This window comes from Trichoplusia ni, chromosome 5, assembly GCF_003590095.1.
Source record: "Trichoplusia ni isolate ovarian cell line Hi5 chromosome 5, tn1, whole genome shotgun sequence".
NCBI classification, from domain to species: domain Eukaryota; kingdom Metazoa; phylum Arthropoda; class Insecta; order Lepidoptera; family Noctuidae; genus Trichoplusia; species Trichoplusia ni.
The window spans coordinates 19,013,123-19,145,603 of NC_039482.1; the positions used below are offsets into that span (position 1 = coordinate 19,013,123).

Below are 132,481 nucleotides of genomic sequence, written 5' to 3' on the forward strand. Positions count from 1 at the left end.
TTGAATCGCCAGATGACGCTTTCAAGTAGTTTCGTAATTATGGTAACAGATGGCAGTGTCTGTTTTAATAGTCTGTTACTTTAGCTTTTATAATTATAAAACGCATAACTTGACTAAGGATGATATTATGTTAAAATTGAAACTGACTTTCATTTAAATTGAAATCCTGGATCACTCTAAAAACATACTGCGTTTCTAGAGTGATCCATTGTTTCAACTATCCAATAAGTGTATTATAATTACTGTTAATCCAAGACAAAAAATATATAACGCACTTATTGACACAATAAGTATTAAACAAAAAGCGGAATGGAGCGGTAATAGACAATTATGGAATATTTAAAACTTACGCGCCACCTAAACGCACATCGGCAATAACCCATCCCAAGCGGTTCGCCCGTTTAGGAGTTTAGTGGCAAATACGTACAATAAACTACGAATTTATTTTTCATCTTCATGATCAGGTGAATGCTGTCCAATCCTCCGATGTTCAATGTATAACTTGGTGATTTACTTTAATCAAATATAAAAATACAATATCCAAACTAAAAGAGTGTAAAAATTAAGTACCGACCAACTCAAACCTTACAAAATAAAATTAAATTGTTTAATTGCAGTGTAAGAAAATTAAGTCTTACCTATAACTTCTTTTAAAAAAAAACTATCTACTGAGTACCAAAAATAACTATCTATTATATTAAAATAAAATTTGTTCAATGTTTATAAATAAATAATACAGATTTACGAGAAGCTATATATTATTATAAATATTTATAACTCATTGATACATACTTATGTATCAATGAGTCAATGCCCTTTGATATAGGGTAACGAACTGTAACACAATGCATCTTACATATAAATTGTACTTAGTTTAAATAAACACAACTTTAATTAACAGGTGAATTAAAATACTAAGTAATCAGTTAGTTTTGTCAGAAAAAAAATTAACAACTGCCCAAAAAAGAGTTTTTTAATATTATTTTTTTTCGTCAATTCAGGGGTCCAAGGTCTGCACCCAACACTGGGATGTCTATAGATAGTATTGTTATTTTACTGGTAGTACCATGCACTAGCTAGTTTATTGCAAAAAATGTATAGTACATTTTTAAAAAATGCAAAAAAATGTTAAAAAATTAACTGCTTAGTATTATGCACCGATTTTTTTCCAGATACTCACTTCCTTGTCAAATAAAAATGTTCAAAAAGACATGAAAAGCTAAAAAGTCTTCAACAAGCAAAACTTCAAACTCAAAAACTCTCCTCATAGAACGATATAAAAAAGCAATGCTATTTATCACGTAACAATACAATACAGTCAGTAGTCTGACCTGGCATGATACCAATGATCCCGCTTCAAAAGTGAGCCTGATAACCCTAGGCCGCTATAGGGCCAAGCTTAAGGTTACCTATAAAAGCAACACTATACCGTTTCGACAATCCATTTATAAAGAAACACACGGTATTGGTGGTCGCTTAAGGGTTGAAAAAGAAAAAAAAATAGCTTGAAACTTCAGGTTCGAAACAACTGAGTATCAGCGAACTATGTCTGATTCTTGGTGTATTCGTAATGACGAGTGTGATGTCTATTGAAAATTCAGTTTGGAGTCAAGGAGTGTTGTGAAATGGTGTGATGGTTAGGGATGGGGTTGTGATTATGTTTTTGTGACGTGATGTGATGAAAATTTGGAGTGATATGAATTGTGTTTTCGGTTGGATTGCAGTGTTGTTAAGATTGGATGTTTTGGAGGTTTGGACATAAGTGTTATGAATATGATAGTTGTTTATTTTAGTTGAGTGTACCTATTCACCTAGATTAGGTACCTCTATTTTGATCAAAATAATAACGCCTTACTCATAATACAGAAATGTGATCTATGTAGATTCAGTTGCTTAAAGGTGATTTAGCTTAGGTTTAGAGTTTGGTTCCTATTTATCATTTGTCCTGAAGTAATTATTAGATATTCAGACTAATTGGTATCCGAGGGCAACTAATAGCTAAGAATAACTGTAGAAAAACTTTGACTTTATATAGAATCCAGAGAACTTGATATGTTGCTAAATTTAATAAAAAGAAAATAATTGAGAATTCAAGCAAAACAAAATTAAGAAATACTAGTTTCCTAAAATAGTAAAGAAAAAATATAGAAATTGGAAATGATAACGACAAAGGAATGAATTTGTCTACTTTGTGAAACATCGATAAAAACTCTTTTAAATGACTAGACCGTAAGGCGTAATTAAATCAGGCAATATTGTGATATTATGTCATCATGCGTTTTAATTTATCATCTTAGGTATAATTATCGATGAACCAATGTTTAAAAGTTTTATTTTTGTAATAATTAAACAAAAATGTTTACAGTTTTCGTTAGTCGGTTTTGATAAGAGTCAGATTTATTTAAAAACAATGATTTGTTTAGTCTCTTGCCAATTTAAGTAAAGCTTTTTATTACACGGTAACCAACATTAGTCGGCTACGATTTTTATAACATCTGGGCCCCAATTCTGCTATTTAAAATGGCCGATGAATAAATGAAATTTGGCTTAAAATGTCTATTTTCGCTTTATCAGGAGCATTTTTCTACACAATAGTTGGAAATTCGGTGTGGGACGCTAAACTCAAGGTCAATACAATTAATCATCATCATCAGCCTATCGCAGTCCACTGCTGAATTAAGTTCGAATTATTGTATTGGCAAAATGCTTAAGAGAATAGGAATAATTTCAAATTTAATTCAATTGCCATTCATTCATCGGCCATTGTAAAATAGCAGAATCGGGGCCCTGTACAAAATAAGTAACATCTATACGACTTCAGGAAGAGGAATTCTCTGTATTTTATTTTTTATTTTTTTTACCTCAGAACATCGAATTGGATGAACCGTTACTTAGTGCTTTAAAAATACTGTAATTTTGTAAATTGATGTGTGTTAACCGACTTTTTTGTAATTTTTACTTTTTTTTGGATATTAGATCCTGATAGCAATCATTTTGGTGTTTGACATTAGTACTTGTCAAATAACTGACTAGAATGAAAAACCAAGTATACTAAAACGCAGAAAGATTTTCCTGTACCTACAAAGAACGTATGTAGAATAAACCCTGTAATAAATAAATGCCTATAAAACATGTGTGCTTATTTCTTATACCTATTTACTTCATACTATACATCTTTATATAAATAACCTCGTCTTATCGAGCTGTCAGAGTTTATCACACAGCATAGGTGCCTACAGTAGTAAAGATATTGTGTCATCGTGTCTGCGTGTAACTAATTGGAACATTTGCTACTAATTTCTCAATTAATAACCATGATTCTATTTGTTTATTTGGTCAATGAATAATCCTTTTTGTGTCTATAGCTGAAATATAAGGCGTAGAGTGTTCTGGGATTGCGTGCTCACGTATCGAAACAAGAAAGGAAGCTAGAGCTCTTTTTTCGTTTTCTTTCTCATGTCTCAACTGCTTTTTTGTTATAACTTAGCTAAGATTGAAAGTGGTTTATGTAAATACATGATTACCTACATTGCTAAGAATAAATATTGAGCAATGACCGACTAATTGCGAGGAAGCGATTCTAGACAGCATTTGGGTGCAAGTATCTTCCCGATAATATTCATCACCGTTTTCAATGTTGCTTTTATATGATAAGTACAATACAAAGCACTCACATATCAAAAACTTCAACAACTGACATTACTGCTTGACTATATCCTGAATTATATTCGATCAACCAAAATCGGACATAAAAAATCGTCCATCACCATCCCCTAAGAAGCTAAAAAACTAAAGTAATATTAAATATATTCCCAATAAATACTCCAAGCATCTCCAGGGTCCTACATACAGCCTCTGATAAGCACGACAAGACAGGCCGAGATAAAACATTTATGTGTAATAAACGAACGGTTGTTTGCGTCGCTGTATCGGCAGCGATAAAGAACTGAGATCATAAGCTCCTTATAAAGTTACTAGTATATTTATGTTTAATAATGTTTGTAAAATATATGATGGCTTCATTTAGACGTTTTATAGGTTTTCATGGTAAACACAAGAATATTGCTGTATGGATGGATAGTAGAGTGATTGAGGTCATCACGCCAAACCCACTGCACCACTGTACCACATGTCGCAAATTCGGTCCCCGAGTTTTTTTGACCAAACCTTAGTTCTATCTTTCATGAGCTGACGAGGCGATTCTTGAGTCAAACTGAGTCTAAATAGTTTCAAAATCAAAATCAAAAAGTTTTTATTTCAAATAGGCCGTTTCTCAGGCACTTTTAAAACGTTACAATAATGACTCTAGTTGCACGGTTCCAAAGTGTCATTCTTATGGAGAAGAACCGGGAAGGAACTCCATAATAGTTTAGTAAGTAATGTTTTCAATTCAAAAGGTAAACTGCCAGCTCTTAAAGTAAAACTGGTGCACTTGTAGAAACAACGCTGTTCTACGCTCTATAACGAGATGTACAAGCTTTGATATAAAGACAACACATAACATAAACGATAAATAGAAAAAACACACTAAAATCACCCATTACGGTCAAAACAGTCCCCCAAACATCAACACTTGAGTGAAAGATAAGGACTTATGTGTAAATAACCCTCAAAAAAACTCATGGAGTCTCGGAAAGGGATCCCTAGGGCACTCTCTATGCTATCGCTAATAATTCCCTAAGATATATAGCGGTTATGATAGTGAAAGTCTTTTTGTTGATATTGGAAACTGATAAATATTTTTTGTGGAATGCGTGTGTATTGGGGGGTTTAAGTCTTGATGTGGTTAAAGGAATCTTGCTGCTCGTTTTAACGTTGTTTTAATGTCGATATTGAAATATATTTTAACATGGTATGCAAGAGGATACTTTAAGATAAAGTATTTGCTCATTTTCATAGTTTAATTTGAGACAAAAGGCAGAAATGTAAACTTAGAAAAGAAGTTCTCGTACCTATACCGAAAAATAAATTGTAATTTAAATGATAAATACGATCCCAGTCAGATAGATTAGTTTAATTTACCCATAAAATGATTAAATAATTAATTAATTGTTTTAAGAGGTATATAGTCTAATCTGTAATTGTGTACAATGTCCAACAAAACTGTTTAATTATATTTCATACCCTATACTAAGTTTTAAGTACCTATTGCATTATTATTTAAGACTTAACTTGGTTTGCAAATGAAAGATTGATTGACTTTTAGGGTGCAAAATATTTTAATGTTAATTTTTAACGAAAATCAAATACTCCCAAATATTTCCCGTTTTCAAGCCCAATTAATAATCGAAGACTCACATCCTTATATATTTTAAATCCTCATTTTTGTTCCATTAATCCTGAAGCCTGTAGAATACAGCCAGCCACCGAGTAGGTGGTTGTGTGAGTGAGGGGCCAGCCAATGGAGTGCGGGGGTCGTGACCCCGCCAATGACAGAGGTTCACGCCTCATAATTACTTCAAACCACCTGAAAGTTCACTGAAAATACCGCGTAGGGTTAGCAAGAGAACTGAAACAAGAGCACTGCGTATGGGCTGCCTGGTAATATTGGTAATTCGGAGTACACGTTATTGTTCGCCAATTTGTTTTTACCTATTATATAAAATTCTCGTGACAAGGTGTACGAAATTGAACTCCTCCGAAACGGGTTGACCGATTCTTATGAAATTCTGTATACATATTCGGTTATAATTTTTTTTTATTCAATTGAACTCATTTGTATGGCAAAACGACGTTTTCCTGGGACAGCTAGTTTTTTATTAATTTTGTACGCTTGCAAATTGAGTCAACAACAAGACAAATCAACTACAAGACAGACGAGAATTTTATTATCAAGATTTAAACTGAAATGCCTGTCTACATACATTATGAGGAAATTAAAATAATGTGTGACAGATTGAAGATACATAAATAAAGAAATATGTTTAAGTAAGTTGTGTGTGTGTTTTTTGAAGAGCCTGCCATATTATTTGTGTGTGATTTCATAATAATATATTTAAAACAAACTGTAGCTATTTGTAGTAATTTTAATAACGATTGCCTTCTTCCTTAGAAAATAAATCTGTTTATTTATCTATACCATATTTGGTATAATTTAAACTTAAGCATATAATATGCATTATTATGTAAAGAAAATGCACAATCGGTCGGAAGTAAGTAGTGTCAATGCAATTAACTCGTCACAAACTGAGTGTGAGTAGACTGGTACTTAACACGGCTTCAATCGGTCTTTGACCTAAAGTGTACCTTGTTAGGTATTTTGTATTGATTGCTACATTTAGAAAATGGTAAAATTAAATACCAAATTGAAGACAAATAGTGATAATATTTATGCAGTATGATGACAGTCAATATTTTGTTTCTATTCAATCAAAAACTTTATGCAGAGAGATTAATGTCAATTCTATGTTTCTGTCACATCATATATTGCATATTTTTCAGATAAGTGTGAAACTTGCAGAAGAAGCAAGAAGCTTTTTAATTACTTTTAAATCGACATTCCGACACACATCTTACACTTTATTAACAGTCTATCAAAATACATCCTCCATTTACTATTTTAGCCACCTAAGTACCACACAAGTACCACAATGTCAAGGTAGGACCGCTGACCGAGTCGGGGAGGGCGGGGTCGCTCCGAGCTCTATCGATTTTCGCAAGACGGTCGGCACTTGCCCTGAAAACCGCTGAAAATTCGACGCTGTCTAACTAGGAGGCTTGGTTAAGATTTGTGACATAAGGCTTTTTATTAGTCTTAAGGAAAGTTTGATTTTGTACACTGATTACTAATTTAAAGTGATGTAAAGTGAACTAATTTCTAATTGAAACTAGTATAATGATAGGTTTAAAAAAAATCGCTGTGGGTATTGTTTTTTTAATAACAATTCGATAAGCGATTAGAAATCCTTAGATTATATACAATGTTAAGATTTCCTTTACCACATTTGTTAAGTTACTTAAATAAAGTAAACAATCTTGATGTCAATCTATTTGTCTAGAAATTTAGTTTAAAAATACATAACGTGACTAAAAAAATGTAAAATGGCAATAAAGATCACCAAATCTACAAAAATATACCTCTGAAATCAATCGGTCGTTTATGTTTATTCAAATTAATAAAGTAGATATTGGTTTGTAGAAAATTGTAAATATAGACACACAAATATTTAGAGACACAGAAATCTAAATTATTTAGATTTAGAGTAGAGTTTAGATTTTCTATTATAAGATTTTTAACCTTAACCAATGGAGTTAAATAGCGTCCATTAAAAAGGTGAAATATCTTTCAAAAACATGTCAAATAGCCGCATTAACTCAAAGACAGCTTATGGGAAGAATATAGACCCAAGTTCGTTTCAATATAGAACCAGAAAGCGTTTTTATATCTAGCCCACTTTGTCACTCTGTTGGGCAAAGGCCTCCCACAGGTCTTTACATGATTCTCTATTCTAGACAACTTGGACGCTGCTCATGAATCCGAAAAGGACCTACCACCTACTAAAACAATGAAATAAATAAACAACTACCCACTTTTACACACATTAAACGTTTTACTTTTAACTCTAACCTCTAATACAGACACTCAAGTTAACACAACATTAATAACTAGATGTTTACAAAGCTATGTTCTGCCTGCCATCATACGTCCCCTCATTACAAGCCGCCTTTGATGTCGACCTGCTGAATGCAACACAACTTGTATGTTGGGTGCCTGTGAGTGCTTTGATACTTATGAAAAAGGTTGGTTATGTTTATATAGGCATAAGCATAGGTATATATTTAAAACCTTGACTGCTTAGTGGTAAATCACCACGCCGAAATTTACTGTGCGCCTCTTGTCGTTGGTTTGATCTTCGCGTAGGACAAGCACTTGTGTGATCCACGAACAGGGATTAAATTCCTTAGTTCGTTAGTCATTTTAGTTTTAAAATAAATATTTACCTACACATTGTATAATTAAAAAGTGATCGTTAATAGTTACCGAAGGTCCGTAATTAATCACTTTAGAATTAATTTAATTGAGTTATTCGGTAAAAATGTACCGTACTAGGTCTGTAGATGAACTGCAGGTAGCTAGTTAAAACTTGAATTAGTAAGTTAATAAACTCTGTAATACTATTATTTTACGAAATGAACAAAAATATAATAATATCTTCGTTTTTTATTTCAGTTAGGACTCAATAAAGTACATCCCAAAAGGAGCCTTAATTGAATATCCATTTACAAAATGGCCGTTACAAAATAATAAACGCCAACATTTTAATCACCTCAATCAGAGTTAACAGGCAGGCTAAGGTTGTAAGAGGATGATCCCCTATGATCCCCTTTTCATCCCCGTTCAGGCTGATTCATCCCCTTTCGTTCCATCCCGTCCTTTGATCCGAGACAGCTCAACTATTGACGTAAATTGTAATCCAGTATTATTGGAAAATATTGCAGGATTATCGGCATGTAAAATGTGAAACAGTTTTATATTTTGATGAAATATTGCTTCATTTTAGTTTTTGAAACCTTCGTCTATTGAACTTTATGAAAGGATTTTTTGAATTTTTGTCAAGTTATTTAAATTTCGAAATAGACTTTTTACTTTTAATGTTAGCTATCTCTATAAACATATCCATCAAAACTGACGCAGTTGTTTTAAAGCGAAGTCAGACACACACTCGCAAGTGTAATACAGTGTAATAGATAGTTCCATGATTCTGTTTAAACTTACTAATCCTAAGTACACTAAATTACGTGGATTGAACCTATGCCCTCACAACAGCGAGACAGGACCTTACACCAACGAGATAATATGATCTACAGTATCACTATAGTGCATGTTTGTCAAAGGTCTGAACCAATTTTTATGAAATTTGGAGTGGGGTTTAGTCGACACCTAGCATTGTCACAATATAGTCTGCCATAATGAATTCTGCGCTAAGGTATTTAATCCTTGTGTCGTGGAGAGTCCCACACACACCCAGACACAGAGCAAGCATTCGCGGCTCACGTAATTACGTACAGAGATCAAACGCATGACATTTTCCGATTTAATTTACTAACTTACTATACTCATTAAAAATACGTGGAAGCCACACGCAAAATGTAGGTGATTTAATATACAAAGTTTCTAACCGTTCAATAATTTAACAAACAAACCACGTCCATTTCAAATAGAATACAAATAATTTTAGTATATTTCAGAGTATATTCTATAACCATTTATTAGTCTGTACCGCAGTCAAATATTGACAGAGCCAGCTAAATAGCGGCCAGTTAATTAGCGGGATTGAACCGCGATACCCGCGCTAAATTACTAACATAACCTGTTGACAGAACGCAAATATACTGCCATCGATAGACACCACTGAAACTACGGACTTGTGTGTGTCAGGTTTTTCAGTATGATGTGAATATTTTCTGGTTTTCATATTGGAAAAGTACTCGAAGCTGAAGTTGAAGATTTTGATTTTGATTTTGACTCGAATACTTTTAACAGCTGTGGGATTAATTTTTATGACGTGTTTAATCAGACCCTGGTCATGAAGGCGTTGGATATTTGGGCAACAATTCTATGCATTGTAGTCATTGCAGAATTTGTATGGTAATGCTAAAATTTTGTTAATTTGATTTTTTTATAAATTATTTAGATCTTAACAAAATGTTAATTCGGTAAGTACCTGGCCCTATGTTCCAATCAAACTCCTCACAAATTGTGTTCCAAAATAAAAATTGGCAAAAGAATTAGGTTCGTAATTTTCGAAGTCACTAATGTTTAGTACGTACTCTGCCCACATTGCCACTAATTAAACGGTATATATTAACTTCTGATATATGCCCTGATGTGTAATCGAATACGGTTGTAACAGAGAGCTTATACTATTCGTAACAGCTATTAGAACTAAAACTTCGATAAAACGCTCGAATCACTTTTTCTGACGTTTGTGACTTCGATCACCCATCTACGGACCGACAGTGTCAAGTGTAGCTTAACCCGTGATCGATTAACTTGTGCAATTTTAGCTTAGCCGCGAGCTCCTCGCAAATGGCAAAAGACCCATAGACGAATATGTAAACAGTCGTGAAGAATCGAAGATATTTTCAAAAAGTAGCATTAAAAGATATTCCTTCTAACACGATTAAACTCAACATTCCACAGTAATCACATATCACTTGAAAAGCAAACAGTTTAGCACAAATAAGGATCGGGTAACCGGGATGGGGTGTCGATAAGTGTTAAACCGGCATTATACTTAAACCATCACAACTTGACCCCTACAGACAGTATGAATTACCCTCAATTTTACCTCAAAATTGGACAGAAAGAGGGGTGGGGAAGACCTTGTAAATTGGTCGTCGATTACGCCACGGATTTTCAAATCTTTGAGTGCCAGAAAATCGCATCATGATCGAATAGGGATGGGACTCGAGCGATTTTTTCGGTTCTCGTTTGCATTTCGATAGTGAGGGGATTATTGTAATGCGATCAGATTGTGCGGTGTTGTGTGTGCAAATATATTTTGAATTGTTTGAACATTATTTAGGATGAAAACATGAAGGTGTAAATTAGTCAATTTAAAATATTAACTTGTATGGTTGACGTTATTTTTAAAAAGGTAAATAAAAATATATTTTTGTAGGAAACTGTGAGTGCAAAAAAAATAATGTTATATCAGTCGCACTGAGCCACGAAACTTTATGAGTATTTTTCATGAACGTCATACTGAGGATCAAAAACAAATAAAATTTTGTTTCTCTATCTCTTCATGATAGCACGGAAAGCCCAAAGGGTGACCAAGCCAAAAACCTCTCTGCGCGACAAGTCACGGCTTCGACCCTGGCGTAAGACTGCTTGTTCAGCCCAGTTTTGAGTCTGGGTGTCTAATCTTGTTCTCAATCAAAGCTCACCCCACAATGTTATCGTGTTAGTAAATCCTCGTAATCTTTAAGTTAGCTGTTTAACATTTGGGTAACACCCTTAACCCCTTATCTTAACCCTTCGCGATGACATGCGGCTTACTAAAGATTAAGTTTTACATTACCTAATTTCAAAGCAATAACAAAAATTTAAAGTATTTTTTTTTTGTCTATTTTTAGGATCTCTAAATTAAAGGTGAAAACGGAGCTCTGTTACCTACTAAGGTCTATTAGGCCGTTTGTCACCTAGGCTATATCTCATAAACCGTTACGACAAGGCAGATGAAGCTGATGTCCTTTCTCTCGGTTTTTTAAATATTTATGACGACTTACCTGAGTTTAGTAAAGTTAAAATTTATGAATAACTAACTGTACATGTTACCTTTACTGAAATTTAGGATGAGCACGATCGCTTAAGACAAACGTTACAATACTAGTGGATCATTTTATTTCCAACAGATCATTATTTCTCGGTACGATTATTGTTTGATTTAAAAAGATATATAATATTTTACACAAAGTCATATATGATATCAATACTTATCTTGCTAATAAGACGTGTATTTCTTATAAGTCATGAAGAAGACAAAACATTAACAATGAAAATATTGTTTGTTTTTGAAAACTTTATAACAGCAATAACTATTATACTCTACAACAAAAACCTCTCAACGTAAAACCTACCTTCACGATTAATATTAAACTCATAAATCATTGCAGTATTATTAAAACCTCACTAACAACTACAATTGCAACTCTACCCCTCAAGGAATAAAGATCAAAACGGAACAATGGAATAACCCAGCAAAGTGCAATTAGCACTCGTACTAGAACCAAACGATCGTCAAATTAAAGAAAGTTATTTTCGATTCGGATATCCTTAAAGCGACGAATACCGCTTTCATACAAAAACTGCGGTATTCCGAGGGGCGGAACCACCTGTGCATAATTCGCATACTTTCACGGCTTTCGACTTGATACAGGCAGTTATGAAAGTTTGAATTTCGAATTGATTTAAACTTCGAATGGCTTTTTACTTTTAATTATAGAAAATAGACAAAAGCCGTTCCGAATACAATGGACCTGTGTTTAATGGTTTTTTGATATTCGAATAAGATTTTCTAATTTTATTTTTACTAAATTTAAAGTATGTTTTCATTTCACAAAAATGTCTTAGGGCCAATTTTTCAATCGCCAGATAACTTTTACCTGAGGAATAAATATGGGCGTTTGACACAATTTCCAATTTCCATACAAAAGCTGTCAAAACGTCAAACTTATTCGTCGAATAAAAGTTATCTGGCGATTGAAAAATCGGCCCTTATTTGATTTAATTTTGCAGTAGACGTTTCGGTGATTTAAATTGTTGCTATAAATTGTTTCATCTACTAAAAAAGAATTAGGCCTTCCTTTTACTAGAAGTACAAAACAAATGTAAAAAATTTGCTTACAATCACAATATTCTTGTTAGAAAATATACAACAATATTTATGAACGCACCCTGTGATCAGCAACTTGATCCCGTGGGAGCGTTAGATGCATCATTTCTACCAATATACCTTAACCAGGAAATAACTGTTTTTGTAGCGAGACTGTGAGTTATGTTATTACAGTGCAAGTCCTTTCCTTTGGTTCGATCAGTTTTGATGAGGCAGCAATTGAAATATAATGAACATCATAATTAAGCAAGAGTTGGTAAAGCGTTTTAGAGATGAATGCATGTATAATTAGTATTACGCTGAACGCTGTTAATTGGGGCATGAAAATTATGAAAAGAAAATGAAGACTTCTATTAATTTCCGAAAGTAAAGATAAACAATATCATTATTTTTTTTATTTATTAACAGAAAATACGATGGACTAGATTATTCCTCACCATAAAGAACAAATACATCTAATAGATACCTAATAAATAAACTAATTCCATTTTCCGTTACAATATTTCTTATTACCGCATAATGACGTCACACGTGACAATCGCCACCCCACTTATTAGCCACCTCCAGTCTATGGGAATGTTGTCCAACTTTTTTTTTCGTTTCCTGATGCGTGATTTGTACGCTGTCAGCGAAAACATTTGGTTTTAGAACACCTGTTTACCGGTTCCCACGAAATGGGTCGACTCGCATGTGTTCCAATTACAAAATCTGCATAGAATTCGATTATTCGAATGTCCTTACATTGTTCTTCGTTTGAATTGATTTGGATATGGAATTCGAAATTGGGGTTAACGGAAAATTTACAGAATTTTAATTTTACTGACTACTTTCTGAATAAATTTTCTTATCAATATGGAACATTTGTAACTAACCACAAAATGGCAATATTAATACTTTTCTCCTAAATACCGCAATAAAATTTTATTTCAATATTAGTAATAAAATAAGCATCATAAATTAATAGTTATTTTCAGAATGTGGTTTGGATACCGATAAGTATCACACTTCTTTTAATTTACGACCTTTTTGGAGACGAGTAAAAACTAAAACGTCAAAATATTGAAATTTCACACTGAACCTTGATCTCCGAGGCGATTATAACTGTGACTCACATATGCGTATTTATTAGAACCATTTGAATCCCATATAAAGGTAATTCAAACCAAATTACGTAATAAAGTACATATAACAAGAACATAAGAAACAGTTAATTAAATCAAACACCTGAAGGTTCAGCAAACCTATCAAACCAACTGAAATAAAGATGTATAAGAAAAGAGACCATAGAAATAGGCGTCATTAAAATCTAATAAGATTTTTTTCTTAACCTACAACAAAAGAACGCGGTAGCTAACAGGCTGTAATGTCATTTCCGTATGTCCGGAGAATATCCCGCCCACATGCCCAATGTTACCACGACAATTACAACTAAATATCCATAAAATTAATTGTTACAGATGCAACTACTTTCACACGAGACACCGTCGAAATGACCGTGACACTGCCCATCATTATCAATATCTCTATTATCTGCGCCAACAAACTTAATTAACAACTCACGAAACAAAAAACACAAAAAAACAAACCTTATTTTTAAACTCATAAGGCTGAATACCGATTTCCTTTGCCTGCATGAAACGTTGTGTTATTTGACATCTCAATACTCATTGACAGCTGCGGTCAGCCATTTTGTTTTTTTGACAGATTTACGATGGACGATGTCCACCCACATTTGGCGTTGGCATGCGACCAACTTTTTATGGGATAATGACATGGTCATTAATGTGTAGCTATTGTAGATAGTATTGAAATGTCATTATTATATTGTTGTATCATATTGTGGAAAGTGATAGCCGTTTAATTTCGTACGACGGTTTACTTTGAAGATTTTTTTCTGTATGTAATTTGCTTGTAATTTTGCTTAACGGTATGGGTTTCTTTAGGCACACGTGCCGTATACTTTATTTTTGTACACCTGGTACCTTGAGACACAATTGTACGTCGTTTTAAGCTAAATCAGCTTTTAAGTGTGTGTAAAATAATGGTGATCTAAGAAGTGTGTGTTGTGTATTTTTGAGGAACTTTAAATTTAAAATAATTTAAGCATACCACATACAATTAAATCGTTGTCTACACGTGCGTTTGTGAACGCTAATCACAAGAATACGTTATCCGATTTATCTCAACCAACAAGAAGATTCTCATAGTTAACATTCTACGCTTAACAAGTTGCGGGCAAACCGAATACCTACCTTCCTAAAACTCAAAATTATGTAGTGAAATTAACTCAACTACTAGAAAAAAGTTTTGTACCATACATTATCTCCATTAAATAACTCAGTAGATTTAGTGTACGACCTATAATATGAAGAGGTTATAATCCTTACCTAATAACGTCGAAGCCATAGTAACAATCACTAGGGCACTGCCTATAACTATCACTACAATAGAAAAAGTTACGATTCCGTTTTCCGTCTTTCGTGTCTTAACTTCCGTTTGCTTCGAGGCTTCTTATCGAGGTAGCCATGGTTTTGGTTTATGTAGGAAAGTTGATAATAGTAAAAAAAAAATTGTTGGAAAGGAAAACATTGGGCAGATCTGAATTCTTCCTAAATTCTGAGCAAATATCTTAAAATATTGTAAAAATTTGAGTCGAAATAAATATCGATCAACGCATAGTTTCACTTTTGCATTACAAATTTATGATTCCCATTTTTAGATTCCAATTGTCATCTGAATCATATAACCACATATCCACCAATTTGAATTGATCTCAAGTTATAAAAGAGGGCTGCCACTCGCTATTGTTAACGTAACAAATTTTTGGTTTTTGGCTTAAAATCACCTACAAAATATTAACAACAATACAATCCTAGAAAATATTAATTATCCTTTTTCTATTTATAATTAACAAAGGCGGATTTAAATAATCAGGTATACTTTTGCGCCGACAAACTGACACACAGTTTGCTGGGTGTAACTTTTTATGTAATACGTATTGAACCCAAAAATAAAAAAAAAACTACAGAAAGAGATGCAGAAAAAAAGTAAGTGCATAAATATTACGCAATGAAACTTGTCCAAAAATACTTTTTTTTTGTGTTTTGCTAAGAGAGACTTCTAGCAAAGTTCGAAAGACTGTTACTATTCTGCCTCTTTCCGCCATCATTGTCACCTGACGATCAGTAGTCACCGCAATAGTATTACATGTCAAACGCAATCCTCTTACCCCCCCTCCCTTACCCCTTACCTCTTACCCCAACGCTTACGCCTTACGTTTGCCCGTCTTTAACCACCATTTGTAAGGATTCACGCAAAACTTGACTGAGTAATGTCCCGAATTTTCGAGAGGTTTGTGTTTATCCTATTAGATTTTTTAAAAAAAATTTTATGGTATTTGGTTGGACGTGATATTAAAGCCTACTATGCATTATTTAGTTGACGATACACGGAATTAAATTGCAAGTTGTGAAAACAAAGATCTCTCTGAATGAAATAAGATATTATTAAGTGGTACATCACTTAATAATATCTTATTTGGTTCGAACCTATCTTTGGTTTGAACGGTGATGTACTGACTCGGGAGTTCGACTCGTGATCCAGCCGTTTCTGCTCATGATTAATCACTCCGGTTGGGTCCGAAACTTGTCGGGCTACCCCGATAAATACGCGTGAGTAAACCGTTATATCATTTAATAATGAATCATTCTCACGATAGTTACTATCAGAAAAAGAAATAAGATATGTAAACTCTTTGATTGCAGAAACTTAAATCTTGTAATATGGATATTTAAATGGTCTTATCTTGATATAACTGTGCACTCAGTTAGTTCAAATTATAGAGTCTAATGGCTTTGTCGTTCTGCCTAAACAACCCGTGTAGCACTGGCAGCTACTTCATAACAGTTTTAATTCCAATTTTCTATTCATACCAAAAGTAATCTTATTTAGGGTAAGTTTCGTTTATAAACATGTATAGAGATATGTCTCAATTCTTCCTCCTATCTAATGAATGAAATGAAGTGTCATAAGTACCGATTACCACAAATTAAAAAAAGAAAGGAGCAACGACAAAAATGTTTCAACTTAGGTTTTTCATGTTAGCACAAGTGTCTTATGAGTATCTCTATTTGTATTCTGTGCATCTTGAAGGTTAATCTTATCTCAAAATGATGTATTGCCAACATAATAACATTTAATTACCAAATATGTTTTGATAATCTTATCAAGGGTGTCTTCAAAACAGATGTGCTTTTTACGCATTACTTTATAAACACTGCAAAGGATCCTGTATTGAAATGTAACGCAATATGGTTTAATTTTCATTGAAAGAAGACTACATTTTAATACACTCCGACTGAAATGAGATCTTATTAGAAACCAGTAAAGTTTACTTCTTGAAACCAAGTTTTTTTAACAGCACACAAACGAATTTCAACCTTATGACTTGAAATCAAAACTCAAATTCCTACGCTTGACATTTTTAAGTGATTTATGAATAAAATGAAAGTAAAATATATTAATAACTTAGGGAAGTGAGGTCGGGGTTAGTTCCGGCCTCGTGATGTTTGAACATGTCTAATGGTTCCTGAAGTTAGGGGATAAAGGCAACGTCACATTAGCTGCAGATACTTCACACATGCCGACGGAGAAACAAAAGACGTGAGGAAATGTGGAAGATGGCAATTTAAATTGTCAGCTTTACCACTATTGACAACGACTTTTCTTTTCTTTTTTAAGAAATACGACTCCTGGACTAAGAATTTAATTCTGGTTTCGCGGAGTTCTGCAGCTATTCCAGTCATATGCATAAGACTCACACAGACTCAGAACAAGCATTAATGGATTAAGCATCTAATAAGCATTAATAGATGAAATGCCTAACGTGGTCATAATCACAGCATAACGGCATAATTACTGCTTTTGTAAAAAAAATACATCAGATACTACAAAAAAAAGACAAATCCTAATCTATACTAAGATATAAAGCTGGAGAGTTTCTTTGTTTGTTTGAAAGCGCTAATCTCAGGAATTACTCTTTCAAATTGAAAAAATATTTTTTAATATTTCTGTTTAATAGACCATTCATTGATGAAGGTTTTAGGCTATATATCATCACGCTGCGACTAATAGGAGCGAAGATACAATGGAAATTGTGGTAAAAATAGGGAAAATTATTCATCTTCGAGGGCTTCCGCTCAAAAATTCCTAATTTATATCTTCCAACCACGCGGATGAAGTCGCGGGCAATGCTAGTAATGTGATAATTGTACCTACACTTGTTGAGTAAGACACTTGGACGGAAGTCCAGCGGTAATACAACACTGCCGGGGGACACGTGCTTCCTACTTGACACTGGAGACCACTTCCAGTGACAACACCCCCCCCCAACCCCTTAACAAACCCAGAAGATTTGGAGTGTTTGATTAATCATCGTTTAAGAAATGGGTAAAGAGACTTGTGGCAAAAGTCAAATTCATCTGTCAATGAGATTTGCAAAGTGGTATCAGAAACATGTTAAAAAGCCCTAATGGTCTATGGTCAACTTTAATTCTTTGCAAGTTTTAACTATTTTTCAAACGACTTTAAGGAGGTTCTCAATTCGTCTTTATTTAGTTTTTTTTTTATGTTTGTACATTAAAACTTCTCACTGGATGAACCGAAATAAAATATTTATCCAAATTGTTCAGGGGTGCCTATAAACCTTAGCTTCCTGTCGAAATCAATAATACAAGGTACGAGATGTACAGGTAAAGAATACTAGAATAGCGCGGTCAGAAAAACAACAATAAAATGTAATAGATTCTTTATAGTACATAGGTATAACTTTAATACAACTGTTCCTATGTTTTAAATAAGCTATAAAAAAATGCTCAGCATTTTTGCATAATTTAGAATTTAATTTAAATTAAGTAAAAATCAAAATTGTGAACCATCTTATCGATCAGATAAAAGTTAATTATGTAGTATCTGTGGTTTTCCCATATTTGGTATAATAGAGATAGAATTCTATTTACAATTAAAATAAATATGACATGTGTTGTGCGACGCGTGACATTAGCTTTCTTCGGTTGGCAGAAACCATTTGGTCTAAATGTCTATTATTTAACAAACCACATAAGTAGCTATAAAATTCACATTGAATCGTTTGAATATAAAATAATGCTCCCAAAGAAATAGCAAAACACACTCGTAATAAAAAATATGTAGTCTTAAAAGCCGCCATTAAAATTCATTGCCTCTAAACATTTTTTTTCAGTGTTACCATTCTTGTAAATGCTAAAGTCCCTGTTTTAAACGGCAATACTTTTCTTGTTAGAAGAATATGTTTTAAGCCATTATAAAGTCTTGTTGTGTAAATTAAATAATCAATGCTTCATAATAGATGTTTTAGTCCTGACTAGAATTCGCTTACTGTTGCTTAACTTTAGCATCTATATAGAATACCTAGTAATTGACCTATTTATCAGCCTAATAAAGTATAAATCAATCTCACAAAACCCGCAATCCAGGCAGAATTTTCTAACAGTAGCAACACTCCCTTTTATAACAAGACAATTCGTATTCTTCCTGCCATATTATTTCCATACTTACAGACACAACGACAAACTTATTATTTCTCTCCAAAAATGAAATTTCGAATTAAAATAGCCCTTATCACATTGTGATAAGGATTTGTTTTAGTGAGTGACAGTAAGATGTATCTTTGTGATAGTATTGCGATATCAAATGGCGAAGACGGGGGCGTAGACAAAATGTGTCAGTTTTATATCCACATTATAAGGGACTCGGAATAATGCAAGGTAGTCAATTCAACCCTTTTTTTATTCATGATTCTCGAAACTAGAATAATTATTTAAAATTCGAATAGGAAATAGTAGACAGAATAGAACAATAGTTTTTTTTTCGTTTAATATTAAGGTGCGTGTATTTATTATTCAGTGTAATGCCAGTTATTTTCTAAAAAATACCTTGAAACCTCCTTTCGTACAAAAAGCAGATTTGCATCAGAATTCTATTTTTTATATTTTCTTATTAGAATAAGTTTATCAATTTTAGACATTTTGTATGTTGTGTTGTATTTAAATTTCAATAGGCAATTTAAAATACTACGACACAATTGTGAATGAACTTAAATTAAAGCACGTATTTCTCTCTTCTGCAAATATTATACAAACATTTACTAACCAGCATCACTCAATAACCAAATAAATGTAAAAAAACCTACAACAAAACGCCTAAAAAGTAAAAAAGCCCGCATTAAATCTATGTACGTACTTACGTAGCATTTCAAGCCCAATATATTGGAAACCCGCGATCAATGTACCGGAACGCATCAAATCCATACTCATAACGTTCCCGTTCCATTTTTAAACTTAATACAATTTATTGCCGTATATTTGCACGCTCTGTGAATGGATATTTTTGTCTCCCCCCCACCGTAGCGAATTCGCGCGAATTTAACAGATTTATTCGAAAAAAGAACTGGTATTATTTTTCTTTTGTGGACAGTGTCCGGTGAGATTTAGTTTCGGTTGTTTTTATTATTGGGAATTTAAAATTGTCCGCAACTTCGTCAGCGTGGAAAAGTAGACGAGGGCAGTAGTTTCTGGATGAATGAATCGGATAAGGAAACCTACAATAACCTAATCTGAGGAACAAACAGTCAACATACCTTCATAGATTTTTACCTCTTTAGATTTTGAATAAGTATTCAATGTACAGAAACTGTACATCTTTTTATTTCAGTTTCATACAAAATTTTAGTTTTTTTGTATTTAATTTGCATACAAAAATACATAAGAAATATTCTAAAGTAGACAGTTAGGTAGCATACCTAGACCAAAACAAAACACAGTCACATAATTTATTAAAAAGTTTCCATTACTACTCAAAACTTTTTTAAACAATAATAGTATCATCTACCATCGTTCACATACAAACAATAAAAAAACCATTCCCATTTTAAATAATCCAGACTCCAAACATAAGGAACAGTAGCTGAAAGCTTGAAGATAAGATTACTGCTATCTAATACATTTACTAAGAAAACACGAGTGTTTTGTGATCCGTCAGATATCAGCGTACAGCGGCCATTAGCTCAGGTCACAAGTCATGGACGAAACCTGGCCGCAGAGAATGTTTAAAAATGGAACTGAATGAGTGTTTACAGAATTTGACGTTTATTTCCGCGGTTATCGGGATCGAAGATATTTTTCAAATATTAAAAAAGAATAAGGTCTCAATGTCAAAGTTAGTTTTGCGAAGTTTACTACAAGAAAAATCATGACGTTACGTGCTATGCTATGCCCAATGTTACTTTCATGCCTAATAAAAATCAGTACAGCAATTGAAATGGGAAGAGGTGACAAACGTGCAAACACACCACCAATTTTATTGAGATATTTTATAATATGCTTTGCTATGCAGCTAGCATTTGTAGTTAAGGCAATCCTTAGCCATTTTGTAAAAAAAACTTGAGAACTGTTAAACCTTGAAACTTGACATATCTTAGAATAACCGTGTTTTACCGCCGACAGCTCATTTCAATCATTCAAGCGGCTTTCAAAAACACAGCCCTATGATAAAGACGACGCGTAGTAACTAAGTGACAGACATCCTCGGTTGAACATAAAAGTACCAAATACCAAATTTCTCTCCAGCCAGTTCATAACTTCATAGGATTAAAAAACAAACTATCAGAACATAAATTTTTTAAACAGTCACGAACCGGCCATTATCCGTTCCATTTCCAAAAACCGAAAGATTATTTTCCTCGAAGAGGCAAAGACATTAATTCCGTCTGCCGATATCTGAAACTGAAAAGCGTGCAGTTAAATGGGTATTATTTTTTATTCATGGGTGGGGTTAAAGGTGGACCAATGGCGGCTCGTGACGTCACAGATAAAGAAATGAGATGGAGTGGGATGAGAGATTTCTATTCTTGGAGCGTCTGTTCGGTGTACTGTCGCGGAGACAATTGTTTGGCATGATTGTCAGGTTTTTGGACTCTATACTTACATTTAGGCAGTAGGATATAGTTATTCGATTCTTGTAGATTTATATCAACTGCTATTATATATCGACCTCTATTTGGTTAAAATGCTAATTGAAACTACTAATGGAGCTCCTACACTATTTCAACTGATGTGTAAAATTAAACGTAGATTTTACAATGTGAATGTAATTAAACTAGACGCTTTCCGAAAAAGGACCGGTAATTAATAGTCTTTTGGGTAAATTTATAATAAAAATAAGAAGTTCCAGGATTAAATTAGCCTGTCAAGACAGATAGACAAAAAAAACTATTTAAGTACGTACGAGTATTTCATAAAAATCATTCTCCAAGTATTTTAAATGCCAGTTATCATCTAACAAGACTAATATCTACTTTAAAACTTAAATTAACCAACAAATTATCATTAAACACTTGAGTACTCTCATGTACAACTCGCGTTCGGTTTATTCTCGTCGACTGAACGTAAAGGAACCGAGTCGGGATTACAGCGAGCAGCGACCGGCCGCTGCGGTACCACCAGACGGTGTTATGAAAATGTACGGCGATTGGGAATAAGGACAGGACATTTGAATTTGGTTTTATGAGGGAAAAGCTAATAATTATATATTAAGCATGATTTATAAGTACTTTTAGATTGATATGTCAGTGCGTAAATAAGTATTTTAAGCAGAAATTTTATGTCCGGATCGAAATTTGAAAGATTACGAATACGATATTGTAAATATGTAGACCCTAAAAATGAATCCGTTTTAGATGAATGTACCTACACTTACAGGCATGGTTAACTGTCTGTTTCCTTTATCATTTGAAGTAGATCAAAATAATATTGGATTTTTTAGAACGAATGACTTATAATTTTAATGAAGCTTTTTATTACCAGCCCCTTTTTTTCCAGTATGGATTGCCTGTAATAATTAGGAGCAGTTTAAAGTTACAATTATTGATTTATCCAACGTGGTATGAATTATTATTGATAAATATTGTTTAGCTAGTTATTATTGTTACAATAGAGTTACTTATTGGTGTATTTGCCAAAGTTGAAGCCCTGTGCGAAATTCATACGTAGCGTAGGTCAAATTATTTTACACAAAACTAAGATTCTATAAATGTAAAAAGAAGTAATTACTTAATACAAATACATAATAATATTGTTATTGCTCTATTTTAGAAGCTATTAAACAAACATAATTACGACGAAACAACATCACAGCACAACAGCTAAAAAACAAAAAAGAAACAAAACATTTCTATAAAAGGCGACATTCAAAACGAATATTTTACCAAAAAAGTCTGTCCCCAGCGCCACATTTAGTATTTCAAACGTTTATATGAAACACTTCATTTACACATCACAGTCAACGGAGGACGCCTCGAGTAATATACTGCCGAACAAATCACTTATGCCACGAGAATAAATGAAATACACATAGAAAAAACCCATTCCCTACAATTAAAAAAAGCTGAGTGTTATTTAGTTTTCCATAAATACTTGACGCTCGACTAAAGTTTTTGAGATACATCTTCCTGAATGGTTTTTTGGGTGTCGACCGGGTGCTGTCGTGATCGCTTCGATAGCGAACGGTTTTGGTATTCGAATTTTATGTTAGAGAAACGTCTTACAAGATTATTGTTATTTTTATGAGAAGTTTAGGTGTAGTAATTTTTGTAATCTGGTTATCAAATGTATAGTAAGTTGAGTAACTACACACGGGTTGTGAATGTTGTAGGGAATAAGTTAAGAGGTATTATAATTAAAATAAAAGTATTTTTTTTCATATTGAACCCGTATTGAATCTAAATATAAAATCAACAAACATTTGATTTGATAAAGCATTAGATAACATTAACATTAAAAAAATCTCTTAGCAATTATCGAAAATGTTCGCTATCGAAAACTTCGTTCGCTTCTCATATCTCATTGTATTTATTTGGGTTTGGAATCCTCGCCTCAGTCTATGTCAGCATAAATCGTGAGCCGCGACGTTTCCGACAAATACGCGCATTGCCGCGCTAACGACGTTTTGTTCACGAATGTACTTTTAGAGAAAAAACGTCTCAATGTTTTAAAATAGTTTTGAGTGTGATTGTACTTGTGAGTAGTTTTAATGAGCCTTTTACGCAAATAAATATTAAGACATAATTGACCGTTGATGTAACATTATGGTATGCAATACAGAATTGAATTGAACAATATGCTTAAGGTGATAAAACAACTGCCATTATTCATAATCAATACATTTTGAAATTATGAGTTTTAGTTTATTAGATAGTTGTACTGTCTATAAATTTATAACAACGTGTATAAAGTCAAGCATCAGTTAACTAAAATAATAATAATAGTAAAAGATACCACAAACCTACTCGCAATTTATAATCCCCGCGACCATTATCTTAAACACGGGGTCACACCAAGAAAACCTAATAAATTCAAATCCAACGGCAAAGCAATTAATCATTTCCAAAAAAAATCGCTGCAAACCGGAAGGTTCTACAAGTGGACTGTCCACTAGCCACTGGGCAGTTCTCAAGGGTCGCATCAATATGCAAGAATGCAAGACTATTCAAAATACTTTGTCAATCCGCGAATTTCGACAATACAGGCCACCATTAATTATAAATTGCGATTTTTCAAAGGTCACCGTCGTGAGAATGTTCGAAGAGACACCCCATTTGAATATGCCCTTTGGTTAAAGAAAACACGGCTTTGTGTTCATCGGTCAAGCATTGTTGTCGCACCATCGTATTATTATTCAAATTTAAGCAGGTGATACAGAACTGACCTACGTTGTTATAAATTTTTATTTACAATACGCAATTATTGGGTTGCGTTGACTTGGACGGTTTCTTGACCAAGTTCAGTTTTTTTTTTGTATTTAACTTTTTCTGAAAACTTGAAATATTAAATGCAGGTGCTAAATTGAATATTCTGAGAAATCCCACCATTTCCTAAATCTTGCTACCTATGTAATGTGACAAATATTTAGGACTAGCTGTTGCCCGCGACTTCGTCCCCGTGGGTAGAAGATATAAGTTATGATTTAGGTATACCTGCCCGGTTTTTTTCACATTTTCCATTGTATCTTAGCTCCTATTAGTCGCAGCGTCGCTCGATTAATCAATACAAAAAGAATTTTTCAATTTGGACCAGTAGTTCCTGAGATTATCGCGTTCAAACAAACAAACTCTTCAGCTTTATATATTAGGATAGATTCAACATAATCTCCTGGTGATAAAACATAATAAACGTTTACAAATTATATTTCTCTATGAATCTATAAATTCGAAGGATTCGATCACCATTGCTACTTTATTGGAGCATTCCTCTAGTACGGAAGTTAATTTTTTAAGTTCCTCCAGACCCATTTTCGACACAAGACACCAGCCAGCTGCGAGGGACATTTTATAGTGCACAAACAGGTGCACTCTCTGTTTCCTAACTGTCATAGCGCAATGACACGACAATCCGACACGACCGCGACCGTTGACAGCTAATGCGTAGAACAAACATTTTTACATGCTGTGCGAAACACGAGAGCTGTGATATTTGTTTCTAAAACGTATACAATATTTGAAAAGTAGCATCGAACCAGAGACCTTTGACTTGGCAGTACTGCGTAGTTACTAGGCTATCACAACATTACAACATTCTTATAACAACGACCAATTATTATTGCGAAAGCACAAAATTGTCCCACAGCTTAGCTTTATTATTTCACCCAAAAATTTTCATATCAAACATAATTCATCTTGGGCACTTTTATCCTAATCCGGGTACACCGCCCCTTCGGAAAAGATTTCCAAAAAATTGGAATCTCCCGGGCAGGGCCGAACATCAATCAATGTAGATCGCTGGACGATCGGCGGCTTAATCAGAGTGCCCTTGAGGATTGAACCTTGGTTACCGACCTTACCGAGATACAGGGTACCTCTTAAAGTTGTGGAAAGTTAGAGTGAGATGGTGGTCTAAACGGTGTAGAGTCGCTTCTTGCTCTTATGATAGCCATCTTTATTTAAAAGATGGAGGTAAGCTTGATATTAAGGATTGAAGGATGAAGACAATCGGATTATACATTTATCGATATTAAATGTACTGTTAGACATTTCTTAAATTCGACAATAAAAAGGAATAAATTACAATTCTGTTTACCTGTCGTCGTTTACTTCATTAATAATAATTTCGATCTTAGGCAGACTAACATAAAAATAGCTGTGCAAGTCCATATTTTTTTAACTGAAAGTTTATAGGGTCCAATGACGCTTCTTTAAGTAATATTATTTTAGAAGAATAACAGCGCATAACACGCCTTAGATTTGTGCCCATGTGATATTTAAAAAAAAACAAAACTACAAGTATACTTATTAAACGACCATTGAACAATTTCCTCCATAATGACCGAAATCACCAAAATCTCCATTCACTATCCTAACAGTTACGTAACGAAAATACGTTTTAAAAAACCCTCTGCATCCTCATTTTTTATTTGAAAACATTCACATATTCTAGGGGAGTGTTTAGCTAGGTTTAAACGTGTCAGTGATAAAATTTTACGAGCGACTTACTGAAGAGAATCAGTCAAGCGCAGGATTGTATCCATTATAGAAATTGGATGGACGGTATTTCTGGTATGAATATATCAAAGATGGTAGAATCATGGTGACTGTTTTGGTGAGGAGACAGCCTAAGGTAAGAGTAGAGTAGGCAAGATGTAGAGTTGTTCAGTGAGATCATATGGGCGTTTTTTTAAATGATTTGGTACTCGGAAGACTGTATTCACTAGGACTAGACCATAGTGTTTTCTTAAGTTGTGAAGCGATTTACTGTTTGTTGCCTAAACAGTAAATCGCTATCAAAATTTCAATTTTCGTCAGCAATATTTTTATCCATATTAATTGTAGGTGTACACAATTTGAGTTGTACTTCATTTTGAGTAGTCCAAGTTGGACCACGTGTAACATTTGTCGTTATTAAACATTTTTTTTCACACAGTCGCACAAAAAATCATTTCTCAATTCACGATTGTCTTCAACATTTGGCTATCCATATAAATAGTGATGTCCATAAACAATGGGACCATACCCCATACTTTATGAGCCAAAGGGTTGTTCGTTGATCCGTTGAGCCGGCCTCCTATCGCGATGGCGTGAAGATAAAACATGCCAAACAAGCCATACTTATGCCATACTTATGCCATACTTATGGCACGTTTATGCCAGTTACCGTGTGTGGCGGATTTTTTGCCAGTTGCCGCCAGGTCATAAGTTTTTATGGGGATTAGTTTAGCATTAGGATGGTTAGAGATATATGCGGAGTCGTTGGAATAATCTTGGAATAGTTCGCCTTTTGTAGGATTGAAGAGAACAGCTAAGCGTTTAAGTTGCTGGTGAAACAGAATTGTAAACAGGCTGTTTTTTTTAAAAGAATAATGTCTAAAATCCATTATTTCGGACAGTTCTATTTGTACTTTCTTGTTGCGGGACGAACATCTTTCCATTTTGCTATATTTCTCCTTGTAGTGCTAATTTGTGAGAAATGTCTAAAGAATATAGTACTTCTACTAATACTTACAGATTTTATAAAATTTGGTATAAGGAATAAAATCTAATTGATAACTTTTAAATGTAACAACATATAAAAAATTGAATGATAAGTTTAATTGTTAAAAATTACTAATAAAAATATTTACCAAGAGGTTATACCCGGGCAATACATTGCGATACCCGCTACAAAAGTGCAAAAAAAAAAAAAACTATCTTACAACTACCCCAAACAACAATCCAAGAAGTTTTAGAGCGCAATTTTATTTATAGCGAAATTATACGGTGGTCACAATGTCCGTGAGAATAGCAGGGACGGGCGAAACCGGGGCTCATGCCTATAGATTCTAGTACATTTGAATAATGCACCCAATAGCTTTTGGGTTATTTTTGATTTAGGGACCTATCTAGTGAGGAGGGGCAGTAGAAACCCTACTTCACTTGAATCTTTTGGGTTGAAAACAATTATTTTTATCATGGGTATTTTATTCAACAAAAATTATATTGAAGTATATTAAAACGATCTCATTAACAAAAAAAAAATCTAAAATACACCGGACAACTCTGGAAATCGTTAACACACAGAAACTCGAGAATTAATTATTATAATGAGTATATACTTACAAAATTACTTACAAATACAATGACGCAAGAAAATTTTCTTGCTAAAAAAAGCTTAAAATCTTGAGTATCTCTACGTCCATAGTCATAAAGAGGGTCCGTCCTCTTTGTAAATATTAATCTCGTAAATTTTATGTCAATAGTTTCCCTCTTACCCCAGTTTGATGGATAGGGGTAATATTGATGTAATATATAATAATATTTGCTAAAATGCCTCATTCCGGGGTTAATATATTCATCGCTGTGCTTTTGGACGTTACGACGAAATTGGATAACTATGGGAAATATTATTTTTATGATGTTTTATTTAGTAATCTAAACTCAAGTATGGGACGGTTAAGTTAGTCTCAACTATTGGATAGTAGTTCCCTGGGTGAAGAAATCAGCTCTTAAAACTAAGAAGTACTTATACATGTGTGATAAAACTAATAAAAAAAACACTGTTGTCAAAAATGTAAATCATTTTATTATCTTTTTGTAGTTACCCCAATTTTAATCATGTCCGACAAAAGTCATAAATTACTTTTTACGCGAATGCCATAAATATTTAATCCCTGAATGCACATCTTAAAATGTAAAAAAAATGTTTTCTCAGCCACTCAAGGCTAGTGCTGTACAAATTTGCTCGTCTATTGAAATTCCTTTTTTTTTATAAAAAATATAGAGTGACCACTAACAAGCTCTATTTAAAAAAAGAACATCTCACGCCCTGCTTGTTTTGAAATACTTTCCACAATTTCATTTTTTTACGCAAAAGTATTCTTAAAGAAAAAAAAAATGTTCTTGACCGTTAATTTTTTTGTCATTTTTAGAACGAAATGTTTAGATTCCAGAAGAATATTGTAGTTATAGTAGAGTCCTTAATGGAACTTCTTTTACTATAACATTTTCTTTTGTAAACATTATTACTAACTTTAAGTCAAGCTTTAGTACAGCCTTAACTATATTAAAAAATGAAGTCAAGAGATAGATCTTTTGTTTAAATTTTTAAATTAACGTGTTACATGAAAACCAAAATCCGGACAAATAAGAAAAACATTTTTTAATCAATCTTACAACATGCTGGAAGAAGAAATCTGTTTATTTTACCCAATATAAAAATGCTAATTGTAATCACTCTTGTATAATAAAAAAAAAGTACGAAACCGCTAACAAGCTCTATTTTAAATATAACATCTCACACCAAAAAAAAGTTTGAATACTTTCCGTTTTTTTGACATCTTCGTATGTATCTTGACCAAGGTGTAAAAAATGGCTTCTGCAGCTGTGTTTTTCTTACATTACTTGTATTGCTACCTCAGACAGACTTCTGGACATAATTAAATTTTATCTGGTATGTATTATCGGTAAGTTATGAAATTGTGTTTCTTAATATTACATTATTTCTTAATTTTCTTATAAATTCACATAAACATGAAATGAATAATTCAAGCTAACAAACTTACGCAACAAATCCTGATAAAAATTCAAACCAAATTCAAAATTTAAAAGATAACGATCTTATGTTCCATATCCGAAATCAAAACAAGTCGGCATAATAAAGACGGTGCAGACGACCGCACAAAAGTGCAGGCAGGCATTGTCCGAACTCCTTGCGTAAACTTGGCACAAAATATAATTGCCTTGGCCCCCTCGGCCATTCACGCATTAGGGGATTTAAGAAAAAAACGCAATAGAAAAAAAATAAGATGACATTCCGTATTCAAAACATATGTCATTTTCTGTATCGATATGTCCATTGTTGCGCGGACAGAGCTTATTAGTGACGCCGAGAAGTTGGCGAAACGCGGACGTTTCCCATGACGGCTAAATTTTATATTTTGAATTATTTTTACGATTTACTGGACGACATTATCTCATTGTTGTGAATTCGGAAGCGGAGCGGATTAGTTCCGTGGATTCACTGATGCATGTTTATTATATAGAAAAAATATTTTTGCATTAAAACTTTTGAGAATTTTACGTTTGCTTATGCGTTGACATATCTCCGACTTATTTCTTTTCAGTGCTGACATATTATGTTGAAATATGTGACACACTTATGGCAATTTAAAGATTTGATATGGATGCCATAAGTCTTGAATTCCAGAATTATTATTAGTTTTACTTTTATGGGAAATCCAACAACTTGACATGCACAAGTATGTATATTCTTTCGAATAAAATAATTACAAAACTAATATACTAAAAAAATAGATGCAGTAAAATAATTTCACTGTTGATTAATCACAAGTATGTGAACGCTGCGTTGGGGTACAAAGTACCCCATCAGTTATAATCCTCATCGATATGGCTCTGATTACGTCGACAACAAAAGTCTAGATGTAGCAGATAACCCTACACTGGGGTATATTGCACCCCCGGCTGATGTAGGGTTGAACGTAGTGTTATATTGCTTACTTTTTAGTTATATTTTTTCAAAATTAAATTTAAAATCTACTTAGTTTCAACTAAAAGACTTATTTTTTTATGAACTCAGAAGGTAGATTAATTTGCTTTCACTAAGTTAAATTACTTTAGTTGAGTAACATTGTTAAAATACTTGCCTTCCAACTTAGTAGAAAGAGCTATTGGATTTTAATCAAACAGGTATATGACACAAGCTTCACATATTATTCTATCAACTAAAATTGATATTACATTAAGCAAGTCATACACAACTGTATAACAAAAAAACAGAATTAACAAATCTTCAAAAATCTCATAACTAATAAACGAGTATTAAACTTGGCAACCCTAAAAGCGTACAAAGGTGACTACACTGGCAACCCACGCAATGAGTGACATAATAACCGAACTACAGATCACAGATAAGCTATTAATTTGGCTCAAGTATCCTTTTCCATATCGAAATTATACCCTCAACTACCAACACACATTTTCCTACAAAACATTTACCAATAAACCTTATGCAGTCCTGATAAAGGCCATTTTTGCATGGCAAGGGTTAAAAAACAAGAAAAATAAACGCGGTTTTTTAATAACCAAGAAATTGATATGAAGCTCTTTTATGTGGCAACACAATGCCTATATTGTTTTCCCAGCATTTGAACCACGAATATGTTACCCTTGATTAGGGAGAGATTAATTCTGGCAACCCTCGAGCGATTGATTAATAGGGAGATCTGTGGTCTATTGGTGAATGAACCTTAACAAAAGCGGATGTTTATTTGATATTTTGTATGGCTTAATTATGTAATACCACATTTATATTCACTTTCTTCTCGAGTTCCACAATTACAATTTCTTAATCAACTAGGTTGAAAAATAATTGTGATTGATAGTCCACTTATCAAGGTGAGATATTGTTTTTTATCATGGTACCTGAGTCCTGAAAATCGGAAAGACTAGAATTACTATTATTATTTGTTTCCAACTATGTTGGGTCGGTTTCTAGTACAACCTCAAGCGGCTCAGTACCAGAGTTTTACATGAGACTACAGCAGATCTATACCTCCTCAACCCAGTTACTTGGCTACACGGTACACCTTAGTAACACCGATAAACAGGCTTTCTGGCTTACCAAGAGGAGAACACATAACAAGAATACTTCGCCTGAGTTTGGGTGTCTTGGTGCATGTGACTCTGGTCTATTGGGAAAGCCCCCGCTTCAAAAGGAGCAAATTTCTTAATGCGAGAGTCGTTTAAAAACACACTAATTCGTGCAGTAGGAGTTCTTACTTCAACGCTGATAACACTTGATCGCTACTCAATCTTGGTTCCGTTCAATAAGACCATATAAGTACCGAATCAAACAAGTGACGGTAGCAAACCCAGTGATTGAGCAGTCTTCCCGCATTTTTATTCGTCTCTACATTATCATGATTACATGAAGTAGTTCCAAGGTCGTTTATTACATCGACTATTAGCGAGGTCAGCTGATTGTCAGTTGGTTCACTAGGTACATATAAATACGCATTTATTATGTCTGTGTGTACAAAGGTCTCGCTACGTTTCGATAGCGAATCGAGGTTATAACTGTGATTAAGTGGCAAATGTGCTCTAGTTATTAAAATGTTTGTTGTTTAATAGTTTTTGCCTGAAAGACTAAGAATGAGTCCGAAATGTTATTAAAAATGTATCGTTATACATAAAAGCTTTTATTTAAGTTTTCTAGTTTCAAAGTTGTCTAAGTAACGACAAAAAACATGAATTTTAGGTTAAAACAATTTTTTTCAGTCGTTTCATATGAAAACAAAAACATTATTAATAATGTTATTTTTCGTAGCACTTTTCACTACGATCGTAGCATGTCCTCAACTTTGGGTTGACGGCGGACGTAGCAAAACACAATTTAAATATAGCGACTACCGTGACTACTCAAACAGTTTTTGGTATTAATCTTTCAAATACAACAGCTTAATCACGAGAGAGCAAACAAAAACCGTGTGCCAGCCGGGGCGGAGTCGCTTGACAAATTTACGACACTTTTTGCTAATTTTTTTACCAACTTTTATGGTTCCTGTAAGTGGCAAACGGTATTTTGGTTAATTTTTTGTTTGTTCCAAAGATTATCGACCTTTCCTGAGGTGTAAAGGCGGTCTTATCTGACATACGTTTCGAATTTGACACTCTTTTGATAAATGAAACGATTTTTCAGTTTTGTTGCAATGTAAACAGATTTGATGGGATTTGGTGTAATTTTAGAAAAAATATGTTTGTGTTGCTATTTCGTTTTCTAATTTTATTTTATTGATTGTTTACAAGTTCTACTATCCCATAAAACTTTATTACTGTGTAATTATAATAATAAAAAAATACAATGCCTAAAGGGATACTTTTAATGGGGTTTGTTTTTAAGACAATTTAAGTTTACAAAAACTTACTTTCTGGACTTTCCAAAATGTCTCAAAATTATTCGACGTTTTTAATAATAAGTCTAGTTTACCTTTGCATGCATGTTGAATACATTTGCCTCCACAGACCCTACACTTTAAACATATTTTTGCTATTACGCAACTTAATTAGCTCCCGAACATCGCTATTTCGTCATATGGTAGACATTAAAACAAGGTTTCTTAAATAAAAATAAATAAAAGGACCGAAATATTATAACATACAAATTAAATCGATACTCAAGCTTCACTAACTTGACGAAAATGAAATCTTACCCCATCAACAAAAACCTAACAGAAGGGGTAAAAAAACCCGTAAAACCAAAACAACTTATTAAACACACATAAACCAGTCGCCTCGTGCCTTAGCGCAGCATCCACAGTTAACCCTACAACGCGTGCCGGGATCAATAAGACCCACCTCCGATTACCTCTACCCCTATTGTACCCGTTTATCTCGGGACAATCCCTTTCATCCAACCAAAGGGCTAAAGGGTACATGAATCGTGCGCAAGGATTCTGTAGCTATCGCGTGCGTATTGTTAAGAAACGAGATCTTAACCCTTATTTTACTGATTCTTTTCTTTATGTACTATTTAGTTTCATACCTTTTTTGTCGCAGCTTGTTCTTTTTTATTTAAATTTCCACTTAAGAAATTTTAGGTAGCGAAAACTTTAAGAGCTATGAAAAAAATAACTGTCACTTTTAATTTTAGTAATAATACCCCAAAATTTTTAATCCCGAAAATAGTCACACAGTGTGATAACTTAACAAAATTCCAGTTTGTAAAGAATCTTTCAGTTTGAAATCAAGTTTGGGACTTTGAGAACGGCGAACACGTGAACTTACCCCGTGAGACCACACAAGAATCCCGAACAATCGGCAATACCAAAAACCAGATTTCTTTCTTCATCAATATTCACAATATTAGACGAAGCCCCTTTTTTACTTATCTTTTTTTCTTTCCAACGACTTTTTCTAAGGAATATACGATGGTGACCCCTGACCCCAAGACCCTTTGAATGTTGAATCTAGTTTGTATGAAAAAAGCGTGTCTAGGTGTTTTGTATGGTGTTCAGTTGTTCACAATGCGTGTCCGAGATTGATTGTACGTGGCCGGGCCAGTTTGCCGCGTCCTGACATACACGTTACATGCTATGTACGACACAGCACATATGTACGCGTGGAACGTATTTCTATGAATAGAACGGAACTCGGTACATGGTTCCATAGGTGCTGTTCTTTTATGCTTAGATTTCGGTTTTCAAACGTTGAATTCAATGGATTAAATGGCTTCTGTGTAGATAGAAATTGACCTAATTTTTGATCGGGTTTGAAAGAAGATTCGACGCGGAAATTAATAACGTATAATATTAGTATTGAGTAACCTGTAAAACAATTAAAAACACGCAAACTTTTTCTTTTAACCAGATATGATTAAGTCATCTATGTCGTGTTAACGATGATCACACTCTAAGGTGTCTCAATCATTAATAATCTCCAATAATCTAAGATCTATTAATAATTCTTAATCGCAGAACTCGTGCCCAACTGCCTACACCATTGTTACACAGGCGGGACTTAAAAAAAAGTAAAAACACATTTGTTAAAAAGTTTTTTTGCAAAAAAATCGCCCTTGCACACAATAGGCGTCGCTCCCGTTAAGTAACCCAATTTTTACACCATAAATAAAAAGGAAAAAAAGGTAACGGACTTCCATGTTTTTTTTTTACAAAAAATGTACAATAACGTATGAATTAATTTATGTAACGCCTCGATGCTTACAGAAAGTGGGTATTGAAAGTAGAAATTAGGCCACATTCATAGCGTTTTTTTCTTAAAGTTTATTTTTTATTTTTTACGTTTTCTTAATGTTTTGTGACAATATTGACAGATCAGGCCCTGTTTGACGGTTCGAGGATTTGTAAATAATCTCATTGAAAATTAATACCGTTTTGAAAAAGTTTTCTTAGTGGCTGATTGCTTACATTGTTGAATGTTTTTTGTTCGGGTTCCGAGTTTTAGATATGAATTTAGATGAGATTGTTTTTTGTTTAGATTATATTATGTGGGCTGAATAATAATGTTTTCTTGAGTGACGGAACGTGGGCGCAACTCTGTGCTACTTAGATTCTCTATAAATAAATTTTGCTTTAGAAATTATTTCAGAAGTTGTTTGTTTAACAATTATTTTGTTTAATTATTAAACTGTATTGTATTTGCAACAAGAAAGTTCTACGTTATTCTATCGATCTTTGGTAAAGTATTTTAAATTATTGCTTTTGAGTTTATAAAAAAAATACATGTATTTTCATGTTGACTACACGCAAAAATAGCCGTTCTTTCGGCAGAAAAAAATATAGGATACATATATTACATGCCTAAATCTCTAAGCGACCCAATTCCTATGTACCTTCATCTTAGCACTCTACTCCACCCTTCTAAATAAAAACGAGTTATTTTTTTCTTAACAAAAAGTCGCAGCATCCGTAAGTATTTAAGGGTTAATGATGGTAATGACACGGTTACCCCTAACCACGTGCCGGGATGAGGGTTAACCTTAAAAATGTGAAGATGACAGAAAGGGTGACTCTGTAATTGTCACTTTGACTTATCTTAACTGGATGTTTTATTGACTTAACTAAGTTATTGTTGTTTTGTAACCATAGCTATAAAGTATCAAAATAATGTGAGATTCAAATCGAGTTTATTTTTTACTTTTTTCTGAAGCTCATAATTGTTTGATTAATAAAAAAGATGAGAATTGTCAAATGGAGATTAAGCATGTAATGGTAGGAATGATTAGTTTTAAGATTATTACTCACTAGCTGCTACAAGTCGAAAATAAGTGGTTTTGTGGTTTTTGCGTGAAAGAGGAACATACACACAAACTTTTGCATTTTCGTCATTAGTAGAAGTAGGACTTCGTAATAGGAACATTTTACTTTAGTTTTTCTAGTTTAATTATCTAGGCCTAAACCTGAAGCTTGACAACATTGATACAAGATTGTACACAGACATGAGATAAAGTCCATTAATACTTAGGTACTTAATACTTCGTTAAGTATTGTGGCAAGCTCCAAATTGCAATGATTAATCCTGTCTCATGAGATATATGTGGCCAGGGGTGACCATTTTCTATTCGTGTTCTGAAAGTTTGACTACATAACTTAGCACTGAAACAGATTTGCAATATACAAACATAATTAAATTGCTTCTGATTGCTTTTTTTCATTTATTACAGTTGCATGGATTTTTTTTTCAGAACTTAATTCTTGAAATCCTTCCTTAAAATTTCTTTAACACCCAATCTCAAGAAGGTGCTCATGAAATCCAATAACGGGCTGTTCCCGTTGCACTCGACTGCTCGCTTTGTGTTCAATCGCGAATCAACATCCCTCGGTTAATCGCTCAGATTAAGTGGCATTAAACGCTCCCACACAATCCTATCACTTGCCAACAAATCTCATTTCCACTGCACTTTAATCCTATACCACAACTTGTACTATGATAAAACATTTCATCAATAACGAAATACATTGCGGGCTTAAAAGTGAAGGTGTTAAAGTAATGTTGAGCTAAACCGGTAATGTATGCGGTGTGTTTCGATATCGTTGCTAATAGGTCTCGTTTCCCCCAAAAGCTCTCGCTCGCTAGTCAATTAAGTGATCAGCCAGGGGTTCTGCACAATTGGTCGCCTCCGCACAAAGCGACAGTGGCGCCGCCGCCGCGATATTGTATACAACTCGCTATGAGGTTTTATTAGACGGATTGTGAGGGATGACGCTTTTTTGAAGGATTATAACTGAAGCATATTTGAGGTATTAATATTGAGGGGATTATGAAGCTAATAATGCATGTTCTGAATAGATGCAAACATTCGAGTACACATTGACAATCGTTGTGTTTATTCGATACAGTTTAATTAAATCCGCTTTGGTATATTTTAATGCAATAATTTCCACCTTTCTTATGTTTACACGTGTAAGCGTTATAAAAATATATGGCAGACTAACTCTAAGCGAACTTTAGTTCATCTTTTCGTGGAAACTAAAACAAAGAGAGCAGCGGGATCTATTTCATCGCATAGCAGACGCGGCGAGTCACCGGGTCTAACGCGTTCGTGCGTAAAATCGGATCATGAACGAGGTACTCAACCGCGACCGATGGTTGCGCGCCTCTGACCGAAGCATCGATAGTTAGAACCGTATTTTTCATGAAACTTTTCGCTTTGTGGGATTATACTGGAAAAGCCTTTTAGGTTTACAGCTGGTAGTGACCAATTACTGAATATTTAATATAAAAACCTCTTTGTACATTCAATAGCGTATGTATTCGTTCATTTATGTATTAAAGCTCATACGCGTTATTGAAATGAAACTACTTTTACGGATTTTATCGCAGTCTGCCCGTGACCATGATACCTGCAAAGGTTTCGAAACGTCGGGAACTAAAATCTAAAATTAAACCCGATTTAATCCGTAAAAGAAGTTTCATTTCAATGCCTTACATTCGCGTAAACCTAAGAAACCTCAACACACAAACAATTTAAAGTTTAAAAAACTGATACGCGTTAATTAAACTTTAAATTGTATTTTCAATCAAATTTATTTTGTTTGTATAGCGATCTAATGATGTAGTAGTTTTTATTAAGCTACCAAAAGTAGGTCCACGATAACTAATTGATAAAGGAATCGTGTTACATAATGTCTTTATGATTTTCTTATCTTACAAAAAAAATAAAACGTAATATAACCATGGTGATTCTGTCTCTATTTGAATAGTAAAATATAAAGAAACTGATCAAGTGCGAGTCGGAATCACATCACTATGGGTTTCACAAATAATGTAAAGAAATATTATATAATATTTATTAGAATAAAATTTCTAAAAAGATATTAGTCTCTGATGACTGTACTAATTGTTGCTTAACTTCGATTTTGATATTTTTGTTTAAGCGTGTTTTGTTTTATCTTCTGTAAAAATTCAAACAGTCTAACTATAACGGTTGACAAAAAGCTAGCTGAAAGACAGACGAACAGACAGCTGAACATCAGAACTAGAGTTCTGTTCATTCCCTTTTAGTTTGAACCCAAAAACCCATCAAAACTCCCTTATCTCTACATTATAGAATCAGACAATAACAAATGGCTACACACACAAGACAGGGAAGCATACAATCATACAATATGATAACGCTTGCATGGCATGACCACGTGAGGTTAGCAGATAACCTCCTTATCATCAAGAAAAATAATCGACTTACTTAAGTTGTATGACAAAACTTTATATCGAGGAATATGTAGATGTTTTAAGTAGTGAAGTATTACCTAACTTGTTGGGAAATAGGACAGTGGGAACGATGCGAAGTATGTGTAAAAAAATACACAGGCAAGATGATTTAACGTTTTTATGTAATAACTACTTTCTAGGCGGATTTGGAACAGTTTACTTACGCGTATTCATCGGGATCGCTCGAAAAGTTAGCTACAGTATATTTTTATGTCTGTATATTAAGTAAATAAAAGCCATATTATCCTTAGTCCAAAGCAATTTATTTAGGATATGTATGAATAGAAAATGAAAAGCCAAGTAAAAACAGTTTATTACAAAACACAATAACTTCCAAATGCTAACTTAGTTTTAAAAATCTCTTACTAAAAACCTCTCTCACATCTTAATTCGTCAGAGACAACTCAAAACTTAACAGCAACTTCAAACATTTTTACAGACATTTCAATACTTAGCCATAAAAGAAACAAAACGCAACGGATGTACAAAATAAAAAAAAAACAACACCAAACAGGTCATAAATACATCATTTTTACGAACAACACCCGACAACACACATTGGCAGACGTTCTAATTTAAACCTCACAAACAAAAGATCAAACAAACAAGCAAGAAAACAAGCCAGATTTAACGCTGACATACTCGCCTCTTGTAGTACTTTTTAACGTATCGATCTTAGTGTAAATTGTAATGGGGACTGATTGATTTATTTAGCGCTTTACTTGGAATATTTTAAATTGTTTAGGGAGTATATTTAGAGGTAAGTTTTAGTTTAAATGTTTAGTGTGTGGTGACGTCATCTTTTGCTTGTGTTGTAGCTTAATTCGTTTGATACGGGTTTAGTGGTTGAAAGTAGAGCTACTTGTAGCTATTGGTTTGTTTTAAATAGATAGTGAATATTTTAAGTACAAGTATGAACTTCCATAGCATACTTTGAAAAAAATACCGACTTTCCACATAACAGTAGCTGTTTGTCTCTACGACTCTACCAACTTCAATAACTAACTCTACTTCTATAATTATTTCTGAAGCTAAATTTTTATTCCGAAATTTATCACATCGTGACATGTTTGACACGTCACGGCTTTGTTTACAAAAAAAAACCTCTATCAAGGGACAGCAATCTTCACCTATCCTTAAATACCAGTAAATATCTAACCATCTATCTACAAAATACCTCTCAACTTACCAACCAAAATTTCATCTCTACAAAAATGAAAATTCCAACCCTCTCTTTGATACTGCCGTTGCTACCAGTACCTCAGTCCTGTAGTGGGTGTTGAATGGCGCTGCCGCGATCACAAGCACGACGATTGATACATGTGCCACTATACATCAATTGATTCTCTTTTGTTTAACAATTTATGTCCCCAGCTGTACCAGTAAGTACCTAAATTAATGTGATCGTTGCTTGTTTTTTTCGACGCCCGTAATGAAACGGTTTTGCCGCTGCGGTTATCGAATGATGTACCTGGACTATGGTCTTATATTTCGGTTTAATTGTTACGACTCTTGATTCTATGATTGTATTGATAATTCTTGTCCACATTTCTTAGTTTTCCTCAGTTAGGTATCGTGTACGGCGTAAGCCTCTTTTAGAATACAGTGTCTAAACACGTCTTTAACAATCGGATATGGTCATTAAATATGGGACGTGTGTGTCGCACAGGCTTGCTCAAATTGACCTGCTCATTTTTTACTGAAAATCGGAACACATCATTGTCTGGATTTGAGAATAGTTTTGTCTCAAGGTAGGCAAATAGGGAATTTCGACTCCAGCTTAATAATCATTTTAACTAATTTTATTTTGAGCATTGAACTATATTTTTACTTTAATGCCTAGAAACGATACTCAAAATGATATAACAACAAAACAAACATTTAAAATTAACGTTATTCAAAACAAAATACCCAACAGAAACATAGCAAAGCATAGTATGAAAACCACGAAATATCCTTGAAAAAAGGTAAAGAACAACGGTTGGGCAGGGTACGTCTCGCACTCGGATACCTGCACCCAATTACTCAGTCACCCAGTCGAGAGGAGGGGTAGGGTTGTCACGCATACATAAAAAAATAGGAATAAGTGAACTATTTTTTCTGAAGACGCAATCGATGTTTGGGAAACGAATAAATGTTTATTTTCTCGATGTGTGTCTATTTGATCTTGTCTAGCGCTCTTGAATGAATCTAAAGGCTTTTCTTTCAAATGATAATTTGGATGTGGGCAGACCCTTAATTAACAGACAGCCAATTATATATTGAATAGCATCGATTTAATAAGAACACATGATTTCGTTCTAAACTTGAGGCTAAACAGAATACCATTGATTCCAACAGCTATCAACCAAATAACACTAAAGGTACAAATATATTCTTTCAATTTTTCAGCAGTTTCAGTGAGTGGCAGCCCTAGTAGGGGGGGTGACACAGAGACACGGGCTGACGATCGATGATAACTCCGAGATAAGTTCACTCGCTCTGCGCCGTTCTTGCCAGACTTTGGCACATAGGACATGTTGACTCCAGTTCATGTCTTCGTTCAACCAGCTCAGTTTTATGTGGTTATGAGTACTTCAGAGTGCATGAAGAGGATGTATTAGTGAGCTTTATTTGTTCGAAATGAGGCATACCTACTGATTGTAAGCCTATTTGAAAGACAAAAAAATTATAACAAGTTAAAGATTTTTTTTGCCGTAGCCAGATACATAAAGTTAGGAATGTTGTCTCTTTCTTGTTATATCAAAATTATACTCGATTTTTTACTTAATTTTATGACAACTGCTTGTGTATTATCAGAACAACTATTATTCTACTGTGCAGTAGAACACAGTAAATATTAGTCTTAAGTTCCATACCATCAGATTTTTGACTTTAATGTAAACGTACTTGCATACATCCAGATACTCGTTTTTTAGGAGTTTCACGACATTAACGCGTAGTTTCTCTATACTACGAAGCGATACCTGTCTATCTCCCATGGAAGAAGGGTACAGAACAAAGAATAAGACTCTACTATCCATCATATACGTAGCTACCAAGTGAAACACAGTCCATATGTACCCAGAACCAAGAAGCACGTTCACATTGTCCTCTTGTCCACATCTCAAAGGCTCTGCTCACCCAATTATCTCCAAGTTACAATGCGAGAGTGTAGGTGTGTGGGGCGGGGTCGACCTCTGACCCGCCCTCACCCCCGCGCACTTCACCCCCGCTCTTTCACCTCCAGGGGTGAAAACCCAAGCTTTCTTCTTATTTATTTTTAAAGGAAAATCTTCGGGCTTTCGCTCTATATATACGGAGAATTTATGTTTGGTTTTTGTTGATGTAGATTGTTAGACGTTACTAAACAGACAGTTAATATCAGTCTCGGTATATACTAAGATTGGACTATTGCTTATTATTACTTGTAGACCTGTTCATTAGATTAGTAGGCAAAGTAAGCATAAGTGCTTGTTATTTACGCATTTGAGTGTTATCGAATAAAATCTTTGAAGTATGGTGTGGTGAACCATGTGATTTTCTGTTTTGAAAATCATCTTAACACTTAACTTGTACAAAAAATTAAGCGATGTGTTCGAGATGACAGGAATTGGTATTATGCAAACTTCTTATTACTGTAATCCTTTAAAACGAAGGACGATAGGACCCATTTATTTCTTAATCAAACAACAATAACATTAACAACTTCATAAAACCTCAGAATAGCTACCTTACAGAATATACCCGGACACCCCTGAACATCTGTGACACTCACCCGGGCAGAGCTCGCCCCGGACCGGCCAACTTGAGGCCAACGTGAGGCCAACGTAAGGCCAGATAAGGCCAGCATTCAGTAAATATACGGCCAATATTTGTAGAAGTTACGGTCAAAGATAGAAGGTGCGTAACCATTAGTCTTTTGTTTTGTGTGATTTTAATTTACCTAAGTTTTTTAGTGTCGGGCAGATTATCTTTTGGGTAAGGACATTTTTAAATGTCTAAATGATTGTCAGGTTTTAAGGAAAAAGACTTATCGTTTTTTTTGGAGAGAGTAAATGAATTGTCTGATAATCTTATTGGAATTAACAGTTCAAGATACGTAATTTAAAGTTGGTTAAAATGATAAAAGTTAAAACAGCCGTAACATTAGTATTCTCAAGCCCTAAAATAACTGTTTATTTATTTGACACAAATGGGAAATGTTGGTTCAAGGTTGTAAATGTTTAAGTAATAATTGTATATAACAGTGCCTAATAAAAAAATATTCTACTATATTAAAAAAACATATTTTATAGATACTTATCGATACCTTAATTTAAGATTTAAAATTAGTCGTAAGGACCGTTCTTCCTGTATTTATATTATGTAAAAAATGTGCACTGAATTATGATGAGATATTTACTTTACCCAGCTACCCTGAGAAGAAATATCGAAACAAACTTGAAGGCATCGACTTTTTTGAAGTCCAGAAAATGTATTAACATTAGTATTAGCAAATATTACTAACGTCTTAAACTAATACAACCTTGTTAAGAATCATTTGCGACCTTCAATAACCTACTCTAATTCAGAGAGCTTGTATTTATTAAGTACGTCATATAATTAACAGTAACTGCTTAATTAGAACAGAGAAAAACAATACTTAATTGCGCGCCATTGAATATAATTGTGTAATAAGTACCTACGTTGTATTAAACAAATGAGTTGATTATCTCAAAGGCTGAACGGGCTAAGATAATCTAGACCTTTGAATATCTGAGTTGTTTCTTCTTTCTAATAGTTTCCGTATTCCATTTTAAATCCCAATAAGAACTAAGCCATTGAAACTTTGAATGTCAGATATAAAAAAAAATAACTTTTGCCGTTATTATTTTTAGCATCTAACAGATAGCAAATCATTAGATTAATGTTATATATTACCAATTAGAGCAAGGTAACAAAGGAGTATTGAAAAATAAAATACCAAATATTTAATAACAAGACTGAAACGAAATGATATAACTACTAATATACCCAACAATGAAAAATAAGTGAATAACAATAATAGTTCAAACCAACCGCCTAGCAACAAACGGCGTAACCCACGAAATTAATAAAAAAATATGTCGATTCATAGTCTGCGTCGACGCGTCAAACTGAGGCGACGTCACATTGACAAGTGCGCGGGAGTCGACCGCTCCCCCCCCCTCTGCTGCGTGAGGCCACGCCCCCTGCGCACGCGCCGCCTACAAGCCATCTAGATTGATCTAGATCTAAATAACGTAACTCAATGTGAGGTATTGTGCTTTATGCGTAGGGACGACATTACCGCATAATTATACCCGTATTTATTTAGTGCGTATAAAATTTATTACAAACATGCAAATTTTTGTCGAAAATTTTTGCTTTGAATTTCGGATTCCTTCTATTACTCAAACACACAGTTTTAGGTCTCAGATCTTCTACAAACCTACTTAGGCATAAACAAGTTACACAATACATTATTATACCCAAAATATCTGAAACCAAATCACACAAAAGTCCATTCACATCTAAAAACGAAGCAACTCAGTTATATCTCAATATTAGCGTGATACATACATTAGTAACGAGGAGAGAGCCACTTGATCACCTGTATGTGGATAGTTAAGTATACGGAGTGCCTATCAGGCCGGAGAAATATGGAGGCAGCGGGAAAGTTGATACAAAGTAGGATTTTCAGGTACCGTGCGTAGAATAGGCACTGAATTGGATGAATATTTTTTCGTTTCAGTTGAGATTTTTAGGAATTGTTTGTGGGTTTTGGTGTATTAAAGTTTTGGTTTTTGTAGGTAACTAGCTGATTTGACAGTTAAGGTTTTATGACAAAGGTATTTGACAGTTAAAGTATGATATCTGACCGACGATCCTGAAAAAGCGCGTGAACACGTATAACTGTTTAGGCAAATAAATAAAAACGAAACCAAACGGACAACAAAACGTTTTTTCTAACGACCAATCTAAAAACAAGTTCGCTCTATTCACAATCGGACAGAAAGAGACGGCAACACTGCATAATAAAAACTAGTGTAATAAAAACGTTGCACAAATAAAGTGGGAATAATAAATCCGGGCACCGTCCAACGAATTTTCTTACCGACGGTACGCGGGCCGCGGCTGAAAGATTTCCACCCCGGCGGCGGGGAGGGGGCCGGTGTCGAGGTGGCGGGGCCTTCGCTCCCTGCCCCTGCAGGCCACCGGGCCAATGGCGGCGCGGCGCGGCCTGCCCCGACCCGGCTCAGTCGCGACTCAACCGCGACCCTTGACACACAAGCGCGTCGCGCGGTCTCTCGCCCTGTGACGGCAACCGGCATCATCACGCACGGAGCGCTAGTTTACGGCGGGGTCGGAGGCCCGGGGCTTTGCCCTCCGAGAGCCCCTGACCTCCCGCCTCTGGAGCTCGGCTTCCGCAGCAGTTGGCGGGAAGACGAGCTGCTGCCGTCGACGCCCGCGAGCCAGGCCGCGTCCACGCAGAGCGGCTCCTCAGCCACGGACAAGGGCCAGAACGTGGAGTGCGTCGTCTGCGGCGACAAGTCCTCGGGGAAGCACTACGGCCAGTTCACCTGCGAGGGTACGTACTCTGTGGCAAGTGAAAGTGAACCAGTGAGTGCGTGCTGCGGCACGGAGTGCTGCCGACCTAGCTCCGCTCAAGTCTGAGTGCGCGCTGTACAAATACCAAGTCCTGCGTGTCTAGAGAAACAATTAGGTTATTTAGTAGGAAAACGTGGTCGTTTAAATAAACTTCCGGAAATAACAGAATTTGCCAACTTCGCGAAAACGGTGCCCGAAACGTGTTTGACAAGACTTAGCAAAAACTTTAAAAGTGACTTATATGTTTAATTTCAAAAGCCAATTGATAGTAGGTCCGTGAGTTAAAATCAATTATTTCTTCGACGAGACAATTAGTTAAGATGATCGATGATCGTTTGTAACGCCAATTATCGTATCATACCAAATTATTACTACGATTTTGAGTGTTTTCATCGCAGTCACAAATTTTGGGTTACTCGGTAATTCTACACTTCAGAAATTTGTGTATTATTAACATTTTGATAACAATGGCCTTAAAAAAACGTAAAATTTGCATTAGAAAGAATCTTTACGGATTAGACATCTGTGTTAAAAAGGTTTAATTTAAAAGATAACAAAATCAAGTTAATGAATAAAATTAAGCTGTTAATTTCTCGACCCCTTTGACCTCAAAAATCTTAATTATCTGGAGAAAACCCGACGTTTCTAATCAGAATGCAATAAGACAAAGTTTTCACAAACTGCCTGCCGCTTGAGATAAGGGGAGCCTGACTTTTATGCAAATTGTACATAATTGTTGTTTTTTAGACTTATACCGTTTCTCGTCCGCGGTTTTTAAGTATAAGGTAAAATAATACGAAATTTGTATGATAGCCTTAATAACTATAGATATTGTTTGCAAATAATAGTTTGGCAAATATTATTACTTTTGTTAATTAACTAACCAAAATATTGTTTTAAGTTAGAATACAGCCTAAAATGATACATAATTTTACATAGGTACAAACAAAATCTTATAAGACGAACGGAATGTGGTTTTAAACTATAGAATGGCAATACCGTGTTTAAAAAAAAACTCTGCCCAAAATAAAACCGAAATCCATAATAAATAAACAATTCACGATCTAATTTACAAAAACAAATAGAACAATTTAAAAAATAAAAATAATAAAAACAATTCAACAAAATAAATAAAACAATTGAACAAAAAGACATGACCAACCAGCAAACAAGTGAAACGTTACATCGTAAACCGCACGGGTGCATGTCACCAAATAATTATGTTCAAGTGGTGTAGATGACCGCAAACGATTTGCCCTGGGAACACACTTTACACCATATTGTTTGAAAACTTACTTTCTAAACATCTGATTTCTTTGTTCATATAAAATACTCGGTAGGTATTAAATTATGAAAGTGTATGACAAAACGATGAACGGGACAATTTTTTACAATCTTATTTTTTCTGAATGTTAGTGAAAGACGATAATAATTATTTTGGGCTTTAATTTTTTCAACTTAATAAACTTACTTATCAAACCTTTTAATAAAAAGCAGTTTAAAAAAATGAGTGATGGATGAATGTAAAGTGACTTAACAGCTCGTTGTAATTAAATAAATAATTGACATTACGAATGTATATTTGAATTTAGAACATCTTCGAAATTACACCTCCAAAAAATTAAAAAAGCAAAAAATAAAAATAAAACAATATTTTATAATTGAATTTAATAAATAACGGTAAACGATTGCGATTTTATAATCCACTTGGTTTATGACATAATAGTTGTCTTCAAGTAGTGTAGTCATTACCTTGACCCGAGGTTAGCCAACCTGCATGAACCATACTTTCGTGATACGCTTGTAAACAAAACGCTTTATAAAACAACTTTTGAATTGAAAGTTCAATTCTTTGTTGATTTTTTCTTTTTGTTCGAACCCGTTTTTATTTTTTTTGTTTTATTTTAGTTGTGCAATTGCACAATATTTGCAACCTGTTTTTGTATTTCGTGTTTTTATTGAGTTGTGAGGGTCAATGTTGTAGGGAATACAATAATCAGAAATGTTGTTATAACAGGTATTTCTTGATAATCGTCGAAGACACTTCATAATAATTTCAAGACGCGTTTTTGACAACTTGTCCGCAATTTCGACTTGAATTCACGTTTCAGTAAATTATTTGTAGCCTTACATGGTTTATTATTATATATGAGTATTTGTTCAGATTCTCTTACAAAGACTCTTTTTAATAAAACCTTTTCTTTGACAACTATCCGTTACATTCCTGGTTTTTCTTGTATTTAAAATTGTTATTACCCTTTTATCAACTGTATTTCTCAACGTGTTGCAATCCCAGCCCATTTTCGGACTTTTAAGAAATCTCGTGTTTAAATCAAATCATGAATTGGCAGAGAAACTACAGTAGATATTCTTTGATGCACATAAGACCGATCACAGAAACTACAATCAATTTTAAGTCACCGTTAGAGTCTAAAATATAATATAGATATTAAATACTAAATTGCTATTTGCCCTCTATATGTTACTTGGCAGCGGATACAACTAATTGGGGAGTGCTTTTTAAAATTGTCTGCACTTTAATAGAGACCGCGACCCCTGAGTTTATATCGGCAATGTAAACACCGGCGTTTACAAAAAATGTCATGAAAAAGGGATGATGATATATATCATACCAGTTTTAAAGTTATTGTTATTTTAGTGTATTTCGGATAAACCATGACTCTACCTTTTTGCAATCGGCTAAAAAACAACTATAGCTTTACATAACTTTGACAGCGAATTATAAATGTATACAATTGAATGCATATTCGTATGATATTCAATGTATTGTCTTCATGACTCGTTGCTATTAAAATTGTTTAATTCTTACAATGGCCGCTGGATTTCTATGCTTTTCGTTGCACAATCATAGCAACCTTACGGGTTGTCAGTTAACTTTCGAATAAGGTTGGGGATTTTGAAACTAAAAGGGGAATTTGTTGCGTAGAGTTTGATATCTAGGATTTTAGCAAGAACCTACATTTTTTTTTATATTCAGTCTACGAATTTAAAGAACACTTCCTTGCATATATTTTTGTAGTTTTTTAGTGTCGTATAATTTCGAGTAGGTCTAGATTATATTTCACGAAATTAAATTACTGAATTCTAGATCTAAATACTGTATCCGAGATTTAGAAGAACAGTTTTCGTGGAATGAATGACGTCTTTGTAATTGAAAGCGTTTTACATTTGTCTATTTTACTCGGAGTGTTTGCTCATGATACACCACAGCTCTATTAAAAAGCTCAAAGGGTACGCTTTGAATAAGCTTTTGAACGCATGTGACTTTTTAGGTAAATTTTGAGCTAAACCTAGATAGATGTATTTGGCCTTTTTTTCTCATTAATGTAGAAAGATTTTCACGACTGAAAAGAGATTTATTTTAAACTTAACAATGACTGGCTGCTTAGACTGTCATAATTTTAAAACTCGAATGCGGGTGATTCAATTGTTTTAAGTTCGGTCGGCCAGACGCTTTTATCGTTCACCGCAGTTCAACCTTAACTTATTCACGTATAAAGTAAGTATCCGCTGTGTTTTTTACGAAACTAATTGGTCAAACGCAAAACTATTTTCGTAACGTTATCAATGTAGGCAGAGCTGGCGCCAAAGAGGTCCCGACCCCACTATCAAACGCCTCGGACCCTGATAAATGTAATTTAAACTAGAAAATTCATTACTCTTTGTCTGTCACGATGTCGGGATATGATTACGTAATAAAGAAAAAAAACGCGGCTTGTTAACGAAACGGAATAAAATTTAATGAACTCATATTTAAAAAGTTTGTTTTTAAATATTCGAAAATGATACATAAAATTTAATCGTGTGAATTTCAAGTTATGCGGCTACAAGTTATCGCTACCAAACAAAAAGAAATATGTTTATCTCTAAATATGTAAAAATCTTACTAAATACACGCGTTAATACACCACAAATCTCGTAACTTGTACAATATTTCAGCTCCGTCCTATCACTTGATAACTCCCTAAGAGTGTATCGATAAACCGCATTAGTGTTGCGCCCATAAAGTGTTATTTTGATGTCGACAAATCCACTTTATTAGTGCTTGGACCCCCCGTTGTTGGAATTAGAACCCTGTCGTAGTAAAAGCGTTCAGTGTCTGAGGTCACCTTGTACTAAAAGTGTTTATAGGCGTTATAACGACAAAGTCCCTGGCCGGAGCGCTTCTTTTGACTTAAATGCTCGCGTCCGTGAGCGACAATAGTGATCGCAGTTGACACCTGTGTATAAGGATGTGAGGTATCGATGATTGTTGTTGTCGATAAAAAATGTTAAGTACTTATATAATTGAAATTGGCCAGTTTTCTACTTATTCGTCCTATTTATTATAAAAAAAATGCTATTTTAGATAAATGTTTCGTGTAGCTTGTATGAGCAAATCAATGGAGTATTAATAAGGTTTTAATAAGAACTCTGCCTTCACTTAAAAGATTTGTAGTTTTAATTAAATTTTATTGATCAAATAACTCGACCGCATAGTATAATAAATATGCGTTTTGATGAGAAAATATTTCGGTTGTAAAATTGAAGTCTTTAAATAACAATTTATCATATTAATTACCTTCCGATAGCACACATCGTACATCTTATTTCGAAAACCGACGCTTTCAGAAAGACGCAAAACGTACTAAATTATTATTTAAATTTCATTATACAATTTATACACGTGAGCTATGAATAACCAGCGTCTTGCGTCGCGGTATCGACAAGCGGTGGCATCACTATCGACCACTATAACCGGTCAGTTTATGGTATGTTTTGTCCGGCGATACCGTGGCAGTTAACCCTATCTTTACGAGCGACTCTAAACATAAGTGTCTTTCCGAACTTATTTATTTTTATCTCATTCCACTTTTTAAATTGAATCCAAGTTCGGCGCGTGTGTGGTTCTCCTCTTTCCACTAAAACTGTCAATAAAACGCTCGAACGTCTTGAATCATGTCGCCTTTTAATGAAAATTTGACTCTTTTTAATATATTATTTATGTGAATTAAACAAGTACTAGCTACGCCTTAATAAGGTAAACATTCGGCCGTGTGACGTTAACGACCATTTTCGAAATTTAAAAGCCGCCATATTGTTAAAGAGTACGCGTGTTTGTCACGTCGTAAATCGAAAATTTATATTTTTTTTCTCTCGATAACTTTGAGTAGTTTTATGAGGAATTTATTATGAATTAATTTTATTGTTGATTTTAAAAAGAAAAGTTTCGTGCATAATGTTGATTGGTTAAGTAAATTATGTATCCGAGTTTTACGATAAAATGGAATCGATATCCGTACGTCGATAGTTCGATACATTTGTATGTAAATCGTCAGTCCTTTGCGTTGCATTTTAAATAGTTTATTGTTTAAAATATATTAATATTCATTATTTGCTTCATTAAGCCTGGGGGTAACAAATAAATTAAGCAGGGAACGTTCCACGGAAACCGTAAGCGATGAAATTTTCAATCACAGAACTATTTGTATTCATTTTGATATAATCTAAACTGCGAACGGAAACAGATTTAATAAAAAAAATGGAAAGAGATTTAATAAAACTGGTTCCACAAAAACACAAATGTATTTAAAAAAAAAACAAAATAAAACTTTCCAACAATTGTTCTCGAGCACGCGAAAAGACCTATAAGTTAGCATATTGTGTGTGCGATACATTCTCAAGAACAGGACCTAGATCATTAAGGCGATCCGACGGGTCATTAAAGCGAGTAATTTTTCATTAGACTCCTTCTTTTGTGCATTCGTGTCTTAATGAAATGATTAAGGGAAGTCGAGTATCGAGCACAACACTATTTTTAGAATCATTTTCTTTCGATTTTTTATTCATTCTTTTTAAATATGTAATGACTAAGTGTTAAATTAAAATCTAATCGGTAAAGATAAAAATCAATGAATAAATCAAAATACCTACCTGTTAATATCATAAAGGTTCTAGTTACAAAAAAAACTTATTAACATTTTACACATACCATTTTAATGATAAACCTACAGATTCCATTCGCCATCTGCATAAAATATCCAATAAAAACTGATATTCGCGATAATAATTGTACATTAGTTTGCACCTGTAATACCGTGTCAAGGCCAAAAATGCCTTAGAATCGAGAACTTGGCCTTACCACTAATCGAAGGCCTTAACGACTGAGACCTAGCTCAATGATTGATGAACATCGTTAATGATCATCTCAGATAATTGATTTACATCTAATTCAATTTAAAGGATCGTTACAATTTTAATTCACTTTCGTGGGCCTTAATTAAGTCGATGTAAGCAAAGTTTCAAAGCCGAAGAAAAAAGTTTTTAATAGTTTCTCCAGTCACGCTTTTATAATTCTTAATTTAAAATTTAAAAAGTATCAATTATCTGCAGTAAATAGGAACGTCGAAACAAACATGGCCGCGTTCGAACATTTGAATTTAAACTTCATAAACTTTTTTTAAACAGAATTGATAAAGTGTCAGGTTAAGAGACAAACAATATCATAAGATTAATTATGTGTCCAACTGCTACAGATACATAAATCTGTAGGAAAAGCGGAAACTCTTGTCCTACACGACAACAGCAGTAACCACTAAATGAAGATTTAATGGCGTTTAGTTATCTTTATTTATTGCTGCGGTAACGCCGACAGGTGCTGTAAATACTTATTATCAAATGAAGTTAGTTTATCTTTTCTTTTTTTCTTTTCCTATTTTGTAACTAAACTAAATTTGTAAAATTAGAATTTTGAAAATTTTAAAGTTTCATCAATGACAGGTGACAGGTTGTTTTTTTTTATTTATAAATGTTTAGTAATGGCAAATTTTTATTCGTCCTCTTTTTTATTTTTGTACTTTTTTTGGTGTTGTCTTAGTAGTTAACGTACGAAATATAGACAAGCACATTTACTTTGACATCATTAAACTTGCGTCGTTTGTGTGCAATGCGAATGTTGCCTGTTACAAAATTGCTAGTAATCCATTACGAGGTCATACCGCGTTCTCAATAAAGGCATTTGAGTAGATGACTGATATTTATAAGTAATAGCTTTGATGGGATTTTTATGGCGTACGACAAAATACTTTGAATTAAAATAAAACTGAAAAAATACATAATATTCAAAAAAAAAAAGAAGCAACAACTGTACTTTAACACCTTGGATACACCAAGGTGTTGTTGCCGTTAGGAGCCCTTATATCAATGAAAGACAGAGACATGCCAAACTTAAGTGTGCAATAACAATAAATTATAATACAGCATTCCTAACAAAACCTTTCATTCATAAATCAGTGGGCACGCATATTGTGAATTTAATGAAGTTAATTCTTCAATGGTGGTTCCTATAAATAAACGAAAGATAATAAGAATATTCAATTTTACTATTGTGTTAAGGCATTAGCTGGAAGTATGCCCGGTCAGACTTCATTGCATGGCTTTATATGTCTCTAAATTATTCTGAGACACTAGAATTGAAACTGGAATTGATGCGGAAGACACATAGACAAAAGTAAACGATCTGGTTCTAACTCTGTATTAGATGTTGGGTTAGCCAGGGTCGATGGTAGACTTTTAAAATTACGTCCAGAACACTGATCAAGTACTAGATCACTGGTATTGATTAATACCGAAATCCTGAGACTCTGGCTAAGGCAAATGTAGGAGGTGTTTTAAGTCGGTGAAAATCCGAGATTCACCCCGGAAAAAAGAGCAATTTCAATAAGGAAAACCTATCAAGTGGGGTATACTTCGGGACTAGATTAGAGACATCGGGAACATCCAAAAAATTACAAATATGCATTAAGGACGGTCAGTCGCAAGTCTGGTTGCGCAACCAAGCGACTTTTATGACAGATATAACTCATGGTGGCTGTTATATTCGCTAGTGAAGTCGTAAATGTGATGCATGATGCATGGGACGACTTCGTAACGTGTCACTTGCACTTTTTTTGAACTTTAACCTAATAGTGATGTGCGGTGTATCTATAGATGGTGTTTCGGAGATAAATAAAGTATCGATATTATTTTGTGACCTAAACCTTTACTGGAAGGAACTAGTACTGTGATGATCTAGTCAAAGCGGGGTGCACGTGGTCAGAACTCGCAAAAAATTGAGAGGTCTAGCAGAGAAGAAAGGGGAGGCCTTTGCCCAGCAGTAGGATCTAAAACAGGCTTTATAAAAGAGCCTCTACTGTTCCATTGTTTTTTCTAACATCTTGTCTCACTTTCCCTTCACGAAAATTACCGAAAAGTCTACCTAAATCTACTTGTCCGAGGCATTACGGTCAAGCGTCAACAGTTGCATCACCTGTCTATGTGGGTCAGCAGTAACCTGTAATTTTACCGTCATTACTGGTAATAATTGTGGCCACACTTACCGCCCCATACAGTTCCGCATCTGTGAAACTTATCTGCTTAGTTCTGTTATAAATTATATTTTTTTAGATCTTGCTTCTTAGATTTTACTTTTTGATATTTTATATATCTTGGATCTAGGTATTTTGTTCCTCTATCTCTCTCTTCACTGGCTGTGACGTTTTCCATCGGTTCTTAAATTGGAGGAAAGTGATCTATATGCTTTATTGTGAAACTAAAATAACTGTTGTAGCAATGTTGTAAAATGATCAAAATTATTTATAATTTGTACTTCATTCTTGTACCTTCAGATTTTGGGACTCACTGATTTCTAGTATTTTCAAAACATAAAAAAAATACTTCAAGTCGTTCGCCAAAACGGGGACATCACAGCCGTAATAAAACTAGCACTCATCAAACACTCATCTCTAATTAAAAAATGATACTAACGCTATGCAACTATAACGCATACCAATAAAAACATATTCTATTTCCCAGAATGATAAGCAAAGAATGACGTGCACAAGACTCTATAAAATGTGTTACATTGTAAAAGAGAAGTGATTGAGTAACAATATCATGTTGACCTTTGAACTACAGCACATGAACAGTTAAATGGCGTACGGATTCAAAGAATAGGCCTTCCATTTAATATATGCTAGCGAAATGTATTATAGCCACCTGAAACAATTCTACAATAGCTCAAATGTATAGAAATTCGATTCGGCAATTGTTTTAACACCTTTTTTTTTTAAGATCCCTCTCAACACTAAGTATTAAATCTTTGTTTCGCATTGTTTCACAAATATTCAAGTCACATACGCAAAGACACCTAGACTCGGAACAACCATTCGTGGATCACACGAATACTTGTTCTACGCGGGAATCAGACCTGCGACACGTCGCGCACTGTGGATTTGGCGTGGTGACCTACAGCTCCGTTATACATATATCGGCTATACGTCAGTTAAAATTCGTCCCTAATTATCATGCTGAGTGTATGTATACTGTTATACTTGAGGGATTCGTTGTAGAGTTTCTTTACAAAATCTGACATGAGCAAGCAAAGTCTACGCTCATATTGACTGCAATACTGCATATACCGTTAGCGTTGAACTTGAAAAATCTATATTTTATAACTTCAAACTTTAATCATTTTAAACATTAGGTATTTGAGAGTTCTATTTCCTTAGCAAAAGCTAAATCGCCTTCTAAAATCCAAGAAGAAATTCAGTTAAAAAGCTCAAAAGCTTGTTGAGAAACAAACAGCGTACGATACACGATCTCTGTCCACTAGCTCTGCAAGTTTCCCAGTATTTCTCGGTTTCTGTTTTACGTCAGAGAGCCTGAACCATTGTTTTTATTTTCACTTCAAATCTGAGTGTCGATGCACTCTTTATCATCTTGCGTGGAATACAATTTGCAAGAGCTGATGTTCCCAACGATACGTCGTAATTGGGAGGCTGTGTTCCTGTAGTCTGTGTTTAGATGCGGCGGACAAACGCTGCGGTTTGAACGCTTTTATACCGACGTAATATGATCTAATATTTAAAGAAAAGATAGTCCAAATGGACTGACAATTAATTGAATTGTGTAACATAACAAAGAAAACAAAATGTATGACGAAAAATTTCCTCGAATAATTGCAAATATGGAAATTTTTATTGTCCATTCAAATCATTACGTACCTCATTACAAAGTCCATACGAGTAACTACACAAAGTGATTTCGGTTGTACACATTTAATTGATTTTTTAATTCTTAATAGTACATTAACATTGCATTTCAAATTGAACTTTGATTAATTACAATTTAGGGTTGTTTTTTCTACAAACTTTTCTTAAAATCTTTCCCACGAACTCCATCGTGTAACCAGCCTAACGTGTTCAGTCTCTAGCTGCAGCGTACTGCCTCTTATCTGCTACGTGCCTGCCTCTAACGGTATCTAGCAACGAACCTCGGAAACGCTTTCTTGCCGAAATGAACACTGAATTTTCAGTTGCGTACTTATTCTTTTAGTTTTATTTTTGTGTCTTGATTTCTTGTTTAGTTTCCGTGGGGTTCGTTGGTTGAGACTAAATTTGCTGTAACTCTCTTAAGTCATCAACCCTTTTTAAATAATGAAGGAAAAAGCATCAACCACAACATTTGTCTTTACATAGTTTACCACAAGCCTATACAGTACTCTCTATAGGCTAGAGAATTCGTCTCTGCACTTGTATTTGCATGAGTTTTCCATGAACCGATACAGAATAAAATCATAATATTTGTCAAAAGTTAAAGTACACATATAGGGAACGCAAGAAAATTGTACAAAGAGTCATAAAATCGTGTAATTAAACTATAAAGCAAAGGACATCATTATAAATGCCACTTTAAATGTTGCTATAAATGCCACAAAATCTTGATAACTGTTTTAAGTATTGAAATACCAGTATTAACACACGCTATTAATCTTAAAACCGTTGATTACCTTATAGAGTTAATACAGAATCATAAATCTGTACGTAATTAATACGAGAACTTTAAAGTTCGTAAAGAAACACAATCTTTATAACTTCGGAAGTCACCGTTTAGGATATCGGTATCAACTGATAGTAATCTGAGATCTCGTGTCAAAGAAAGATAGAAGCTTTCTTAATCGTATAAATATACATACATAGGTATACCGAGTTCACCTGATACGTTTTTAGGCGATGCTCGCGATGGTATAGTCGACAAAAGTGAGTGCAAACGTTCAATTTATAATGTGTCAGTATTTTTCAGGGACATGTACATAGGGATGCCAAGAAGCTAGTTAGACTATCCATGTTTGGTCGGACATTTTGGCAAAAAATCCAGACTCCCTTCATTTTTGAGGGTTTGAAGTAATAATAGGTACAAAAACAGTTTGTAAGATCAACCCTTTTTTATGTTCATAAATACAAATTGTTATATTTTAATGAAATACCAATAAAACGAATCGCTTTTGATGCTGACTGTACATTAGACTTGGATATGTTGAGAGGTGATGTCTTGGAAAGGTTGAAGCTGTGAAATTGGTATAGGAAATTAAATATGTAATAGTATGGGGAACATTTGAAATTCGATCCATTTATTTTATTTAAAGAAATAAGTGTTGCCCGTGACTTACTCATATATCGACTGTAAACGACTCAGAACGACACTTATCTAGGTAACGTTATAAAATGTCTATCCGTCTCTACATTCCACTCCACAATGAACAAAGACAGCATGATAAATAAACGCTAGACTTTACTCAGAGTTGTTCTTTAAAACAGCTATTAATATCGGTCAAATACTTTTTTTTTTAAATCGAATAATAGTCCAAACTTGCAAATAATCTGTATCAGACAGCTTAGAATACAGTTTACGTGAGATAAAAATTGCAACAACAATTTGTGTATTCTATTTACGAATTTGTTTCCTCGGCCCAGAACGTAGAGACCAATTATCAAAAGGCCTGCCAAGAAATAAAACAAATGGTACCAACAATATGTATCAGATACCGGTCCCTTAAGATAAATGTGTTTAATATTTAAATATGTTAATGTAAAGGTACTATAATGATTAGAATTTTGCACAACGCCGTAACAAACGCACATAATCGACCAATCACTGTTTTATTACTAAATCTCAACGAACACATACCTAAAACTATTTAAAATTCGAACAAACCGATAAATAAACCGATGGGCGTAATTATATAATAACCTCCCACTGATTCCAAACCCAAAATATTAAAAATGTTGTCATTTTAAAATTCGATCTAATCGCTAAAACTAATACGCAACTCGACAATTTTCTATAAACGATTACATTCTTATGACATCCGAGATATTTTTCTCAATAATTTACTGCGATTCGATTTTTTATTGAAAATTCGATTTCTTTTCTTAAACGCCAACACCATATTTTACTATCTCCCTACGTCACACAAACGATTTTCGACCTTATCGAGTTTGATATCCCAATAGATTTGATTGTGTTTCCAATAAAGGCTGCCCGCAGCGCGTTCCTAAGCAAATTGTTTCTTATTCTAATATTTACGCATAATATATTCATGAGATTGGTCTTAACTGTCTTTAGATCGTTAAGTTGGTATTTTAACTGTTTTATAAATTCGTATATATTTGACGCTTCGATACAAATTGTCGTATTTCGATATCGAGTAGCTATTGATTTATGGGATTATGTTAATAGCGTTAAGCATATTAACAAAATAGGCTAACATGTAATTACTACCGACAATCATAAAGATGTGTAAAATATTGGGATAACCCGGTGTTTGCATACGGCAACAAATATCTGTGCTGTTGACAGCCACGAATATTTTACTGATGATAAACGAAAAGGCTTCCGAATTTTGGTGTTGCTGTCAAACAAATTCTTATTTATGAAGGTTTTATACTGTAAATCAATAGAACTTAGAACCATCAAATAAAAAACCTTGATCATGTGAAATACATAAACGTGTAAAGACGAAAATTGTAAAATACTTCAACAGAAACTAAACCAGTACAATTTTCCCACAGGTTGCAAATCCTTTTTCAAGAGGTCGGTGAGGAGGAATCTAACGTATTCCTGCAGAGGGAATAGGAACTGTCCCATCGACCAACACCATAGAAACCAATGCCAGTACTGCAGGCTCAGAAAATGTCTCAAAATGGGCATGAGGAGAGAAGGTGAGTCCAAAATATCAAAAAATTACAATCATTCAAGAAAAATAGCATGATTTTATCATTACCCAATGCCTGTACCATGATCCTGAATCAGTACTGCTGCCATAATGGAATCAAGACGTTCTACTTCAGGATTAGCGATAGACCTTGCCTCCACGATGGCAGCAGTGTTTCATAGTACAGGTGAAGGTCTAAATTTTGGTGAATACATACTAACAAAATTGGCAGCGTAGATAGATGTGCAACTAACAACATGCCTATATTGAGACATTTCATACGCGTTTTAAACTGAAACTTTCTTTTGTTCACCGGTACTTTTTGTCAGTATGTAAGTATTAGGTGGTAAGATGTAATAATTCGCAAGTCTCTTTGATTTAGATATCCTCCCAGTGTTGTTCTACTTTGATCTGTTATTGTAGATTTTGGATTCTTATCTATTCTTTAATACCTCACATTAAGTTTTAGTTATTTTCTTCTCGTGTTTTCGTTACGTTATGTGTCAATGTTTCCTTTATATTTTAATCCTCGTCTCCTTAGTTATTCGTATCTACTTTATAACCAATTTCATTTATTTTGCTTATGTTGTGATTTTTAAATTCCGTTACAATTACTTCAAAATTATTAATTGCTAATAAATTACATAATGCATCAATAATACTAGAATATGCGGTCTTACTAACACAAAAAGCTCACTTTAAAGATACATTGATTGTCACAAGTGTAATTAGTGAAATCATTAATCTTGTAGAGTCATTAGTCGGTGGACTGCCCAAGGGCACTGCTCTAAGTAACTGTTGACGATCAATGTTAATATAAAGTTATGGGCCGTAATAGGTTATTATTACCATGGAATTAATATGGCCGGTTATTGTTTTAAAGACAGCAATATGATTGATGGTATTCAGGAATTTGTATGACCTCGAACCTTGCTCGAAACTGATAACAATTTAGAAACTAAAAACAAACTTAATGATGCTAGACATTCCGAAATCGTTTTCTTTTGTTTACTCTGTATTATTTACAAATATGAATAGCCTTGTAGGGTCAAGGCTTTCGAGAAAAGAGTTGGCTTGACAAGCTATCAGTTTTATGATGTGCGACACTATAGCTTTTAATAGCCCATTGTGTACTACAATGTTAAGATGTTACGTTATGGCGTTTCTTTGACTTAAAACACACAGTGGGCAGTTTGAAATTTATGACAGCAGATTGTGTAATCAGTGAAAAATCAATGCAATATTTATTCTTTACTTAAAACTTGGGCCTAATTACGACGGAAAAAAGAAAACAAGTTTCTTAAAAAAACACGCAGGTTACACTAAACTTAACACTCTTCGTCATTTAAAACGTTTGAGACCAAACATTAGCATGACTGTCAAATTATTTACCCAAAAATTCGTAACGACACAGGTGCACATTTAAAAAGATAACACGCGACCGAAGTAATTTCCTTATGTCATAAAGGAAACGGTCTTGACGGAGGGCACCGAGGTTGAAGAGTTCATAACATGGACAGAACACCCGCTGTGGCGCTTAATATAACCCATATAGACCCCAATGGCACCCGTTTGACGACCTCTTGTGATCATATTTTTGTTTCTTAATTCGTTTTTTTCTGAGCAAACTATTTCGACATTTTAACAGACACCTACTCATTCTACAACAGCCTCATTATTGCCATCCAAAACATTTATTTTCCATACACGATCGCCAACTTCATTAGCATTGTCGGTTGTATCCACAAAAGTTTTTACGAATCCCACCTTTGCGTCATTAAGGTTGCTTCCTTTGATAATGTAGAGGCCAAATCGTACCGGAAAGGACGCGGTAACCCGCTGCTCTCATTCAACCCTTAAGCACAGCATTAGGTCTCTCGACCCCGTCATATTTCGGGCAACAAACGATTTGTTTGCCCCCAGAACAAAAGAAAGGTGCGAACTCTAGTCCTCTTTTTATACGAGATTAACTGTTAATAGAAAAAAGGTAAGTGTGTCCCTTTGTCGCTTTGTAATCGTCTTAGATATCAAACTGGTAGATGCGGAGATTAAAGAGATCTTTTGTACTTTTTTTCTAATATTGTTTCACAGTTGGTAGATGTTTTGTAAAACGTTTTAGCTTTGAAAAGGTCCATTGAGAGAGAAGCTTCCACCTAATACGTTTAATTGTGATAGAACCTGATGTAAGAGATATGTTTTTGTGTTGTCCGATCTTTGGTTTATGCAACCATTACAAATGAGTGGTCAGTTTTGCTTTTAACCTTTTTTATGAATGTTTGGTTATTTATTTTGAATTCAACATTGAGGTGAGCTTTTATCGTCATTTTGTTGTCAATATTTTTAATCTTTATTATCATCATTCTCATTTACTTCTTCTGGTATTTTATTTGAACTTTCTCTGTGTTGTGACTTATGAATCATTTAAATTATTATTGCTGGTGCCAACTGTCAATGGGTACTATAACGGCCAATTATTATTACTATACACGTCCATTCAAACAGTCTGCGGTCATTAAATCCTGGGACATAAATAATTAATCCGTCACATTAGAATAGGGCATAAATAGTCCATTATTTCAGTACAGTTACTAGCTCTATGCGAATGCAAATGTGAAACAAAGCTTACATATGGATTGATTAATTAACGTTACTATACCGGTTTAAAAGTGCATAATGTAGGTACATGGTGTGTGCTTCGGGTTTGCCCGTCACTTGAACAATGGCCAAGCACCTTTTGTTCAGGGCGCATCAATCACCTCTCATTGTTTGCTATATCTTAATAAGTTTTTGTGTTAGGCCGGTCATTTAGAAAGATTCCGGGTCCTCCCCCAGGCTTGAATTTTAATGGGCCGCGATTTTTGCGGGAGATTGAAAAGTATCTGACAGATCTGCGGGCTGTTTTTGGAAATGATTGGCGTTGTGATAGGGTAATTGAAATTATATGCATTGTATGAATGTTGTGGAAAATAGGAAACATTTTTTTATTCCATTTTTCTTCCAAAAAAAGGAAATTTTATTCGTCTATTATATTTGGAATATATATTACACGTTTAGGTTATTAAGTTTACTCTCTTTTAAAGTTCTTGAACCGAATGTTAAAGCCCATTCATCCAGTTGCCAACGAACAACAAATCTACCGTCTTCAACTTTTCGCTTCAAATTCGCGTCACGAACGAACTCATGCACAAATGACCACTGACCATGCACAATATGCATTGTCCCGAACATGTCAAAAACATCATCTTTACGTTCCCATGATTTTGCGAAGGGGCAAATTACTTCAATATTTTGTCCCGCACGCCTTAAACACGCCTTCCTTGACAAAGGCGTAAGGTCCTGTACCGAGGGTGTTAATTCTTCGGACACCTGGCTATTGTCGTCCAACTGACCGTAAGGGTTTGTTTGGATTAGTCCAGTCCTAGTTTTGCAAATATTGAACCGTGAGAAATGTAACGTTTTTGCAAAATAGACTAATGGATTGCGGTTATGATTTATGAATGAGGATTATAGGCTTGAAGACTGGAACGGATTTGTGGGATGTATCAAACGATGGGAAACCAAAAGACGGTCTCAAACATGAATATATTAAGAAAGTAATTGATACTGGAAGTGTAGTGTTTCACTGACCAGTTACGAGCTTTCGAGTGCTTGAATGTAATCGAGATAAGACGGCACTTACAAATAACGTGTCATACGGTTTTACCCACAGATTGATCCAACTTAATCGTGTCAACAATCAGTACGGACGCTCCAGACCAGAATAACTCAGCACACAGCGGCTCTGTGCGTCATAGCCGAAAGATATTATCGTTTCTAGTGAGCATAATAACTGTGACATGTCTTACGACTCTTGTGCTGCGTATAATGGCCTCTTTCTCGGAAAAACAGACTCTTGCCGACCGACATAAAGATAGCATCGTCACAGGCTTTCCCACGCGCGAAAACACCCCTAGAGCGCCCTGGACACTGGTCAGAAGTTACAACCCAACCAAAACATTAATTATAAAACGAAGATATACCGGTTTTTGGCAAGGTTCACGACCCTTCGATACCGGCTAAGCTAATTATATTTCCGCACGTTTTATCACGCATTTGCATGTGAATCGGGGTACAACTACAATAGAAAACGCCACGCTAATCTCTTATAGTGAAGGTTTTTGTACGAGCAGGTATACGTTCGGGTCGCTCAATAGCTGTTAGAAACTTGATAGGTTTTCACTATAAACATTGGCTTTACAGTGTACGGTAGTGAATATTAAATTTCACATTGCGATGAAAGGAGATTTCATCGAGTTATTGTGCCCTTAAAATAGATAGGCACTTAAATAACACAGTCTTTATGTTTGGCTCGTGAACTTTTCCTCGTGGCCTCCACTTAGTGCGACCATTCAGAAAACGGCTCCGTTTGATGTCACGTACAACGATATACAATATGCGAGTATCGATACTAACTACACAAACACTTCGATCGATCGCCACAAACCATGAGAACGTTTGATAGACCTTTAAAATTTTAAGAAAAAATCCTTACAATTACAGATAAAACATATTGATATTAACAATATAAAAGCTAGCTCGAAGCTTTATGAAATCTAACCCATTGAATATCATCAAAAGACTATTTTCACACAAAAAAATGCCCGAGAGTCCCAACAAATTCAGGTGTACAAAATCCATTTCGAACAAATCGTAAACTCCGAAGCGAAATGGCGTCACAAAAAGGAATCAAAGTGTAAAATCATTTGTGTCGGATTAAAAAAGGAGCTAGCGAACGAGCGTGAGATGTATACCACTATCAATCAACCGGTGATTTATATTCGTCCGTATGATGTATCGCCGAGCCTCGCCACACCAAATGGTAAAAGTATACGATAATTAACTTTTTAAAATTTGACGGACGCCTTCATCTCGGTCAGGGAAATAAACCTTTTTATTTCGAGTAAAAAGACTAACAAGTATTATCGCCGAATGTGGCAGATTGTGAAATTCCTTCGTCTGTATTCAAAAAACCTGTTGCTTACGACAATCGCTGGTATGCGGAATGTCTATGGCTCTATGGTATCATTTCCAATGGCGCCAACAATAGGTTATTTAATTATTCATATTATGCTCATATTATAAATATTACGTAGATTCATTGCATTAATTAATTGCCGCATTTTTGTCAGGCTTGAGGTTGTGTGAAAGCTGACAATCAATGTGATAATATCTATATTGAACTGCCACAAATACAATGATGTAATCTTTAAACATAGATACGTCATTTTCCATTTATAAATGAGTAATAATATTAGCAGCAGTCATAGCACATATCTAGTTTGGTGTAGGTATTTTTGTCAGGAAAAAGATACGACTTAAAATCGATAGATACAACTACCCAGAAAAATAGAACAAAGAATACCTTCAAATCAAATTTCACTGACACCAAATTCCGAAAGAGCAATCAAAAAATTCACCATTCATCACGATGAGCACCACATAGCCCGTCAAAATATACTACAGGGGGTTACCGCAACGCGTTCCACTTGCCGGCACAGGATCGAACGTGGACCCCTGTGGTGCGCAGCCCGTTCCTAACGAACTGTGTAGGTGATTTATCTGTACGTACTCTCACACTCGATACTAATTCCTTTACGAAGTGTGATGTTGCCTCAAGAAATATAACTGCCGCTGATTTAATATCTAATTTACTGTCATTCCAATTTATTTTCGTTTTTATGGTTAGTGAGTCATCATATGTCGTTTTGTCATCTGATACCCTAAAGCATTTAAGATTCGATGACCGTTTCGTATTAAACTGTTTAGAATTGACAGCAAAAGCGTAGGTATCTATTTCCTTAAACAAAAGAATTCATAACAGCAATTTGTTAAATCTAAATTGTTAAATCAAATCGCAACTCTGTTAGCAGAAAACGTAAAACATTTTGCTTATAGCAGCCACGTGAAAGGTCGTCTAAATCAACATTGATAGGGCTCCTACAGGTGAAATTTTCTCACAGCCAACTCGTTCCGTTCTAACGTCGTATAATCTTGAATACTTGAGAGTAATGCACGGCCGGCATGTATATTGGTTACTACGTTAGTAGTCTCAGGAAACCTGTTCCGCCTGGTCGTGCCCTCTGTACCGTATCCAACTTATAGCACATCTGCATCCAACATTACAGTTTCACTTTATATTTTAACATCATCAAATACCAGTACGTAGTTTTAGGAATTCCAAATTTTCGTGCCACAAGACCAGATACCAATCAGGGTCACAGAATGCCAACAAATTCGGATTTCAAAAACCATATATCGTTGACAGCTTAATGGACCAGTGAAGCTCCCATCAAAATCATAGATAACCAACAGACGAACAACGGATCGAACAAAAACTAATTTAATATGTTAATGTCTGTGATGGCTCAATAAAATTAACGATAACAGTCCATAATAATCATGACCGTATTTAAAAATTGAAACAACTTTTTCTCCCGACCTGTCGTTTGGAATTCATCTGGCGTCCGCATCTCTATATGTCAGTTTGTCTGTACGTCCGTCATTACACGTGAATCATCCTCGGTATCGTGCGCTGAGAATTTCGTGAGGTCACAGTTTACTATAGCGGTTTAGGCGCCCTGCGGTCGTTTGCTTGATAGAGACGGCGCCATCCAGCACTGTACGTAAAGGAGCAGGACACAGCACGTCCTCTCTGTCTAACGCCGACCGTTTCGTGACCCCACAGCTAATCACATATCTGCAAGCGTATTATGATTATCGCAAGGCTTCGTTTCGTCTTCGTCGCTCGTACGTTGTTGTGGTCAGTGACTCTGCGCTCCGTGCATGGAGCCTTCGTTTATTTCTCTCTAACATCATTTTATATGCACAATTTGTTTTGAGTTAACTTGGATATTTATTGTACCTACCTCTTGCAACCTTTTGAAGTTTATTGGTCCTCCTCCGTGGACGGACTTGAGTAAATATGACTACAATGGTGTTCATATCTTTTCTAATGTGTTTAGCATTATTCACACTAATGACTGTCAGTTTTCGATACATTTGCAAGTTCATTTATCAGCGGATGGGTGTAACGAAACAGATTTACCTGTTGCCCGGCTGACATAAATCTCGGGCGGCATTTAATAAGTCGATAATTACAAAAACCCGACGCGGCCATTAATGGGGTTGTGGAGTGCTCGACAGAAATGCGCTTAATTCCCAGCACGTGCCTCCCAATAGCTTTATTATACAAATCTTGAGCGTTTCCAAATCGAATTTATCTTAACGATAACTTTAATTATTTGATTTGGTACTGTTTTGATGTCTTCCGTGTCCGGATTTTAGTGTTCATTTAGATATGCAGCTCTCGGTGGGCGGCTTTGTTTACATTCTTTTGAATTAACGGCTTTCTATCGAATCTCGATATCTTCCGAGGAATTCGTCTCCACCCGCACAGTCCACATCGGCCGCGGGATGCCACAAATCAAAACCGTACACTTATCGCAGCGTGTCGCACTAATCGACGTTGTAATCGTGTGCACCATTCGTCACTGACTTTGCGTTTACTACTTTCTACATTAGTACCAGACAAATCTCTAATCTGTATATTAGAAACAATATTTCTCACTGTCGTAAAACCCGAGAATTTCCTAATGATATCAAAACACAACCGTTAGAGCAACAAAAGGTGGATGGTCGACCATTTGTCGGTGTTCAAGAGTCGGGCGACAAGTCGCGTGCTAGGCTCTTGTTGAAAAATGTACGACATAAATAACGGATTATCAACCTGTATCGAGTCGTAACGAGATAGTGGCTAACAACTAAAATAAATAGGCGAACGGTAAATGAAGTTGTGTACCAAACTTTACAATTTAAAACGTACGTATGATGTATAATATGTATCTTGTGAAGTAAGTTATGGCTGAGTCTTCGTTAATGTTACAATTTATTGCTGGTTATTTATACGTGGCTCGTTTTGTGAGTCATTAGCCGTGAAATGTTATCTTGATTAGTGTTTATGTATTGATCGACGAGATAACGTATTGAGATGACGGCGTGGTATTTAATACGCGATTGATTTCGGACTTTGTGCGTCGGTTTTAATGTTTAGAATGTGGGTATTGCGATCCTCACTACATTTACAACATCATCTAAGTCATTTTGATTTACGATGTTGTCTTTTTACTTTTTGGATCTTACTTCATTGAACTTTTAGTCCTAATTAGGCATCAATTACATCTTTTAATATTATCTCCGATTATAAACTTTAGCCTCCATTAAAGCGTTTAATTACTTTATTATTTGTATTAACTTAACTCATTCTTGTCATACCGGCATCAGGTGCGACGATGTAGAACGAGCATTTGTGTGATCTACGAATGCTTGTTGTGAGTCTGGGTGTCTTGTGCATGTGACTTGAATGTTTGTGAAGCCCCGCGACACAAGTATCAAATTACTTCTTAAGAAAAGGATAAAAATCACCTTAAACGTTAAAATGTATGTTTTGTTAGCAGGAATTAAAATTGTTCTATAGAATTATAGTGTCTAGCACTTCTTGAGAAACAATTAACATGTTTCTGTAACGATCTTGATTGTAATTCATTTATTGTCACTTTACCTTGTTATAACACTCGTGGCGTGTGTTACTCATGCTATAATGCTTATGGGGTAAGCAGATGAATAAATGTCACAACTATCGTCTACGGAGTTATAATATCCTGTTATGTTGTAGTTAAAAAGTCAAATCGAAAGCGGTATTGAAACCAAGGATATGTAGATAAGAAATGCCGTTTTTTTTTAATTATAATTATAATTAATCAAAATCTGGATCTGGAATTCTATTGAATGCTTATTTAGAGGTCAATTTCGCATTTGTTTTCTAAATTTCTAGTTGTTCGAATATGCAAATGAATCTTTTATCTAAAATATCAGCGTTTTCTTTTTGTTATCTCAAATAGAGGTTCCGATTATTAGCTCTACGCTCCACAGCTTTTAAAGTTGATCGTCCACACGCTCTAAAAGTCAAAAATATTAATTTTACAACCAATAAATTTCATTTAATTTTATTAAATTAACTCTTATTCAGAGCTGTGAATTTGGACACTATAAAACGATATTTTGTGGAATGATACACAAACAATATAAATTCTAAATTTGGATTTTTATTTCATCAATTTCGGTGAAGTTGTTTAGGAGATTCGGTAGTGTAAACTTTTGTTATATGCCCTTTTAGTTTTGAACACAGTCTGTTAGCTTGTTGGCGTTTAAATTGAATTCCAGTTTAGTGTTATATTAGTATTTGTTATGCAAATACGAGTTTATTGAAAATCAATTTTATTCTCTTTGGCATCCATCAGTTCGCTGGAACAAATTAGCACAGGGCCGTTAATTTAGGGTTGTGCCGAACAATAACAATTATTTCTCTGTTTGTTTATTTTTTGTTTTGGGTCTTCAAGCTTTGTGTTAGGCAATAACATATTCTTTGTTGTAAAGTGCCAAACTGAATATGAAAAGTAGTATAATGTATTAAGACTTTTGGATATGTTTACAACTTGAATAATGTAAATATTTAAGTTATTTTTACCGACTTTTGACCGATGTGTATGATAGAAATATTTTACAACCTTAAGTTAAATAAAAGTTACATTTAAACCTACATCTCCCCCCACCTAAATTTTAACCCAAATTTTAAATTCTTGTCAAAGTTTTGACAACCCTGAGTTAATTGTAGGCCGTTTAAATAGTTATAAACGATACACTAACTACAGTTAGTTTATCCTTATGACAATCGTTAATCGTAGCAATTATACTTTGGTTATGCACTTGGAACTGTTGTCAAACACTAACTTTAGAAATAAATAACAGTCTAAATAGTAGAAAAAAATAAACTTACATTATTTCAACAATTCCGAGTAGAATCCAGGGTTTTTAAATCGGTATTGCCAATAGGAAAAACTCAAGAAAAGTAGTAAATTAAAATAATATTACTTATCTACTTACTTACTTATTTCTCAAGCTATTTAAAACAAAAGTTACATACAGCAACAAAAGTCTTTGAAAACAATAAAATTTACAAAACAGGGGCTGAAAAGCAAAGATGCTTGAGCAATGCAATGAGACTTTTTTTGACTCTACAAATTTTTCGAACACAAATTTTATACTAATTTTAAACTTTTCTGTAGTTAAATCTGATAGATTTTTCTTTCTGACTGTACCTACTTCTCTAAGATAAAAAATAATAAGTATTTATGTACTTTTCTGAATGATCATACATCGCGGTCGTCGGATCTCAGAAATGACATGAGATATTGTTTCCTCAACGCAATCTGTGTCAAGATCGCACACGACAACATTACCGTAATTCCTAAATAACTCTTAATATAAGGCTGTAAAGTCTCAAATGCTTTAAACGAAGTGTAAATAATAAGTTTGTAGTAAACAGAGTACGGATCTCGAATAAAAACAATGTAAAGAGATCATTTAGTGTTGACACCACGTAAATAGGTTGGACGTGTTTTGATTCGTGAATCCGTGTCGCAATTTCATAGGATGTTTCTACATTTTTCTAAGTCTCTTGTCTATTACGACCTTTAAAATAATAACAAAGTTTCTTTTTAAAACACTTCGAATAAAGAACGAGACTTTCCGCATTTCGTTCTCATTCAAAACTCTCAATAAATGTTGCCAGCAACAATATTACAAACTAACATTTAATGACAACTATTTATTAAACTGATGTTACTAACGGGCCGTAATCAAGTAGCCATTTAATTTATAATATAAGTATTGCTAATTTTCATTTAATCCGATGAAGTATGCGCCGTGGGTGACTGAGTGCCGGACGATTTAATCAAAGATATTTTATACAAGAGAAATCCGAAATGAGACGTAGCAGTATGCAAATCACAGCTAATGGACCTAGACGTATTAACCTTACGAGAAGCCCACACTTATTAATACTAATTTACATTAATTACCATTCATAAACTGATATCTGTCAATAGTCCGAACATTGAGTACTTTAGCTCATATTAAAAAAAAAATAGGTTTGTCGTTTTCGCGCGTTCGAAATCCGAATCGTAATTAGTATTGAACTCGATTGAACAATCGCTTTGTTGGAACTCGCGCCGAGTGGTCATCGATTATACGAGCAGATAGTGATGTTCCGTCGATGTCGAGACGTACCGGAGATGTATCGGCAGATAGTGTAATGACGCGCTATTAGGCTAGGTGTCGATGCGGCGTGGGAGAGCTCGCGGCCTACATCTCCTTCTGAAACCGGCTAATCACGCGCGCAATTACTCTAATTCAAACCGAATTATTCCGGCGATGTAACACTTTAATTGAATTGTTGATGCGAGCAGTAATTCGTGAATGCGTGTTATTTCGATGATTGGTATCGTGATATTTGGTTGGTAAATATCGATATCGAACGAACGTACGAATCCGTGTGTAATCGCCGTAATAATAATCCGAAACTACGAAATCAAATGTCATAACAATTTATAAATCAGTATTTAGTTAGTTTTAGTGTGGGAAGCGTTGTTACGAAACCGTAGGGCGAATTCCGGACACCTTGTCATTCAAAGAAAAAATAATAATACAACCTGTTTACGCGTTTACTTTTTTTGTTGACAAGAAATAAAAAGGCGGTAGGTACGCGCGTGCGCGGGCATTCGCGCCGGCCGATGCGTTCCCGCCAAAAAACGTGGCGCGCTCGGAATAGTTGGCGCGCTCTAGATTTTTGTTCCCCGTGAGCACATCCGAATGAACGATTAGAAGCGACGATTCCGCGTTTTCACGTCGATTCGTCTCGGATCGTATCGATGATTTGTGGCGTCACGATCTTAGAAATGCCTCGTTGTACTGAGAAACAACAGGTTAATTCTTTAACGTCTGTGAAGCAGAAATGTAATTTTAAACCGAGTTAAACAAATGTTGTCTTTTGACGTCAAACATTCATCTGCTATGCTTAAGACAGGAAATTAAAGTTAAAGGAAAAAATAATTGTTAGTTTTGATGAACTTCAGATTAATTTAAAAAAAAAACATGCAATTTCTGTTCAAAAAAGTCCTTATCGTAGCACAAATAATAGTTGACAAATTAAATTTAAAAAGGTTTAATCGATTTCAGAGATGTAAATAGTTAATTTAGGAATCGATTACTCGATTTAGTTTTCTTTGGGTTTGCTACCCCATGTAAGCTAACTGAAAACGTACTACAAGTGAAACCTGTACTTAAATTCGACTTTCTTTCAACACGTAAAACGCATAAATTCAAATTCGAAATAATCGATTACACTAGTAAGCCATAAATTCGCCTTTTAAAATCTGTAGAACATATTTTATAGTGTTGTAACAACCGGTATTTACTTGGTATCGATTTAAATACGCAGTTACGTTATTACGTGCGAGTGCATACTATAGTAAATGTTTAGTAATACAACGACTAATAATATACCACGGACATATCAATCATGGTTGTCATGTGATTATTGTTTAAAGTTAATTTGAAGTTTGTTTGCTGTCTTATAATTACTTATTCTTGCCTTTTTTGTCAAGTACCATCTGTTTAAATGAAACTGGCTGTGTTTTTAGGAATATTATCGAAATTTTTAATTAATTATTATTATTATCGTAAGTGTCTTTATCTGACATCTAGGCTAGGTAATGTGGTAGGAAAGCAAGGCTTATAGCAAAACCCTAAGAAAGACGCAAGGTTATAAATGTTCAACTTTAAACTTTATTTATTTTTCTCTACGAATATGTAAGAATTAAAATCATAAATGTCTAACGTCAATAATACGGCGAAAATCAAACTATAAAAGTAAAATCCGCGTAAAGTAACGATATTAACAATTTAATACGTGCATACAAAATATAATTGAAAATTAATTGAATTTCTTTGCTTTAGAATATAGCTACTGTTGTATTCAATTATATTTAGCATTGAATACGCAGTGAGATCATAAATGGCGGCTACATGACAACAACCCGCTGTTTTAGTGCGTACCGCGTATTTACAACACCGACTGCGCTAATTGCCAACATTAAATATTGCGCGAACTAACATTATATCAGGATATTCGTCGCGACTAGTTTAATAGTTGTTATTAGTTTGTAGTTTAATTATTTAGAATATGCGCCGGGTGAAGCATTTTCGTTGGAAACATTGGTCACAGAATATAGACAAATCAATATTGAACACATATGAATTCATAATTATTATACTTGAATGCAATCAAATTTTACCACTTTTATACATAATTACTGTTTATTGTTTCCGTAGCCTTGTAGCTTAGTGTAACTTATTTTGTTTGTGTTGTTGCAGCGGTCCAGCGCGGGCGCGTGCCACCGTCGCAGCCGGCGGGGCTAGCCCTGCCGGGGCAGTACGCGCTGGCCAACGGCGACCCCTCGGCCGGCCTCAACAGCCACCCCTACCTCTCGTCGTACATCTCGCTGCTGCTGCGCGCCGAGCCCTACCCCACCTCGCGGTACGGCCAGTGCGTGCAGCCCGCCAACGTCATGGGCATCGACAACATCTGCGAGCTGGCCGCGCGCTTGCTCTTCTCCGCCGTGGAGTGGGCGCGAAACATCCCCTTCTTCCCCGAGCTGCAGGTGACCGACCAGGTCGCGCTGCTCCGACTCGTCTGGTCCGAACTGTTCGTGCTGAACGCGTCGCAGTGCTCGATGCCGCTGCACGTGGCGCCGCTGCTGGCGGCCGCCGGCCTGCACGCCTCGCCCATGGCGGCCGACCGAGTCGTGGCCTTCATGGACCACATCCGGATCTTCCAAGAGCAAGTGGAGAAGCTGAAAGCTCTCCACGTCGACTCGGCGGAGTACTCCTGTCTGAAGGCCATCGTCCTCTTCACGACAGGTAAAATTTTAGACAGTCTTTTTGGGGAAGCGCGGTTGTTGCTTTACAGGGTGGCGGGAGCTGGCAGCTCGGTCACTAACTACGGAGAGTTGCTCGTCCTGGTCAGGACGCACCTGGACGCGTACGCCGAGGCGGCGCGAGTACAGATACAGCAGCCGCCAGCTCCGCCGCCGTCTGCCGCTTCATCCGGTTACTATTCCACTTTGGACGCGTCTTTAGGCGTCAACTCCTCGCTGTCTTACGGGAGCTTCCTATCGACACCCTCTCGACTGCCGCCTAACTACACGAGTAGTCCTAGAATGCCTGAGGCTAGCACGTCTTCACCCTTCAAGCTATGGGATGGAAGTGGGAAGCTTCCGAAGACTGATCAAGGGGGTTGATGCGGTACCTCGTCGGTAACGGCCTGCAACTGTGGTGTCGGGTTATGACGGAACGCTAGGCGTATGTTCGGAGTCGCTCGCGTATTTAACCGTTGACGTATTACTAGAATGTTTGTGTACGGGCATAATAACTCTCGTTCCCCGAAGCGGTCTGATTTCGTCCGGGTGTACGCGACTTATTGTTCTCGAAGATTTCATCGCGATTCTTGCGGTTATGTAAATATTACGTACAAATATGTAATATATTAGATTCGTCTTCGTTGACGACGGTTTCAAAAATCGTCGATAACTCTTAGCGTATTAAGTTTAATTTATTTCGATGTAGATAACTAACGTTTATAATGAATACACGCGCGTAATTTATTACTAACTACTTTCGTTTCATTTTTGTTTATGAATACCCTTTTTTAATATAATTAAGCGGAAGATGATAAATTTGGATTAACAATGTTTATAAATATGTTGATTTTGGCAAAAATATTCGTAATTAACTTTGATTAATTGGTCTTTGGGATTGTAAATCATATTAGTTTGTTGGGTTTAGTTAGTAGCTACGTATTAATGGTGTTTGTCTGTTTGAACATCGTTTTGAGGATTAGCAGACTACCGGAGCTATGAGTCAACGAAATTTGAATACATCTTAAATTTGAGACTTCTTATTGTCACAAATAAAGTCGTCTATAAAAAGGAAGTCTAAGAAATTTCTTGCATGGAATGCGGTTTAATAAGATTGCGTAACTTTTATTTAGTTATCACGCAATCGAAATGACTCATTTTTTAATAATAACGTTAATCCAAATCGCATATTATTTCCGTATGACTAATGAATTCAAAAGACTGATAGGTATTTTGACACTTCATAAATATTCAATTAATTTAAGTTTGAATTGAATTTGACAATCGATTTGGTGAGTCTTACCTTTCTTCAACTAATTTAAACGACACACAATGTCGGGATGGTCTTTAATTGTACTTGATTAAGTATAATTACTGATAATATCCTTTTTTTAATTAAAAAGCTCTGAAAGTCTTTACGTATTGGACCTATGTTCTTACGTAAGTCTTAAAGACAAGTCTTTAGCAGGCTAAAAATAGAGCGACAAAAAAAAACAAATTTAATAATAGGTTATTTATTTTCTATTTAAATTAGCTGATCGTGTAAGTAGGTACATTTATACTGAGACAAAAAGATAATCGTATTAATTATTTTTTTATTTTGCTTTTTTGCATGCTTCAGTGTGCATGTTTTTGATATTATATTTTCATGTTGTCAGCATGTTTGCGTTCGATACGGAGCTGTGAACCGTTCTATGTCTCCTTAAATTTTATAAGCTTAATCAAAACTACTTGTATAGGAAGGATACTGTTAAATTTGTCGTTTAAAGGCAGCATTTAATAAAACCTATACATATATTTTTTTACCGCGTCATGCAGTATTTTTAATTATAAAGTAAAAATAAAGTATTGAGTATTATTTCTTTAAATAATATTCCCTTCAATCATAACCAATATGCATAGTAAGAAAGCCTCATTTTCTTAAAATTTATCTATCTCTATGCCCAGAAATATAAAACCAGTATAAATAGAACCCGACTTCGCAGCACAAGTTTTTCCGTATAGTGAAGGTTTGAGCATTAATCTCCACTGAATAGGGATTTCAGTATTATAATCAAGGTAACCTCAAGGCTAAGGTGTCTAAGTACAATTAAGAAATCTATATCTATACTCTATATATAAAGCTGAAGAGTTTGTTTGTTTGTTAGAACGCGCTAATCTCATTAACTATTGGTCCAAATTGAAAAATTCTTTTTGTGTTGAATAGACCATTAATCGAGGAAGGCTTAAGGCTATAAACCATCAAGCTGCGACTAATAGGAGCTAAGATACAATGGAAAATGTGAAAAAAAATCGGGCAGGTATACCTAAATCATAACTTATATCTTCTACCCTTGGGGACGAAGTCGCGGGCAACAGCTAGTTACATATAAGTTGAAAAAGTTAGCACGAGCTTATACGCCTATATTCATAGTAGATAGAGGTAAGCTAATACAAAATGTAATTTATTCAAGAAATGAATCCCACTTTAATGATATTTATCATGAAAATCTATGTGCATTAAAACGACACACACAGTAACTTATCAAGCTAGAAATTATTACAGAAATAGCTATAAACTTTCCCTTTCCCCTACAATCGCGAATCTGGATATTTCCAGTTTTACAACATATTAAAATAGTAACAAATTTATTGTCAATATAATTTTAAAAGGCATTAACTCTTAAGGGTTGTATTTAACGCACATAGTCGTTACTACTCGAATTACAAGCCTTTAATTTATTTTTAATGATGGCCGTTAATTTTCAAATTATGTTCTGGAATATTTTACTTCTTTTTGCTGTTCCATCTTTGAAAATTAAACCGTGAATGTCAGGTATTGAATTGAATTTGGAATTAATTTTTAAGTGATTAAATAAGGACTTTAGATTTAATCTTTTTATTAATATATTTTAATTATCTATTTGGTCTACTTTTCGTTTAGCAACCAACGGCATAATTTTAAATAGTCAAAATTTTGCATAGCTTTGTAATTAATTATCTCCACCACCTTAATTTAGACATCTTGGTAGATTTAGAGATAGATTTTGCGTATTTATTTATTAGATTTTATTTCGTGTATAATTAGAAGTCGTATATCAGGCTACTGCTAGCCAGTCGCCGTTAAAACATTAGTCTAAATAAGATGTAAACAAATTCGTGAAACAAGATGTTTGGAATAATTAATTTGCTTATGATTAGCTGCCTAATGATACAAGTTCATTTAATGATGTGCGAACATTAACGTGTTTTCTTCAAGAAACTTCTGTACGTGCGAATTTACCAGTTCTAAAGTGTTATCCGTCTGTTCATCTATTTGAAAGTTTTCTCATATAGTAGAGACATTATCCGGATGTGGTAAAGTGTTTTTACGTACCATCGGATACCGAAACGCAATTTCACTTTCTTTTATTCCTACCTGCCAATATTAAACACCTTTATTACACAACAGACTGCAAAGGACTAACCACGGTTTAAGCCTGTTATGATTTGATACTACGATGTTACGGACTTAGGGTATTTGCCAAAAAATCGAATTAGAGGATCATTTCTTTCTTTATAAGAAAATACGAATATAAAAGGCGTTTAACGCGGTGAATGGATAAAGTGCTAGCTAGTGACGTCACTGGCCAGTAAAAATGTACCGATAAGAAACATCACACGAAATGGCAAGTACGTGCATCATGATTAAAAAAACCGATGTACTAACGAAATAATTAGATTTATTTTTTGTGCCACTTTCCTCATCATCATCAAAATTTTAGTGCTCGGCCTTCCACTGCTACTTCTAGCCTCTATCTGTGAAGATAGAAGAAGTGGAGGGCCACTTCTCATAAAGGATAAAATTTAGCTAATAATTAAAAAAAAAAACAATCCAACTACATACCAAAAGTTACATAAAGACCAGTACAAGTTACATAATAACCATTACATGCAGCGTATAAACAGTTTTATTCAATTTCCAACAACTTTACCGTAGAGAGTACTGAGTGAACACTAGTCCCCTACGATTGTTCGAAACTCGTCTCGTTCTCGCTTACGTACGATAATCTCGCGTGACGAGACAGCGGGACGAGACAGCGGGGCGGGACAGCGTGACGAGACGCTTCCGACACGTCGACGACACTCGCCACATATAGACAAGTGTAGTTGTGGACTTTTGATAGCGGGACATTGGCTGTAGAGTTTCGATTGTGGGACAACGCGCGGATAATATTGAGATATGTTTGTTAGACGGCTAGAATTTTTGGGCACGGTCTGGGCTGCAAGTAGGCATCCATGGGCTCTATGCTGCAGGTAATATTATCCATGGATATTGGGTATGTAAGTACGTAGCGTACCGTACCTGCTTTGGAATAACGGTGTTCCTTTATAGCCTGTCTTAAATTCAATAAAAAGTACGATGCAAAGTCTGAATTAATTCTTATTTTAGGGATGTTAGTTGTAGAACCGCAAATAATGTTTATACTTTTCTAATATTTTACCTATAAAGAATCTTAGGGATCGTCGTCCTGATGATGTGTTTATTAGGTCTTTACTATTTGGCACCTCTTACACATTTCTATTTGCTCTTAAGGATTTTAAAAGAATTAAAAATTTGGGTAGTCATGAAAAAATCACCCTGTATTTTTGGCTCTCGTTCATAAAACCCGATTTCTCCACCATAAATAATGAGCACTCAATATTTTCCTTTTTAACAATAGATGTCTAACATTCCTAGCAGGATATATTTCACTGGTATATCTAAGTTTGAGTGGTCGTTGTAGTGTAGTGTTGGCAACGGCAGTAAACAGATGAATGCGTAAAGTTGGTAGACAGTCATTGATTGAGGGATATAAGTCCGGAATCCCGGGATACGGGATATCTCGTCTGTCAAATGGCGATCGCTACCAGAGGGTTGGGTGTGTATGAAATTTGAAATTGATAAAGGTTTTGTTTCAATTGAAATGCGTTTTTGAGATTATTTCTATGAAGTTGAAAATTTGACAGGATTTTTTTTAGTATCGATAAAATTAAAATACATTATTTCAAGTTTTAATCAACCTTAGAAAAAGAGTGATCTCTGAAGACAATAATTTGCAAAGATATTACGAAATATTCTCTGTAAGAATGGAATTAAGAGCCTCCTACTAATGAATATTATTATTCAGATAGTACAAGAAACAGATAGCTATACATACAAACACACACATACCTATGTTATTTAGATACTTTTAGAATTCAATAGAAGCTAGCCGTACATCTTGTGTAAATGAAGATTCCCGTTTCGTTTCGTAAAATCGAAAATCAATCTATTGTCAATCAAACTGAGGAATGTCTGGCATTTCACGTTATACATTGATGCATTACTTAGTATTGTAAAGAACATCTTTTGTTAGAAAGCAGCAATGGATGTTCTAAATTTTTGAATATACACTGCGAGAGAGGTGTCGCAGTAAAAAGTTTCGTTCTTTTTTAAATCGATTTGTTTTTTTCACTTAATGTATGTTTAATAGTGTTAGTGGTGTCAAAGAAATGTCACAGATAATAGAAAAAGGTGTGATGTGAAGGACAGTTGACATTCCTTTGACAGAAGGTGTATAAGAACAGGAATACAGGTGCGTTTTTCAATGAATTGAAAAAAGAAGTTCTTAAAATAGTATTCCATAATAAAGTCAAAAGTGCATTCGTTGGTTAGAAACTAGATTATGTGATCAAAATTTCCTCAAAGATTGAAAACTTTGTTTAAGCTTATACTATACCTAGAACTTTCTACTAATCTGACTATTTCGGTGTTCAGAATATACTGTACTGCTGGACACTAAAAACTTGACAATCATAATACAAAGGCAATCGTGGAAGAATATTTCCATAAAACAAAATCGCACCATATCGATAGCTTACCACAACACTGTACACAAGACATATTTTTACAAACATTTTAATCCATGTCCGACAAAGTATCTTAGCTATATTTTTAGATCCTTATCGATATAGTACAAGCTAACACAACACTACTAAACTGAATATAAAACTAGTTACTAGTAGTATGAAGCGTCCAGTATAAGTCGGCCTTCCCTCCCCCTCGCGTTAACATCCTAGTGTATAAACGTATGGGGATTTGTTCCTTTTGAGAGGGGTCTAGTGATATTGGCCAAGTAATACGCCTTTGGCTACGTTGAATATGCATCACCAATAAATGTAGTTTTATTCACGTCGGGTAACTTTCTCCGTGGAGCGAGCAACTCGACGCAGTCGGGTAATACTTGTGTGAACTAACTTTGTTACGTAGTTGGATTATCGTAAATTGATTTTTTAATTTTATGATAGGTATTTTTGTACCTACTTGATATTTAGAAAGAAATACCGTACTATTCTAAATTAATAGATTCAAGTATTATTATTATATAACGTTTTTTTATAGCATCACTGAAAGTAAAGTAACACCGGCCAATATCTGTCTAATGAATTTTCTTATATGGCGATTAAAAATATAACATTTTTTAAAACAAAATCTTTTTTACTATACTTAGCATATTTTACTATTAAAACAAGTCAATGGCAAATGAAAGTCAAATATATGACAAGAAATTCGTTAATCATCAAAAAAGTTTCAATATCATACAATCGATCACTGTCTAATCAGATGATAACTAATGCCAAAACGTACAGTATATCACAAATATAGTAGTAAATTATGCGAAAATCAACCTTAACTCATTGAAATAACGATTCCAATAAAGCATTAGGTATTTTTATTTCGTATCGTAACAATCCTTGTTTTGAAACTGAATGAACATTATTTTTATTGCATGACTTGAGTTTATTACAACAGGAAAACCAACTAATTATGAGATACGACATTATTACAGACTGCACTATTAACAGTGCCTGTACTGTGACCCCATAAATAAACCACTGCCATTGTGAAAGCGAGATAGAGCTATACACGACATAGCGGCGTCTTGCTTCCGCACTTGATTCCAGTCAACTTTTCTAAGTTCAAAGTACACGGGCAGGCTTATCAATTATTTTTTTCACAGAAAAACAAACGAAGGCAGGTTATTAATATTAAATTAACATAAACGTCAGTCGCCGTTAAGATTGCGATCATTTTTAAGTGTGGTTAGATCTCATTACTGGTGCTATTGATAATTAAGTTATCATCAATCTTATCTACAGGTTTATTAGAAACAGTATAATAATAGAGTACGCGATACTTTATTTTTATTAGTCTTTTAATAGGAAGGTTTTATATAGGGTGTTTAGAACAGAATGAAGTATGTAAAATGATTTGTCTTTTTAATAAGAAAGTACATTTAAGCTTCGTTTTTATAGTTACAATTACGGCACTGGGTTACTATTCAATTCACATTTTTAATTGAGATTTTCAAACTGTTTCAAATGTGAAATAAATACATAAAATCGTATTTTAGAACCATGGGTTAAATCGACAATATTAGGTTAGGTGTGCCAAAACTGTGACTCAGATTTCCACCTATGCTTTAAGTTCAATCAATTAAGATCACATTTATTTAAATAAAATCTTAACTAATAATACATTCATACAATAATTTATGACATTTTATCAATATCTTATTTTTGTCTTTCATTAAAACGGGATATGATATGACTCAAGCGCCGCGACAAAGTTGTGTCGTGTGGAATATACATTTATTTTTTAACAAAGCTTTGTCAGAATTTAAAATTAGTTTTTTTTTTATTATTTAAGCTTGTTATTTATAGGTTGTTTGATTAAATAAATCTATATTGATCTGAGAAATCGTTTAACACTTAGTAATCAATAAAATATAAATAAATTACACGAATAACTAAATATTTCATATCAATTCTGCATCGGATTTTTTATTTGATTTTAGGGGAGTGTCTTATGACAATTTGTTTCTTCGAAAGTTGGTATAAATGACTTTTTTATTATTTCACGACGCGAAGTTGCATCAATCGTTGAATTTAAAACGAATATTGCTGTAGTTTCCCAACGTTAAAAATATATTGTGTCTTTCACGTTCCCGTAATTTTTAAAAGTAGCAAATATTATACCGATTAATCCCAAAAATCCACTCAAATTAATTGAAACTAAATTCCGCATCAAATAAATACCATTTAATACTTACATAAAAACAAAGAGCACCTCAAGCAAATCCTTCAGGGAAAGGCAGTGGTGACAAAACATATCTATCTCTCTCTTGCTACAGCTAAGACAGGTTAGTGTGAGTAGTACCGGATAACGGTACACATAGTTCGTGATGAGGCTTCGAGACGGGTCACGATTTGAAAAAGTGTCGGGCTGAGTCCCTACGTACTGAGATGATGTGACTTGGTACAAGATGCAGGAGTCTCATACAGTATAAGAAGCTAGATAAATATATCTACGTTTAATTGTTTCTTATTTCTCAGATAATATTTCAACTGCCGATGCAGGGCAAAGTGTTCCAAAGCTTTCGTTCATATTTGCTATTCGTAACCTCTTATTTTAAGAAATGAAAGAGCAATATTTAAAGATCTAAAACCAGGGTCTTTAAATATTTCTCTTTACAGATTAGGATAATTTGATCCTGGAACTCATAGAAGCTCTATGTATAGAACAAAACAGACTAGAAAGAAAATAGGAAGACCTATAATGGGTTACATAAACTGAAACTCCAGACTGAAGACTTTATTTTCTCTACGTCTATGATTATTTATGAGTTTCTAACTTAGACCATAATATAAACTGCATACAGCAAATGTATTACACGTTCACTATATTGCAGTTAAATTTTCATATAAAACCTCTCCCTCGGTATAGCTCAGGCACAGATATTCACTTCCTAGGAACTTTATAAGACCTACGTTTTTATTTAATCCGTAAGATTCATTTAAATTAAAAACTATAATTATAACTGTTTAAGGTACTAACCTCTTTCTAATTTTAATATTATCAATTCTGTTCTCGGTTTTTTTATTGATTAAAATGTCTGTCCTGACCCTTATCTCATTATTTGGGGTCTGATCTCCTCACTTTTCGGCGCCAGGCTAATCTGTCTTTCAGGCAATTTTCAAGGTATTACATTGACCAAAATATCTAAAGTAAAAATAAAATTAACAACTAATTTTATCATGCTAGAGTACCTACACAACTGAAACAAGTTCAAAACGCCGCGAACAATTTGAATGAGAATCCAAAAAGTTTTTAAACCTCCACAATAAGTTTACGAGACCAAATTTGCAGTATTGTTGTACGTTACGGGATGGTTCATCCTGACCGGCCAATCACCGAGCCATTGTACCGAGATTACTTGCAAATTTTATTAAAAACAACCCACGAAACTTTTGCCGTGGCAAAAATTTTACAATACATTGACACTTTTGTACTGAAGTTTCTAAAGTTATAGGAACAAAGTAGGCAATGGATACGGTAGATGTAATTGTGCACGGTAACGTAATATAAGGTTTTGTGGTCAAGATATATGAACTTGGTATGACTATCGGGATTTTGATTGAAACGTCACTTGCAGTAGAAATTGAGAAATTGTTCGTTCCAATATTATTCTTGTATAAAATTGCAGCTGCTGAAGAAAAAACTTATGAAATATTAATATTGTGAACGAAATAGGAAAGTAATAAGCTACCTTAAACGTGTGACATGTGCCTATTTGAGGCAGATATAAAAACAATGAAAATAATTGTGTTTACACTATATTCGGATAGTAATAATTTAGTACCAGTTGCTTACATTGTTATACTAATTAGCTAATTACATTTTTTTTTACCTTGGTCTATTAGACTTGACTTGGCACTTTCAAGTTATCAACGAGAAAAGCAAGTCATCAATATAATGCAGAAAAAAAATGTTGACAAAAAAGGATGTAATCGAAACATAACTTCAAACCTCAGCCAGATTATTTTATTGTAATAATTCACGCGGCCATAGCATTAACCGTATAAAAGGGAGAATCGCAATAAACCATGCACAGATGCGCGTCAAATGCTGAGGTCACACGCGTTGCATAATACCTATATTAATATACGAAAAAACACAACAAATATTGGAAAAATTGATATTCGTCCGTTGCCAATTGGACCCTCATCACATTGTGTCAAAGAAGCAAATAAAACTACACACGGGAAAATGAATTATAACACACAAGCTGTACGGTACAGTTTTGCTTGTTTTCTATTATGAAAAGAAATTGAGTCAAACCTATCAATCGAAAAAAGGTCGTATCTGTTAATTTTGAGAATTGAATTAGAATTCTATGTAAGTGATATAGAATCGTTTCTTGAATGGTATTATTTTGTAACCCTAAAAAGAAGCATGCAAATATTAATCAGTACGATAAGTGTAGGGTGTTGTATTCTTGTCCGTGTTTGTTCGTTTGTTTGTCTGTCTGTTTATCTGATGACATCGTGACGTGAAGGGTTGTAACAATAACACGTGGCAAGTTTTATCTGACCAGAGATAATTCGCTTGAACGCCTTAAATGAAAGGGATTCTGTGAGTTTTTTTTAACCACCCTTTTTATACCGTTAAACTTTTTTTATTAGAACGACCTTAACTTCCCAACACAGCAAATAAAAACAAAAGATTCGTAACTTCCGATTTATAATTCTCAAAACAAAATTAACCTAAAACAGTCTTTATTAACACTGACAATGACAGCAAAATATAAATGTCCAATCTCATTTCAAAGTCCAAAATCAACAAAGAAAAACAAGTTCAGCATTTACCTGCTCTCACTCACACGTATATTACAAACTTATTTCCATAATACAAGTACAATAATTACTATAAATCTCTTGATATTAATTCGATTGAAATTGAACGAAAACTCGAGAGCTTATAAAACAGAACATGATCGGGGCCAATATTAATTAGCAGATGCTTATCTCATCTTATTTAAAGTCTGTGCTTGTCCGCCTGACCCTAGCTAGGTCGTCATGTATACCGCTAGATGGCGTTGTATCGCGATACGCAGAAGGCTAACTTTGAAACTTAGGAACGGACGCAAGATTTTGATGGTATATTGATGTTTGGTGACAAGTATCAAAAATGCAACAAAATAGGTGCTGGTTTGCCATTGACTTCAATTTAAAAAAAAGGATAAGGATATCAGTAAAAATATTAATAAATTATCAATCTAAAAAATCTATAGAAAAAAATAACTTGAGAAATGCTCAAAAATGTCCTTTCCGTTATTTGTTACGGCCTTAGGCCCTACACTAGACCCTACACTAGGCCCTATAAACTCGACACAAGCCTTGTGTGAAGTGGAAATTCTATACAACCTGTTTAATGTGATAATGACCATTTTGCGAGACCCTTAATGCACTGTTAAGGAAGAAAATAAGGTCCGCATTGACCTCTTAATGGCGTATTAGCGGGCATTACTATGTAAGAACTAGTTATTAGCCGTCGCACAGTTTATTAGAACTAGTCTAATAACATCGGTGAACCCACAGTTATTTCAAGTTCAGAAAATAACTAGTTATTTCTCTTGTTAAATAACAGATATTTTAATTTTGCAGTAACTTTGTATGAATTCACTTACCTGTTTAAAAGTTTAAAACGGTTTTTTTTTCGGCCATGTTTAATTTACCTATTTTATTTTTGACATTTTGAATTTGGATTGGCAATAAATGAAGTAAAATGTCTTTTCCATTGCAGCTGAAATGAAAATATATTTTTATATAAATTGATTTTTTATTAGTGCATCGGATTATTATAATACAATTTATAAACATAATATAATCCAATTCAACGCGGTAAGGTGTTCGTAAAGTGAAATGTATTGAATTTTTATCGGCCATTGTTTTCAGGTCAACAATATTATTGACAATTTGTTGTTCTTATTTCGAATTTTACATTTAAATAAATAAAAAAATGAAAGTTCACAAGGTGCCAGAGTTTTTTATAAAGGTTTTTTAATGCCATAAATTTAAGCAAATTTTATAAATCAGTAAGGGTTATCTCAGAATTTTTGTTTTCACAGCATACTTAAGAAATTAAAAGACACGACATATTTTTATAGAAATCTTTATACCATAAGCAAAACTACGCCGTAATATTCTCCTATTTGCAAAACCCTTAAAAACAAACAAAAACTACACACCAAAATAAAAACGTGCATAATTATCTGTAACCCATCAACTGCGGTCGATAAATGAGAAGCTAAAAACAGTGAGTCAAGGGGTCGCCCGGTCGATGGGACCGAGACAATAGCGGGCGTAGGGTTGCGGTCACAGATGTCGTTTATCGGACGCTCGCCTAATCTTTAACCCTCCTCGCATTTGAGGGTTATGTTTTTGGAGAATCGTAAATGAATTTGATTGCTTTATAGCGTTTGTGTTTTGAAAATACCACTGATATTTTGACTTCATTTTGTAAAACACAAATTTAGGAAACTATAATACGCTTTTTTTAATCTTCTATATTTTTTACAATTACGGTTTCTAAAAAACACGTAGTAGGGTGTTAAACCAAGCTTTACACATGTTACAAAAGGTGCAAAATGCTCATTTCTTATTTTCCAAAACGGTTTTATTCTAAAACGACTGCCTCAGCGGCACTATTATCCACGTAACTTTTCCCGCAGAGTTCTAAAAAAGTTAATAAATACAGCTTGCTAACACGTTATAACATATTGTCATTGGCCAACACTGACCGTGAAGTGCCAGAAAAGAAAAAAAAAAGAAAAAAGAAATCATTTTTTTTTTCAAGTTACAAAAAAAAGTATACTCAAACTCAAACCCAATAACTCCTTTACTATAACCCTAACAGCTACGTAAGTGTATATAGTGTTAGCAATATAACTTTTTAGTCGTTGTTTGTTCAAATCACTCGGCTTCCAACGAGGGTGACCGCTTTAATTAAATTACGTGTCGCTTTACATTACACCATGGGTATCTGTCAAGTTTATTTTACGACTACTCAAACAAATTGGTGTAAGGAGCTAAGTAATAAGGATTATTATAAGTATTTTCATGTTTTTGGGAGATATTTTAGGTGTGTTTAGAAAAGTATCGGTGCATAAAATCATTAAAAAAAGACCAAATTTTATTCTTGAGAGGCAAAGCATTGTAAGGTAATCTGTAATAATTAATTTTCATACTTTTTAAATAACTTAAAACATTTTTTTTAATGTGAAGGAAATACTGTATTTTTTTTTTCAAACAACAAAATTCTCCTCAACACCTACAATTTTAATCACCAATCAACAACAAACATTAGTCCACACCTCACACCGATAACTCGCTGATAAACCACCCCACAAGCAAACAATCAAACGAACAGAAATCATCCCAAAGTGCGAGACAGACGTCACCAACTACTTGTCTTCCTATTGTCTTCGACCGCCGAAGTTCGGCCCGATAAGGAGACCAGCCCACAATACAAGGTCCCAACTTAAACATGGGGATTTGAAAAGCTTTGGGAAACCGTTTAGACGTTGCAAAACAGACAGGTGACGCTTTCGTACGCTTTTCTTTGCTTATCTCGTAAAGGTTCACAAAAGATTTAGCGTTTCTTGTTGGGTAACCACAATATCGTATACTGATTATATAGGTAGTAGGATGCTTCAGAGAAAACGCCTTCCTAGTCTATTATTTTATTTCCTTTACTACGTATATTGTTATACTCCTTATAGTTCCGTATAACAGTCAAAACACACGCTCAGACTATCTTTACCGACCTCTTAGATGAAAACCTTTTTAGTTTTTGGGTTATTCTTCGGAAAAAAGAAAAACAAGTTGCAAACGTCATTATCCTCGCCACACTTTTGATACTACAGATTGATGTATTCTATATTATTTTTATCCAACTTCGTAAAGTACTCAGGCTATTAATAGATGACTTAAAAAAATTAAAAATTTAGTACTACAGTTACTTAGACCAGTTGGTGAGGATAATGACGACGTTAACTTTTCTTATTTTTTTCTGGAGAATCACCCTTTTCCACTTGTTTCTGTTGAAGCTCCATTGACAAAATATGAAATAAAAAACCAAACCAAGGTATGTATTGACAAAGTTTCATAATAACAAAACTTATATTTTACGATATTTATTTCATTTTCCCACATCGCATCGTAAACTAACAAACAGCGTTAAACTAAAAACCACAATTGACACTTGTCATTTAAAAAGTAAATTAGAAAAATAATTGGATTCGTCTCGTGTGTTAAAATGTTAAAAATGTACTAAAATTGTCACAACCATCGTTTTATTTCTAATATTCGGTCGTAAAATGTTTGTGTAACAGTTTAAAGGGTATAAAGTACGTGTTGGCTACGAATGTACGCGTTGGCTACGAATGTACATGTTGACGGCACCCCGGGGTGTACATTAACACCAATATGAGTATTATCGTATTAATACCGGGATTACATTACCGAAACTACCGGCCGCGGCGTTGACGGGTTCAGTTTTAAGTGGAAAAAGAGAGCTTGTTTTAAACTGTGTTTTTGTGTTGCTATGGTTACTATAAAGATAGTAATTTTTAACTAACATGGAGGATTTAGATCCGGTTTTAGCTCTAAAAGTAAATTTAGAAATAAACAAAACTGTTTTCAATAAAATTTTTTTTAAACGGATGCATGTTGCTGCTTACTTTCTTTGCGAAAAAGTTTAACAAAAAAAAAATCCTACCTGTTTCAACCATTTCACTCATATTTCTTCCTTTTAAGTTTCCGTAGCACGAAACCACAATTTCGATTCGCTCTTATACTGTTAATTTATACATATATAATATATTTACTAGTATTTACAACCCAACCCTGGACATAACCTACAACATTCTCTTGCACAACAAGCATTGTTTGTTAGGGTCGAGGCTCAATGTTTAGCTGACCCTTAATTGATTTGTGTCGGCTTAAACACAGCTTAGCGGTCATTATGAGCTAATCAAATGATAGTTGTGCTTATCGCGTAATGATGTTCATTATAAATTAGGGTTAGGTTTGTTTAGTCGATGTAGTGTTTTAACGAAAAACTAGTGGGTCATTTGTTCAGTATTTTGATGATTAGTTGTGGTAAATGATGGAAGACGCTGCTGTGACTTTTAGATTTTGTCAGTAAGAGTCTGACACTACCAGTTTCCTCTCCCGAGAAGGAGAGTCCCGAATGAATCCTCATGATCCCCGAATCAGGGTATACCGTAAAACTATAAGATAAAAAAAATGTTGTGTGGAATTGTAGCATAAAGTGCAGGGATTGAATATAGTTTGAGTGTGTCTGAGGTATAGTCATTTAATGCCAACTATTAAACCCAAATTACAAAAAAATCTAATATTGGAAATTAAAGTGTAACCCGAATACTGAACGCAAGAAAGTAAATATTAAAAACGAGACTCAGCTTTATCTTCGATCGTAAGTAAAGAACCATGTTACCATACTTTGTAACTATCTCACTATAAACAAATTAATTACACATAACCTCTAAACCGGCAATATTTCACTACCTGGCCGTAGTGACCACGTAAACGGGCATTAAAGGGTTAACAGCCCTCGTACGAAACAATAATAGCCACAAATCAGTAAGATATTCAATCTCGGGTACAATAACATTAGAATATCAGCTAAACTAAGGGGATTCGGCGACATTGCGATAGCTAAGGGTCTGCTAAGTATCTAATGATGCTGGATACGGCAATAGTGGGATGTGGTTAGAGAATTATTTTATTAAATGTATGTAAAGAGAAGAAATGGTTGGTAAAAAGGCCGTGTTTTGAAATTGGAATTATATTTCTTTGTTTTTCTCTTAAGCGTTCTTATTTCGAATTCAAACTTAAAATTAATACTATTTTTTATTTTTGAATTGCATTTTACCTATTCGTAATTCAAAACCAGACTTTTACTGTCACATAATATATCTTTAACAACGTTTAATTGTTTGTTTGTTTATTATTATAAAATTTACGAGGAAAACAATCGACTAGCAATTAATGTATGCTTCTTGTTTCTTGCTCATCCAGCATATCTAATTCTTAACTTAACGATCTGTAAAGGGAGACGGAAGGGATAGGTGAAGGGCTTTCGAACAAATTAAGGGATCCTAATGGTTATCGGCGGGATCTGCGTTAGGTAATGTTTAAACTGGCCCATACACGTTGCGGGATGAATTTTAATGTCCCCAAGTGTTAGATGTACGATATGTATTTCAAGATGGCTGGGTAATAGCGTTATGACTGTTATGAGGTTGTATATGTGTTTTGAAGTGTTATTGTATTGTTTATCTGTGGTTTATGTTTGTCTCGGATTGTTATAGGTTATGTTATAGGTAGTTTAATGGCTGATTTATGAGTGATATTGATATTTAGTATTCAGTCACATGTTTAAAATTATCAGTGATTTGATTGCTTACACAAAATCATTCTGACTATAGAGGGCCATGTTTCAATTTTAATTTCACTTACAAAGAAAAAAAGTATGACAAAGTATGAAAAAGAAAAAGGTTCAAGTAATTTATAAAAACTCCTTAGTCTTAAAATTAAATGCATTCTAAATTAGAATCACAAATTGTGTTATCAGCCAGTTACATCCAACGTTATGTTTCCATTCTTAATTCAAAGTTCCCGCCATCTTCACCTGCCTTTATCACGAACGAACCATAAATAATAAGCAGCCATATTAATTAGGATGTTGTCTCGAAATTTTAAGACGTACGCGCCATTCATCTTCGGAATCTTACTCTCGTGTGCCGTAATTATTCAAATTATATCCTTATCAGGTCAGAACAGTTTTCAAACACCCTCCAACAGAGCACCCACCTTTTTTCTCCAAAATAAAACTTATAACAAAGCAGTAAGGTTTAAAATCAAACGCATTGGAAACAGGATTTTTGTTTTGCGAATGTCTCCTTTATCAGTCGCGCTTTGATATTTTAATTTACAGTTTTGTTTTAATTAATCTATGTTTTGCTAGTGTTATGGTTCGGTTCAACAATTTATGGAGTTTCATTGTTACTTTAGTGCGTAATTAAAAATAAATAACTGGCAAAACACCAAAACTGATATAGTTTTTTTTTAAATTCAGAACGTAGCTGTCATTCTGTCAAACTGTAGTTTTTTTTTAATGAAAAGCTTAAGATCTTTGTATCAACTTATCAAATAGAAGGCCGCATACTTATATATGTTTATTATGAAATATGTTCTTAATTCTCTTCTAGTAATAAATTCTTTCGAATCCAAGATATCTAGAGTCCCCACAAATAAGCAAAACTAACACCACTAGAACCTAATCTCATTTGTATGGTAAATGTAAGTAGCGGCGACAGAGTATCTTAGGCCATAAGTTACACCCTACAGATACCGAGATATCGATCTAATCTATCGATGCACGTTTATCGAGTCGTTTGTATCGATACTAAGTTATCGATACCGCATTTGTCACGAACACTCAGTGCGTAGACAAATCTTAAGGGGCAGTAACTCGGTTAATTGTTATTGTTTCGTTAAAATTATGAGTTTATGTTAAATGCGTTTAGATGTTTAGATAATAATTATCTGTTTAGTTTGAATTTAAATTTGTTGATTTATTTTGGGATATTTGGAGCAACAATTCTTGTTCAACTTCAATTATTCTCTTACTTAGTCACTTTATCTAAGTATTTTTTATATTTTCCTATTTAAATTTGTCATCATCAATTTTTTTATTTGACGTAACCATGTTTGAGTTTTTCCTGAGACTGCTTTAGACTATTCTCAAGTTTTTATTAATATTTTAAAGATATAGTGGTTCCTCTTAAAATTGACACAAAGAAAGTATCCTTGGGTTCTATTTAAAGACACCGCTCCGATGTAGATTGAATCGATCAGGCCATTGTTTCAATTTATTCCTTTTATCGATATCATGCGCAGCTCTAAAGTATTATAGAGCGTGGGAATATCGATATTTCAATCGGTATTATTCGTGTTTGTGTTGTGTATGTAATTGTATGTTTTGGGAGTAATTTAATTACTTGTAATTTGGGGGTAGATCAATTTGTGTGTAATGGCTTTAAAGTCTTCGACATTTTCAACTTACACAATACTTTAACAAATGTTCTTACGTCATTTCGATACCTAAAACATATTTTTGTAGAGGACACTCTGGGACTATGCACTATAGCAATATCACGTACATATAGACTGTAACACGAAACCTATAACGTTATAAAACAGAAAAATATACGGAACGTTTTAAAAATGTGTATAAACGTCAGAATACCAGCAATATCTGACTCAGGAACATCGGTACCTAGTATCTTAGATATCTAAGAGTTAATTACTCAAAAAACAACGCTATCTTTAGATCGTATTTTATAGTTTTTTAGTTAGGGTGCGGTGTAGGTCATGAGCGGAGCGGTTTTAATTTTAAGTTATTGAAAAAAAAGGTTTTTTTGAAGCTTCTTTAACCCATTCCTTTTATTATTTTCACTTTATTACAGTTAATTAGTATATGATAGAGTTTTGACATTAGTATTCGATGATGTTTTGTTAATACGTTACTTTAAAAAAAAACTAGAAACAATTGAATACATGCACGGGTTTTTAACATAATGTTAAGGTTTGTTTTTAAAACATGTGATACTGTATTATAGTGAATATTTCCCATAATAATTGTGCTTCTAACAAATCCATTTACTATGATTTATTTTAATTTGAAACTAGTAATAGTGCAATACCAACACGTTGATGATTTCGAAACCTTCAGATAAATTGCTACGTGTATGTGCATATCTAACGAAATTTATAGTCTACGATACATTCCAACTTGTATGACGGGATTGTGAAATAACTGCGTCAATTCATGAGATAACTAATAGTTTTGTTCAAATGAAAGTGTATACAGAGTGCTGTGACATTGTTTGTGCATGTTACAACTGTTACGCTACTGAACATATGTAAATCTACAGGTTGTTTATTTTTTGAAGAAATCAAGGAGAGTTTCTTTAAAATAATGGCACAATCATCGACCAAACAAAATTAGTAGTGTTTCGTAACGGTCTTTTATTCCTTGATAAAAGTTATTTCAAATACAAAAAATATATCTCAGTAAAAGTCACATTTAATCTATTTAAACTAAAACAAAAAACCATTACAAAATAGAATCAATTTGTTTTCTCATTTTTTTTTTTACATTTTCAGTCAATAAAAATATCTACAAAAAAAATTATCCTTTTAACGTTTACACCACACAAGATCCCAGTAATTTCTCCTCGGTAAAGGCACCACACGCCGCGTCTGTCCGTCTGTCAGAGCCACGTTGACAGGTGTTAAATCGTACGCGAGCGGTGCGCGTACGCATCGTAATTAGTTGAGTCATGGCTATTAAGTAATACCTGTTCCGTTCTTGTGTTCGACGAGGATAAGAGAATAAGAAAATTTTGAGTATGTGGAGTGAGAGCAGTTTAGGTACATTCTTTGAAAATAATACAGGGGTTGTTTAACTGACTGTAAACTTTACGATATTGTAAATAAATTGCCCAAACATTTCTTCCGGATGACGTCTTATGGTAAAATTTTCTTTCGAGAATAAAACTTGCTCCACATAAAAGTCTAGGTACTTTATCTACTTCAAATATTAACTATTCAAATCCATCCGGAGATATCATTCTTTCAAAATAATAATAAAGAGTTTCCTAGTTTTACTAATTCAAATTTCCTGAATGTTATTTCATAAAACGTCTCCTAATTATCTTACCTTCAACTATCCACCACAGTCATATAAAAATAATAATACTGCCTATTACTTGATACTGTAATCCAGTTTCTCATACTAATATAATAAACCCAAACGTTGCTCAGTTCCATATTTTCAATCATTCCCCTTGAAACCGATACTCATCGTACATAAACAGCAAAAGATTTCCCGCTTAACGGTACACTCCAATAAAGCGTAGATCAAATGAGCATATCTGAACGTAGGGCATCCATTCACACTGCTTGCCTATTAAATCAATGTCCACCGTATATGTATTACAGTACAGACTGTCTGTCTGTCACGCGATACGAAGAAACATTGGCCTTACAGCTGACTCGAACAGATGTTCTGACTTTGTAGCTGTTTTGAGAAATTTCAAGGAATTTGTCAAGGAATATACGAGCCAATTTAAAGGTATTAAAATATTTAAATCAATAATTTCGATATCCTCTAAGCCGTAGAACAAAAGGCGGGACCCAATATGAATAATCATAAAAGCACATTAAGGAATTAGACGCTGCACGCCCAATAACTCTATCTTAACATCTACAACGCGACCGAATAACATAGTCATCAACAAACAAACAATATAATACACCTGACGCACCAACACAACATAGCAGGTTAATGTAAGTTCACACGTGAACCTAAGGTGAGAGCGATCCACCGGCGGCAAGGCCGAGAAAACCGATCAATTTAAAATGAAACTTACATGACACGTAATAAGGTCAACATTCCCACGGTCGATGTTTAAAACACAATTAAGAAAGTATCCAATAAGGCTCGGAATGTGTTGTTGTATTGTGAGCTTTATAACAAGGTATTAAGGTTCTGTTTGTTTGTGGTGTTGTTTGCGAACCGGTTGGTTCGGTCGCGAACTTTTACCTATAAATTTGTGTCGGCTAGCATGCGGCGTGCTCCGCGTCTAGAAGCTCTCGTGATGTGTCTATGTTATAGGAAATTAGAGGAGACTGTAAACAGAACCGTTTAGAAATGATAAATTTTTCTTAGAACATAATTGAATCAATTTAAAGTATCTGATGTATAAATTAAATGTCAAATTGGCAATAGCGTTTTTATCTGTGCCTTTAAAGGCATTACTTTTAAAGGGTCACGTAAAACGCTATTTATTATATTTGTATGAGCTAGCAAACATTTTAACAAAAACTTACATAAAGTACAGTCTTTTATAGACGACATACAAAACAACATCACAACATCACTCATCAATAACTCATCAAACAAATCACTTTAAAAACAAGTATATGAAAAATCATATACATTTTCCTAATAAAAACATCCTTAGCCTAATAAAATAGCCACAATCAACCGTACCTAACATTCAACCACAGAATCTCAAACCCGCTATATCCCCCGCTCCCGCTCGCACTAACACCGCACCCTAACGTAAGGGCCTGATGCATTTCACAACGAGTCAATTAAAGCCAACATCATTACCGCAATCTGTTTTACCGAGCACCGCTAAATATTAATACTGTTCACTTCAACTTTCATGTGTCTTAGTTATTTGTTGTTGTCTGTCAGTCATATACCATAGACTAAAGATTGGTCTCATTAGTCTATGGTAGGAGCAATGAGGATGTTTGTCTTTTTGTCAGGTGGAGCCCTTGTCAAATAGTTCTTAATTCATGATATAAGTCAGTAGTAGTCAAGTTAATAGATAATACAGTTTTTTTATAATTCCTTAACATAAGAGTAATAACGGAAAAATATTACTAAGGCTCCGCTGTCTGCCAGTCTGACTATTCATCTACTAACAGGCAGTTTCTCATGATCTTAACTGCTAGACATTCAATATAAAGTAAATGCATGTAATCAACGATTTTGTTTTCTAAATGTAATTCTTCAGCAAATTAGTACGAAACCTTTAGAGTCGCTAGTTCGACTCGCTCTTGACCAGAATCGCCCTTTCTGTTCTCCTCCAGCATCAATTTGTCCACTCTTTATTTTCTTAACGACACTGGCAAATTTTGAGACACACACATAGGTGAGAAATCAAGAAAAAATACTAATTATACTACGGTACAGAAAACTATTGCTATTTTTATCAGCGACTCTACATTTCTAACATGAAATTATATTCTTAAACAATGTGTATGCTGCTTAGCATCAAGCTTGACCTGCTCCAAACCTGATTATAAGTTTACTATGACCTCCTTGCTAACATTATTATAGGCAATAAAGTTTATAAATTTAGCTCTCAATGGAGAGTTTAGGTCGGCAGTTAAGTTTAAGTGAAGACGAAAGTTTAACACATACCTACCTACTCTACAAATATTTAATTCAGATAGGTTTTAATTATGATCGAAATTGAACTTAAAATGATCTGTGAATTGCCTACTACAAATGCATTAAAAAATAAGAGGTATTTGATGACATGACATTTCACACAGACAATTAAACTCTTCTTTTCTTCTTCTTTAAGTTGGATAAAAGTTATTTTTTCAGTCATTGTTTCGAAATTTAATTTCAAACACATTAATTCAAATAGAAACAAAACATTCAATTCGTTTAAAAATAAAATAAATGTCAAGTTTGTTTTTATTTATTAAAAAATGGAATGAAGTATTTCAAAAAGCCATAAACGGCCAGCATTATATTAAGACCTCATCACTATATCATTCAGTTAGAATGCACAGAATATTTATAAATCAAAGATGGCCGACCATACATCACTGGTGTTCTCATTGATTAAAGAGCGTATCAAGTAGCAATGCAATGCATTTTGTTATAATCATTTAAACATTTGACTAATGTTCTTGTAATGTTGAAATTTTAATGTCTTGATTAGATATAGGAGCTTAGTGTTGCGTTTAGAGAAGACTTCAGCTCAAGACTTGTACGTAAAATTATGTTAGTTGATTTTTTTTCTTTTGGACATGAGTATTATGAACAAAATCAGTAACAGTTTATTAAATTTAGGTTTAAGTTAGATTAATGAATTTTCGTTGTTTTTAATAGGAGAAGATTTTAATTGATTTTGATCTGGTTAAGTAGCTAAAAGATAATATTTTCTATGTTGTTTGGTACCATAGTAGGTACTTACTATCTACTTATTACAATAGGACACAAAATTCGTTTGTTGTTATTATAAATAGAAGGAACGTCTACTAACAAGTAGGTAACTGTATGTTTTATAAATCTTAATACAATTTAAGAAAGAGCCTCTTTTGCCTTATATTATGCAGTGTGAACGCATTTAGGACTAAAAGCCTAATACTTTATGCACCCTTACGGCTTTTTAGTTCGCGCCGCCATTTTACTTGTTCAAATGGTACTGTTATTTATCGTGACATATTGCTCGCTAAGAGATTGTCCCGAAAACACTGCGATTTTTTTCAATATTTTCATCATCATTTTACTTAAGCAACTCAATATTTCATTTAATTTATTCCATTATTCATGATGACGAATGGATTTTTTTAAGGTTATTGAACTTGTAAATAAATTTATTTAAATTTTAAATACGTTTAAATGAATAATAAGTTGCATTATTTTAAAGGCAAGTTTAATTTAAATTTACATCGTAACACAATTTTTGAATCCAATCAACAGCACAACACTATCCCGTAAAATTAAAATCTTAAATTACTGATGAATGTAGTGTCAAAGGCGTCTGTATAATTATTAAAATTATTACTTTACATATTAACATAATATTAATACAAATAATTTAATGTGTATAAATCGAATAAATCAACGTATTTGATTGAGATATCATTTTGAAATTAGAAGATTTATTTTTTTACTTTCAACTTTTATAAAGGCCTGGTTCGACGAGCCTTTAACACAATTAATATGTGTTGTTATATAATGATCAATGCTCAAAACTTCCAGGGCCCCAATTCTGCTATTAACAATGACCGCTGAATTCGTTTCGTGATGTTGTTGGCATAATGCTAAAGAGAATAGAAATCACTTCAAATTTTATGCAATTGCCATTCAGTCATCGGCCATTGTAAAATAGCTGAATCGGGGTCCAGAATTATTGTAAGAGCTTACTAAGGATGCATTATTACGAAATACCATATTCGAATATATATTCACGACATAAGGTACTTGTGTTACTTCATATATTCAAACCAAGTGATATCGTATTTCACTAATTCATAATTTAATTTCAATAGGCCATAGGATGCAATCTTGCAATTACTACCTAGTACTTAATATTTATGGGAACCTGATGTTAGAGTTAATACCCAAAGCAGGTTGTATTTTAACTAGTAAGTATTGGTGTTGACTAGTCGCTGGCTTACCAAGAGTTATGGGCTTACCCCATAACTTAGAATTAGTGATTATTATTATAATTATTCTGTAATAAAGTATCGTAATCTCATTCCGGTCTGTTTAGTACATAATAAATAAGTTGTTTTGAGTTTTGATGTTGTCGAAAGTTGGGTGTTAGTATATTATTTTGATGTTGTTTTTTTTATGAACACTAATAACGTAAAACTGACAAAAACAATGGTTGAGCCAAAATAATACAGTTGAAAACAAAATTTCTGAATAAGGTTGAATAAAAACTCGCAGAAAAATGCAGATCAACGCGAATTTTTTGGATGATATAAATGATAAAAAAAATACATATTTTCCGCTTACTACTCCGCTTTAACATACTTATACTAGAATTCTTAAGATAGTCCCAAAGAAAACACAAGTAAGTAAATGAAGTAGTCTTAAAACCTCCTTGCGCAATTCCTTTCGGGCCCACAGTCCACTAGCGCAATGCTATTGACGTGCAGCCATTGATTTATACCCGCCAACCCCCGGAATGAATAAAGAACTAACCGCCCCCGGCCGCCATTTGTCTCTATCCTTTATGGTAAATGCGAGATTTAAGACCCTTTATTTACCTACTAAAAACGGACACTCGAAATAAAAAACAAAAATAGAGTAAATTTGTAATTGACAGCACAATAAGACTTGCTAATACCGCAGACATAAAAAATACATTTAAAACGTCACACGCGACAGATTTTTATGAAATAAAATGACAAATGGCGCTGGCAGGTCGCCTATATTTCATCAAAAAAACATTTTTAAAACTGCAATAGCGAAAAACATTAATAACTAAGTGAAAATATAATGTCCCCTCGCATTCCGTGGCTCCCCCAAACTATATTCCGAAAAACAAGAGGAAACTATTTTCGTCGAACAAAAAAATGTTTCCGGCAGAAGATTTATATGCCACCTTACTCACAGCATAGGCCCTCTTCGTATAAAACGCGTGAAATGAAGTGTTTCCCTCCCCCTCTGGTTTTTTACCCGCTTTTTCCTTAGCCACAGATTTTTTTATTGCTCAATTAATCCAATAAATTCGCGTTGATGTGCGTTTTGACTCGTGTAACAGGGCTTTTAAATTTTATTTTATCTTTTACTTTTGTAAATGGAACAGTGTTTATACAGATCATTAGCAGCTGTCAAATTTGAACATGGAATTAATTTTAACGGATTTTTTTCTTTGACTTTAGAACATTTACATTTAAGTATTGCGTAGGTACATAGTATCTGCTTTGCATTTTTATTATTGGACAGAATCGAATCAAAAAGTAAGTTTTAGAAATAAATGTTATGCCTTATTCGGTATTCCCCTCTGAATCAATGTAATACTATATGGGTACGTATCAAACTTTCAAATATCATATGGTCAGTCAATAAAAAGGTCCACCAATGGACATTCACATCACGTGCGCCCTCACTTGTCGCTACGCTCATTGCTGAAATTGATATACATCGAGCACTAACAACAAACAAACTTAAAATAACTCTTAACTCAACGACTTAAGATCCCCTTCAGTGAAACCCAAACGCAGTAATAAATTTGCCGCATTTCCGATGCCCAAAATAGGCTGACCTCACTCGTTTGGTTTTCAATTCAGTTCCGGAACAGTGGGAAAGGTCTAGTTGTAATGGTGTGCTTTAAGCTTGACCGCGCACTTTCTTCAGTGGTCTGAGCGCCTGGTACCAATTGCTTGAGAAATATTATTAGTATGGAACTTGGGGACCGTAGAAGATGATAAAAATAAAAACGAATGTTATTTTAAGTTGTATATTTTTGTGTTAAGTTGGATACAATATTATTATCTTTTGGATTGTTTACCTAATTTTCTTTTTTATTTTTTTATTACTAGTGAAAGGACAGTTTAATAGAGCCTTTAAACAACCCAACCCTACAACGCTAACACAAAAGCACGGATCAACCCGTTCAGCGTCGAGAAAACTCGCAACTTAACATTAACAGATTTCGTCTAAAGATAAACATTACGGACACGACGTAGGCGGCGCCGGGGGCGTCTCCGAGTGATATACGATACCCACTCGATGCTATCGAAACAATTAATTAACATAACTATATGTAACATATTTGTACTACAAATAATAAAATTAACTCAGTGTTAAACTTTCTATAATTTATATTCAGACCCCAAAACATATTTCAAGCTTAAAAGTTTTAAAAGTATTTAAACTCTCGCAAATTAAAAAAGGAACTATAAAAGTCCGACTTTCCAATAAAAATATTAGTAGCCGTATATTTATTGTCAGATATAGCAATATAATTAAATGAAACTGCTCTTAAAATTCACAATTAGTGTTATTTGCATGGAAACGATTAAATTAAAACGTCTTTTTGTTTTAAAATATTTATAATTATTGAATTTTATTCATTTTAATAAATATCGGATTTATTTTTATATTTTATTGAAATCAAAAAGGATTATTTATAAAAGGTTTGGCATTTTTATTGACAGCTATTTTAGTGCTAATTGAAAATACTATAAACACCTCTATTCTACTGCAACGAATATAGACGTAATAAAAACCTATTACCTACCTAGTATTTTACCCGTTCATACTATAACAGTACTAGCTATTCCAAATAATATCGTACCCGTTACTTCAATACTTTATATAATTCCATTAACGCGTTTCATTCCGTGGAAATAGAACGCTCATGACGAATTAAGTTCTGAATCAGTGAGAAAATTAATAGTCACAGATCGAGTATTGGTCACGATGGTTACATGGACGAATTTTACGCTTCATGTAATATCTAATAACCGTTTGTTTGATAAGGCCCGATATTAGGTTGCTTATAATATTTCGGTAACAGATAAATATTATGTTATTTAATTTTGAGTCTTATGGAATAGGTATATTATTTTGGTAACGTAACACTATTTTTATAAAGTACAGTGTGAGCATTTCATCTTTGAAAAAGTGAACATGACCTGAAATGGTGAAATACTTACATAATGGCATTTTCAAATAATGTTTTGTATTTTTATATTTAAAAGGTTTCCTGGTTTAACAAACAGCAGTGTGTTCAAATGTTATAGAAAAGATTTCCATCTCATTTCTAATGCATGTTCGTCACATATCCATAGTATTTTGTCTATTCTTCAGACTATAAGAGATCCCCTTCCACAAACTCTACAATTCTGTAAAGTCTGAAGATTTCGTATTTAGAACGGCGTTTTTTTTTTAATTTTTGACATATTGAAATAAGTACTTTTTCTGTAGCACGTGGGTTTATGGCTTTATAGAGTCCCATAATACCAGTCAGTGTTTTAAAATGTCTGTCGCATGTTTCTTCTAAGCTTTTTGCATGTTTGGTGAAGGTTACTCTTGGTGGTGGTAAACTGTTAATAAAAATTAACACTATACTAACCACTTTTTTCTGTTGAGCTATAATCACCCAAAGTAACCAGTTCACTAGCACTGTCACATGTCACTAACAAGCATTGGAGCGGGGGTACAAACGACCGGCATGATCATGTAAGTATTAACAATTTTTAACTTATCATTTTAGGGTTTGCTGAAGCGAACTTACTTTCTTCCAAGGTTCCACTCTGCCAAAAGGTTTTTTGCAAGTTGCGGTAGATTGACATCAATGTTCAATCACTTTTGATTTTATTTGCTTATCGCCGTGCAATGTATTAAAACATACGAAATTTTCGCCATCGACACAGGCGAGTTGGTTTAAAAATTATAAAAATAATACTGTAACATACTACACTATATTTCTGGTTGTACTAGTTTTGAGCATAGTCAAATTTAAATTCAATGTCAATTTCTTTTCTTAAATCAAACAAATCAATATCTCATTAAATAATGTCTGCATATCTGCCTATCTCCTTAAATTATACCGTCGTGAAGATATTAAGCAATGAACTGTTATCAGATTAATTTATAAATCCATATAGTTCTGTCACTGCTCAGACCGTGAAAATATGATTCGCTTCAACAAACATTGGGCTTTTAAATAATTATGTCACTGTGAAACTTGTGATTGCAATTTGGTATACTGTTATATAAATGACGATGATAGAACGATTTTGTAATTCAATTAGTTTTAATTTGTTATTAGTATTAACTGTTTTCAGATTGGTTTGTAGTTCAACTGATTGTAAGCACAAGGTTTGCTTTATCATATTTTTATGTTGCAATGTTGTATATCTATGTAAAATTATCTAACATTCACTTTAGCAAAAAGCAAGAAAGACGAGTTAGTATAATGCACATGTACTAAGAATCATTACTGTTACGATAAAAATGCCTGGAAAATTATCTACTGGAAATGAAAAGGTTTGATTCTATATTAGCACTAAAATTTTACTTATACACGGGGATTGGACTTTTAGTCACGTTACTAATAACTGTAATTATTTAGAAAATTTCGTAAAGAATAGTATTCTGTCTAATATCCAATAGAGTTTGTCATGTTGTGATGTAGTCATACCAAGATACTTCTTTATATCGTTAAACAGGTCTGTGAATAGCAAAACATCGTCAAAAACATTTAAAAATTTCTTTTAAAAACAACACGTCAAAGTAACCCTATTTTGCGGTGGTCGGTCGAAACGACCCCGGTAGGGAGAAACGGCTAATAAGTGAAACAGAGATTTATGAGTGCACAGATATGCAAATAGAAATTTGCGGTCCCCCGCCGATAAAAAGACGCCGGGCCCCGCGGGGCACTGCTTGTCCAAATGTCGGGGGATGAAGGACTTCTAATTATTTTCGGTCATATATCTATGATGTATGAAGTTTTGAAGTTTATGTTTATTTAATTTTTTCGACGAAAAAATATTTGTTGAAAATTCTGCTTCCAAAAATCTGTCGGCTATAAAGAAAACAACAGAATCACCTGACAAATTCTTAATTTTATTTCTAACGAAAGCTATAAAATGTCCAAAACAATCCTACATCTTCATTAGCTATACACAAAGCTAAGCAGCCCACGTAAAATACCTCGCATACTTGCATATCTTTAAGGCTGTAGATAATTTTCTCTTTCATCTCTTGGTTCCACCACAAAGGTGTTAAACTTCTTACTATCTGACGAAACTATCAGCAATACTTGTATTTAATGGTTTTTATCAACGCCGGCCAGAAAACCTACCATCACCTGTTAAAGGGAGATGGCGCTATAGACTTTATAGAGCGCTGTCTCGCTCCCACAGCTGCATCTATTTTACAAGATACGGTGGTGAGTCCTTTTATCTTCGCAGGGTTATCGTGTTATTCGTGAAACTTGTTAAGCCTAGATTCAGTTATCTCGCTCAACGCTCTCTGTAAGGGAATTGCTAATTATTCGCGCTAAGGTGAAGGCGTAACGAGATTATGTTATTCTCTTCGTTCGCTAATCGGGTTCCCGTTTTGAAGTATGGAAGTGTTATAGAAGATTACATTTTTGGAGTGTAGCGCTGTGGCCGGTATGGTTTAGGGATGTAGAGATAAATTATAATTGTTACTTAAGAGGCACTTGAATGTTAAAGATTCTTGTCTGAAATATGTTTTATGACCATCAACTTAAATTTTAAAACAGAAACAAATAGTACTAAAATAAACCCAGTAAGCTAGAAAAATACGAAATAACGTATCAAACGAAGTCACTGATATTGAAAAATCAAAAAATAAATACTAAACTGCTGAGCAAATGCAAGCAAACTTTACAATTTGAGTAAATCAAAGCGGATCCGGCAAAGCAAACACCATGAGTGCGGCAGAGCATGCGATACGTCCACGTCTGTTGGATCTTGTTTGCTCATTAGTGGCGAAGGGAGCATCGGCCCGTCGCCGCCTGTCACTGCCTGTCACGTGACTGTGTCACCTACCGTATGAATAGTTGATTGATATGTGAAATTAGTGTCAATTTGGTAACATAAGTCCTGGTGCGGGATCTAGTTTAGGTCTTGAATTGGTTCGATTTTATTGGAGATGAGGATTTCTTTTGAGACATTACCGATATTGATGTTAAAAGGGATAAAATAAATAATAAATAAATAAATAAATGCGGACAACATCACATACATTGTTCTGAACCCAAAGTAAGTTGCTAAAGCACTTGTGTTATGGAATTCAGATACAACGAAGGTACCACAAACACCCAGACCCGAGACTATGTAGAAATGTTAATTTTTACATTGACCCGACCGGGGATCGAACCCGGGACCTCAGAGCTAGCGACACCTTGAAACCGGTGCATACGCCACTCGACCACGGAGGTCGTCAAAAAGGGATGGTTCAGGCAATTTATTAACCAAAGAAATTACAAATTAATTTTCATTAATCAGATTATCATTCATATTGTTATTTGAAATACAATATTGATAGGAAATGCTCTTAATCAAAATGACCACTTCTACCTCATCTCATGTAGGTATCAAGTTAGTATTCAAGAACTCAATTGCTTTCAAAAATTTGGTCTGAAAATAAATGCTTAATAACAAAAAAAGCCATCACCACATCATCACATCACCTCAAAAATCACACCAAATCAAATCCTTCCGTAAATCACGCCAGTCCACACTCAAATCTATACTACAACTATACACAGTATAGATTTCAACCCTTAAAAACCGTAGCAAATAAATCTGGGGTATTTTGTACCCCCGGCAGACTGTTAACACTGACCGGCGACGACCTAACGAGCTGTGACCACATGAATATGCAGCGGGTACAAGGACGAATTAATTAAATTTGTCCACACCTACTGTATTGGAGTTAAAAAAGAATTTTTGAACGAAAAAATTCCGGTCGTGTGTTCGGGTTTTGATTTTCATGGGGTTATTGGATTCGTTTGATAGTTGAACTGATTTTTTTAGAGCTGTTTGTAATTATAGAAAGGCGACTGGAAAGTACTTAGACGGACTGTTTAAATTTCATTGTCATAAAACCTTTTTTTTGCATTTATTCAAGACATGTCATATCAAGTTGTTATAAAAGCAGCTTTTCTCAGCTGAGGTTTATATTTTAATTAAATTTTATTATAGCTGCTGATAATTAAAAAGTTCTTAATTTAATTCAGTTAAGATTCTGTTATTATCTCTCTTTGACTGCAATTGTTATCTCCGAGAGCTTCCAAGACCTCCTTCAAAGTAATCTTAAAGTTGTTAATTTTAGAAAGTTTGGATCTCGGTAATAATCATAAATATATTAAAGCTTCTAAGATTACTTAATGTGCACAAATAATGATGACTTATCAAGATAATATTGACGTTACTGGACACTGACTGATAAAAGCTTTATTTAATCTGTGCTATAAAAATTAAAAACTTTTATATCGGCCATAACAGCTGTATGTTAGTAAATAACAACTACGACTATTTTGGTTATATTTCGTCACGATAATAAACGGTGGCTGACGTAGGCGGTGCTCTTTGTCCGAACAAAAAGGTAATAAAGTATGCGCGCGCGCAATTCCAGTGGCGGCGCCGCCGGCGACATCTGTCGGTGGCTACAATTATACCGGATTTATAAGTTAATCGCGCGTTTGACGCACGAGATTAATACCTTGTGAAAATAATCACACGGTTTTTTGTCTCGCCTGTAATCAACAGTTAATGGGAAGCTGTAATTTTATTTTTTTCGCGGTCGTTTTGACGCGTGCGCGGCTGCAGTAGGGTTACTTGATCACAGGTTCCAAGGTTTTTGTTGTGGTTATATGTTACAGCTCCCCCATAAAGTGCAGTGAATACGCTGTACTGCCTGTACTCAATTGTACACTTAATAACAGTTATCTGGGGCTATTGAAAAACTTTTTTAATCATTGATTGGTGGTCACGTAGGGGTGTCAACTCGACGTGTCCCGTCTCAACTGACGTGTGCTGATATGATTATCCGCGCCCCTGAGGGTGACGGGTAAAAAACTACATGTGCGTGCGTAGGTCGTGGATAAATCTCATCGAATCACTCAACGGAATACGAGTATTATTCTAATGTTATTCCGTGAATAACTTCGTGTTTTTTACGTATACTATTAAATGCAAAATTACATAAAAAGGTTTTTTGTCAAAAATAAATTGTATCTCAGTATATTTTGTGAGTTAACTTTGGTTTTGAAAGAGAACTTACTAATGCAGTTTAATTAAAAATAGTCATTTCGCCCATATTTTTTCTACCTCCTTAATCTCCATCACACGTAAATCACGCGTGTCTTGTACAATCATCGGATTTATCCCACTTGTAACATGCATGTGTCAACCCTTCGCTCGCCGGCTTGTAGTGGCAAAAGTCGCGGTTGATATGAGATTGCCGTCACCGGAGGCGAGGGTCGCACCCCGCATGTTAGGGTTACTTTTGTGGCTTGTCACACTTTAGGCATTCGGGGGTTATCCTATTGAGGAATGAGGTTTACAGCTATTCGCTTTCTGTTAACGCAAATCTTTTAGTGTTATTACGTCATAGCGTTTTGTTATTCTACTTGTCAAATTAATTTAGACAAGAGTTCCTTATTACGTGAGCTTACCAATATCGTTCTTAATTCAAACACAAACGAAACAATAACCCTTAAATGCTGCATTCCATTTCAAAATCGTTTAAAAAACAAAACCCGCTCAACTCCGCCGCTAACAATTGAATTCCCGTTAAATTCAAATACAGAATTGCGTAAAAAGGCTCATTAAAAGTATCATCAATGTAATATCGAGTCGTGATTTCCGTTGTCGTCGAACTTCTTCTTTTGTCCTGTTTAATTGAGGAGCTACACACGGCGAATTAACCAAATGAGGGCGATACACTGCCGGCCGCGCTACACTCCGCGCGCAACAGTACTATCGACTCCAACTCACTTTACGCCGACCATATTTTTCCCTTTAAAAGGTGCGATAATGTTTTTGAGCACTGTGTACGTTTTAACTCGTCTGAAACACAAATAAAAGATATAGTCATCAATAATGACAGTGTGTTTATCACAAGAATATTCATGACAGTTTCGTAATTTGAATAATAATATAACCTCTACGATGATCAATAAAATATGATCACGAGTTCATTAACTTCGAAAATACTTAAAAGAATATATAAAAAATTTACTCACAAAAACAAATAAAAAGATCTCATTTCATTAAAGAAAACGTAACATAATCCCATACGATACTAAATCACATATAAAACCCATAATTAGTACTAAAAACTAATGCGTTGCCCACACAGAGGCTTATCTGGAACCCATCTTGGTAGAACTGTACAATTAAACAAAAGGACTCTCGTGATCGGTTCAGGCGCGCACGAAGCCGCCATTAGCGCTGCACCGTGGGCGTAATTAAAAGAGTTACAATACAGTACTGGCGAATTAAAAACAATTAACTGGGACCCGAATTGAGCACAATGGTCGTCCTGTGCACGACTTACAGGGTATGTTGGGAGGAACACGGCCCGGCCCGTGTTGCCGCGTGAAATGCGACCCGCGCGCTCAGCCGATACGGAAGACGCGCCAAATTAATTTTGTAATTAGTTTGACGCGCGCCTTTTATAGGTTAATAAATATATTTTTGTGCTGTTATCATGCGGTGACAAATAATTGCATTTTCGATTCTTTTTTGCTGATGTATATTATACAATACATACTTATTTTGTTTCACATTTTTATTCGATACTGCAAAAATGACAGTTGTCAGGTGAAACAGTTGGGTGTGATATTCTCTATCACCTTCTATAAAGCGAAAATCAATCATTTCACGTGAATAAAAGCCCGACTGTGCTAATCGAGCCGTCAAATTGGGTTTTCAACGTTTAAGCTTATTCTGCGAAAGTGCTGAATCGTACTAACACCCCACGCTCAGGGCGAGGGTGTGACGTCACTCGATTTTTTCTCTTTTTTCACGGTACTGCAATTCTATTACCGCCTCTTAATCTACAGTATTCCACAGCCCGCATTGTGACGTCATTACGTTAGTAACGCTTGACATTTTTATTAATTTTCAAAATTCGAACTCTGATATGGTTATTTTTTTTATTAAATTAAGTGGCAACTTTAATGAGGGGCCAGTATTCGGCAGTGGTTGCCAGTAGTTGGTAGTGTCGTGTTACGTTGAATAGAGTTCGATTTTTGAGGGTGCCCGAGGGCCAGTCATTGTTAATATCCCCCGTTTTAAATGATCGGTTATCAGTGTTGTATCGTTTTACAGTCGGTAAAGCTCGGGTTTTGTGCATTTTTTGTAAAGATATTTTTACTTAAAAAATATTGTATTGTAAGATAGTCACGTGCCACGTCAGAAGCATTTATGCTGGTATTGAGTATATATGAAAACATTTTTTTGGTTATTTTACATCCAATAATTTCATTAAGGGTCACTGAAAATGTTACTTAAACAAAGAGTTAATACAAGTTTCGCAAATGGTCAAATGGGGTCATTATTACCCTACCACCAGACAAACATCCATTCCATTTCTGCTTCAACACGAACTGTCTACATCTAAGCTAGACAAGCGATCGCAACAAAACAAAAACGCCTCAATAGTCCCGCAAAAATCGCCATGATACGACATGTCCGACAATACGACTTTTTGAACTAGAATTTTTTCACTCCATTCGTTCGCGCAGGGCTTTATTTCACCCCGTCAGCGGTTAGGGTTGATCCGATTTGGTTTTTGTTACTTTTATTTTTTATTCGATGTTACATGGGTTTAAGCGAATTTGTATTTGATCTGATTTTAGTTAATAGGGTTTACTTGCCTTTAATGTGGGTATAATAAAATATTAACAAATGGTACCTACTCAAACAATGCTATAAAGAAGAGCTAGTCTCAACTTATGTTAATACAACTATAAAATATTGTATAGTTAACAATTTTGTGAATTACTAGTAAAAAGACCAACAGTCAATCTAAGCCTCATTCACTTTACCATCAACTCATAAACTCAAAGAAAACCCGATAATAAGATCAAAACATTTCAGGCAAAATTTTATGAATAAAAAAAACTGAAAAACAAACGACCTCAGATAAAAAATCCTTGTTACAATAGCACCAGCCCTGAGTGTACATTAGTTTTCAACTCGGACAGTAGCCGTCCTCCCGTTCCGTGTACGTACAGTCGTGTCCAGCAGTAAGTGTTGGCAGCTGTGTCACAAATGGAGCTACGCGACTGTATACTACACAAATGTTACTTTTTAGGTTCTACACACAATTCTGGAACTCATTTTTATTCATATTTACAATTTCGGCAAAGGTTTAAAGTAATCACTTCATGTTCCATTCATTCTAATCTAAATTTAAATTTGAAATAGTCAAATGACATCAATACTTTTTTGTAAATAGAGCGTACGAAATCGATTGTGAACTACTCTCGCACGTAGCCCAATCAGCTCGGGTTATATCACAAAAACATTAACAATCTACTTGTTAATTTCCTTTATAAAAACACAATAGATAATGCTCAATGAGCGATAATCGAGTTAATACTCTAAATTGAGCAACAACGCCAACCCAATCCGATTTTATCTCCGATCATTTTACCATAGACAAAGCCTACAACATTTTTGTTAGTAAATTAAAAGTTTAGTGGCATAATAGACGGCTCTTGTGTTCTCGATAAAGATCGAAGCACGGGTTACACGTTTTAGACAATACGTTCGACCGAGTACTTTCCGATCCGCTCGAAGTGACTTTGTCAAGAGGTATCGTCGGTGTCAAGTGCGCACTGATCTCCGTCGATCGCCACTACAAAGCTTGTAGTACGTGATTAAACCGCGAATGTCAAAGTGCAAAGATCGGCCCTTTGTTGTTCACCCATCAGTCACTGTTTCCCGTACTGATGTGTTCATTCATCAAAAAATCGCTCGCGGCATACATTGTGCGTGTATTATGATTGTTTTGTTAAAATATGGATATTTATTTTGGTGAAAGATTTACAGTTCCTTATCAAAACAGCAAACAATAATCAACTGTCGGTAGTAAGAAATATCGCACTAAAAACAGTTATAGTAAAAATAGGTAAATTGCAAGAAACGTGTTTAGTTATAAACAATTCTCTTATTTTAAGTCCCTTGCTGATATGGAGCTACATCAAACTTCGAAAAGTATTTCTTAGACATTAATGTTTTGATTACATATAACATTTTTTTATAAAAATAAGATTAGCCATTTTGATATGATTTCAATCCGTTAATAACTCATAAATCGTAGATTGAAGCGTTCTTATTTCCATTCGCGCCACATATCATCGCGATCGGTGGCTTGGCGCGCGGCGAGTGCGTGTCAATCTTTCGTTTTCCCGCCACGCGCGCGGTCAGACCTCTTTGTTATTCAAATTAAACACGCCCAGATGGACCGACGCGCACGGGGGAATAATTATCTTATGTATTTTTAAAATACCTTTTTATAACGCAAATGGGAACATGTTAGCGTCAAAATGGTAGATTGAATAGGTCTTAATGTATTCAGAAGGCTCCGTGTATTACCGTTTTTATAATAATGATTACACATTAAAATCTCTATCCCTATCTATGCTACGCATCATGAACATAAAACACGTTTCCTATACGTTATGTGATTTAAGCTTACTTTAAATTTAATCTCACTACTAAAGCTAGGATCCAGCCTAACAGGTGATTTACTCCATCGTTAGTGAAGGCTAATTCTTCCGCGTTCTCGCGTATCTGTGTTGTTTCTATCTCGCTCTGGCGATGCGGGGCAGGTTTACGACGTCATTAATGTTATCACAACGATGCGATGGGACGCCGCTACAAACTCACAGCGTACGGAACTTACCTTAGTTGGTGTCCGACTATGAAAATAATAATGTTATGATACTTGCTTCGTATTTTGCGTACATTGCTGCACTTTTTCCGTGCAACAATATCTGCGTTATTAGACTCGATATAGCGCTGGCAATGGAATTTGTGGTGAAATTTAATCCTTTTCTCCTTATTGGTTCTAACTAGTCTGAGATATAGGGTTGTGACACCGCTTGTTGAAAGTTTATGCGAAAACGATAGGTCGCTTTATAGCTTCAGCATAGTGTTGTTTGATTATACACAATTTGTATTCGTTCCGTATCATTATAGATAAAACGTATACGGTTAATATAAAACGGAATTAAATAGAAATGTGTGATTTAATGTTCGTTTTCAAATTGATTGGAGCGATTTGGATGTATATTAAGTGTTTACAACTTCCTTTATAATAGAGAAAAAACTTTTATTGATTGTAATAAAAGTTGAAGTGGGTTATCCTAAATACCTTGATTGTCAATATGACAGTCATAAACTTTCTATGTGGAAACGTCACAGAAAACTCAATTATTGGAAATAGTATTTTGATTAGAATAAATACAAGATATTTCATTTAATCTTTATTCAGAGAACGATAAATTCGCTATGAAACGACCACGCGTTAATATTAAACAAATCCCATTTATACTTCTTCATATTAAAAGAAGATTATAATAATTGAGACCTCATTTCCGAACGTGGTCCATAGACAAATGACAACCTTAACCTTCTATAATTGACCATAAATAGTGCGATATCTCAAAATCTATACTTTTTTCGTTATCCCAATCATCATAGAAATCAAATTTATATTAACCAATCAACGAAAATTACCGATCGCCCATCTATTTATAAACAACATAATTAATTATTCAAATAATATGGCCCAAGCTAATTAATATCCAATCAATAAATTTTAATTACCTAATTATTATTTTATTTTGTTTTCACTTGGCTTCGACATAGTTAAATGGTTAAATTATGGGCTACACTGTTCGTGTGTATTTTTAATTTTGTCGATTAATGACAGCTGTCAAAATAGAGACAATTTGACATAAATCACTTGAGTTTAAAAACCTTTTTGCGGTAAATATGTAGTTTTGCGAATTTAATTAAATATTAGAAGTTTTTGTTTATTCTTTTATGACTGTTTACTTTATTGACACTGTTTTTACATACGATTATTTGACAACTTGTCAGAGAATTTTGGCAAATTTTGCAATATTGTCCTCTGCAAATTTATCAAAAATCGAAGCAAGGATTAGGGTCAACAAAAACTGAACCTCACATTGACCATAAAAGAGTTCAAATTGGCTTTATTCAGTTTTCACCTTCGGAGGTAAAGCTTCGAACACACTGACCGCGTTCCGTCTTGTCAGCTATTGTAAAGGCGAGACCTTACTATCTGACGCGAGTCGCGACACCGGGTTTCAAGCGACTCCCTGACCCAGTTGCAAACTGTATTGTTCTTTTGTCAGTCTATGATTGTATTCAGGAGTATGTGTGACGTCACATCTGACCTGACAGGTCACTTCTTGCCCTTTCAGTGGCTGGCAGAGGGTTAAACGGGAAATGTTTTTGTTTTGGACTTGGGTCGGTGAAATTATACGTTTCGCAATATGCTATTTAGTTAAATTGTGTTTTTAAAAGCAACCGATCAAGAGTTAATTGCCATATTTGTCGAAGTTACGCAAGTAAACAGTTTTTGTCGCTCCGTACCTGCGCAAAAGAGTAAAATACCGTATTTTTTTATGTATTTGTTCCTCAAACAAAGAAATAACGCATAAAGTTGCTCTACAACTGTACCTTAAGACAAACACAACTACTAAAAAAAGCAAATAACTCAAGTATAAAGTAAGCGGTGCACATTACATTAACGGTGTCGCTACAAAGTATACGAGTAGGTACTATGCACTGAACATGAATTTCCTTCAAAATTATGAATACCGTTACAATATGACTCTATTAAAAAGTCAGTTCAACGGCAATACGACGCATTCTCCGCATATACATCTTAAAATTATGTAGGTATGTCATTCAATATGCCGTTAAAGTATCATTATGCTTAAAGAATTCACATAAAATCAGAGAAATATTCGACAATTTCTATAATTTCTTCATCGAATTTTAGGTATTTTGTTAAGTGGTACTAGAGTCTTGTTCAGTTGTACGCTGTCTAGGATATTACGGTAGCGCGCAGGTATTTTTGTGACATCGTAAAGTTGTTGGCTCGCCGCGTCGGTAGCGCCACCCGCGGCGTTATTTATGCCGCGCGATCGTGCGATATCGCGCCAATGTTATGTGCACGCACCTTTATAGTATTACGTTTCGTTTTAAGTTACATGCGATTTACTTTAAGTTATTCTTAATCCGTATTAGGTAAATCTAATTTGTGGATTTCATTTACAGTTTGTGCCTAACTCAGTTATGACGTAGCCGCTTACATTATTTGACTGTTTTGTCCCGTAAATGGTAGGCGATATTTGAATGGACATTAAATGCCTTATTAGTATTATTTATTTGGCCTCTGCTTTTACAATATCCTTTTGTAGTTTAGCCGAATATTGATTTCTATACAAAACATAATTCTACTCTTTATATAACAATTTATAATTATCATTTTCATGTAGTTTCGATTATAATTAAAAATTGAATCTTGATTAGGTAGGAGTTAGTAAAAAGATGCTTAAATGCTGTAAAAAGGTACCCTCTTATACGTTTTTTTATTCAGACTGCACTGCACTAAAAACATCTCAAAGTTAAAAAAGGCAATACTAAACGCAATGATACTCCGTTGTTACGATGAAGAGTCGTTTTGCACGTAACTGTTACGCGGTACAAAAACAACCGACAGTCACATTTTATTTATAGACACGCCACCACTGTCGTAAGTAAATTACAAATTATTATTTTGATACAATACAAATGTCCGGTATTAGAAGCACGTGGCAACATTACGAGATTGTCAGACAACAACCCCCGTGGAGCCGTTAGAAATACCATTGTAATAACAACAAAAACCTATTTACAAATACTCCGCTAACGCCCACTCAAAAGGTGTTTATTTAAAATTTTATTTCACAATGCTAAATGTCAACCATTTTTTCACTTTTCGCGCCATTTGATGGTATTCGACGGTACAATTTTAATGTTGCTGTCATTTAAAAAAAATGCCGACCAAATTGCGCCCTTCGTCATTTGAAATAAGAACTTTGAATACTAAACTTTTTTTTTGTCAGCACACTCAACTTTGTCGATAATGCCAGACTTTTTTTTTTAATTCGGACACGTGTCCAAGGTACCTATGGACGTCCAATTTGTGTCTATTGATCTATTGTAAGGACTTCTTTGAATTTAATACTTTTTCAATGTTATTATCTGTGATAAAAGCTGCCTACATTTTTCTTTGTATCATTTTACCGGTGTAAATGTCTGATGTTACAAATGAATACCTATTACTTGACAATCATTTCAATGTTCGCTTACGGTAATTTTTATGACAGTTGGCTACCGTCCAATATTAATATCTGTCTACCAAATGCAAATTGTCCACCCGTACAGCAGTTTTTTTTACAAATGGAAGAATGAAGCTACCACATTTTTTATTAAAATTATTATAGCTTCTGGTGATATTTCTCCCGTTTTCCGTTCTCCTTTGTAGCAGAAAGTAATGTAATGAACGAACTCTATTTAATTTTGTTTCCTACATTTTACGTACCAACGTGTAATCTTCAAACATAAGAGCAAATATATAAAATACCTAGCAGCTCCACAACGCATTATAAACATAAATAAACATCTCGAATCCGATAAGGCTGGGGTGTTATTCTCAAGATCCAAATCTTGGTGACAAACACCGGGGTCCTATTGTGGTAGCTAAATTTGCTTCGCTATTTCCGATGTGCTTACAAGATTATTTTACTATTGTAAAGCCGTTCGAGATTAAATCGGATGGAGATGCCCCGAAAATTTGAGCAAGAGCTGTAAAGTTATTTGGTGTCTCGATTCGTCACAAAATTTTGAATTTCTTTTGCTTTTATCATTTACGCAAGTATATTATTACTTTCATACTCCGGTTGTTTTCACAATGAGATTAAGTATTTAAAAAAAAACGAACTAATAGGCAAATACCCAAGTTAAGAATAAAATAAGTAATCGTACGTATTTCAAAAGCGCATCAATACCATTATCGACTATTATAATAAGATTCGAAGTTCGAACACAAAGCGCTATTGTAGTCTTTTGCGATTGTTCGCCTAATTCTTCGTCCATCTTCGTTAATGTTCGGCAAGACTTGGATATTCTTCGGCAAAGTTCGGCTATTGTCGGTCAGTCTTCGGGTTTTCTCGGCCGTTGTACAAACATCTGCTTATGCCGCCTACATTGGTGTTACGCCTCCTTGTATGAATAGACACAATTTCTAAAGACTGTTTGCCTAAGAATTTGTTGCGTTTACATTATGAGTTTAATCTGTTTAGCTATTATAGCAAAATTGTATAAAACTATTTTTTCTCCGTTTTTAATATCACCAATAAAACCCTATCAAATATTTGAAATAGCGAACAATTTACTTGAGTATACAAGCGTAAAAAATATTTAGTGTCGGCTATAGAGAATCATTTAACGGCCAATTACAATCACTATAAACTCCCAAATGATAAAAAATGCTCCAATCACCGAAGAAAAGTAAAAAGATAACAACGAACAAATTATATACAATCAACGGAGCGATGAAAGTTAAAACCCATTGATATAAAAAGCGTGTCGTTATAAACACCCGCATAACCCGTAAATCGAGTAATGAGCGACGATTATTTTATTTTCATAAACGATACACTCTCGATGCGGGCCATCGATTTAATTCTCGATTATCACCCTTTAGTCGAGTGTTTAATGAGAGTCAATGGGATTCGTCACATGAAATCTGGAGGGAAACATTATGGATAAATATTTTATTTTCAGTTTGGATTATCAAATTGCATTCTTATCTAATACTTTTGCCTTAAGACTGAGATGTAGAGACATCTACTTTTTTGCAACACATACATTTTCTGGACATTTTACCGTTTCGCGATTAGAATACTTCAACCAACCAAATACCTTTATTAATGGAACTGTTTCCTTAAAACTCAGACATAATAAACATGAAATCGATACATATTTACGTATCGACTGGCCGGCGCCAGCAGTCGATGCTATAAGCATTCATTGGTCATGATAGAACATTGATTCACTGGGTCAAATCTGTTGACACCACCATCAATACTGGTTAAGAGTTGCCTCCGAATCAGGCTCATGTAGGGTTTTATTAGTGTGCGTTGTGTACCTAATGTGGAGGTCCCATTTGACGTTCGGAAGACATCTTGGATTTTTAAATTGATCCTTTTTCAACCGACTTTAGACGGAGGGGGTTCAATTCGTCAAAATTTTGTTTAGTTTTAAGGTTGTTACCTTATGACTTTGAACTGAATACCTGTCATTTGGTTCCATAAAAATTTTAATCAATTTAGGCTAAAAATACTATATTTCTGATGAAAGATTAAACCTTGCTTTCCATCGTCGGTTAAAACGATGCCTTATTGATAAACATTTCATAAATACAATATAAGACAGAAAACTGCAGAATATGAGTCTTAAACATTAATTTGAATGAAACAATTGTGATAAATAAATAACTTTAATTTCTTCGTTCAAGTTTCATGACATCATTAACAATAAACTACAGCTGTTGAGTTTTAAATAAGCCACGATAAATAATAAACGTGTCTATAATTAATATTCTAACATTTGCCTTCATAACATAGTTGAGATATAATATAACATCAGTAATCAACAATTAAACAACTACAAAATGACGTCACTCATTCACAACCTACTTAAAAATTTAACGCGACACTCCTTCATCCATTCAATTAGTTTCATTCGTTCATTCCGACCAATATTTACTGCATCTACGGCGGGGTCGTTTCAATTAAAATATATTACATTGTTACGATGTCCAGCGGGCGTCGGGTTAATTGCTATTGCACCGTCTTTGCCTGATCTTTGGTCTTTTCGATCATTGTCGTACACCTTTTGATTTGATAGTAGCAGATTTTGATTATCGAATCCATTGGGAAATTTTGATATCTCTTCTTTAAAAAAAAAGAAGTTTTTTTTGTTCTGTTTTGTTCCTTGTTTCTTTTACATCCAGGAGTGACACACGTTTATATAATGGTTTATCAGAAATCATTAGCAAGTTAATTGGTTTGCGATTCTTGAAAGGGTAAATGGGGATGAATGTCTATATCCCATAGAATCTACACAATTGAAAACGTGCGTTGAACATTGCTGGGCATAGCTCCATTTTTATATAGTCAAAAGGGATGGTCTATGCACGGATCACTATGCTTGCTCACTGCAAAATGACGTATAGATTATAGACCAATATTCAGAGGTTGCCTTATGATGATTTTCTTTAAGAGAAAAAAACTAAAAAATCAATGCAACTGAAAAATACTAGCTTTCATTTCAGAACTGTGTAGGATTGTTACGTTTGCCAGTACCGAGAATCACATTTTTAGTTACATCTAATCATAGCCCCAAGCATTCGTTGTTAACGTAACAACATAACACCTTACATTACGTAACTAATGTGTTAAATATGTTTACAGATTATAAACAGTGGTCACTCTGATGTCAATATCCTCTTTACAAATAAATACCTATGAATACTTCGCTACCGTACTTACGTTTTAATACTCAACCATCTTTCACTGTCGTTTTGCGGAAATGCAAATTACATATCATAATGCTAAGCTTACAAACAAACGCCTCACAACATCCTTCAATAGGCCTAAAATTTACTTCATTGAAATATAAACTTTAACACCGCAGCAAAAATTTCAAAGTCCAGTTTACGAATTTTTCTCTTCTTTTCTTGAGCGATTTTTATACGAATTTGAACTTTAATGATGTAGTGATACGGTTCTATTTACATTGCGGAAGCCTTGTGTATCAATTATCAAGCAGCTGTCACCATTTAGTGGCATCGCTGGAACAATTAGGACAAGTGACCACAATTATGGTCCCTGGATTGCGTCATCGTGTCCCAAGACGCTCTGAGGCGTAGACACACGAATTAGAATTAATAGTTGCCGTTTATTGAATGAAAATGTAGGTTGTTTGGGAGATCGGGCCTCCTATGACGTCATCGCGAGTGATATAGTGTAGGGTTCTATTGTTTTGAACCTAGATCGTTACGTCATATATGCGTGGAGATGATAACGAGATGTTTATTGGGAATTGCGCAGAGTTTGAACTTTGATGTAATATTGAATGTTTCTTTCAAAGAAAGATTATCTCTGTTTTGAAGAGTAAATGGTAAAAAGGCAATGTATACAACATTAATATTTTACTACTAATACCCAATCTAATTCTAGAAAACTGACCTGACAAAATCGGAAAAATCGTAATCAAAAGATCTTCTGTGATAACAAATTCACTGTAAATGAATAGCGCTTTTATGAAAACCTATCTCTTAAAGAATGTAATATTCCAATAATTTCCAATATCAGGTGGGCATCATAGGCCTCCCTCAATTTGCGCTAAAACACCCGGTCCTTTCTTCCGCGTCCAGTCCAACCTTTTAGTTCATCGGTCCATCAGTCTTGGACACGTTCTTCTTCAGCATGAGAACTTATCTGAATGTATAAGTAGTTTAGTATAATTCAGTGAGAATTTTAGACACCTACAGAACAACTCAAATATCAGCTGAATTAACGTTTAGATAATTGTCTTAACTGGGGCTGTCCTCACAACTAGGTTAATTTTTAATTACCGTCCGCGATACTTGTCAGTTTTAATGTTAGATACGTGTTTAATTAACTATGAGTTGTATTCGAAGTTTTTTAAGACTCGACGCGTATTCAATTTTGAGTTGAATATTCAATTTAGAAGCAAGAGGTATGAAAAGTGTTTTTTTAATACGGACTACCTCTTTTCGTAATTTATTATTCTTATTACTATTATTTTAATCTCTTTTTTTCAATCTTGGCCAGGTTCAGTTCTGACTGATTTTACTGTTTCACTCGCAACAAATGTCGATTTATCAGTCAAATTGCTTTTGCCAAATACGATAATATAGCATTGAGGTACAACTACTCTTACCGAAAGTTTACTAAAAGAAAACAATAGTATACGAATAGTTAAAAAAACATAATTCCTAACTAAAAAAATACAAGGAAATAGTATCCCTATATCATTCAATTTTCATTAAGACAGAGATGATAACAGCTCTCATTACCCCCATGCACTGAAGCAGACATCTGGCTAGATAACGACCTCCTTGCTCACCCAGCCACATCTTATAAATAACAATAAAAAATATTAATGCTACCCGCAAATACTACACAAGACATTAGCAAAAGATATGCGAATTTCAACCTTGTTGCGACGAAATAAGAAGCTCTGTAAGTCCCGTTTGGTCTATTGTACAGGGATCTAATCGCATTACAACTCAACCCCGCATTCACGGGTTATTATGTTTATTCGTTTTTATTTTAGGGGTTGAAATAATCTTATTCTTGGACTAAGAAAATGTGGATTGTTTAAAGGGTTTAAGGATTATGTCTATAAATCTCGGATGTGTATAACGGTTTTATACTTTTTTTTATAAAGTTCGTTTTCAAATAGAATGAAAAGAAAAAATAAATAAATTTTGGGACGTATAATCGCAATAAAAACACCCATCCATCGTACAGATAATATTTGATTTTAGTACATAGTTGCTCTAGATATGAAACTGATGAGAAGTTTGTGTTTAGTGCTAAGTGCCAAAAAGTTAACTATATAAATTGTACCTTTACCACAGCAGACTGACTGAAAGACATCTGATCCCTATTTCTTTTACTCACTCAGATGGGCTATCTGAGTGAGTAAAAGAAAGAGAGTTCATAAGATCATCGCTTCTCTTTCGCACGCAAAACAGATCTTCAGGATGAAAATACTAGATCTGCGCTTTCACCATCAATAACCGACCTCCGTGGTCAAGTGGCGTACGCACCGGTTTCAAGGTGTCGCTAGCTCTGAGGTCCCGAGTTCGATCCCCGGTCGGGTCAATGTAAAAATTCTTATTTCTACATTGTCTCGGGCTTGCTTGTGGTACCTTCGTTGCATCTGAATTCCACAACACAAGTGCTTTAGCAACATACTTTGGGTCAGAACAATGTATGTGATGTTGTCCGCATTCATTTATTATAACCTCATACACAGGACATTACGTAAACACCTTCCAATAAAAATTCTTGTCACCTTTGATGCAGTAACTTTACATATGGCTGCTAATTTACAATACAAAAGTTTTGCAAGTTATGAAACTAGCAGTCAAGACAAGCTTTAAATACCTGAGAACTGCTAATTGGATTCCTAAGATGTTACGTCACATTTTAATGAATCATCAGTATTTAATTATAAGGGAATCTTGTTAAGCCTTGCATTGTTATTTAATCAGATAGTTTAATCTTTGACTATAGAGGTTTTTACGTAAGAATTGACTGTAAAATTGTGTGCGGTAAATACTTACTATAATATATTTTTAAAGAAATAAAAATAATATGAAATATATTGATGTAGCTTGAACAAGATTGAACTAATATGAGCTTATGTGAAGAACTTAATTATTGCCCAGCTTAATTCTAATTTAAAAAGCGTATATTTCAAGAAATGAATCTACTTTATTTTATTATCATTCCCAATGATTATAATATTCCATAATGCTGTGGCTAATGTTTCTTCTATTACATTAAACCTTTTTACGACAGCATTAGCGGAAAGTCAGAAACAGGTATATTTGGCGTTTAGGGGGATTACATAGATTTATGACACATTAAACAATGTTATGACGTTGAAACGACAATTTGGGTAAAAACAAAGTTATCTACGGAATAAGAACGAAATACAATATATTTAAAGATTGTTTACTATGGAATGTACTATTTAAACTGTTGTTTTAACTCACCTGCCTGATGACAATAATAAAGATCAGTGTAAATTTTTGAGTTGATTATATTTAATGTATTAACGTATTTTCTGTCTGTTCCAGATGCGTGCGGTCTATCAGACGTACCCCACATAGAGAGCCTGCAGGAGAAGTCACAATGTGCGCTGGAGGAGTACTGCCGGAGTCAGTACCCCAACCAGCCGACCAGGTTCGGCAAGCTGCTGCTGCGGCTGCCTTCACTACGGACAGTCAGCTCACAGGTCATAGAACAGCTGTTCTTCGTCCGGCTGGTCGGCAAGACCCCCATCGAGACCCTGATCCGGGACATGCTGCTCTCCGGGAGCTCGTTCTCGTGGCCGTACATGGCGACCATGTGACATACGATGTGGAGGCAGCTGGCAGCGGCCTGATCCACGCCCTACGGCTTCCCGCCGTACCTGCCGAGCCAGCGGTTCGAGCCCTTCCAGCGGTACCAGCGCGAAGCCCCGGAGGACGCGGTCACGTCCTCCAGCGAGTTCCACGAGACGCCGGACGCCAGCGACGAGTATTTCTCGCGCACCAGCCGCGAGAGCGAGCGCGCGGACCCCGCCGCCACCTTCGACCCCATCTCCGCCTTCTACGCGCCCAAGCCCGTCGAGGAGTTCGACCCGGCCGCGCCCGACACTCACAAGCCCGCGCACAAGGCCCTCATGATAGACAATCTGTTGAACGTACGACAGGACTGTGGCTTACCAGATATCAAGTAACCGACTTCAGTGGGTGTCCCTAGTGTATTAGTTCAAGTTTTTTGTTCCTCTGTAAAAATAGTTTACTATTTAATATTGTAAATAAAATGTTTTTATTATTGTAAATTGATAGTTAAGAGTTTTCTACGATGATGGATGGATTTTCTTTTTTATATTTTATATATTTTTCTTTATGTAGAAATTGTATGAGAACAATTTTGGATTGATAACGCAATAAGTACATCGGTCGTGCAATGTTGGTGTGTAGTTATATGTATAGAGATAATTATGAAAGTTTTTCGAAGAAAAGCTTTTTATACGGCTACATAGGTGAGAGTCGACTGCGGATGCTTGTAATGGAACGACAGTCTTTATGTGAATAGTATTAGTGAATGTTGTGACAAGGAAGTGTTCAATACGATTTGGGTGGAAAAGTAAAGCGATTTTTCATATTTTTTATCATACTTAGTTGGAAAAGTGTTTGGGCTTTTCAGATCACTGTTGGACAATGTTTCGCAGTCAATAGTCGCAATACCTTCTGTGCACTCGTTGTATACGAGTTTATTATATCAAACTGGTGCTGTATCACTCAAATTATAAGTACGCACGGTATTCTTATTTACCGATTCCGTAAAGCATTTATAGGTATCTATTGTTCCTTAAAGCACACCTTTATAAATATTTAAAAATAAAAAGATTTGAATATTTTTTTTGTTCTATAATTTATGTGTGTATTTATAAATAAACAATAGTGAGAAATACAAATTATATGTTAGATAATTTACAGAAATGTTTTATTTAATCTTTAGAGCAACGATTTTTTTTTATTAAAATATATTTAAATAATATTTTTTTCGTATGATCGTAGTCATTTTAAATCTTCTTTTTTGTAATTAGTTAACGAATATTGTGGAATTGTCACGGTAAAGTTTGTAATTTTAAATATTTGCTTGTAATGAAACGTTACGCTGTGTAAAAAAAAAATATGTTTTTACTAATTTAAGAAATACTGTTCTGTTCTTGCTTCTTGTAAATATGGTAGTTTTCTTAACCTTAACGAATACGTGTAAACAAGGTTTTTTTTTGTTATTATTTCGCAATCCCAATAAAGTAAATAGTCAAGTTATCCACGGATAATTCATAGGTGCATTAAAACTTGAAAAATATTATTACTTCCAATTAATTATTTTTCTCAAGTGTTTACATTATTGGGATTGTGATTCCTCAATAATTGGTTACATTACAAGCACATATTACATATCAAGCAATTAATATAACAAAATAAATATAAAAATAAATAATTTTAAAATAAACTTCAGCCAAATTGATTGGGTTATGTGGACATTTTGTAAAAGAGAAGCAATGTATTTATTCGCAATAAAATGTACAGTGTACTTGTAAATTGTCGGTGTGTATGAGAATGTATGGAGTTGTATAAAAAAATTAAATATTAATGAGGAATAAAAGATGTCTCTCTGGAATTTGTTGCTTATTGTCATTTTCCTATTTCATTATTTACAATAATACCTTCAGTAACATTGCTTTCAGCTTTAATAAGGCAGACAATTGAGGTTTAGATTAAATCAGCGAAATCAACTGGCCGTTTTAAAGTTGAAATTTACTACTTAAGATACAGTTGCTATACATCTACAGTTAATACAGAATTAAAGCCATGGGAAAGATGAAAAATATAATATTTAAGTTTCACAAAAGATCGCAGAAATACAGTTTGTATTTATTTGACACAGATAATAATACATCCAAATCATAATTCTTACTACGCCACAAAACATAAAAGGTATATAACACCAAACAAGATAACAAGTAAGTTATCAATTAAATCACAAAATCAAAACATTTATCACCCTTCACAACTCACAATCACATTCATAATCACCAATCTTCCCTTGTATCTACAGAAATCAAAAGTCACACAAAATAGTCACACACGGAAGTGGCGAGTTACAGTAATCACCCAATTATAAGCACAGGAGCCCATCCGGTATAACCGGCCACTGTACAGAGAAGTCCAGAAGAACAACTCATAAAAAGAATGAGAAATAAATGTAAAATATTTTTTTTAGGTGGAATAAATTGCAAATGTGAAAAATCTTTCCGTGTTGTTTGCGGTATTGCGCTATTCAAGGACAAAGTTTTGAGATGCCAGTCAAAATCGCGGCTTTTTTCTTGCTCAAGGAAGGTAACAATTTAATCGTAGTCGTAAGTCTCGTTGCTCTCATGCTGCCTTTGTCATAGTCCAGTGTTGAGACAAGACAAGAGATAAATATACATTTACCATTTACCTTAGTATTGTTCATGAAAACTGCTGGCAGATGGGACCCACAATTTCACGTGTCTTCCTAAACACGAACAAACTCTTCATGATAGATTGACTCCGACTATATCAAGCGTAGCTCAGCCATGAGCTGCTGTTCTGCTCCTGACAGACATGAACAAGAGAAAAATATATTCGTAAAAATAAACTCGAATTTTCTTTACCACCAAACAGTCCAAACGTGACTATTCACTAGGACAAGTGCTCAACTCAATAGTCACACAGAGTGGTACTTCTGTCCCACATGTCACGTGACTCGTGTGAAACTATAGGTGCGCGTGAGAGTGCGCCGGCGCAGCTCGCAGGTGGCTCGCGGTGGAGCGCACGCGATCCCAGATTTTGTTTACGTGGGAATATACACTTGTTGCGGCAATTAGTTAAGTGCGATCGCCGTAATTAATATGTGAAAGTACAGGTTGTGTTACAAGATAATTCTTGGTTGTATCAGTCTTTGCTGGATGGATTAAGACTTTCTTAGTGCATCCAATTTTTTATTGTTATATATTTAGAGGGACTTAAAGGCTAATGTCGATAATGCATTGTCACAGAATGTAGGTTCATTTCGTTCTTTCATAAAAACCTGACTTAATATTTCAGCTTTAAAAGTTGAACACACACAAATGAATGCTACTTCTAAATGCAAGGAGTTCTAAAACAAACCTTCAAAATAAACTTGTAATTATTCTTTATCTGTTTTCATTTGAAACAACATCCCCCCTCCTACCATACACCACAACAATATTATAAAAAAGTCCTAAACATTTATATCATTTTCCCATAACAATTAACTGATAATGACACAAATATCACGATCACGACACAATCACAGTCAGGAAGTCATAATGTATCATTAATCAGTTTTGGACACCTGCATAGGGGTGACACTACGGGAATTCCGGCTTCGAATCGCGACTGTTACTCCCACGATAAGAGTATTGGTTGGTATGTTATCAATTGTTTTAAGGGTAAATATTGGGTAATCTTCTTCTTCTTCTTCTGTTATATAAAAATGAATTGCTGTTCGTTAGTCTCGCTAAAACTCGAGAACGGCTGAACCGATTTGGCTCATTTTACTCTTGAAATATTCGTAGCACTCCAGGGAAGGTTTAAACGGTCTTAAAATATGGAAAAATTGAAAAAAAATATCAACTGTTAGGCGGTACGTAGTTCGCCGGGACAGCTAGTTTGTAATACATATTTTGGGACAAAATTCTGATTTCTGCTTACTTTTGTGAAGTGGGGGATGCTTCATGGACACCCACCTTTTTTTGCAACCACGTTACAAAGATACGTTATGGTTATATATTAGACCCAATAACAATGACGTTAACGAGTTGAAAGGCAACTAGGCTGTCATGGGCGTGAATGTATATTTCTTATATCCTCGGGTCTCGGAGTGTAGCCTCTCCACTCACCTGAGTGAGATCCCGGGTGTTCACATTTCGCGACTGTATAGAAAGAAAAAACCTTGTTGGCTTTCACAGAAAATAAAAATGTTTTTGCTAAACGTGACTCTATAATTCGGAAGTCTCAATAGACCCAACGTCAAGATAAGCAATAATGAGGTTTTCTTTTCAATCTTTGTAGTAAATCCTGGTGAGACCAATCCCAAAACCTCCAAAGAACACAGTCTATAAAATGAACATACACATATGAAATCATATTCATTATTTTTTAAGAATTCCTCGCCACGTCTGATCCCGTCACAACGGGAGGCCTTTTCGATCACGTCACTGACACCTGCGGCCACACATGTTATGACGTGTTCAACTTTAATATTAGAGGTGCGACACAAATCACTAGAGGTGCATTCAATTTTGAGGTAAGGGAAAGTTTAATTAAGGTTTGAGTGAGTTCCGTATCTGTATCTATATTCCTTGTTTCAAAAAAAATACGTCTTTTTTGCCAGTAATGCAGTTGGAATTTTTGCTCGCTTTTGTTCTACGGGTTGGAATAAATAGATTCGTATTTATTTAGGTACTATTACTCGTTGTGTGTGTGTAAGTATTTCTTACAAAAAGTCCCTCAGAACCAAATAATTACCTTTAGGGCACTAAAAACCAAATATACACTTTTGCCACACTCGGCCAGAATAACCAATGAATTTCTATTTTCTTTTTTCAACTCCTGAAAAAGCGCCAACACTAAAAACTGATTTTAAAAGGTTTAACAAGAAAAATCTAACGGAACACCAAAATTTTAAAGGCTGGTGATTTGTAAAACGGCTTTGCTTATCTTGGTTAATGTGTTAAAGAAATTATGTTCACTGCGGGCGGCCCCAACTGTTTATAATACGAGCACAGACAAGTGATAAGTTTAGTGAAAAGAAAGTAATTGGATAATCAATTAGATGAAATATTATTACATGGCTATAATCAAATAAAAATCAAACATGCATGTTTTTTGTATTACAGGTAATTTATTTTGGAGCTAGCTTTTGCCTGCGGGCCCTGCTGAAGGATTTTGGTAGTTATACTAATGTGGTCTAGGCATATCCTTTCTTGGGCTTCAATCACAGCGAATACCAAGTTTTGTCAATATAGGTTTTGCGGATTTTTTCTAGGAACCGGAATGAATGACTGACGGAGTGACTTCTAAGGCGTTAAGCTGACAAAATAAAAACTGTTTTAATAAACTTGTTTCCACCTTGTGTTGTGTCAAAGTGGGGGCATTGTCTACAATAAACATTGTTTTAATAAACTCGTTTCCATCGAATTGGACAAATACCCTCATAAGTCTGAAGGGATACCGGGGCAGGTGTCCCTTCAGACTACCAATCAGTGCGTCACAGGTCGAATGTCACCAACAGTCAAAATGGACAACAGCTTTTGGCGATCAGCGATAACTCGGTGAACCAAGACGAGTCGTAACCTTATTTATTTAAGGGAATACATCAAGGGTGACACATCATTGTGGAATATAACACATGTATATAGTGATTGTACAATCCATGACGATTCCACAATGTTGTAAATTTCGGACAGTAGTCTATTCAGTGTTTCAGCAAATTATTATATAATAATCAACAACTCTTACAATTCACCATCTAGTCTCAAACTAAGCATTGCTTGTGTTATAATATGTAACTATGTTTATGAATTGTCCAGTGGGATATATTTCTAAATCCATACTTATTATAGATAAATTAAACCCAGACATAACAAGTGATCATGCTTATCACACCATTTTTTTTTCCTGAGTGGGAATCGAACCCACGATCTCCGGTACAGCAGTCAATGCTTCTAACCACTTATGGCCACAAAAGGCATTATGTCCGATTTAATACATGTTTGTTTATAAAATGATCTGTTCGAGGTATTAGTCGTCTTATCAAATATCGGCTCTATCAAACTCCGAATACCAGCCAATTTAAAAACTAAAACACTCAAAATATTCACTCAATACCTATAACGTAGGAGGTAAAACGATTTGAACAGGAAAATAACGTATTAGGTATTGTTATTTAAACAGAAACAGGGAGATATCGTTTACATACTCATGAGCGCGCTAATATGATTGTACGAAACAAACAAATAACAATCAAGTTGTAGTTTAAATAAGTTTATAATTGTCCTCATGCTGTCTTCCTTCAGTTGTTTTCAGTGCTTCAGGGAGGGCGGGAGGCGTGTCAGAGGTCGTCCAATAAGGTCGGAGGTCGCGACCCTCCGACCCCGGGGGCACGACCCCGCGAGTTCGCGCATACTCCACAGAGGTAAACGATTGATTCGAGGATCGAGGCATTTACGCCCCTGTACTAAGTACTGCACTACATACGTATATCTCGGTGGCTTGGTAAGGAGTGCGGGGTTAACGATGATCCGATTGGTGCAGCTGATTCTGAAGAAATAAGACATGTTCTTACTCAAGATTCCAACTCGCTTGACACTGTTTTGCCTCAAGTTCGTCATGAAAAAGGACATACCTATTTTAAAACGAGTATTTAATCAAACCGATCATTAATTATTTTTATAACTTTTTTTCTTTTCTTTTTTTTTAAATCACACAATTACTTGTCCTACGCGGGGATCGAACCCGCGACACGACGCGTACAGTGGTTATGGCTTGGTGACCTCAACCACTCGGCTATCCGTGTAGTCGACTGTACTGTATTACTATATAAATACTTCAGAGTTAAACTTTAAATTATTAAAGCCTGATACCTCTTATTCGTGAAACTGGATCACCAGACAAAAATAAATAAACGAAACATACAAACATTTGTACTATTAAACTTTCACATAAACCTCATGAAAGTATCTCGACCTTACCCAGATCGCCATTACGGCAATAAGCTCGTGTAAAGTGTAAATTATGTATTTACATTGCCATTTTACATTTACAAGTTACAAATATGGCCAAACGTCGTCTCAATCTCGCGTCACTTCACTTGTCGCCCGTAGCCAGTTGAGAACAAATCTGAATTGACCTTAGAGACAGAAACATTTGGTGTCACGACATGTTTGACTATGTAAGTCGTGAGCAGTTTTATTAAGTAACTATTGGTTGATTTAGATGTATGTTATTATCATCAAATGACTGTTTTCACCTTCACCTTCAAGACACGTAAGTTAAAGTTACTTAAATGTAGACACCTATTTGATCCAGAACACTCACCTAGATATTCGATACAGATTAATGTTCGATCTACCACCGAATACTGAAACACCACTTCACTTAAAAGACATTTGATAGTATCTCTATCTCTACTTAACTCACACAAATAACAGAGACAGCACGACACTTAACGGGAGCTCAAAACTGATTGACGTTTTAGTATTCAGCCATAACACTAGGAATACAATAGGCCACCGTTATCCATTCCTAACGGTAACTACATACAAACATTATAATGGGGAAATCAAAAATATTGTTTTCTCGGAGCATTGTGAGGTGTGATAGGAGCGATAAGACGGACAGACGGACAGGTATCTGGTAAACGTGGTGCTCGTACACCTAGGTGATTGGGAGCAGGGGTGGCGTGGAGACGGCCGTTGATTTTTATATTTTTTTATGATTGGATGAAGTAGGTACATATCTGTATAGTAACTATCGTGAGATTGAATCATTATTAAATGATGTGCGGTGAGTCCAGTTGGGTCCGAAACTAGTCGGGCACTCAGGATAAACACGCGTGAGTAAACCGTTACATCATGTAATAAAGTAGGTGCAAACACTATAGTGGATGTATTAAAGAGTTTTCGGTGTGTTTTGGTGATTAAATTTGTAGGTTGTAGAGTTTAGAAGAAAGTAATTTTAAGCTGAAGAATATATTATAAATGAAATGGTTATCGTAGCAATGTCAATTTCAATTGGAATTCTTTAATTTCTATAAAGTTCAGGGTTTAAATTATGACTGTAAGTAATATGACTTGAGGTCAGCTGTCTCATACTCTTGGAATAGAAAAGTGTAATACCTGCAAAAATAGTAAAATTACTGAAAATATTTTATTCTACTAAATTTTTTTGTCCTCTCCACACATTTCCTATTCTCTATCCCGCGCCTAATCGTGCGGGTGGTCGAGCTTGATTGTGATTGACAGCACAACGTCACAGCACACATACACCAACAGCATCCAACAAACAAAACAAAACACTATACATTGCCGCTTTACAACAAGCCATCATACTTCGGAAACATAACAAACAGGCAATGTATATCGTATTGATATTTTTGTTAGTTTACTTTTCTGGTTTGATGGTAGTATATCAAATGTGCCTTTTGAATGTTAGTTTCTTGAAAGTGTCGGTGCCAGTAATGTATGCGGCTGACAAGCTGAGAGAGTAGAGTTCCCAAGTGTAGACTATTGTAATTCGTAGATATGTAGTATCGAGCTGATTAAAAGCAAGTTAGAAAAGTAATAGAGTCGATATGAATATAGAAGAGACATGGTCACTTGTGGTCACTGGTAGAAGATTTGTTGCTTTTAAAACGCTCTGTAAAAGTCTTTCTTCAATCTTGACACAACCAGACAACCTCCTTGGGATGTCACATATCTATTCATTTAGGGACCCACTTTTACGATTTGATATAGTAAGTATAATTTTGTAATAGTTGTTTTTTTTTCGAAGTAAGGAATGTCCTTGTGTCGCGGGGAGCTTCTCAAATATTCAAGTCACAAGGACAAGTTTTCGCTTATCACTCAAACGTTTGTTCAAAGCGGGGACAGAACTCGCGACACTTAAGTATGCGCAATGCTGTGCTTTGTCTGTTATGAACGATTTACTTCAGATTTAATCAACCAGGTGAAGATGTAACTAAAGAATATTGTTCCTTATACCTACAATAGCATAACACATCTGAAACTACTATCACATTCAATCAAATCTGAGTGTCAAAACTAAATATCTCCTAATTTATCTTAACAACACCCTCAAACCCCGGAGCCCCGTAAAAACAATAAACACCCAAAAAGACCAATAAACCAGTTAATCTGGCGAGCACTATCGATGGTGACAATTTATAGAGCTGCCCTAGTCCCGCCGCCCTACGCCGCCCTGCGCCGCCCTGCGCCGCCCGCCCTCCACGGTTTACGGCGGACGCGCGACCCTAATGAAATTGAAGAGATGTGATACACATCGAGAATCAATGTGAAGATGTATCTAAAGACATGTCTTAAGATTTGGCAAGCAAAATAGAAAGAAATCTGGGATTTTTAGTGTTCATTATTTTTTGAGTTCATGGGATCGTAAGGACACTAAAGGAAAAATATAATATAATAATTTTCATGACTTGTCCGAATACTATCATCCATTTAAAGAAATTATAATTTGCCACTTAAGTACTTTATAATATTAATATTGTATATTTACAGATTTGTTACAGAACAAACATCATCTGCGTCTAGCGACAAAAAATATTAAATAAAAAACAAATTGGTAATATTTATAAAGCCGAAAAAAATCTATGAGATACCAACTACAATTTTTTAAGTAACACAATATCTTGTATCTTTACTCTCATGTGCAGCCGACCACATCCACAAGAATTGTCGCGGACGTGTAAAAACAAACGTCTCGTCCCCTGTCCGCTTATCCGCACTTTTTGCGGACATCGTGACGTCATCCACTTAACGTTAAAATATATCCGCACTTCTTTAGTGGCGTAATAAGGAAAACCTGTTGGCTCGCTCGAGTTACCACTTACTCTAATGGGAACCATGAAAATGTATCTCGAAGTGTGCTATTTTGGGATGCTTTTCTTGTGTTGGTGGATGGGAAATCGATTTGACATTATTTTCTTTTGCGTTAATGAGCGCGTCTATTGTAAAGATATGTTAAGAGGTTTGGTATTGGTTTTTTTGTATCAACTCGATAGAAACAGGAACTTAAATCGACTAGCTTTTAATTTTAATAGCCGTAGCTGAAGAAAAGCGAAAAGCTCCAAATAGCTTTGGAGCTATTTTGTGCCTTGAAGTCTTAATCGATCCTTTTGACGTATAATACATACATACAATGAAATTACTAACTATGGTCTAAGAAGAACTCTCTGTAGACTGGTGTCATCATCATCATCAATGTGATTTCAATCATGTCCTTTATAAATCACCAGTTCTATGCATTTTGTATCAGGCACAAATCTTAATACTGCCAATATACACATATGTACTATTTTAAAGTTTCATCTCGCGTCTATTCGAACCTTAATAAAGTGAAACGTTTGACGTAAAAAAACAATATGACAACAAAAATCAAAGGAGACCCCACTCAAAAGCATCTGGCGCAAAAATAAATTTTCCCAAAAACTTATCCAACCTTTTAGGTAAATTTCAAATTCTGCCGTGAATTGGACCAATTTACATAGTCATAAATATATTTGATTCCCGACATCGTATTGTCTTGTGGTTCTCCGTGGGGTGGGACTCACCCCAGGGGTTTTTTTTATTTTAGATAAGACATGTCAAGCCGTGACAGTTGTCACAATGTTCGTTGAGTAAAACAAGAGATTGTGAGTGAAGTTTTACTTTGAAAGATAAGTTTTTATAGCATGCGCTTTTTGAATGAGATAATGAGCCACAAAATTAAATTAAAAAAACGGCATCTATAAAATTGTATGTCTAGTTATACAGAATGCAAACAACAGCGATAAGCAAACAGTAATATATTATTCTCTAAGCTCAGTTTCCTTAAGGATCTTCCCACACATCGATTAGATCGACAGTTAGATCGCACGAAACTATTATGTCTATCAAACCAAATATAAACTAACAAAAGAATAAATCTCAACTGAATCCAAAATTAAACAGACGACTCAGGACTTAAACGACATGAAAAGAGAGCTTAGATTCCTACAAAAGATATTGAGGTCCTTTTCCTCATCACTACGTTCCCATATTTGCTTACAGCCAAAAAAACTTTTGTCAAGATACCGTCCGGATTTGATTAATGACGTCAGTCGTCAACCCGCTTGGTCCAAACGTCCCGCTAAGAAAACAAACGAATAAAACGCATGTACCTACTAATGATAAAAGTAATGGTGCGAAGTAATTGTTGTTGGAACCATTAGCGAAATAAACGGTTCGGTAAGAATGACCTGTTTGCTTGGGATGGCCAGTTGGACAAATATGGATGTCGCTACATCATTAATTACGGCTTTGTTATCCAATATTCGCATGGATTTCGGTAGCCGTAAGATCCGTTAGCACCCTTCCTTTTAATGGTCCGTCTGTGTAACTGGATATTCTTTTACGCAAATAGGTTTGTTTAGAACGAACATATGGCCAGCGGCAGATAAATAATAAGACAAGCAAAAAAAAACTTGGGTCGTAGATTTAATTTCAAAATCAAGGTGCTTTTTAAAACCATAATCAGGTACCATCTTCCATCTATTTTGGACTCATATTTTGGTATTTCAAAAATACTTGAAAATGTTATAAACTTGCTTCAGGAATAAAACTTGAAAACATTAAGCAGCAGCAGAAGATAACATGCGTCTACAAGTCACAGCCCTTGTTTTAAACCACCAAAACGACGAGAGTTGTCATCAAATACGCATCCTTGGAGGGCGGGAATCAGTTTTAAAAGCCATTAGAGGACGAAGGGGACGGGGTTGTAATTAGACTGCGTTAATATTTAACAAGTGCGACGCCACACAGATTAGCGTAATGCCGGCCCAGCTGTGTCCGGACACCTTCTGTGACTCCGCCGCCTTTTAAAAAACCCACTCTGTCAACGGGATCGTCAAAAATTAATTACGTTTGTCCTCCGTAAAAAGGAGACTCGGCTAATGCTTTTGTGATAACCTCACACTCGTAAAGAAACAGTGGAGTAATGAATTCTGCGGACAAAATCAATGTTTTCATTCCATTACAAAGGATTCGGAACATTCAAATTCACACCTTTATAGAAGCTAATTAATTCCCAAAAAGTAAGGTACGAAGTTAAAACATTCGGGTAGAATGAGCAAGTGTAATCCCGTTCACCCTTTCTGTGCAATTAGAATTAGAGGCAAGACGGCTCGGCATCTGCGGGTTAACTAATGGCGAATGCATTATTAAAGCCGGTCGGCGGTGAAGGGTTGGGGACAGATTATGTTATTATAGATTTAGGTTTCTGTTTAATATGCTGATGTGGACAGATATGGAAGTATAATGTGGATGCTGTATGTTCAATAGATTTACCTGTTTGATGCTATCATGAAACGTTTCGGTTTTTATTGATTGATATTTCATCCATAGATTCGTATGCATGAGTGCAGGTCCGATCCCAGCTCGGGTGAAGCACCAATGTTAACCACCAATTTTAAAGCTTTTTTTGTTAATTATTTTAAGACACACCTGACTAACGGTGAAGGAAAACATCGTCTTCGTCTTCGTCATCGTCATTGTCATCAATTTGAAATTATGATATCTGGTATCGCCAATTCGCAGTGAGCTAGAGTGATGATAATGCTCGAATCTTTCCAGTATGAGAAGAGGCCTGTGCCCTACCCAGTACTACATACAACAGTCAGAATAACCATCCAGAATAGCAAAAAAAAACAAAATTAATAACATTTCACATAGACTTCGCTCCCTAACATTTTTACCATAATGAGCGCAGATTTGTCAAGTCATACCTCAACTTTTTCAATCGCGCTGTCCATGAGAAACTTGGCTCCAATCAGTCACAGTTCCACCCGGAAAGAAGATTAGCATACGCAAAAATCACAATAGGCACCTCAAGGAGTTAATGGGATGTCCCTTGAATAATCAACCCGGCACAAAGGGTTAAACAAAGGTATAAAAACCCATATTAATGCGATAGATGAATCACAGAAGGTCCGTTAGACCGGTTGGACATTTTAGTGTTAAGTCCATTAAGTTAACTTTTGTAGTTGTTTGTTTAAAGTATCATTTTATTATTTCCTTAAGATTTATTCGGTTACGCGAATTTCGGTTGTTGGGTATAAGACATTTATTTTTATTTGAATGCTGAGCTGCCCTTATGTGGAGTGTTATAAATTTATGACTGGATAGCACTTATAAGAGAAGGATTTCAAGAAATTATGTATATAGGTATTGCTAATATGGTCTCGTGACTATTCTAAAAAGGCATAGATCTATACTTTATTGTAATAATTTATGCAAGAATCTTTTATTTCAATAGTAAGTTCTCTGTTCCTAGAATGTATGTCTTACTAATAATATTGTCTGTAACAATGATATGATTAAACCTATATGGATTAATAACTGTCATTATGTTCATTCCATTCATATGAACTCAAAATAATAAATGTAAAGAATCGAAATTTAAATAAATTGAAACGAGTTTAGTTACGAGAGAAAGTAATACCTGCAATAATACCGTAAATCCTGCAAAAAATCTAACCAGTCGAGACATATCAGGTATCATTATAATAGGCAATTAGAACTGTGAAGACCAGCATAACTCACCATAGTCACCATCTATCAATGACCTCACAGATGAACCAAGCTCAGAAGACATCAAAGACCAAGTACCACTGGGCATAAGGACCAATGCTGAGAGACCTATGCCGAAAGAGAAGAAGCGAAGTTAAGAAGGTCTTGTTAAACTGGTGTTGTCAAAGATGGGGTTGGTAGTTCTCTAAAAAGGGCTATTTGTTTTCATCCGTCACTTCTTAGTAAAACAAACAATGAATAAATACGGAGGACTTTTGTACTGTTTCCCATCGTCGGTATTGTGTTCCTTGTGACCTTTGTGCCCCTTTGTAGACAGTTTTTGTGTTCCATTGTGCGGTAACAGCTGAAATTGTGCGGCTGCATGCTACTGTTAGTTAATTTACTACTAAATAAGTAAGACAATGGCTGCGGTTTAAATGAACAATGAAGTCCATTGACTACTTGAAGCTTAGTTAAAAATATCCTTAGGACTTCGAGTAGACCCGTGAAATTTGCAAATAGGTACTCACACAAATGCGTGTGTCGTCTAGGCAGTTCAGTAACATTTATACTTAAAGATTTCATTACCTATTTTACGTTACACCTAATGTAAAAGACAAAGAATAGAATTCCATATTCATAAGCATTAATAAGCCAGTTGTAAAAGCATCGAAAACAATTAGAAAACATATTCGAAATTCTCCAAATTTCTCCGGCTGCGCGCGTCATACAAACGTCAATCACGAATCACACTGGGTGGCAGAGGTCGCCGATCATCATCTTCTACGAGAATACAATAATTGTATGAGTACATACAAAAATAAAAACCATA

At 34.7% G+C, this 132,481-nt stretch overlaps 1 protein-coding gene across 1 annotated transcript; it reads left to right on the forward strand.

The window, feature by feature from the left end:
• Positions 1-43,680: 43,680 nt before the first annotated feature.
• On the forward strand, positions 43,681-118,208 carry LOC113494105 (nuclear receptor subfamily 2 group F member 1-B; the record flags this gene model as incomplete). Its single annotated transcript, XM_026872253.1, has 4 exons — positions 43,681-44,215; positions 57,126-57,275; positions 70,577-71,122; positions 117,854-118,208. Coding segments are annotated over 4 exons (1,506 nt in total), but the record flags the coding sequence as incomplete, so codon positions are not given.
• Positions 118,209-132,481: the final 14,273 nt, after the last annotated feature.